Here is a 144,179-nt window from a genome sequence, read left to right on the forward strand (position 1 = left end):
GCAGGTATTGAAGACTCCAACAAAAGTGTTGTTCGCTCTTCATCGACACCCAACTCTGAATTCTTATCCTTTATCATCCTGCAAGCCCGCCAAGAATTGTCATGTGCAGAATCCCCAACAAACCAATACTTGTGCTAGTCATCCGTGCAATCCCCAACAAAGAACAACCCTACCACCAACTCCAACAACCCTACCACCAGCCACCTAGGCCACCAATGTGTCCCCAACAACCTTCCTCCACACCACCACCAACACTCCTCCACGGCAACCACCAATGTCCCTTCCGATCAAGTCACTAGAGTTATATTGGCATATCCCTAGCCTTTCCATGCATGAAAGGGGCCTAGGGGAGGGGAATTAAAAAGAAAAAAAATGATTGATGAAAAACCTTTAAAGGCTTACCTTAACGTCGTTTCACCATCAAATGCCCCAGTCCTTAAATAAAACCATCTCGCTTCTCAAACCAATTACTAGCTATGAGTTCATCACAAACTTCCTCCTTGTTATCAATACCATTGCCACGATGGCATCAGTAACTCCCCCACATATCACCCAAATGGATGTCCTGAAATCCACATTGAGGGCATTACCAAATGTATGCAGTTGACGGCCATATCAATGGGGTGATGAAAGCTCAATAGCATTATAAAGGCTACATAAGCCTTAAAGCTCAGCCTTGAAATGGTCCTACTATGGTCACCTCATATTACCTAAGCACTGTGTGTCTATAAAGGAGAGAGAGAGAGAGAGAGAGAGAGAGAGAGAGAGAGAGAGGGAGGGAGGGAGGGAGATAGGTGGATAATGTTAGATATGCTCAATGCTCCACCCTCATAAGGTGCCACCAATGATCCATGGTGCTCTAAATTGTAAGGCCCACATTATGAGGAAAAGCCATGTGTGAGCACGTGGGTCTTGACTTGTATGTTAGATGAGGTCTATAGTGACCAAATGGCAAAAAGGTGACCTTTGTGGATTTAGCCTTTGGCAGGCTCACTGCCTTCGTATCTCTATAGCATCCCCCTAACCCTGAAGCACTCCCTCCCTCTGGTCCAAGTCTGGAGCGTCGACCTTGTATGCTCGAAACTGAAGCATTTGATCGCATCGAAGTAGATCTAATAGAGCAGCCTGACAATGTCTGAGACAGCTCCTGATCTGCCATGTCTCTGAATCTCGCCATCTAATCTGGAGACATGCACGTGAAGATATCCTACAACTCCTCATCGCTCATCCCTCGACTCATCCTGATGATCTAAGTATCCAAAAAGGTCACCTACACAGACAAAAAATGATGTTAGCATAATCAATTTAAATCATACAAAGCACGGTAATATAAATCCTAAAAAAATGATCTCACTTAAAATGCATATCTTATGTACCCTTATAAGTAATTAGTCAACGAATTGAGTAAGTGGATGCTCCAAGTATGAAGTATCCTATGGTTCCATGTCAATCTCCTGACACAACTTCGCATACATTGAAAGGTCGATAGACATGTCACCACAAAAGGACGAGTCCACCTCATTCTCAAAGAATTCTTGGACTCCTGTATTTCCATCATTGTTAGCTGATCTTGGCTCCTCTATATGCTCCAAGCTTTCGGTAGCCTCCACCCCTTGCAATATCGACCCCTCTATTTGCATATTATCCTCATCTATGCTCGAAACATCACTTTGATCATATACTCTCGCACTTCGGGGAGCTGAAGGTATAACATACCACCATCGAGGTTGTCGAGGGTTTGGATAGAAGATTACATGTTCACAAACACGTACAAGAGAGATTAAACTATTGTGACATGCACCATGTCGTAATACAATTAACAAACAAATGAGTTCATGCACATGTTCACAATGGGTCGGCAACACAAAGGTGTCGCGCAAATCCCTCCATTTTTTTTCGAAATCGATTTCGAGAAATCCAGATGGACCTCGTTGAACTGTTGCTCCAGCTCCTTCAAGTACCACTTTGAACCACTGCACATCGAATAGTATCATGGAGAAGCTACGGTAATCCACCGTAACAATACTTTGCAAGTTTCCAAAATACTCCATCTCATCTATAACCGTGTTTGGACTTGTTGCTCGTCGTCGGCTCTCCTGCTCAAACCTTGCCATGATACCACGGTCCATTGTGGAACGCATTTTGTCAATACGCTCCACGCAAAAATGTCATCCGTGCAACCACGCTACACTATATATTTTGTACTGTACATTGAAGCACTCAAATTAGTTGTCACATATAAAATATAGATACGACAAATCATAAACACGTCATCACCTTTGGACTACATCCCCTCGAGAATTCCCACTCTTCAATTGAGACCTCCACCCCTTCCATGCAATCATCGCGTTGACATGAACCGCGGCATCTCCTCCATGCCCTCCGAATAATGAATCGATCGATGGCGTGTACTACATTGAAATTCAGATCGCGCTTCCTCTCGATCTTTCTTAGCAATCTGGTACCTGGCAAGCCATGTCTCCATAGAGGCATGGTGCAACATACAAAAGCGATTCACCTTCTCCTCCATTGTAGCATCCATTCTTTTTTCTACCCCATTTCCAACCACCACATCTCCGGTCAGTCTATCATCATTCTTCAACGAGACCATAGCATTTTGTTGTCTGGATCCACCATTGGTAGCCATTGTGAAATATGCACTAGCACCTCAAACACCAACCAACCTTCAGCCATGCTACCTTCTGGCTGAGCTCGTTATCGCACAAAGCCTTTCAGGGTTTTTATGAAGCACTCTAAGAAGAACATCCATTGCATATGGATAGGTCTAGCAATCTCCACTTCATCTACAAGATACACAAGAAGGTGGATTTGTATCGTGAGCATGCTGGTAGGCAGGTATTTCTCAAAGAGACAGATTGTCTCCACTGCTCCCCGCCTCCCGGATTCAATAGAGGAGGTCTTAATCTCCTTCTGTGAGATCCATTGCACCAAAGTCGACAACCTGTAAATGGCCCCGCGTATTTCTGGAGTAAGGCATCCTGTAATCGTGATCGGTAGTACAAACTGCCACAAATGAGAAAGCATTATGAATAATGGCTACATTCCAAGTAGCAAAATGTGCACGCCAATTACAATCCATTCGTACTACAAACCTGACATATCTTATGCCAGTCATGGAATTTTAGTCCTAATAATTGGTCGTCTTTAGAAAATGCAGACCTGAGAGAACACATCATACCTGTCGGAGTGCGGATAAACTTGACTATTTGCTTCACAATGCACTCTTCTTTAGTGAAAAAAACCCAAGGAGTGCGAGGCAGCTGCAGTGACCATCAGCACACTCGACTGCGGCCAAAGTGTCTCCAATTTGCCTACCTCCTTCAAATCCATTCGTGCCCCTATAGTGTCTCTCTTTCCTGTGATATGGTCCCATAGCAAGTTGTCCACATTCTTGAAAATATACATGGGATCCAACAAGTGGTTGATCTGTAAGTGGATCCAATATGGCAACTCGTAGAAAACTGAGAACCCCCGCATTCCGTTTGGATGTGACTCCGCGTGGACCATTTTCAGCTCGTACGGCATTCATACTTGTTGGAGGTCGTCCAAGAAAACCTTCCCTGAGTTCATGACCCTCTGGCAAGAAAGCGGCGTGTCCTTGATATACCATCTTCTTCATGGTTCGTGACCTTCGGGAGTCTAACTTATTTTCTTTTCTCTCTCCTCTCCCTCTTCCATTTCCTTTTCTCTCTTTCTCTCCCTCTCTCATTTCCTCTCCCTGCCTCACCCTCACCCTCTCTTTCTCTCTTTCCCTATTATGTTTAATGTTTTTTCTCTCTCCTCTCCCTCTTTCTCATTTCCTTTTCTCTCTCCTCTCCCTCTTTCTCATTTTCTTTTCTCTCTTCCTCTCCCTCTCTCATTTCCTCTCCCTACCTCACCCTCACCCTCTCTTTCTCTCTTTCCCTATTAGGTTTAATGTTTTTTATCTCTTTTTCTCTCTCCTCTCCCTCTCTCATTTCCTCTCCCTCTCCTCTCCCTCTCTCATTTCCTTTTCTCTCTTTGTCTCCCTCTCTCATTTCCTCTCCCTCCCTCACCCTCTCCCTCTCTTTCTCTCTTTCCCTATTAGGTTTAATGTTTTTTCTCTCTCCTCTCCCTCTCTCATTTCCTTTTCTCTCTTCCTCTTCCTCTCTCATTTCCTCTCCCTCCCTCACCCTCACCCTCACCCTCACCCTCTCTTTCTCTCTTTTCCTATTATGTTTAATGTCTTTTCTCTCTTTTTCTCTCTCCTCTTCTTCTCTCATTTTTTTCTCTCTCCTCTCCCTCTCTCATTTTCTTTTTTTCTCTTCCTCTCCCTCTCTCATTTCTTCTCTCTCCCTCACCCTCTCACTCTCTTTCTCTCTTTCCCTATTATGTTTAATGTTTTTTCTCTCTCCTCTTCTTCTCTCATTTTTTCTCTCTCCTCTCCCTCTCTCATTTCCTCTCCCTCTCTTTCTCTCTTTCCCTATTATGTTTAATGTTTTTTCTCTCTCCTCTCCCTCTCTCGTTTCCTTTTCTCTCTTCCTCTTCCTCTCTCATTTCCTCTCCCTCGCTTTCTCTCTTTCCCTATTATGTTTAATGTTTTTTCTCTCTTTTTTCTCCTCTCCCCCTCTGTCATTTCTTTTTCTCTCTACTCTCCCTCTCTCATTTCCTCTCTCTCCCTCATTTCTTCTCCCTCCCTCACCCTCTCCCTCTCTTTCTCTCTTTCCCTATTATGTTTAATGTTTTTTCTCTCTCCTCTCCCTCTCTCATTTCCTTTTCTCTCTTCCTCTCCCTCTCTCATTTCCTCTCCCTCCCTCTCCCTCTCCCTCTCTTTCTCTCTCATTTCCTCTCTCTCTCTCAATACACATAAATTATACCAAAAACAAGTAAAAGAGAGAGAGAAAACACAAAAGCAAAGCAAGAATAGACAATGCACTCACCGTAAACGCTCGCCCTCCATACACCTCCTCCTCTTCTTCGCAAACAGCGGCAACGGCGACACTGAGAAGCTTTCTTTCTCCCTCTTTCTCTCTTTCTCTCCCTCTCAAATGCAAGATGTTCTCTCTCCCTCTCGCTCTCTCTTTCGTGAATGCGCGCAAAATGACACGCTCAGGTTTCGGCCCGTGTTTTTTTCGTCTCGGTACTGTCGCTATTTCTCGTCACAAATGGGCATGGCTATACCCTCAAATCCTTGTAGTGTATGATCCAATATCAACTTGAACTTGTTAATGTTGTTGCCCATGCACTTAATTGTATACCTCATGAGAATACTTTGCTACATGACCCATTTGGCTTTGATAAGATTAAGAGTGTCTACTTAAATCACATTTCTATTATTGAAATTTGAAATTTTGATTCAATGATTACTACATATGCATAACTAATTTTGGTAATGTATTGCAACAATTTTAGAATACAAATACCACTAGTTTTAATGATTACACATATGTAAATGGATTTTTACATTAGCACAAGAGATTGTGTGTAGCTACACCTTGTCGAGCCATCACCATGGAAAAAATGCATGCATGCCCATACATGGAATATTCAGGAATTCGCTATATATTAGTTGCATGGAAATAACTTTTTATTGGCCTGATTTGAATCATGATGTTGCTAAGTATATCTAAATACATTGTTTGTCAATGTACATTATTGTGGAAAATCTCATGGTTTGCTTATACCTTTATCTATACTTAATGGACCACGGGAGAAAATTTCTATGGATTTCATAACTAGTTTATTAGCTATATCCTCCCATAATGACATGATTTGGACAATTATTGATAGGTTTAGCAAGTAAGCATATTTTATGCCTTATAAAAAGATATTATCTACACCTCAGGCTACCAAACTATTTACTCACACCATCTTTCCTCATCATGCTTTTCCTAAGGTCATCTTTACTTTGGCAGAGATGGCCATTTTTGGGTTACTTTCTTCAAAAACATAGGCAAAAAAAGGGATAGTAGCACCATTCTTAATCTTACTAAGTCTTACATATTTTCCATCCTACTAATTGGGATCAGCGTCTATTTATACTTCAATTTCCCTTAATAGTATACCTCATTCAACTACTACTACTACTACTCTTACACTATTGGTCATCCTACTAATTAGAACATCTACCTATCCTTTAATTTGTCTATAATAGTATGCCTCATTCGATTTCTAGTTGCACACCTAAGAATTTACCTAGACCTAGTGACCATCATATCCATTAACGTACATATAATTGATTCATTAGCTAATGATCGTGTGACAATATTCTATGAAGTCACTAATAGAATTCAACAATCACAAATATGATATAGTACCCAAGCAAATAAAAGTGTAAAGCCATTATATTTTTGTTTAAAAAATTTGGTATCGCTTTGAATTGATTAAAAAACATTTAAATATATTGAGTGGCATCCCAAAATTAAACTTGCTTTGTGATATTATGGACCTTATAGAATCTTTTACAAGATTAATCATAATGCTTTTTGTTAGGAATCCCATCTCATTGGCATATCTATAACCCTTTTCATATTAGTTTACTAAAACCCTTTAAAGGCACATCACCTATTACTCCAATGGTTGATGATTTGCCACTACTTGAGGGAGATACCGAGGTTTTAACCCCTGAAATCATTCTTGACCATGATAAACCTACTACGCGTATTAATCAAGAATACCACCAATATTTAGTCAAATATAAGAACCATTCGGTAGAAGAATTTGAATGGATTTAAAAAATATATATTTCTCCAATTTACAATGATTTAATATTTGGTTACCATTCACAAGCACATTACATTTTTAATTAGACGCCAATATGCCGAAGAAGGCAATATTTGTCATACATGGTTACTTATTTTTGTGTTGATTTGTCACTCAAGATAATACACTTATTAATTACCAATTTTATTAATTTAGATTTATTTATTTATTAGTTATTTTTTAACCTAATGTGTCGATTCACCATATAAGGCAACACTTGCATGTGACTTATCACCCATGATGTTTCCTTATCTTGTCAACTAAGGATAATCTCTTTTTCTACCCTTGGGTAATGTTATGATTACTTATTTATTTAAAGCAACTTTAACTTTTAATATTTTATCTAGATTTTTACTTCTTATCGATTCACCATGCAATAGAAACCATGGAACTTATGAATCACTGAATAAAGCATGAAGAATTAGTATTTGTATTTTTAATAATCTATTTACATGCTTGAAGCGCTATATATTTTTATTATATGCTTCTAAGGTTGGGTATTATTGTTATTATTTAGCCCAAATATATTGTATAAAATTTTAGATATTGTTTAGATATTAGGGAAAGGGGATATATTCACAAAAAAAGAATAAAGCATGGATGCAATATGCTATGTTCGGTACAAAATCATTAATAATTTATAAATATATGCATTAGGGATAGCCCTCCTGATTCATGGGGGAAAGATTGCACTCAATTTGTATTGTGCCTCACTTTTTGCATTTTCTTCTATTCTCTTCTCTACTTATATGTGTGTAATTTTGATTTTCTGCAAGAGAGCTATAAATTTGTGGTCCATGGTGGATTATGACCAGCAATATATGTGGGAAGACATGGCATGTACATTTGTAGATTCGTAAGAAATTTTAAACACAAAACTTTGGTATGCACATATCAATCATCTAAATTTTACTACAGATACAGAAGTCTTATATGTTGTCTTTAATGAGTCTTTAATGCCTACTCTTGAGGCATCTAGAAAAAACATATGTGAAGGTGACATATTGGAAAAATGCAATGTGCTTCATTTCCAAAAGATGGTTCAATGAACGGTATTTTGCAAACCATAGCTTGTACACAATGATGTTTGTGATCTCATGCAAACACCCTAGTTTGGCACCTACTTGTACTTCATGACTTCCATTGATGACTGATCCATACATGCATACATACATGGTTTAAAAGCTAAGTTCAAAGTGTATGCTTCAAGCTCCTTATTAGCATGACTAAAAATTTTCCATGATGTAAAGCCGACACTTCCCATTCAGATTGAGGGGGCGAGTATGTATATGTATAAGGAATCTAATACATATCTAGTTGAACGTGGGATAAAACACCAATATACATTGCCATATACATCACAACAAAATGATATAGCTATGAGGAAAAGCAAATCACTCATGGAGATGGCATGATGCATGATTAAGAGTCAAGCTTTGTTAGATAGTTTATGTGGCTTGAGGATGTTTATATGCAACCTATGTACTTAACATGTGTCTCACTATGGCTTTGTAGTCTATCATTTTGTATGAGTCTTACCATGGTAAAAATTCATATATGATTCACTTGCATGTTTTTGGTTGCTTGGCTTATGCTTTAGTACCAATTCAACAAAACGCAATAAGTTGGATGACAAGGCTACAAAATGCATTTGAACCTAAGTTATACCATCCACAAAGTAAGCATATCTTAGTTGGTCTTGATGTTGTCTTTGTGGAAGATGTTGTTCACCCTTTACTTTCACATACAAAAGAGACATATGTATGCTCACAATGCATCTATAACACTTTATTGCATATTTTTAGTGGTGTATAATTACATACACTGCCAAAGGAAGCAAATTTTCAACCTACACAAGCTCCTCGTGATAATGCAAATCAGTCCATTTCTAATGCAAATGTGAATGATGTAGGTCTTGATGAGAGAGTAGAGATTGAGCAGTCTAGATTTACATGAGAAAGTGTATGTTTTCCAACCTCGTAGTTTTGTGAAGAAAGAGTAAGAAAACAAAATGTGCATATTGAAAATGTTTTGTATGGTTTGAAACAAGCACCTCAGGCTTGGCATGAGAAGGTATATGGATACTTGACTAGATGTGGTTTTTAAAATAGTCCAATTGAAAGCACCTTATTTGTCAAACATGACGATGATGTGCCTTTGAACATTGTGGTTTATATTGACAACATGCTACTCAACTAGTCCTAATGAGATACATTAACTAATTTTAAGGTTGTGTTGAATTTAGCATTTGGCATGTTAGATTTGGGCCTATTGGATCATTATTTGGGCATTTAGTTCAAGTAGTGTGATGTAGATATTGGTTTGTGTCGACCAAAGTGTGTTGAGACCTTATGATAGAGATTCAGTCTTAAGGATTGCAAGCCTAGTGCTACTCCTATGGAGACAAGTTTGAAGTTAAGCCTTCGTGAAACTAAAGACTATGATGTTTTTCTCTATCAACAAATGTTGGATGCTTGATTTATGCATACACTACAAGGCTTGACATTTGGTTTGCATACTAATTTTTTAGAGCTTGGTGATAGGGTTTGTATCTCCTTTAGATAACAAGCATCAATCTCATGGTGGACATTGACTCCTCCATCTTACAAAAGTGGTTGACTCCTCACACTTCTCACTCCAACCTTGAGCTCCCAAGTTGATGCTTTGATATCGATTGAGAGAAGTGATGGGCAACATTGTCACAAGCTTGAGAGAGCAGGAGGATGAGAGAGTAAGAGAAAATTCATGTAAGAAGTTTTTGTGGGTTTTTCATTATTCTTACTATCCATTATCTTCACTTATATATTGCACTATGTGTGTATACACAAGGGGTGCTTGCCTAGCCTTGGCTATTGGGATTATGCCAATAATAGTTGTCCTTTGTCGACCTCTCACTAATAATCCAATTTTTGCTACCAATTTTTTTTGCTAATAATAGTTGTCCTTTGTCGACTTCTCACTAATAATCCAATTTTTGCTACCAAAAATTTGGTTGAACACTCCTCGATACATGCTATTGCTCTCCAATTGTGGCTAGTAGTATTTCTCAATAAAAATGGCCTACAAATCTACATAAAGACAACCTTTTAGGCCTCCAAAGAGTCTACTTGTCCTTGTGGTGTGGACATAAACCAATTCAACCAGTTCATTGAAAGACCGGGTGAACACAATTGTTTTTCAACCAATTCATTGAAAGACCCTACACATGGTGAACACAATTATTTTTCAAGTGGTTCAACTTTTGCAAGTGTAAATACAACTTTGAATTATCTAGTTCTCAGCTTCAATGTGAAAGCAGCTCAAGTTGATCCAATTGAATCATTTGCAATACAACTTCAAGCAAACAAGTTCTAGAAATAGTAGTTTGAAAGTGATTAATTTATTAAGGTTAAGACTTATTAATAAGGTTAAGCAATGGGTGGGGGTGGGGGAGGGGGAGGGGGAGGGGGAGGGGGAATAAAGGTAGTGACATGGATGGGGCTTATAAAATTAAGAAAATCTATGTTGGATAACAACCTGATCAGCATCATATTATTTGATTTGCACAGAATGAGAGTCTATTTTTTCTAGTGTCAAATGAAAAAACCATGTCCTCACACAATACATGGTGAGAATCAAGCTCCAAGGTTGTAAGCAAGCACAAGATATTTCTAGTTTCAATATTTCTTCTTCATTTTTCATTGTAAAGGAACCCCCCCCCCCCCTTTTAGTTCACAAGCTGACCTTGTGCTTTCTACAGTAAACTAAACCCTTGCTTAAGCTAGCCCTGTGTTTAAGCAAGCCTTATGCTCGTTTGGACCAATGCATAAACATCATGTATTCTGAAACAATCCAAATAATATATAAAATGATATTGATTCTAGCCTTTGATGGCTACACAAACACTTCCAATTTGGGCTATGGCAATCATGCGCATAGAAGCATACATAGCTAAAATCTATAAGTAACCTCTTCATATCTAGTCTTAACATTAGAAAGCTATAGAAAACATTCTCCCTATATAGTAGGTATATTGAACCTATGCGATCTAAATGGACAAGGCTATCATAATTCAATACAAGAATTTACTTGCTATTGAGTTGCTACATGAAACAATTGAGGAAGGAAAGAGCCAGGTCGCTACAAGGAACACAATGTATTCCCCGTAATTAGCCTTGTTGATTAGCCGTCCCTCTCTAATGAGTGCCATCAAACCTTTCAACACACAATCGATTGCTCTCTTAGCCTCCATTGGTAACTCCACTTTCTCCATGCTCTTGCCATAAACTTGCCCCCTTGATCTTCAATCTCACCCAAAGGGAAATGATTGCTTGAATTGGATATCTGAAAGGTGAGAAGGATCGAAGCTTGCACGCGAGCTATGGCGGGAGAGCAAGAGCAAGAAAGAGAGAGACAAGAAATGGGAACTCCAACAGTCACAATGTGTGACCGGGCCTTCCTTTATTCAAACTGTCACTAAAAGAATAAAGAATAAAGTGACGTGACGGGCGCCCGCCACCTGCAGTGTGCAGTGGCGGGTACTGTCAGTGTAGTAATACACGGGGCGGCACGGCGGAGGCGCCTTTACCCCCAACAACCTCCCACTTAAAGGCGAATCTGCCCTAGTGAGAGAGAAAAGAAAAAGAAAAGACAGTACAAATGTACATAGGTGAGGAAAGGTGACATCTCATCCAACGCCCATCAACCTCCTGAGGAAGGCAAAGCGCTCAGTAGTGAGGCTCTTCGTGAGCAAATCTGCAGGATTCTCGTCAGTGGAGATCTTGACAAGGTCAACAGACCTGTCCTCCACGACACCACGTATGAAGTGATACCTCACCTCAATGTGTTTCGTCTTTGCATGGAAGACCGGATTCTTAGCCAACTGAATGGCACTCATAGAATCCGAATGCAGTGTAGGTGTAGCATCAATCCCAAGGTCAGCAACTAGACGGCCTAACCATATGGCCTCCTTGCAAGCCTCAGTGGCTGCAACATACTCGGCCTCAGTGGTAGACAAAGCCGTACACTTCTGAACCCTGGACATCCAAGAGATAGCCCCTCCAGCATAGGTGAATACATAGCCAGAAGTGGACTTCCTACTATCTGCATGTCCTGCATAATCGGAGTCAGTGTACCCCACGACCCCTGTATCCTGGCTGCCATAGCAAATACACATATCTGCTGTGCCCTTCAGGTACCTCATGATACCCTTCACGGCATCCCAATGTCTGCTGCCAGGTGTAGCCATATAGCGTGCCACAACACCAACTGCATGTGCAATATCTGGACGAGTGGCTATCATGGCATACATCAAACTGCCCACGGCTGATGCATAAGGGATCTTGGCCATCTCGGCCCTCTGCTCATCTGTCTGCGGACAATCGGCCTGTGATACCTTCACATAAGAAGGTAATGGACAGCCAATAGGCTTTACGTCCTGCATGCGGAAACACTCAAGGACTTTATGAATGTACTCCTGCTGTGAGAGATACAAAAGTCCCTGATGTCTATCGCGCTTAATGCGCATCCCAAGTATATGTGAGGCCTGTCCCAAATCCTTCATCTCAAAGCTCTTCTTTAGCTGAGATTTAAGAGCATCTAGCTCATCATGAGCTTTCCCTACTATCAGCATATCATCAACATAGAGTACCAAGATAAGCAAACTGCCATCACGGGCTTTCTTCGTGTAAAGACACGGATCCATAGCACTCCTGCTGTAGCCCTGTGACTGCATAAAGGCATCAAACTTATGATACCATTCCCTAGGTGCCTGCTTCAAGTCATACAAGCTCTTCTTCAACTTGCACACTAGGTGCTCCCTGCCAGGTTCTGCAAAGCCCTTAGGCTGATCCATATAGATCTCATCATGCAAGTCCCCATGTAGAAAAGCCATCTTGACATCCATCTGATATAGATCTAAGTCAAGCTGTGCAACCAAAGCCAAGACTAAGCGCAGGGTGGTCATCTTAACCACAGGAGAGAAGACCTCATCAAAGTCCACACCATGTTCCTGCTTAAAACCCTTTGCTACCAATCTAGCCTTGTATGCCGGCTTGGGGTGTCCAGGGGTACTTTTCAGCTTGTACACCCACTTGCATGGCAAAGCCTTCTTGCCCTTAGGCAAGGCAACCAAATCCCAAGTCTCATTCTTATGCAGGGAGTCTATCTCAGACTGCATAGCCCTCTCCCAGGAGTGACTGTCACCCCTGCGCATAGCCTCATCATAAGTGAAAGGCTCTCCTGCATCTGTAACCAAAACATAATGCATAGAGGGCTGAAATCTGTCAGGTGGACGTCTATCTCTAGCAGACCGTCTCACCGCAGGCTCTGCTGCCTGTCTAACTACCTGTCCAACATCCTGGCCCTGTGGAGGAACTGCTGCAGGCTGTACTACTGGCTGTGCTGGAGCTTTAGGCTCCTCCTGAAAGATCACTCTGCGGATCTCAACCACCTTCTCAGGCTGCCTGTGCATCTTGTCTTCATGGAAGACGACATCATGGCTGCGTACTATTTTCCGCGCCTGCGGATCCCATAGGCGATAGCCCATCTCTCCTGACTCACCATAGCCAAGGAATATGCATTTAATGCTCTTTGGATCCAATTTACTCCTCTTGTCCTTGGGCACATGGCAGAATGCCTCACATCCAAAGACACGGAGATGCGCATAAGAGGGTGGCTTACCAGCCCAAACTTCCTCTGCAACCTGGAAATCCAATCCACTAGAAGGCGATCGGTTTATGACATGCACTGACGTACTAACTGCCTCAGCCCAAAAACTCGGGGGTAGGCCTGCATGGCTAAGCATAGAGCGCACATGCTCCTGAATAGTCCTGTTCATGCGCTCAGCCAAACCATTCTGGGGTGGGGTGTAAGGGGCGGTCAACTGACGCTTAATACCCCTGTCATCACAAAACTGCTCAAAAGCATGCGAGACATATTCTCCCCCATTATCTGTCCTAAGGCATTTCAGCCTATACCCAGTCTGGTTCTCAACAAGAGCAAGCCATCTCTGAAAAACTGCCAAGACATCGGACTTCTGCTTTATGGGATAAGCCCACACTTTCCTAGAAAAATCATCAATGAAGGTAACGAAGTACTTCGCGCCACCCATAGACATGCAAGGCATAGGCCCACAAACATCGGAATGCACCAATGCCAAGGGCTCACTCATGCGTGGCCTACCCGATTTCTTATGCGTAGACCTATTCTGCTTACCATAAAGACAATGATCACACGAGTCAAAACATGCATAATCCAAAGGCGGAAGATACTGCAAACCAGATAACATTTTCATTCCTTTCAAAGACATATGCCCCAAACGGGCATGCCAAAGTGATACATGTGGGATAGAGCCCACTGCCAAAACATGGTCTACAGAAGACCCAGATACAACAAGAGGATAGAGGCTGCCAGCCTTGGCGCCTCTAGCAAGCACAAGTCTGCCTTTGGTAATCTTCCAGGTAGAATCCCCAAAACAGACATGAAATCCTGCATCATCCAACTGTCCTGCAGACATAAGACTACGCGTAAGCGCAAGTACATGACGTACATCCCTGAGCAAAAAGGAACTGCCAGTGGAAAACTGCAACTGAATATCTCCACAGCCCACAATATCAAGAGACCTGTCATCTCCAAGTTTGACTGATCCAGATACAGTACGGTAAGAGTGAAACCACTCACGGTAAGGCGTCACATGGAAGGACGCACCTGAATCCAATAACCAGCACTGTGCATACATACTAGGTGTCTCAGTCAAGTGTGAAGCATCAGAAGAACTAGCTGCAAGTATAAACTCATCACCACCATCGGACTCTTCAGTCTGCATGACATTAATTTCCTCAATCTTGACGTTGGACTTCGCAGGTACTATGCTGCGATCAGAGGACTTCTCCTGCACTTTATCTTTCCCCTTATCCTTGCGCTTCTCATTGCGCAACTCATGACACTGTGGTCTAATATGGCCCTTTTTCCCACAATGATGACAAGTGACATTTGCATTGCGTCCACGCGACTTACTACGCGACTTGCCACCACGAGATTTAGACCGACCCTTCTGCGAGTCACGGCCTCGGCCATTACCACGGTCATACCTGTCATTCCTGCCTCTAACTGTCAAAGCATGACTACCACGAGAGGCATCCAAGTTTTTGCGATTCACCTCTTCCTGAAGAAGAGCACTCTCAACATCTGTCAATTTTAGAGTAGCACTAGAGGCACAAAGAGCAGTGCGGAATACATCCCATGACTCATTCAGAGTTCCAAGCAAGAAAAGAGGAGTTACTTCCTCTCCAAAGGTGATATCCTGCGAAGTCAGGTTCTTCAGTATAGCATGGAACTGGCTCAAGTGAGCAGACATAGTCGCATTATCCTTCATGCGCAGATCCATAAGCTGCTTCAACCAGTACATCTGACTCGCCGGACTTTTCTTATCATAAAGATTCTTGATCTTATTCCATAGATCCCATGCACTCTGTGCTTCCTCAAATACATTATAATGTACCTGTTCAGTGAGAGACAATACAATCGTGGACTTGCATAGCTCATCAAGTTCAAGCCAGTCGTCAATGTCCACAGTTTCAGGCTGCTCCCCACTCAACCGAAGTGGCTTAATCTGAGATTTCTGCACCAAAACCTGCCATATTTGACTCTTCCAGTAAGAGTAGTTGGTACCATCCAACTTTGTAATGTTAAAGATGGCACTATCATGCGAAGATGACGCCATTATGTAGGCTGGAAATGCCCAAACAGTCCAAAACTGCTTGCTGTTTTACTGCAGAAACTGCCCAAAAATGACCAAAACGGGGTCCAAAGGGTGAGCAAAGTGTGCCAAAAGTTGCTGCCCACTTAGTACTAGGTGCGGTACACCAAATCAGGATATTTCAGCATGAAAAGTACACCTTAGTCCACCAATAACTGCTTGCTGTAATAAATTGCAGGTATGCAGTCTAGAGAGCAAACTGTCCCAAAATAGGATCCAATGTCAAGCAAACAATGCTAGGTCCAAAGCCGGCATGAAACGGACATAAGCAAGGCCAATGACAGTGAAAAGAACATGAGCTCAACACCAAGCATGTCAAAATAACATCTGCCAGTGAAAGGCACACCCCCAGACACTCTAGGCAAAGTGTTCCTGTAACTGCCAAAACCTGACACAAATAGGTATCTGCTCAAAGAGAAAGATCCAAATATGAGACTCAGCTCATAAGCATCCTGTGAACCAAGAGTACATCAATGCATATCCATAAAGATCGGAGTATGATCCCAAAGTCTCAATGTGTATGTAGCTGCTCAAGACATAAACTGCTTCAAATACATGTAAGTGCTCCAATAGCATGCAACTGTCAAAAGTCAAGAAAGCATGTAAAATGCTCCCACTGGCACAAAAGGCGTACAAAGCGAGCTCAGAAGCTCAAACAACCCAAGAGAAAGCACCAGTGATAAGTGACCCTGTCAATGCATCAAGCGCATCCGAGAGAGCATGACATACATGAAGCACCGGTCGTATTAACCATGAAGCAATACATAAGCCCAAATAAGCTCTCGGTCAACTCAATGACATCCAAATAGCAACCAAGATCAGTGATCAAGTAAGCTGGGAATGCTCAAATACATCCAAATCCAAGCTCCAAATGTCGGTATGGCATACACGAACCAAATAGCATATGTCACGAACCAAAGCATGTAATGCAAAAGCCTAACTGTCAAGCAGAGACATGAGGCATAGGCGGTCCACGAGCATGCCGAGTCGGTCCAAATGCCAGTGAAGACGGAGCTAATGCGAAGCTCAAAAGCATCCCATAATCTCATACATATGCTCCAAGTCGTCCCCAAATGTCAGAGATATCATGCCAAAGCTCAAAGCATACATCCGGTATCGGTAGGTAAGTGCCAAAGCATGTAAAGTACCTTCAGCCCACTGTTATTCCAGCATGTATTTACTATTCTAAACAGTAGATTTCAGCCCCAAATTCAAGCCAAATTCATGGTCAAACCAAATGCATACATCCCCAATACATCCGGGTAGGAAGTAGACCGCATACGGGCATCAAACAAGGTAACCGGAGTAGAGTATAAGCATTAAATGCCAATGCCAAGTGTGGCTGCCCTGTTTCCAGCACTGTATAACAGTAAATAACAGTCCCAAATCAGCCAATATTTCAAGCCAAAATCATGGCATAATCATGTGCATACATTCCCAAGGCACTAGGCATCATGTAGACCGCATACGGGCATCAAATAGCACAACCGGAATGGAGTATAAGCAACAAATGCTAATGCCAATGGTGCTGCCCTGTTTTCAGCCTATTATGACAGTTTATGACAGTCCCAAATCTGAAGAAATCAGCCCCGAAAGATCAAGACCAATACCCAAAGCTTGAATGACATCAAACATGAAGTCTATAGCCCTCTTGATCAAGGTAGAGAGCAAGAAGCAATGGCCAAGTGTGGAGCTGAAGTAGATGAGTGCTCACAGCCTGGAAAAAAATGATGCAATCTGCCCTGTTGGTGCTGAACTTGTTGTTGCTCCACATGGGCTGAAAAGGGGGTAATGGGGGGCTCAATGATGGCCCAAGGTAGGCACATACCAAGCCATGAAGGCCCAATGCAAAGGGGAGGGAAGATATGAGCTATGGAGCTCAAGAAGAGTGGCTGCCCTTTGTTCCTGCCCTGTTTCAATCTGAGAATACACTCAAATGCCTGCAAATGCTGAAGCAATACCTCAAGGGCAAGGCCCTGATGAAGCTCAAGAAGGCCAGGATGGAGCTCGGGAAGCCGGGGAGAGTCGGGAGCTCAAGAGGTCGGCTATGGCTGCCGGGATGGAGACCCAATGCGTGAAGCGAGTCGATGCGAAGGTCGGGAAGCACCGAGTCGAGCTCGAGCAAGAGAATGCCAAGCTCTGATACCAGTTGAAAGGTGAGAAGGATCGAAGCTTGCACGCGAGCTATGGCGGGAGAGCAAGAGCAAGAAAGAGAGAGACAAGAAATGGGAACTCCAACAGTCACAATGTGTGACCGGGCCTTCCTTTATTCAAACTGTCACTAAAAGAATAAAGAATAAAGTGACGTGACGGGCGCCCGCCACCTGCAGTGTGCAGTGGCGGGTACTGTCAGTGTAGTAATACACGGGGCGGCACGGCGGAGGCGCCTTTACCCCCAACAATATCTGCCTCTTCCAACCAAGGTAGACACATCCCTCTCTTGATTTTTTTGCACAAACAACCACCTTCTACCATGATGTATTATGTTCCAAGCATGAAATGGTCACCCATTTATTTTTCATCTTCATTATCTAATTGTGTTCTTAGACCTTGAACAATGATTTTCTCCTAATGTATCTCTTCATCATGCAATGTTGATGTTGCAATAAGCCTCCTCCTCTCGAGTGATGGTTAAAGAGATTGTGTGAGTGTATTTGTGTTTCATCTTCTTTACCAACTCTAGGAAAAAGTAATAGCTTCATAGTTATACCAAAAGATCTATACCATGTCTTTTCCTAATGAGTTTATACTTAGGTCAAAATACATTTATCGTGTCTTCTTGCCCAAGGGCTCCATCTCCCTAAGGAATTGCATGTATATCTTTCTATTGATAATGACGATCAACACAATGTGTTGCTATGAGCATTGGTAATGCCTCCGCCCTTGAAGATTGAAATGCATACCTAGCAATGACAAAACGTAAGATGGAGATCCATAAAGGATCACTTATTTCAATAATTTATTTAAGGCTAGGTTTGTAATTGCACTCTTGCAACTCCCACTACTTACATAAGGGCTGAAAAGTCTTTAGCAAACACACAAAGCTCATTTTCACAAATGGAGACATCAATTTCACAAAAAGTTTTCACGATAAACTATTTACAAATGCACATAGCAATTCCATATAAATTTTGCATCACATAGGCAAAACCTGTGTAAGCTTACTTAGGGAGACCACAATAATGGGGAAGATGGAGATGTGTAGGATCTAGATTTGTCACTATTAGATGTTAGTGATGAGCTATGCATATTGTAGCTACTGTTGGGGGGATCAAAAAGTGCACATGCTAGCAAGGTCGCCATAGTTATTGATGTAACAAAGAAGTTGATTGATTAATGAAGGGTTGTCTCCCTCTCTCTCTCTCTCTCTCTCTCTCTCTCTCTCTCTCTCTCTCTCTCTCTCTCTCTCTCTCTCTCTCTCATCATTCCTCTTTCCAAAAGTTGATAGAATCCTTGTAGTACTAAGGGGGAATGACAAAATCTTTGTAAGATATTTTGCGAGACACACACAAAATATGTTCTTAATGACCAACAGAGAAGGGTACCAGTTCTATAGCTTGGAGGCAATCCCATCTTGCATATATGAGGAGCAAGTTACCAAATCTAAAATAACTCAACCCATAGTCATCAACCTATTTTTTGAGCATAAGAAAGAATGTGGAGGTGCTCAACTTTACGTGTGTATATGGAGCTTATGATGAGTGCTCCACTACATCAATGCAACAACCATATTTGTCTTTACATATACCAAACAACTCATCAAAATTGGTTGCATGAATCGCGTGGATTGTGCAAATATTAGACATTCCAAAGAAATACAATGGATATGTTATTTTTGAGTATATTACGACTATGGCATTGTGCCAAAAATGGATAACATGGAGCAAAAGTAAAATGGATGAATGTGGAACCAAGATGACAATATTAGACATTTTCTTAAATGATATATGTTGAATCGATCATTTTCTTGGAAACCTACAATATATAAATGAATAGTATGGGTTCTTAAAGAATAGGAGCCATGATCTCATGCCGTTCACAACCTCAAGAAAACTAGTGCTTCGAGCTTCCCTTACAAAAATATTGTGGCAACATTTAGTATCACACTATTATAAGAAGTTGGTGATCTCTTGTAAAGTTGTTCATACTTGCTATGTAATATTATGCCAAATGACACAAAATTATCAAGATTGATGATTCCCCTTGGTTAGAATGAGTATGGCTACATGAAAGGCACATTAAGAAACTTGATTGAGTAGACAAAGGCAATGGTACAATGGTAGTTTTAATGGATAGAAATGTGAATCCACAAAAATTCTAAATAAGCGTGGCTCATGTGATGACATTATTCATTTAAGTTAGAGGATGCAATGAAGAACTTATCAATTAGGAGTTTTATTATCAAAAGTATAAGAAGAATTACACCAAACTAAGTGCGGCTCATGTGATGACATTATTCATTTAAGTTAGAAGATGCAATGAAGAACTTAGCAATCATGAGTTTGATTATCAAAAGTACAAGAAGAATTACAAGAACATAAGTGTGGCTCATGTGATGACATTATTCGTTTAGGTTGGAGGATGCAATGAAGAACTTAGCAATCAAGAGTTTGATTATCAAACTTGCAAGAAGAATTACATGAAAATAAGATGGTAATTTAATTTCTTTTTGTAGATTTTCAACAAAAGAGCACTTATGATGCACAAGGGATATTTATTTATTGGACACTAGAGTAGCATAGAATTATTATATTCTAGATTTACACTCTTTTAGTGTGATGGTTGTATGCACATGAGCACTAGTGATTATTTGAAGGCTAATTTATAAAAGCTTCGAATTGTTATTCTATTGATGTATATCTTGACTAGATTAAGATTAATATTTTAGATCTTCTTTTTAGTAAAGATAGTCTACTTTAGAGAAAAAATTTGGGAAAGATGAGCTGTGCAAGGAAGAGAAATGTGTGGGCCTATTTTGGGTATGTCTTTTATATTTTGAGAATTAAAATATTAAAATTAAATAAATACATGCACATGGGATGTGCTCATCCATGCATGGGAAAAAGATTATACCCAATTGGTCTCTCACACACTCTTGTCTCTCAAATCTCCTCTTTTGCAATTAGTGGTTCTCTAAACTTTTCATCAATTTTGTGTAAGGCTATGGTGAATTCTTGCACAAGTTTAACAATATGCACGTAACATTAATGATGCTCCAATGTGTATGTCGAATTCTATTTGTTTTGTGTGTTTTTTTAAATTATTATAAGCTTTTGGGTGAGTATCGTGGCAATTACTACATAGGCAAGGTCCAAGGCTATAAAGGATGGGACTTGATGCATTACTCGAGCAAAGCAAGACATTAAAAACAAATTTTATCATGGAAGCAAGTTTCCATGCTAAAGAGGTCTAAAGATTGATGTCTTATATTCAAAATCTCCCTATCAAAGGCTCAACACTAGTTGTTCATTGGTATATATGATGCATTGAACTAGCAAAGGGATCTTATGTGTAGTTTGACCACACCTACCACATACATGATTAGGCAACAATGGCCTACCACATTTATGATCTAACATACAACCACAGTAGGGAATAGTGAAATGCGGACTCCGACATAGCAAGTTATTTGGCATGTCTTGAGTTGTGTGTGGTCTTATAGTTTCCAATAGTTGCTAACTATTTCCATATGTAAGTTGAAGAGGAAAGGCAAAGCCTCGAGTAGTTTTTTGTGCTCTAGTTATGCCATTCTTTGACATATGATAATGTCAATGTTGGAGAATTGCACAACTAGAGCACAAAAAATTGTATATAAGATGGAAATAAAATTGAGGTGGATTTAGGCTACGACCGAGATAATGTATATATCAATGCTTTAAACAAGCCAAATCAAGCTTTATAGGGCAAAAACAAGACATTAGTGAAGCTGGTGCACAAATCGGATGCCGTATGCGTACGTAGCGAGTGTCGGAAGGTCCCCAAGAACAAAGAACTCTACTTTAAGCTCAAAATCCAAGAGAATAGACTTGCACGACATGAAGCAAAAAGACCAATTGGGTACAACCTCCCCCCATGCCTTGTGTAAGCACTCCACAAAGCATGTATTTAATATCTTATTCATCTCCAAGCTAAAAAATAACCCAAATTTACAATAAGCATGCTTTAGCTTTTGTCCAAATAAAGAATAAAGCGGTTGGGTGCCCCAAGAGTCGGACAGTACCCAAATACAATGACCAATAATGAATATTTAAATCGTGCACCCATGTGCATACAAAATAATAAATATATGTCAAGTGCTTCAATAAATAAACGCGTCAAAATAAATATTGGTGTCACGCCTAAGACGCGCGGCCATCAAAAATAATAATTTATTCTAAATAACTTGAATACACGCTATCGCCCAATGCTTCCCAGTGCCACCGCCGCCTGCTCTACACATCAACTGAAGCATTCACAATTGTTAGAAAATAATAAAATTAAATCGACAAGAGTGTACACTGTCCTAACCTTAATTTAATAAATAAATAAATAAATAGGTTGGAACTCTGTCCTAACCTTAATTTAATACGAGTGTACACTCTAAACTCATAAACGTCCATTAATTTAAATATGTATTTTGCGGAATCACCCATTTGCACATTAAATTAACGTGATGCCCAAAAAGGCCCGAAAAGGATAGGCGTCCCCATCAACTTTTCGCACAAGGAATCCACCTTGTGTATGAGCCTCGACAAATAAATACAATTTTACGGAATCCACCGCAAAACCTAACGAAATCCACCGTGAAATATGCCTCCTGGCATCATACCCCTGGGGTGGGATAGTAATTGTCCTCAATTGCTGTTAGCTCAATGTGGAGCGAGCAGTGAGGGGTAAGGACTTAGGTCACGAGCGTGCATCCTTGGTCGATATCTAGAATAGTCTCAGGTTCAAGGATTTCAGTTTCTTCTTCTAACAAAGGAGGATTATCATAGACAGGGTGGACAAGTAATTGGCCTTTGAAATCTCATAACAAACTGATATGAAAAGTATTGTGGATTTTTCGGTGTTGGGGTAGTTCTAATTTAAAGGCATTGTCATTGATTTTGTGAATGATTTTGAAAGGTCCATAAAATCTAGGAGCTAACTTTACAACAGGGTATTTCTCAACATTTTGTAGTCTTTGCTTTTCAATTCGTAACCAAACATAATCATCAACTATGAAATTCATAGCTTTTCTTTTCTTGTTTGCTTGTTTAGTATATGATTGCTGGGCTTTCACAATCATATCTTTAACTTCATAAAAAATACTACCATGCATATTGGCAATATCATCAGCAACTTTAACTTTGTTTGACAATGAAGTAATAGGTGTATGCAATCTATATCCATAAATGATTTCAAAATGTGCTTTTCGGGTAGCTATATGTAGAGTGTTATTGTATGCAAACTAAAGTAAATGCAAGTGTGTATCCCATGTTTTTGGTTTTGAAATTGTGTATGCACGTAAAATATCCAAGATTGTACTGTTTGTAGCTTCTATTTGTCCATTTGTTTCAGGATGAAATGCAAATGAAAAATCAATCTTTGTTCCTAAGTTTGCAAACAAAGTAGTCTAAAAATTATTGTAGAATCTAGAATCGAGATCAGAAATAATAACTTTTGGCAAACCATGGTTAGTGAAAATAGTTTTCAGAAACAATTGAGCAGCTTAAGATGCATTTAACGTTTTCTTGCATGGAATGAAATATGTTTGTTTGCTAAACCGATCTACAATAGTCCAAATCATATCATGATTAGCTTGAGTGGAGTGTTAGGCAAACCAATAATAAAATCCATTGAAATATGTTTCCATGGTAGTTTTGGAATTGGTAAAGGCATTAACAAACCTTATTGCTTACCATGGTGTCGCTTAATTCTTTGACAAATTAAACATTCATATACAAAGTTAGAAACATCAGATTCCATCTGTGGCCAGTAAAAATCTTCAACCAATGTACGTAAAGTGGAAATAATACATCTATGGCCTTGATATGGGGGACAATGAAATTCGTGCAATACAAATGATTTAAGTGGAACAGTTACACATAACCTTTTCTCATAAAATATGAATCCATTAGCATAAGATAATGAATCAATTGGAATCCACTTATTGGCAATTAATTTATTCCAATCTGCTTGAAAACTATGGGCTTGGTCATAGGTATCTTTCATAGGGATAAGGGAATCAAAAGATATCACAAAGATATTATGAATAGTTGGTCTTCTACTCAAGGCATCGGCAACAACATTTTCTTTTCTGGGTTGATATTGGATAAGTGGATAAAAACTTTGAAAAAAAGCAGCCCATTTAATATGACGGTCAGAGATTTGTGGCTGACTCAACAGATGTTTGATACTTTGTTGGTAAGTTTTAATCATGAATTCAGATCCCATTAAATAGTGTTTCCATTGTCGTAAAGCTTGTACTACTGCTAGCAATTCCTTATCATAGGTAGAATACTTAAGTTCAGAGGGTTTGAGTTTGCAGCTAGAGTAGGCTATGGGATGCAAATCTTGCATAAGGACAGCTCCTATTCCATATCTACTAGCGTCAGTGACTACTAGGAAAAACAGTCTATTAAAGTCAGGGAGTTGCAATACAGAAGCATGGGTTAAGTCATGTTTTAGTAAATCAAAAGACTTTTGCTGATTTTCAGACCAGTGATACACAATACCTTTATTTAATAATTTTGTCAAAGGTAATGCAAGCAATGAAAAATTTCTCACAAATTCTCTATAAAAGCTAGCAAGACCTAAGAAAGAACGTAATTCATGCACATTTTTAGGTATCGGCCAATTCAAAATTGCTTCTATCTTTTTAGGATTGACTTTAATACCCTCAGATGAAACAATATGTCCTAAGTATTCAATTTGGGTTTGAAAAAATTCACTCTTTTCAGGATTAGCATATAATTGATTCTCTTTTAATAATTTGAAAACCAAGGATAAATGTTCATAATGCTCGTTCTCATTTTTTTTGAAAACCAATATGTCATCAAAGAAAACAATAACACAATGCTGATGCTTCAAAAATATGCGATTCATCATACGATTGAATGTGGCTGGTGCATTAGTTAAACCAAAAGGTATAACAAGGAATTCATAATGTCCAATTTGAGTTCTAAATGCAGTTTTGAAAATATCATATGTGTCCAGTTGTACTCGATAGTATCCAAATTTAAGATCTATTTTGCTAAATATTGCAGCCCCTTGTAGTTTATCCATGAGGTCGTCTATCCTAGGAATCGGATATCTATTCTTGACAGTGTTCTTATTTAGGGCACAATAATCAATGCACATCCTATAGGTATTGTTTTTTTTTTAAACTAATAGGACAGGTGCACCAAATGGAGAACTACTAGGCCTAATGAGTCCTCGGGTTAACAATTCTTCAACTTGGGTTTGAATTTCTTTCTGTTCAATTTGATTATGTCGATAAGGTGCTTTACATGGTAGTTAAGAACCTAGAATTGTCTATTTTATGATCTTCAGGACGTGTGGGTGGTAAACCAGGTGGTAAGTCAACAACGAAACAATCTTTAAATTGTGAAAGAAATTGTGTGTGCCTAGGATACATATTATTTTCTTTAACTTCAATTTCATTCACCCATATTAAGCAGGATTTGCTACCTTTTCTTAATGCACGTTTAGCCTGTGTATGACTAAGCAATGAAAAATGATCAAAAGTGTGCATATCATGCATTTTGATTTGTTTTCCATTAGAATAAATCTTCATTGAACACGTGGAATAATCTATATCAGGATTATATTGATGACGCCAAGGCATACTTAAGATAATGTCACTAGATTGTAGAGGCACAACTAAGAAATTTTTACATTCAGCATAATCACCAATTTTAATTTCTAAGTCATGCACTTCTTGTGTTTCATTGTATCTAGTGCCTAAGAATGTAGCCTTGATGCGATAATGAGTGGAAACAGTATATAAATTCAATTCTTTGACCAATTTTACAAAAATAAAATCATGTGTGCTCCCATCATCATGTAAAACAATATTTTCTTTACCATGCACAAGACATTTCATCGTTAATAAAGAATGGGGATTTGGTACACCTAGTAAAATATATGAAGTAGTGCTGTTATCGTCATCGTCTTCCGTAAAATTTGGCATTTCTTCATGGTCTTCATCTTTAGTCGCTCCCAAGTAGCTGATATGAACAGTTGGCTTTTTGGATGGACAATTCACCGCTAGCTGTCCAGGTTGATGGCATTTATAACAAACTATGGATTTGGAATTAGAAACATTATTGGTAATAGCAAGAAGTTTAGGAATGTTGGGATTTGGCTGAAGAGACAACTTAGGATTTGGATTTGTGTTTGATGGTAAAGCAGAGGGTCGTGCCCAAGATTTACAGAATGAAGATGGAACAAAGCAATTTTGATTGAATCTTCGAAAGTTAGAATTGAATTGCTTTGTACTGAAGTTACCAATTTGAGAATTGTTGTGGTCGCTTCTCTCGTCCTCGAATTTTGTCTTCAATATCATGGGCTAAGAAAATCGCATCCTCGAGAGTCGTTGGCTTGAACATGTTCACTTCCGCATAGAAATGACCAAGCAAACCAGACATAAACTTGCGCTTATGGGTCGCCTTACATACATCTTTGAGCATTCCAAGTTGCAATAAAGCATTCCAAAAACACTCTGTATATTGTGAAATAGGCTCGTGATCTCTTTGTTGCAGAAGATCCCACTATTTGATTGCTTTTTCATGGAATTGAGGTGGAAGAAAATTCTGCAAAAATTTATTTTGAAAAGTCTTCCAAGTAGTAGGACAATCAATGCTTTTGCGGACAATAGTCCACCATAGCGATGCTCTGTTCACTAAATGATTAGTGATACACTTAAATTTATCTTTTTCAGCATACTGTTCTTCATGGAAATAATCATCAAACTGACTGATAAAACCAATAACAGTCTTTCCATCACGCAACCCATTAAAAGTACGATATTTGAAATTTATTTTACTTATCTTGGCTTCTTTCCGAATAGATTGTGCTTCAAGTGTCGAATAGATCGTACGTGGTATAACATCTTTAGGTTGCGATCCATCTTGATCAGTAGTAGATCGTTGAAGAGTGGCCAATTGAGCTTGCAAAGTTTGATGTGCGCTTCATTCCTCTTAAAGCTGCATCATAATTAAGTCCAATTTTTGCTCCATCATTGGTTCTGGTAAATCACATTTGGCCATAAAATCTTCCGTATTTTGATCGGTCATCCTGCAAAATTTCAAACAACCTCATACACTCGAAATCTTGTTAGCGGGATGAGTGTAGCTCAAAGTTGGGTTTACAAGGCTTGCTTTTTTTTAAATGGCTTTTTTTAGCAATCTTTCTTTTTTGCGGATTCGAAAGTTGCTGAAATCCTTCGTCGACGAATTCTTTGCCCGTGAAAACTACGTATAGCGATCTGCTTGCTAGAAATTATATCTGTCACAGCACGGGTGTGAACAGAGGCTTACAGAGAGTTATAGACCCAGTTCGGATTTGATTTGTAGAAGTACTCCGTGTGAACACCCAGTATGGAAAGACTGAAGATTGAAACTTTAAAGCTTTAGAAAGCTTAGAAGCTTTAAGCTTTGAAAAAAAAAAAGCTTACTAGTTTTGAATTAATCGTCTGATCTGCGATAGGACAAGAAGACGTCGACGCTGAATTCAACGACGATCAATACATCCTGCTGCCATCGTTTGTGAAATTTCAAAAGCTTAAGTAAAGTTTAAGCTTTTTATAAGCTTAAAGCTAGTCTTGATGAAGAATCTTACTGTTATCTCTGAGAAAAAAAAACACATTCATGAGAGAGCTTCTCGAGTGGTCCTCCACCTCGAGAGAGTGGTCCTTTGCGATCGGACAGCGTAGTAGGGGGGTCTTCATCGCCAGGAACACGCCGATATTGATGGATTGTCGCAAGACTGACTGTAGAGCCCGTTCGTTCCAAGAGCTTCAGCTTTGCGCAAGATGGTAAGCGATTGGAAGCCCTCGATCTCAGCTTCGCTCTGATACCACTGGTGCGCAATTCGGATGCCGTATGTGTATGCAGCGAGTATTGGAAGGTCCCCAAGAACAAAGAACTCTACCTTAAGCTCAAAATCCAAGAGAATAGACTTGCATGACATGAAGCAAAAAGACCAATAGGGTACAATCTCCCCCCATACCTTGTGTGAGCGCTCCACAAATCATGTATTTAATATTTTATTCAACTCCAAGCTCAAAAATAGCCCAAATTTACAATTATCATGCTTTAGCTTTTGTGTTTGCTTTTGTCCAAATAAAGAATAAAGCGGTTGGGCATCCCAAAACTTGGGCAATGCCCAAATACAATGACCAATAATGAATATTATCGTGTGTCCATGCACATACAAAATAATAAATATATGTCAGGCGCTTCAATAAATAAGCACGTCAAAATAAATATTGGCGCCACGCCTAAGGCGCGCGCCCATAAAAAATTATAAATTTTTCTAAATAACTTGAATACACGCTATCGCCCAATGCTTCCCAGCGCCACCGCCGCGTGCTCTATACATCAATTGAAGCATTCACAATTGTTAGCAAATAATAAATTTAAATCGACAAAAGTGAATACCTAGCGGTCTTCAGCTACTACAAAATAAATAAATAGGTTGAAACTCTATCCTAACCTTAATTTAATACGAGTGCGCACTCTAAACTCATAAATGTCCATTAATTTAAATATGTATTTTGTGAAATCACCCGCTATGGAATCACCCACTTGCACATTAAATTAACGTGGCACTCGAAAAGGACAGGCGTCCCTATCAACTTTTCGCACAAGGAATCCACCTTGTGTACGAGCTCCGACAAATAAATATAATTTTACAAAATCCATCACAAAACCTCATGGAATCCACCGTGGAATATACCTCCTGGCATCAGAAGCACATAGGGATGGAAGATATGTGATGTATATAGCAACATATTGTAGAAAGCAACAAAGGCAATGGAAAAAGAAATCTCGATGACAATAATGATCATAGGGGTTTGTATAGTTAAAGAGGGCAAACACAAAAAATTAATTTTAGTGTCCAAGAGGGATGGTGTAAATAATGCAAACTAGGCTGCTTTTCAACAACTCGCAAAGCGGTAAGTGAAGTTGCTGTGCTACTTCACTCAACAATCCATTTCTCCTCTTACTCTCATATTTTCCTCCTCTGTTCTGAAATTTTTTTCTTCTCTCTCTCTCTCTCTCTCCCCCAAATTCTCCGTCTAAATTATTTTTCTCTCTGCTTTTGATATTAGTTTATTTTCTCTCATCTCCTTGTTTCTCTCTCTATATCTCTCTTGCATTAAACATAAAACTCTCTCTCTTTGTATCCTTTTCTTCTCTCCCCCCTCTCTCCTTGCTTTTCTTCTCTCTCTTTCTCTCCTCCCTTTTCTTCTTCCTCTCTCTCCTCTCTTTTTCTTCTCTCTCTCTCTCTCCTCTTTCTCTCTCTTTTTCTTTTAAATTTTATATTTCCTCTCTCTATAATGCTCTCTATCTTTGTTTATATTTTCTTCTTTTTTCTCTCTATGCTTTTCTTCTCTCTCTGCTCATTTTTTCTTTTACCATTCTCTCTCTTTTAAATTTTAAAATTTCTCTCTCTTTGTGTTTTCTCGCTTTTTCTTATTCTTATTCTCTCTCTCTTCCTCCCTCCCTTCTCTCTCTACCTTTTATTTTACTTTATTTTCTCTTATCTCCTTGTTCTCTCTCCCTCATTGTCTTCTCCCCCATCTCTCCTCTCTCCCTTTTCTTCTTCTTCTTTTTCTCTCTCTTTTAAAATTTATCTTCTCTATAATTCTCTCTCCTCTTTCTTCTCCCCCCTTTCTTCTGTTTCCCTTCTCTCTCTCTCTCTCTCTCTCTCCCCTCTCTTCTTCTCTTTCCCTTCCCTCCCTCTCTCTCTCTCTCAAAGTATGTGGAAAACTATGTAAAAAATAATAATTCAAATTTTAAAATAATTAATTTTATTTTATTTTAAAAAATTTAATCAAAAGAGAAGAAAAATAGAAAAAATGGAGAAAATTTTAAATTAAAAAGTTTAATCTAATAGAGAGAGAGAGAGAGAGAGAGAGAGAGAGAGAGAGAGAGAGAGAGAGAGAGAGATCTTTCTCCCCCTTTTTAAATCAAGAGTCTCTCTCTCCCTCTCTCTCTCTCTCTCTCCCTTTTCTTCTTCCACCTCTCTCGTCTTTTTTTCTTATTTTATTTTCTCTCTCTCTTTGTTTTTTAAATTTTATATTTTCTCTCTATAATCCTCTCTCTTTGTTGTCTCCTCTCTCCCTCCCTTTTGGTTCTCTCTTTTTAAAATTTTATCTTTCCTCTCTCTATAATTCTCTCTTCTTCTTTTTCATCTCTCCTTGCTTACTCTCTCTCTCTCCTTTTTTATTTTTTATTTTCTCTTTCTCCTTTTTTAAATTTTATGTTTTCACTCTTTATAAATCTCTCTCTCTCTCTCTATAAATATAATAGAAAAAGAAATTTAATTAAAAGAGAAGAAGAAAATGAAAAAAATGAGAGAAATCTAAACATTTAATGTGAGAGAGAGAGAGAGAGAGAGAGAGAGAGAGAGAGAGAGAGAGAGAGAGTTTTGATTTAAAAAAGGGGAGAAAGAGACATTTGTGAAAAGTTTGATTTGTGTGTGTGTGAGAGAGAGAGAGAGAGAGAGAGAGAGAGAGAGAGAGAGAGAGAGAGAGAGAGAGAGAGAGAGTATGTGTGTGTAATTAAAAAGGGGAGGGGGAAAAGAGAAGGAGTCATTAAACATGAGAGAAAGGGGGTTTTAATTAAAAAGGGGAGGTTTGGGAAGGAGGTAGGCTTGGGAAGCCCTCTAAAGGTTTGGGGCTTTTCGAACATACAACCAAAATAATATAATAGTAAGATTGTTAAATAGAAATAAAAAGTCATCCTGATTACTTATCCAAACTTTAGCACAAGAGTTGAGAAAAAGAGGCCATATATAGCATGGAAGCAATTGTAATGTGTATTTAGAGATTATTTAGCCTCTACCCAAATACAATACATATAAAGAAATGCTTATTTTTTGCTCCACTATTGTCATTGGTTTATGTTAACTTTATATGCACATTTAAATAGAAACACATTAATCTCCCCATGTTTTATCCTACAACTTGTCTTCTTTTAACTTTTACGAATGTTTGTGTTTATTATGCATACTTGTACTTTACTTTGAAGTTGATTATAAGAGTTTGATTTGGAATTGGATGTCTATAGCTTTATCAATTGATTGTGTTTTCACTTGCTCTTGTTCTAGATTTCTTAAAGTAGCATAAGATATTTAGACATTGCTTGTAAACAAGAATGATCGTTCTTTGTATTATTCCATGCGTTTAGCTTCCACTTTTTGCATATAAAATCTAAGTAGTATTGCAAAATAATGGTTTGAGCACTCAATTAACCATGGCCATGCAAGCCATCATTCTCCTTCCATTCATTACTCTCTTAGGATGGTATGCCACTTGCATGGTCTTGATTGAACCTTGAAAGTCAAAGGTGAGTGTGTAGTTAAAGGCATGTTGGTGCTACTTTGACAATTAGATGTGGTAGGAGGTTTGTGTAGATGCATTAACATTAATCTTAGACCTTTAGTTGTATCACTTGCTACACATTGGGTATTGTAAGCTCGGTACAAACAAACTCATAAATGTTTCTAGTGTCGTTGTGCATGCTTGGATGATGCAAACCTGTTTAAAGTAAGAGAGGTTGTCCTCTTTGAAGTGTGAATTGATATGATCAAATAAAGCTCATGATTTATTGTACAATAACTTAAATGCAATGAATATTAATAGTTCTAGATCCCTAAATCACTGCTATCTATCTGTTAACATGTCATGCAAATTAAGAACTTAATGGGTGCATATTTCTATTATTTATTAACATTGAACGCTTTACAAGGAAAAAAACGCAAGCATTGCATTGGCAGTCAAAACTACGTGACTAAAGAAGAAATTCATAAGCAACCTTAAAGGATTTAGCCATGTTTTCTGATCGTAAATCACAATATGTTGTACTTCACACATTAAAAGAAAGGCTTTCAGCACGTTAAAAAAACTCTTAACAAGACCAGTGTGATTGGAGTTCATAGACGCACGCGTTTTAATATTTGGACGGAGGATCAATAATACCAAGGCCTTGGAGAAAACTTCTTCCGAAACTCGAGGATCTTGATCCTCCTAAGAAATTTGTTTGTGTGTGTGTGCGCGCGCGCGCTCGCATCTCTGTAAATTCCACAGAGCCCCTGCGTACGATGCTCTATTAATCGCAACAGGAAACATCAGGTCTTTTCTGAAGTCCGTTACGCAGGTAACTTCGTCACGAACTTCGTTTTCTTTTGCCCTTTGTGTCAGTTTTGCACTTTCCTCTGGAGAAGGCAAAAATTTTACTTCCGTGATCCAAATTCGACCTCAAATTCGTCTGCTTTGGCAGTCCGACAAGCTGGAGCCATCTCCAATGGACATCGTAGGCAGAACGAAGGAAGACGTATCTCTGCCGAAAGGTGCGCTCTCTTTTGAAGTCGTATTTTCATCAGATGGCATTTCCTGCCTTCATCTGTCTGCAACTCTTTGAAGAAGCTTATCAAAGCGAAATCTTTTCATGTGCATATTTGTCCAGGTGTCCTCTCAAGCTTTGTGTCATTTTATTTTTCTCGTACGATCTTTATGCTCATGACATTAGCAGGGTGAGTTAGTCTCATCACACGTGAACAGGTGCTCTTTGCATTGCCTTTATATGAACAGAAAGCACGATGAGGACTATATGAAAGAAGGTCACCACTACTTGTATCGTTGGCTCTCTCAATTGAGCAAAGGCATGGTTTCTCTGGTCATAAGTTAGTTGCCTTTCTCTTTTGGCTCTCGGAACCTTTGGATAGACTCAATGTACCACACAATGCAGATCTTTCTTGGCTGCAAAATACTAAGAACTTGTGCTTGCGCTTGTAATTGGTAGCAAACTTTTGAGAAACAATCAGAAAACTGATAGATAACAACGGGGAAAGGCATTAAAGTCTAAATTTTATGGATACCACTGGACAAACATTGGGTTTTTGTGTACTGTATAACAAACGTTGGTAGACTTGTATGCATAAGATACAATATGGACCTGACGTGACTCACATACTTGGTTGATCTTTACAATGGTCATATGATCAGTGCTTTAATGAGGACTGCTGCCACATTTCTGAAATGCAAAATACTAGGATTCCTCCTCTAAAATTGCTGCTTTAATTGCTGTTTCACAGCATCAATCAGTTGGGTGCTAGAACATATAATGATCTAATTCCACATATATGACCGATATACAGGTTTTTAGGTCATATTGAAAATTCACTTTCAAGCGAGGGATTATGCATCATCTGGCACCGACACAGAGTGCTTGCTTAAACCATACAAGGCCTTGTTTAGGAAACACACTCCTTCTCTATGCCTTGAACAATTACTTAAGATAGATAACTCAAGCAAGATCGTCATTGAGAAAGTCAATATGTTGGGGGGTGGGAGGGACTTTAGGCACTCTTTTCTTTTTTAGGGTTTACAATATTTCTTGGGTAAGCCACTTTGGGTGTTCCGACGTTCTTGCCTTGTCTCATACTTGTGTGTGCCTATGTTAGCCTCATTGCTCTTTGGCAATTTCACCTCTTATCTCATCACTCCCTCACGAGTGAGTTTTGTCAAAGTCAGCAATGGAAGAAGGAATGTACAAGCCAAAGAACTCCATGATGGCAGAAGCGAGGTACAAGATACAAGATGGCAGCCTTGAGAAAGTGCTTGGATGTGGATGATGTGGGTGAGGGAGTGTGTGCAAGGTAAAATGTGTGCACAACCACCGGGACATCGTGGGCAGCAAATCATGGACTGGCACATTATTAAAACATTAATTTGCTAGCAGATTGTTTATCTGTGTTTTATGATAGAGGGGGTTGAGGCTGGTCGCCCCTATTTCGGGTGCTAGTTCCTCAGTTATCCCGACTGGTATTGGGCACCCAGTTTGGGCCGCCCAACTGATTATCCACTGGTATTCTTATTGCCTATTTACAGGCAGGCTCCCTTGTCTACTGTCAGTCATCGTCAGTTACCTTATCGACATCTGTGCTAGCGTGTGGTGCTGTTTTCTGCTGCAGTTTGTGTTTACCCTATTCTAGTGCTGCTGATTCTTGCTGTGTTTAACTGCTATGACCTGCTGCATTCTGTTTGCAATGCTGGGCAGCATCATCTATTACTGATTCCACCTGTTTTCTGCACTATACAGCCTGCATTTACACCCTGCCTTTGACCAACAGCCCCCTGAGTTTTCGATTTTTGACCAACTTGCAGGGCTAGGTGACACTCCTCTGTGCTAAATGACTGCTGTGAACCCTGCGTTTACTCCTCTGTGGGCTGTACCTTGATTCTTCAATTGCCCTTGTTGTGTGCTGTTTGTATATGTTTATTCCTTGTCTGCAGCTGTCAACAGTCGCCTTCTTCAAACACATGTTTTTCTTACTTCTATCCACTGCTTGAACTATCAGACTTGTGCTTTTGGGGCTGAAGTCATGGCAACTCTCTCTCTTCCCCGCCTGGGCGCGCCTTAAGGGACCTTACTATTACTGGGGAGTGCTATGATGAAAGCTTGGTATGCGCAGAAGCACTTGTGGTATGTTGTTTCAAGAGTGATCCTATTCCAAACAATTGGGATTGAGACAACTATAAGGAGGTAGTTCTTACTTGGGAGACAAATGATACTTGTTTGCCTACTCTGCTCCTCTCAGACGCATCTCTAAAGAAGTCCTTTGGTGGTTACCTCTTGTAGGACAACTTTAAAATTGTGGGAGAAGCTTTAGATTATCTAGGAGGGTCCATCAACTATGTGAGTTGTGACCCTCTATGGTCACATATAGACCATCAAGTTGGAGGTGATTGATATGATTCAATCATTCCTTCTTCGGGTGACCTAGGTGCAAGATCAACTTTGATGGATGTAATCCACCCTTCTAGAAGCACATCTTGTGGGGGTTGTCCTCTATAAGCTTACTTTGGAGTTTGATGGTGTGGTGAATGCCTTATGAGCTCTGATATTGGCAATTGCCCTGTTATTTTTGAGCATATGTCCTCTATGTTGCTTTAGCATGAGGCTTTTTTGCATTTATAGGGGAGATTTCCATCTCAACATGGTGGCATTAGGAGGCTTATACAACTTTAGAGAGGGATGACATGAAGGAGAAGATAAAGGTGCGGTGTTATCATTAAGGCAAGAAGGAGCATCACCAAAAGGAATCAAAGGAACTAGCTTTAGAGAGGGATGGCATGAAGGAGAAGATAAAGGTGCAGTGTTATCATTGAGGCAAGAAGGAGCATCACCAAAAGGAATCAAAGGAACTAGTGTCATTGCGAAAGGAGTGGGAGAAGAAGAAGAAAGGGAAGGACTCCTCGAATGAGTCATCATCCTCATTTTCTTCCAATTTTGACACCAATCTAGGATCTTTGATGAGGGTGAAGGTTCTAAAGGGCTTCTCTTTTGTGGAGAAGGCAAAGGTCATGAAGGCCTCTTGTTCTACCTTCTAGCCCTATTATTTTGTAATCCCTCACAACTCTTCAGTGCTAGAGAGGGAGTGAGAGGACGGTGGTGGTGAGGCATCTTAGCCTCGTTGATATGCAAGTGCAGTGGACGTAGAGTGATGCTTCCCACACACATTAAAGTTTGGCAAGTTTTGAAATCTTGGAGTTGGGATCAATATCAAGGTTGATGATGAGTTGTTTTGTTTGATAGAGAATGGCTTTGCTCCTAGCTTGAGCTAGCATGAGGGGACACTTTGGTTGATCGAATGGGGGGAATCCATGGTCATGATGTGCTTTTGGTGGAGTTCGTTCACAATAGGCTTTGAGAGTTGCTATGGCTACTTTCTTTGCAATTAAGATTTGAGGATCTCTTTCACCTTTCTTGGGTTCTCATATCTTTTGTTTAGTTGTGCATTAGGATTGTGAGCCTTGTAGTGCTGGATACATGAGGTGTTACTGAGAGCGGCCTATAGACCCACCATATGGTGTTTGGGCCAAAACGTAAGGAAGAGTTGTACTAGGGTTTATATATTACATTAAAATGTTTGGGTGACTAAAAGTATTCAACAACACCACAATTGGCTAAAACACACTTAAGAAACTAGACATAATGGAACCAAGACTCTTAGGACTCCATATTGTCAACCATTGACTCCATGCGAGGGCTCACAACTAGGAGATGATGTAAACATATTTCTAAAGCCCCCTTCTAGATTGTGGATAGATTTAATCCTCAATTACTAATGCCCCCTTTTAGATTTTGGATAGATTTAATCCACAATTACTAGTCAATTTATTTGGTTGTAGTACAACCAAAAAGGAGAATTTATTGAATTTGAAATAAAACAAAAAACAAAATTTTGATATACAATAAAATATCTCAAAAAGTTCTTGTAAGGACAAATTTCTCAAAAAGCTATATAGACAAAGGGACAAGCCACTTTTCATTCCAACTATATTGTCTTTAATAACTATTATGCCTAAATCTTCCATCGCCATCATAGCCTTCTTTGCCATCCCTACCGCTACTTGCCATAGTCATTGTAATCGTATGAGTTGCACAAGAAAGAGGCACCTTTGTTTGTTGTCTTGGCTATGATTATGTTGCTGCCATGCATAGTCACAAGTGACGGAGGATGGGGAGGGGGATGGAATGTGGGATGGCCAGCCAAGAGCAAGGAATGGGGATGGGGGGACGAGGACGGCATTGAAAATATACATATTTTACTTCAACAAAAAATTTCATTAAATAAGACAGTTCAAGAATGTGAATAATCGATCATTAAACATGTGTGTGTATCTCCACAACTTTATTTTTCTACTATTGTGTGAGAAATATGAATGCTCACATGTGCATGTATGCGCATGGGTGTTCGGGGGGGGGTGTGTGTGTCCAATGTGGGCTTTTTGAATATCAAATTTGCATAGTTGCCAAGAGTTTTGAAAACGGGGAAATGGATATGCAATAGAAGAGAATCATGAACATGGAGAGAAAAGGAGAGGAGAAGAGAAAGCATGAAGAGAAGAATGATCTGCATTGAACAATGAAGGAAAGCTGAATATAATGAGGATTGATCAGTCCCTACACACAGCCCAAGGTGTCAGTGAGGGCACTGGATCAGGCTGAATAATGATGACAGCATGTGTGACGGTGACAAAGATGGTGATGGTGACGGAGACGGAGAGTGTGCAGCCTGCAGTCCACAGCAGAGACGGAGAAGACTGCAGCCACTTGATGGAGCACCTGCAAGAGAACGAAAGAAGTGATCTGCCTCTTGCTCACCAATTGCTATAAATAGTTGTAAAACACAAAAAATTGGTCGATTGCTGCTGGCTGACTGCATTAAATGCAGGCTGATCGCATTTAATGCAGCTGCAAGTGGTGATGTGGCAAATTGCTGGCAGCTGAGGGCCAATTGTGGGCAGTCTGGGGCTGAATAGCATCCAGCAGGGCAGTAGAGACTGACAAACACTGGAAGTGCACACTATTTGAGAGGAAAACATAGTCAAAGCTCCAAATGTCCCCGTTAGACTCTGACCAATGCTCACAACAAGGAGATGACAAACTGATGAAATAAGACAGACTAACACCCCCTCTCAAATCTTGGAGGAGTTTGAAGACCCAACAATCTCATGTGATGAAGCATAGAAGTTGTGGGTAAAGGCTTTGTGAAGAGATCTGCCACATTGTCCACCATAGGATAGTAGACCACCGCTAACTTGGAATCCACGTTCCACTCTTGAAAGTTGAACCTCTATGTGCTTTGTGCGAGCATGAAACACAGGGTTCTTTGCTAGAGCTAAGACGCTCTGGCGAAGCCAGAAGAAAATGCCAGAGTAGGTTGCTTCTTACTACTCTATGAGATAGCTTCTGATTTGAGGGAGAAAACATAACTTGTAGTGGATCGTCTCAGGTCCACATCACTCGCCTAATTTGAGTTACTCCATCCAAACAGAGTGGCCCCCTCTCCGTACACGATCCCGTAGGATTGAGTCCCCTATAACTAGCATAGAATGTACAAAGTGGCTCTCCAGTGAGCTTGAGTAGGGGTCTTCATAAAAGAAGACAACAATGCCACTGCAAAAGACATATTTGGTCAAGTGTGAATAAGCTAGATCAACGAATCAACAAGGCACCCGTAATGGGTAGCAATTGGAAGGGGATCTCCGGTAGCCAAAAGCTCGGACTTTGGGTCCATGGGGCAAGAAATAGGCAGGACATTTGGCCATACTAAACTCTAAAAGTAACTTGGAGATGTACCTGTGTTGGGATATGAAGATGCTTTGTGCCATTTGATAGATCTCCAAGTCAAGGAAGAAGTGTAGGATACACTAGATTTATCATATCGAACTCGTCTCAAGATTTTCCGAGTCTGATCAATCTCTTGTGAGTCTCTCCTCAAGTCATCCACATATAAGATGATGAGCACACACCTGTCACCCTCAACCTTAATAAAGATTGGGGTCATGATCTGATTGATGGAAGCCACTCTTTAAGATTAATCGACCAAGCCTCTGGTACCAAGCTCGAGGAGCTTGCTTTAGGCCATAAAAGGCCTTTTGCAACCTGTAAACATGGTCTTCCTTCCCTTGCACAAGAGAACCAGGAGGTTGTGATACATAAATCATGAGAAAGGCAGACGTGATGTCCATTTGCTCTTGGGCCTATGTTAGAAGGTTTGTATAGAACACATTGAACTTTGGAGATGGTAGCTAAGTTAGAAGAATCATTGCCACATCCTTTGAATATATAGTCCTCTCGAGGGATGCAAGCTCATACACTCATGTTCTCCAATTTGTTGATGTGACCCTTCATGGAAGGAGCGTCATTAATACTAAGCATCTGAAGCTTCTCAAGTGAGATCCTATGGGTAGACGTCTTCTGATGGTACAAAGACACAAGCTTCTTCCACACTTCTACTGTTGTCTTCAATCTGCGAACATGCACAAGCACAAAATTCTATAAGCTCTTGAAAAGGAAGGATCAGGCTCGAGAGTTGAGCTGATCCCATAGGGTTGTATGATCCATTGATGTTTCCTCATGAGGATTCTCCATGGGTTGGGTTATCAATAGGGTAACAAGCTCGCAAAGGTCAAAGGTGTTAAAGGATGCATTCCACCTTATATGACCAAAGCAAATAGTTGGAACCATCTAGCCGGTCCTCTTTGGGTAAAGAGGAGAATAAGCAATTGGATAGGTGGTCTCATATTAGGCATTTTAAAGCTAGTAGAACGGGCTTTGTGTGAAACATGGAGAGGGGGGGGAAGCCTGGAGGAGAAGGCTGCTTCAAATGTTGAGACCATACAAAAGGGCTCTGTGACCTCCGTTCCTCACAATAATCACGCTGCTTTGCAACAAGATGTTTGAAATGCATAAACACATCAGATTTTGCTTTCAGCCCATACACCCCTGTATATAGTGAGTAGTCATCAATAAAAGTTACAAATAAAGGTGACCCCCAAGTGCACTTGTGCTCATGGGACCACAAACATTAAAGTGTATTAGTCGGATTTTTCCAACAATATGCACATCACCATCCTTCTTTAACGCAACTTGTGCATTTTGCCCAAAATATATCCTTCATATGCATGGGGAGGTGGGATCTCCACTAGAGGCAATGCATTCTACCATCTGACACTGCTCAAGGGTCATCAGATTGCCAAAACTCATATGTCCATAGCAAGCATGCCATAGCTTTGCATTTTGCATTGCGGGCGAAAGAGTACTAATTGCTAGAGCATCATGAGACCGTTTGTCGTACGTATCAAACAAGAAGAGACCCTTCTACAGGGTGATGGATAAGTTGAAGGCATAATCCATCTCTCTGTTGTTGACAGTGCATTTGTCATCTTCAAAGATGACCTGAAAGCTATGCTTATTAAAAGAAATTATAGACAATAGATTCTTTGTTATGTGAGCACAAATAAAACATCCAAAAGCATGAAATCTGAACCATCTGCAAAAAACAGTAATCATGATTGAACCAATGCCACATACATCATAACTGCTGCTGTTCGCACATGTAACACGCTTTTGTGCAGGGGTTGAATGTAAAGATGTAAAGAGACACTTCCTAGAAGTGATATGCTCGGACGTCCATTGTCAAAATACCATGTATGTTGCATTTCAATAGCATTAAATGCTGACTCAGCCATGGAAGAATCAAAATTGCATGATAAGAATGCATAATTCTCCTCCATAAAGTCGGCGCTAGCATCGCCATTATAAGATCTTTTGGCTGATGTCTCTCGGACAGCCAGATTGGAGTCTTTCTTCTTTTCTTTGGCCAATCGCTTCCTGCATTCATCAATATAATGATTGGGCTTTTTACATAATGAGATTTGACCTTTTTCTAAAGGACTTTTCTAGGTCTTGGGCAGCCTCATTTGATGGTTGTCCCACATCAGCCTTTTGCTGATTTTTCACATTTTGTTGGACTTTCCCCTTGCCTTTTTAATTTGAGAGCTTGGCTACATCACCCAAATGCATTGCAACATTTTTCCAATTCTGTTCCTCTTGTAGCAAGAGGCTTTCTAAATCCACAATTATAAGGGGATGTTGCCATCTTACAAGACCGAATATGCCGGATAATAGCTCTTTTTATAGATAAGGCAATCAAAGATAAAGCGTGTGCATCCTTGGAGTCCCACCTCCGCTGATCCTCTATAGGAGGAGAAGGGGGGTGCAATAGCAATAGCACCAACAACCTGTCCTCTAGCATTATGCTGAGGTGTTTGAGATGCAAGACCTCTGAGTTGTTGTAGATCACCAATGAGAAAGTTCCACAAATCCTTCGCCACAAGAAGATTATGCATCATAAAACTCCATAGAGGGTAGTTGGTGCCATCTAGCTTGTCCTCTTGAGTGAGGACACCAAGGATGCTGCTTTGGTCATTATGCCCGTGATATGCCATGATGCCAATGATGCACAAAAATTACAACCAAATACTTCACATTGAAGTATAGAATGTACTTTGATGAGTAGCAAAAATCTCCACATGGAATTAGAATGCAAGTACCAAAGTATCACAACTCTTGACAAATGTGCTCAAGGTTGCACAAATCAGCACTTTGTCTACAATTTATAGTGACACATTGCTGTACCACCTCGAAATTGTTAGTGAAGCAATGCGGAAGTGAATGATCAAGACAAAGGGTAATCAAAGAGAGAGAAAGAGACTGAAACATAGAAAATTTGCAGTGAAGAATGCTGTATAAGGATGCAGAAATATATACGGGTGTAGAGAGAATATCTGCGTATGTGTCCACATCGAAGATTTCAGTCTCCGTTAGTCCCGAGTGCAGTCTCCACAGTCTGCAGCCTAAAATATGTGAAAACAATTGTTGGAGACTGCTGAAATTAGGGCCAATAAATAGGCTAGAAAAAATGCCAAAAATAATGCAGTGGACAGCAGGAGCAGTCCGACTACACTATCCGACTGCCGCAAACTGGTCAACTGTGCCATGTGGCACCTGCACTCTGTGATGCCTGCTGTACGGACTGAATCCACGTGGATTGCCTAGAGAACCTACTGTGAAATTGCTCAAATCTGTAACTGTGTTCTACGGAATGCTAACTCTATCACCCCCTCTCAGATCTTGGACACGGCAAAAGGCTAAGGGATCTGGAGTGCTATCGAAGTAAAGCTTGAGGAAGTACCCTGGTGAACAAATCTGCAAGATTGTCCTCTGTCTTGCAATAGACCAGGGAAATGGTCTCATCCAGGATCTTCTCCTGAATGAAATGGTACTGGATCTCAATATGCTTCGTCCGAGCATGAAACGTAGGATTCTTGGCCAAGGCAATGCAACTCTCATTGTTGCACTGTAGAACAGTAAGACTTGTTTGCGGATAGCCAAGCTCCTCCAGGAGCTTGCGAAGTCATACTATCTCACATGTAGTAGAAAACGTCGCCTGATACTCTGCCTCAGTTGAAGAGAGGGCAACCGTGGGTTGCTTCTTGCTGCTCCATGAAATAGTACCAGCACCCAAGGTAAAATAGTAACTTGTTGTGGACCGTCGATGATCCACATCACTAGCCCAATTTGAATGACTCCAACTTGTAAGTACCAAGTCCGTAGCATTTGTACCGGCAGGGTAATAGATCCCAAGATCAAGAGTCCCTTGTAGGAACCGCAAAATCCTTTGAGTAGCTTGCCAATGCACTAGCTTGGGTTCACTCATGAACCTGGCAAGCACACCTACAGTATAACATAAGTCAACATGGGTATTAAGAAGCTAGATCAAGGAACCAACCAACTGCCTATATCGGGTAGCATCCGCCAAAGGAGAATTGGAATGAGCTGTAGCCTTCCAATTCGGATCCATAGGAGTTGTAAGAGATGTGTATCCCTCCATCTCACATGTAGTCAAGAGCTCTTGTACATACCGTTGCTGGGAAATAAAGATCCCTCTTGGAGTCTGATAGATCTCACGACCTTGAAAGAAGTAAAGAAGCCCCATATCCATCATCTCAAATCTCTCATGAAATGTTGCCTTCGTCTACTCGATCTTTTGAGTATGGTCACCTGTTACAATTGAGTCGTCCACATAAAGGACAAACAACACACGACCTCCACCTAAGGTGTGTACCAATACCCTAATTTCTCTTGGAGGAATGAGTCAATCTTCTCATTCCAAGCATGGGGAGTCTGCTTAAGGCCATAAAGAGCCTTCCACAACCTGTGCACCTTACCATCAGAAGAACCGAAGCTTGAAGGTTGCTCAACATAGATCGCCTCCTCCAACTCCCCATTTAGGAAGGAAGACTTCACATCCAGCTAATAGACTGGCCATCTCCTATGGTTAGCCAAGGCAAGAACTATATGAATAGTGGCCATCTGAGCTGTAGGGACATAAGTATCATGGAAATCAATACTTGGGTGTTGTGCAAAACCTTTAGCAACAAGGCAGGCCTTGTGCTTGTCCAATGTGCCATCGCTGCGGTACTTTTTCTTGAAGACCCATTTGACTCTAATGATCTTTTTATGAGGAGGCTTTGGCATGAGATACCAAGTGCCATTTCTCTCAATTGACTCCAGCTCCTGCTCCATCGCTTTCTGCCAATGATCATGCTGTAAAGCCTCCTCCACAGAAGTGGGCTCCCGATCCTGTATGACACGAGTTATCAAACGGTAATTAGTGTAAACAAGCTCAATGTGGTGTGCTTGGTTCCTCCGAGAACGCCGCATGCCATCTTGTGGTTGCCACTCCTCGGGGACCCCCTCAATCCCTACATCATGAAGAGTGTCACAAGCCCAATGAGGAGACCGGATCTCGCCTCGTCGCTCTCCATCTGCTAAAGTTTTAGGAAGGTCCATCGACGGCGAGGGAGCAATTGGTGAAGCCGTTGGCTGAGAACTAAGCTCCTCATCCAAAGAAGGGTCTTCAAGAGGCACAGATTCTAGGGGAAGAGTTGCTGGTGCCTAGCTATCACCGAGAACTCCAAGAACAGGGTGTTCCTCACCTCTCTCTAAGATTGCAACTTCCATAAACTGAACATCACGGCTCGTGTAGACATCCCGCTTAACAAGATCATACAATCGGTAGCCTTAAGACTGCAAGCTATAGCCCACAGATACTTGTCGTTGGGAAGCTGCTTCAAATTTGCCACGCACCACGCAGTGTTTCGGAATATGAACATAGGCATCACACCCCAAAACCTTGAAATAAGAAACATCTGGCTTAGACCCAAAGTACACCACACTTGGAGTCATACCAATAACAGTGGAAGTAGGGGAACAATTAAGGATGTGAACTACAGTAGCCATAGCCTCGGTCCATAGACGTTGAGGTGTTTGACGATGCTCCATCATGGTACGGGCCATCTCGATCACACTGCAATTCTTTTGCTCCAATATGCCATTCTTCTAAGGGGTGTTTGTATTGGCAAACTCTTGGTGAATACCACAGTTGCACAAAAATGAGCAAGCTCATTAGAAACAAATTCTTTGCTCTTATTCGATCGTAAGGTCTTTAGCTTCTGGCCCGATCGGTTCTCCTCAAAGAGTAACCAATCCTTAAAGTTGGAGAAAGCTTTCGGCTTTAGCTTCAAGAAATAAGCCCATGTCATTCTGTTGTAATCATCCACAATTAGCATGTCATACAAGCTTCCTTGAAGAGACTTCGTCCTCATCGGTCCACAAAGATTAGTAGAAACAAGCTCCAAGGGTGCTGAAGACCGCCTCAAAGCTTTGCTAGGAACATCACGAGTCTGCTTCCCACGGATATAGGATACACAAGGATACTGGCTCACCACAATATCCGACAAACCGCAAACAAGCTATCCCATTGACACCTTCCAACGATAATCATAATTGAGGTGGCCGAACCGAGCATGCCAAAGCTCGGACTAAGTTTGTGAGGTAAGAAGAAGAGAAGTCAAGGCGGCAGAAGAAGACCACAACTTGTATATGCCATTCTCCTCATCACATGAAGAAAGAACTTATCTCAATCCTCGATCAATAATTCGAAAAGAATCCACATCAAATTTGACCAAGAGGCCGATGACACAAATCTTGTGTACCGAAAGTAGATGGTATCCCAAGGCTGGCACATAAAGTACCTTGGAGGTATGGGCACTACCATGTCCATTTGAAATAAGATGCATGTTGCTCCGTCCCTGTATAGGAATAGATAAACTGTCACGAATGTGGCCATGCGAAGGTCGCAAATGAGCAACACTTGCTGAGGAAGGAGTCATGTGCCGGGAGGCACCACTGTCAACAATCCACTCCCGAGTGTATGGGGCCATCAATGCAACATTAGAAGCTGTTAGGGTCAAATCCTCAACCACCTCCAAGTGGAGGAAAGCAACTGATGTGGGAGCAGCCACTGTTAGCAGTCATGTTTGTCATGCCTTGTCATCTCCTGCCTGTGAGCCTCAGTCTGAGTCAGATGAGGACATTAGGAGCTCTGGCATGTCTATCATGTGTTATGATGGGGGAGGCTAGTCACTCTCGACTGGCTGTCTTAGGTTGTGTATTTCTTTTTGGCCTCTTTTAGTGGGCAGCCACTGGCTGCCCGGCCACTTTTTGGTCACTGTTGTGGGGCGCCCATTTTAGGGCATTTTTAGGGTTTGCGCCCATTTTAGGGTTAGGGTTAGGGTTTGTCCTTTGCCTATTTATAGGCAGCCCCCCTCCCCACTTGATCACTTGTCTTCTTGCAGATTCCGACACTCCTCCTCCGTGGTGGTGCTGCCATCATCATCAGCCTGATCTGGTGTCCTCACTGACGCTTCGGGCTGCGTGCAGGGACTGATCAGTCCATTTCAGTGTATTCAGCATTCATTTCAGTCAGTGCAGATTTCTCTTCCTTATTTTCTGCTTTCTCTCTCTCTCTCCCCCTCCGTGTTCGTATTTCCTCTTCCGCAGCGCACTCTCACATGGTATCATCGCCAAACTGAGAGCACGGAGGTCTTCATCGACTGGAGAGACACCACACCTATCATCTGTTGCTGCCCCCCCTTCTCTCCAACAGCCAGGCGGCCCCTCCAAGTGGTCTGTACATTTGCGTTTGCTGCATCAGCCCCTTCCAGAGGCTGCCACGTCATCAACCAGCCCTTGTCTACTTGCGTTTTCAGCTGGGCGGCCTTCTTTTCAGCTGGGCGACTCCACTACAGGCTGGGTTTTGCATCCCAGGTGGTCGTTTTCCCTCCTGGCGGCTCCTCTCCAGCTGGCGCTTCTCTTCTTGGCTGCGTTTTGGTGCCTGGCAACTTTCCCTCCGGATTTTGTGCCCTACACAGCTGCGTTTTCACCTCCTGGTGATAGGCGACCTGATTTCCTGGAGTTTGGTGGTTCTTCTGGTGGTTGGTGACCCTTCTGGTGGTCATTCTTCAGCATCGGCACAGTTTTCTTTGGTGTTTGGTATTTTGCAGATTGGAAGACGTCTTATCATCAGTTTACAGGTTTTGATGACTCAGATGATGAGCTTTTGTCTCGACATTCATCTGAACGGAGGCGTGATTTCTATCACGAGGACCGTCGTTCGGAGTCTATTCCTCTTTCCCGTCCCCCTTCTATTCATGTATCTCGGCGAGCCCCTTCCAGTGGGCCGAAGATGCAGCCTTTGGTACCCCCTGTACAGGTACCCGTACTTCCTCAGCTGCCCAAAGAGGACCGGTTGGATGGCTCCAACTTTTCTCTATGGTCGTGCAAGGTGGAGTGTATCTTGGACTCCTTCGATCTTTGGGAGCTTGTTTCTGTTCCTATTCCCTGGCCTAAGGTGGATCCCGGAGATGGGACATCTATGGATCGTGCAGCCTTATGGGATCGGCTCAATTCTAGAGCCAGATCTTTCCTCTTTCTGAGTTTGCAGGATTCTGTCCTTGTTCATGTTCACAGGTTGAAGACTACACCAGACGTGTGGAGAAAGCTCGCGTCTCTCTATCAACAGAAGATGTTTGCCCAGCGGATATCTCTCGAAAAGAAGTTGCGGATGCTCGCTATTGATGATAGTCCTTCCATGAAGGACCACATCAACAGATTACAGGATATGAGGGATGAGCTTACATCCCTCGGTCGGACGATATCTTCTGAAGACATGGCTATGATTCTTTTGACTCAGCTGCCATCGCCTCGGTTTGATGTCTTCTACACCAGCCTTCTTACATCGAGGACCCGTGAGAAGCTTCTATGGGAGGAGCTATCCCCGCTTGTCTTGGAGCATGACGAGCGACTCAGAGAGGTCAGTGCTAGTGGATCCGACTCCACTAGAGCCTTTGTTGCAGGTTCGAGAGAACAGAAGAAGAAGAAGAAGTCAAAGGCTACGAAGGAGGACAGTTCTTCAGGCTCTGACTCAGATTCAGAGAGACCGAAGTGCCCACACTGTGGGAAAGGGACACATCCCGAGGAGAAATGCTGGAAGAAGTACCCTCACCTTCGTCCGGGAGCGAAGGGTGGATCTACATCGGAGCCTTCTTCTATCTCTACACCAGCTGTTACCCATGAGTCAGTGTTCCTTCATATCCATGCTTTGGAGGAGGATTCTTCTTCCGTGGCTGCAGTGTCTTCTGCGCAGCCTTGGTTAGTGGACAGTGGTGCTTCGAGTCATATGACTCCCCGAGGTGATTTGTTACAGGATCTCCGTCCATCAGAGGGTTCAGTCACTGTTGGTGACATTTTCTCGGTGCCTATTAGTGGTGTTGGCACATTGCCTTTGTTTACCGACCGACCTTCGAGCTCCTTTTCCTAGGCCCTACATGTTCCGGATCCACATGGTGGATATAACTGTCGTCTAGCTCCAGTTTGATAATGGACTGGGCTCTGTCATCATTCTTTTGCCAAGTAGTTGCAAGGTCCGCGTCCCGAGGTTTCTTCTCTTTGCCATTTGTGATGGCCCAGATGTTGAGATATCGAGCTCCACTCGTGATACGCCAGGGTGACCGTTGTGTATTTATGTCACCGACTTGTCAGTTGCAGACGCGGTTGGTACACCGCCCATGAATAATAGCTATATGATAGCTATCCTTATCTACTCTAGTTTGTGGCTCAGATTTGCTCTCTATCTCTTCTTTAGTACGTTGTGGATTGCAGGTCACATTTGATGATGACCGATGCATGGTTAGAGACAAAGAACACATGACTTTGGTCTTGACAGGCACTTTATGTCATGGGTTATACGAGTTGGATGCTCTTTCAGTTGATTAGTCAGCGTACTTTGCATCCACTCTTACTCCTGCTATGATACAGGTAGAGTTATGGCATGCTAGGATGGGGCATGTGAACTTTGACAGCTTGACGCTCTTACAGTGTATGTAGATGCTAGATGGGTTACCTCTACTGGAGAACCTCCTGAGCACTTGTGCGAAGGATGTATTTTGGGGAAAATGCATCATTTTTTGTTTCCCCGTGATGTTGCTTTTAGAGCAACAGCCAGGTTGCAGTTAGTGCATTCAGATGTATGCGGACCTATGCAGACAAAGTCATTGGGAGGATGTTACTATTTTGTGACTTTTATTGGTGACTTCACTTGATTTTGCTGGGTCTACTCTTTGGTCAAAAAGTCAGAAGTGTATGATGCATTCTTGGCTTTTCTTGCACTTGTTGAAAACCAGTCTGGTTGTAAAATTAAGACTCTCCGTTCGGACCGAGGGGGAGAATACATGTCCTCTATGCTGAATTCTTTTTTGAAGCAGAAGGGCATTGTCCATCAGTACACTACTGCTTATACTCCACAGCAGAATGGGGTTGCAGAGAGAGAATCGGTCACTCATGGAGATGACCAGATGTATATTGAAGGCAAAGAGCTTGCCTCAGTTTTTCTGGATGGAAGCCGTCATGTGTGCTTGCCATGTTTTGAACAGATGCCCCACCAAAGCATTGAAGGAAATTACACCTTTTGAGGCTTGGCACAACTGGAAACCTTCTGTTGGACACTTTCGTACTTTTGGGTGTCTTGCATATGCACATATTCCAAAGGTACTCAGGAAAAAGTTGGATAACAAGGCTGTTAAATGCATTTTTATGGGATATAGCAGTGAGAGCAAAGGCTACAGACTCTATGATCCTATTTCTAAAAAGGTGTTTGTCAGTAGGGATGTACTATTTGATGAAAAATCAGAATTGTCCCTGGCTGGTTTAGATACATATCAGGCTGCCCGTGATGTATTTGAAGGGCTGCTGCCCATTACATTTGGTGATTCAGATGGAGTTTCAGCAAGTGAACTCAATGTTCAGCCAGCTACTCCTTTGGAAAATGCAGAAAATCAGCCATTGGCTGATCTGAATATTCAGCAAAGTGCTGAAACTGAAATTCAGCAAGAGCTTATGCACAGTCAGGAGGCAAGACAAATGCCTAGATGGTATTTACAGACTATGAAAGATAGTCATTTGGATGCACCCATGGCTGGTCGTACTAGAAGGCAAGCTCGTATGCATGATACTGCACATACCATGGAGTTCGTTATGGCAGCAAGCACCTTCGATGATGAGGAGCCTGTATGTTTTGAGGATGCACAACAGAGTGTGCATTGGATGGTAGCAATGAAAGCTGAATTGGATTCTATCACTAAGAATCAAACATGGGATTTGGTGTCTTTGCCATTTGGGAAGAAAGCCATTGGAACAAAATGGGTCTACAAGCTGAAACGGAATGTAGATGGATCCATTGACAAATACAAGGCAAGGCTTGTAGCTAAAGGCTGTGCACAGAAAATAGGCATTGACTATGAGGAGACATTTGATCCTACCTCCCGTATGACGACCATCAAGTCTATGGTTGCTTTGGTTGCTCATTATGGATGGACTGTGCATCAGTTGGATATTAAAACTGCATTTTTACATGGGGAACTTCATGAGGAAGTATATGTACAACAGCCCATTGGTTTTGCAGTTGAGGGCTTGGAATACTTGGTATACAAGCTGAAAAAAGCTTTGTATGGTTTGAAACAAGCTCCTAGAGCTTGGCATGCAAAGATAGATGCTTTCTTGTTTAGCCAAGGGTTCATAAACAGCTCATCTGAGTCTACCCTTTACGTATGTAAAGAGGGGGGATCCATGCTGATCATTTGTCTTTATGTTGATGATCTCTTGCTTACAGGGACACATGCTGATCAGATTTCAGCATTTAAAAAAAATTTGCAGCAAACTTTTGACATGTCAGACTTGGGGTCTTTGCATTATTACTTGGGCATTTAGTTCATACGTGATGCTAGAGGTATTGGGTTATCACAGTCAAGATACATTGGTAAACTTCTTGAGAAGTTTGGCTTACAGGATTGCAAGCCAGTTTGTACACCAATGGAACCTGGACTTAAACTGTCATTACATGATGACAGTGATTTATTTGATATACACACATATGCTCCAGCAGTTGGATGTCTTATTTACTTGTGCAACACTAGGCCAGACATACAGTTTGCAGTTTTAGCCCTAAGCAGATATATGCATCAGCCATGCATGTCACATTGGCAAGCTGTTAAGCATGTCTTCCGTTACTTGCAGGGTACTAGATCTCTTGGATTGCTTTATGCCAAGGGGGGACCACTGCAGTTACATGCTTACAGTGATTCTGATTGGGCTGGTGATTATGATTCACGTCACTCCACTAGTGGCAATTGTTTCTTTCTTGGCTCGTCTTGCATATCTTGGCTTAGCAAGAAACAGTCCACTTGTCACAACTCTATTGACACAGAATTTGTATCCTTTTTCATTAATTTGTCTATATAATGATTTATTAAATTTATTTCCTTTGCACTAATTAGATATAAAGAAAAGTGCATTGGAGCTGGCCATTGATGAGTGGCCACAGGTTATGGTGGACCCACGCGGTGGGTTAGAGAAAAGATAGTTCACACTTTCACCTATATGGCCCGATTGGGCGCCTGTGACCAGAACTCACGCATATCAGGGTTAGACTCGCACACAGAAAAGATTGATGCCTTGAAGTGTGGGCTAGATCCACCAGAACAGACAGTTACAATCAACAAGATGGCATGATCATGAAATGCTTGTATAATGTGCATATGTGGGCTGAAAGCTTGAAATGCACATTTCTTTGCATAGGAAAGTCACATGAAGATTCTAATACCGTTTTTGCGATGTACATGGAAAAAGCTTTCATATGACATCTATATTGGGGGGGGTCCTTAAATTTTAGGAGATCCCTAAATTTTAGGAGGTCCCTAAATTTTAGGAGCCTCGAATTAGCCTAAAAATGCTAGTCCTAAAAAATAGGGATGTCATTCTAAAAATAGTAAGTTCTGTACTCAGACTGTGCTTACTAAATTTGGTTGTTTCTATTCTTGATAGTATTCAGCCCAAAAAGGAAGGCCATAGAGAAGAGACAAGTGTCAAGACACTTGTCACACAAGTTTCCAAGTGTCCCACCGCTTGTCACATCTCATGACATGTGGCTGGACACTTGTCTTGTGCTACTCCACTTTCCCCTTTTGTACTAGCTCTTCCTTCTCCTATAAATAAGAGCTCGTTTTTCTTCATTCAGCATCATTTTTCTTTGCTGTAAACTCATGTACAGCACCCACAGATAGCCAGAAACTGGCCCTATCCATCCCCATCATCATCCCCCACTTCTCCATTATCAAATTCCTCCATATTCCCTCTTCTATCACTGCTGTTTTACAGGACAGCAAGCCTGTAAATTCATTACAGCACCTCCTTCTCAAGCTCTTTCTTTCATTTTAGCAACAAGAAGCAAGCCCTATCCATGTACTACTGTTCAACGATGGAGAAAGGCTGATTTCCCCTCTTTCTTCTCTCATACTGTAAAGAAATCAGTTCTTATCATTGCATAATAGATAATGCATGTGTGTTTATACATCTTTGCATGATCTTGTGAGAGTGAGAATTACTTCTCCTCACTCTCAGGTTGATTGCAACTGAGCTCTTCCCTAAGGGACTTGGGTTGAGCAGAAATACATTCCTTCGGGGTGGGGGGGGGGGGTTGCCCATCTTCAACCCTCAATCTTGTCTCCATTACTTTTACATTTTCATGGCTGTAATTTTGTGAGTAATTTTCATTTTCAGCTTTAAGTGTTCATTCTCTTTTATATTAAATCTCGAAAACAAGCGAATATCATAATTGTTAAGCATACTACGTTGTTCGGGGCGTTTACAGTGGTATCAGAGCTTTGGCTCGGTCCTCACCCCAACACTGGTAGTGCTTACAATTATAAGTTTGTTTGTTTTCAGCCCTTGCATTGAGTGCTTGAGCATATTTTTTTTCCTTAAGAGTCTCAATGGATTATTCGAGTGCTATCCTTCAAGCCATTCAAAGTCTTAGAGAGGAGAATCAGTAAATTCGTGACCAACTTGTCAAACTAGAAAAAGTTGAGAATCCCAAAGAATTCAAGGAAAGAAGCCCATCTGCTTCAAGGAGACAAAGCCATACCAATGAAAGGAGCCGATCAAGAAGTCCAACTACTTCTAAGAGGCAGTCCCATTCTACTTCAAGACAAAGAAAGAGATCGCGTCGAAGCTCATCCTCTTCTTCAAAGTCATCTGGCGCCTACTCTGATGGACCCTCTTCTAGTGACGAAGAGTCACACCCTTCTCGTGGAAGACCTCATCATCGTCAAAGGCGTCGATATTTTTCACCCTCGTCTCCATCTTCATCCCCATCAAGCACTTCATCATCTTCAACCTCAAGATCCGGGCATGGACGAAGGCATAAGAAGAAGAAGAAGACTAAGTCACTATCTCAACTTGAAAAGAAGATCAAGTTCAGTATGTATGATGGTTCCCGAAATCCTGATCTTCTTCTGAAGTTTATTCGTCAATTTCAAATTTTGTATGGTCGTGACAAGTATAAAGAAAAAGAAAAGATTAAGTTTGCAGCTTTACATTTAACCGACTTAGCCCATACTTGGTGGACGGGGTTGGAATACGATCATGCTGCCCCAAAATCATGGCGGTCCTTTGTTCGCATGATACAAAGCCAATTTCTTCCTGTTCATTTCAAAAGAGATGTAAAAATAGAATGGGATCGGCTTTGGCAAAGGAAAAATGAGTCACTTGGTGACTATACCAAGAGATTTTGGGAGCTACTTTTGAAGGTCCAACATTTCAAGAAGATCAACAGTTCGGAAAAGCTTAGGAAGTTTCAAGGAGGTTTGCATTTTAAACTTCGTACTACTCTTAATCATTATCATTGTTCTAGTCTCAGGGAACTCATTGACCATGCTGAGACATGGGAAATGGAGCACAATGGCAACAAATCATTCCAAAAGAATGATAAGAAGAGAGTAGCTGATGATGAGGAGTATTCAGCCCCAAATGAAGAACAAAAACAGCGGCAAAAGCAGCCATCAAATCAAAAGAAGATGAAGCCCTATGCACCTCCTAATGCTCCTCAATTTCGCTCCAATCTATACCCACAAGCAAAGCAACTTTCCGAAGAAGAAAAGCAACACTTCATGAAAGAAGGGAAGTGCTTTAAATGTGGACAAACAGGCCACATAGCGAAGCAATGTCCAAACAAGGGACAAAGCAAGGTTTCTGACAACAAGCCTAAGTCGCCAGTGAAAATCAATGCTATCAGTGATGTAGTTGCAAACACAACTCACACTCCAGAGATGCGCAAATTATTAAAAGCTTGGGGACAATTGCAAGGTAAGCAAGCACTATTCTTGATAGATCTTGGGGCGAATGAAAATATCATTTCCTTGCAATTAGCTAAAGAGCTTGGATTAAAGAATGAAGAGATGGACACTACGGCAGAAGTTCGCCAAGCTTTAAATGTTGATGAAGGTGACACAATGAAGACTGTGATACCCTACATTGGCAAGCTCAAGTTTCAAATTCAAGGCTACAGTGACAAAGATACCTTCTGTATCGGAGACCTTGATGGTTGCGATGTGATTCTTGGCATGCCCTGGAATCATAGAGTAGATTCAACCATCTTCTCTCAGAAAAAGAAGGTAGAACTCACCAACAAAGGCAAGAAGTACGAGATCCAAGTTGGAGTTTCTGGAGACACCATACCTATGGTAAGCCATATGCAAGTCTCTAGAGCAATTAAGGATTGTGTTCAATGTTGTTTGCTTTATGTCACTGATGTAAAAGATAATATGAATGCTGAAAACCAAGAGCGACTTCAGCTCTTGGAAAAGTATAAAGATTGTTTTTCGGAAGATCTTCCTTATCAGCTTCCCCCAGAAAGGCCAGAAGACCATCATATTGATATTATCCCGGGCAGTTCTCCTCCTAATATAGCACCATACCGTGTGAGCCGTCCTCAACAAGAAGAAATCAAAAAGCAAGTCAAAGACCTACTCAACCGTGGGCTAATTAGGCCAAGTAGCTCACCATTTTGTTCACCGGTTCTTCTTGTTCAAAAGAAAGATGGCACATTTAGGATGTGCATTGATTATCGAGCCCTCAACAAAATCACTGTGAAGAATCGGTTTACTATTCCCAGAATTGACGACATTTTGGATCGTCTAGGAGGCTCAAAGGTTTTCAGCCGCATTGATCTAAAGAGTGGTTATCATCAAATTAGGGTAATACCACAAGATGTACACAAAACTGCTTTCCGCACTTCATACGGTCTTTATGAATTCTTGGTGGTTCCTTTTGGATTAACCAATGCACCAGTCACCTTTAATCGAATGATGGAGCGCATCTTTAGAGAGCATCGACAATATGTCGGTACTTTCTTTGATGATATTCTTGTCTTTAGCAAGAATGAAGAGGAGCATCATCAACACTTGGAAATTGTTCTACAATTACTTCAACAAAATCAACTCTTGGTAAATGGTAAAAAGAGTGAATTTTTCATGCATAAAATAAATAACCTTGGGCATGTCATCTCTTTTGAAGGGATTCAGATGGATCCTGAAAAGATCAGGATAATCCAAGAATGGCCTCATCTTCATGATGTACATGAGGTGTGATCGTTTCTTGGCTTATGCTCTTATTACCGCCGCTTCATTAAGCATTTTGCACATATGGCTTCTCCACTTCATGACCTTACAAAGAAGAAGATCTCTTTCCAATGGAAGGAAAAAGAGAAGGCAGCCTTCACAAGGCTGAAAACAGCTCTTACTCTGGACCTGTTCTTATCATTCCAGATTTGGTAAAACCATTTGTGGTGGAAGCAGATGCTTGCGGTGATTGTATTGGTGCAGTGCTAAATCAAGAAGGCCATGCCGTAGCCTTTGAAAGCCGCCGTCTAAATGATGTGGAGAAAAGCAATTTGGTCAAATTTACAGCAAGGAGGTTCTCATCCAGATTATTTCATCAAAGACGGTTACCTTCTCTTGAACAATCGCCTTTGTGTCACTCTTTTTGTTCGACAAAAGGTACTTAAAGAAAGTCATGAACCCCCTTATGCAGGGCATAGAGGGAGGGCAGCCACTCTAAGTGCAATTGAGCGCTACTTTTATTGGCCAACATTACGAAGAGATACATATAACTTCATTGAGGCTTGTTTGGTATGTCAAAAATCCAAGTATGATAGGCAGAAGATTCCAGGATTGTTGCAACCTCTTCCAGTGCCCAAAGATCCATGGGAATCTATCACAATGGATTTCATCTCAGGTATTCCAAGAACACCTCAAGGTCATGATATGATTTGGGTCATAATTGATAGATTCAGCAAACAATCACATTTTATTCCATGTCATAAAACATTGAAATCCGCACAAGTTGCAAGACTTTTCATTCAACATATCTTCAGATTACATGGTATGCCTTCTGAGATCATTTCAGATAGAGACTCCAAATTCACAAGTAACTTTTGGCGTGCTTTATTTGAGAATTTGGAAACCACTTTAAAGTTCTCCTCAGCTTTTCATCCTCAAACTGACGGCCAAACAGAGGTGATGAATCTCACTCTTTTAGATATGTTGAAAGCTTATGTTAGTGAACATAAGTCACAATGGAAGAAATATCTTCCATTATTGGAGTTTGCCTACAACAATATAGTGCACTCATCCACAGGGAAAGCTCCAAATGAAATAGTACAGGGTAAAGTGATTCCTCCTCCAATTATTCGCACTAAAGATAAGATTTTTGCTGCTGATGAGTTTGCTTCAGATTTAAAAACCGCAATGGATCAAGTTCGAGCCACTATCAAAGTTGCCCAAGAGCGACAAAAGAAGCAAGCAGATAAACGAAGAAGACCTTTGGCTTTTGAAAAATGTCAATATGTCTTGCTAAAGTTTGATAAAAGCAGGCTCAAACAAGGTTCCGGTCAAAATTCATCTTTTCCAAAGCTCTCCAGTAGATACTTTGGACCCTTCAAAGTGATTGAGAAAATAAATGAAGTTTCTTATCGACTTGAGCTTCCTGCTCATTGGAAAATACACAATGCTTTTCATGTAAGTTTGCTAAAACCTTACATAGGACTAGAACCAAAGGAACCCATTACTGAAGATCCCCCAGAAGTTGAAGAAACAGAGCAACTCTTGGAACTTGAACAGATTTTGTTTCACAAGGATCGAACCATGAGAAGTGGCCTTGTGACACGAAAATTCTTACTAAAATTCAAGAATCTACCCACAACAGATGCACAGTGGGTAGATGAAAAATTCATGAAGGATTACCCAAACATTCTTCAGCCATATCAAGAAGCTTTTCAGCTGAGGACAGCTGAATAAAAGCCAGAGGGCTGTCACAACTCTATAGAAACAGAATTTGTATACTTTTTCATTAATTTGTCTATATAATGACTTATTAAATTTATTTCCTTTGCACTAATTAGATATAAAGAAAAGTGCATTGGAGCTGGCCACTGATGAGTGGTCACAGGTTATGGTGGACCCACGCGGTGGGTTAGAGAAAAGATAGTTTACACTTCTACCTATATGGCCCGATTGGGCGCCTGTGACCAGAACTCACGCATATTAGGGTTAGACTCGCACACAGAAAAGATTGATGCCTTGAAGTGTGGGCTAGATCCACCAGAACAGACAGTTACAATCAACAAGATGGCATGATCATGAAATGCTTGTATAATGTGCATATGTGGGCTGAAAGCTTGAAATGCACATTTCTTTGCATAGGAAAGTCACATGAAGATTCTAATACCGTTTTTGCGATGTACATGAAAAAAGCTTTCATATGACACCCATATTGGGGGGGTCCCTAAATTTTAGGAGATCCCTAAATTTTAGGAGCCTCGAATTAGCCTAAAAATGCTAGTCCTAAAAAATAGGGATGTTATTCTAAAAATAGTAAGTTCTGTACTTTGACTGTGCTTACTAAATTTGGTTGTTTGTATTCTTGACAGTATTCAGCCCAAAAAGGAAGGCCATAGAGAAGAGACAAGTGTCAAGACACTTGTCACACAAGTTTCCAAGTGTCCCACCACTTGTCACATCTCATGACATGTGGCTGGACACTTGTCTTGTGCTACTCCACTTTCCCCTTTTGTACTAGCTCTTCCCTCTCCTATAAATAAGAGCTCGTTTTTCTTCATTCAGCATCATTTTTCTTTGCTGTAAACTCATGTACAGCACCCACAGATAGCTAGAAACTGGCCCCATCCATCCCCATCATCATCCCCCACTTCTCCATTATCAAATTCCTCCATATTCCCTCTTCTATCACTGCTGTTTTACAGGACAACAAGCCTGTAAATTCATTACAGCACCTCCTTCTCAAGCTCTTTCTTCCATTTTAGCAACAAGAAGCAAGCCCTATCCATGTACTACTGTTCAACGATGGAGAAAGGCTGATTTCCCCTCTTTCTTCTCTCATACTGTAAAGAAATCAGTTCTTATCATTGCATAATAGATAATGCATGTGTGTTTATACATCTTTGCATGATCTTGTGAGAGTGAGAATTACTTCTCCTCACTCTCAGGTTGATTGTAACTGAGCTCTTCCCTAAGGGACTTGGGTTGAGCAGAAATACATTCCTTCGGGGGGGGGGGGGGGGGAGGGGTTTGCCCATCTTCAACCCTCAATCTTGTCTCCATTACTTTTACATTTTCATGGCTGTAATTTTGTGAGTAATTTTCATTTTCAGCTTTAAGTATTCATTCTCTTTTATATTAAATCTCGAAAACAAGCGAATATCATAATTGTTAAGCATACTACGTTGTTCGGGGCGTTTACACCACTGTTGCCACATCGTCATGTGAAGCTGAATACAAGGCAGCTTTTACTACCACAGTTGAATGCGTATGGATTAGACGCTTGCTTGCTGATCTGGATGTATTTGTTACAGAGCCTACTCCTTTGTTTACTGACAGTCAGAGTGCCATTGCAGTGGCACGGAACCCAGTGTTTCATGCACGTCCGAAACACATTGAGATACGTTATCACTTTGTCAGAGAGAGGCTACATGCAGGTGATATCAGTCTTGTCTATTGTCCTACCACTAGTAATGTGGTAGACATCTTCACTAAAGCTCTTCGTCGTCAGAAATTTGAAGCATTTCGCCATGCTTTAAATTTGATCTCCTTTGGTGGCGGATGATCCTTGTACACTTGATCACTCTTCACTCCAGGGGGATTTGTTGGGTATTTTACTCACGCCTCACTTACGCCTATGCTCATATCGGAGTGTCGGTGATCAGTAGGACATTGGGGCACTTTTTACTCTCGGTAGGAGAGGTTTTCCCCCCCAGACTTATGATATTATTTCGTATGTGCTTATGACACACACTTACGGGCACTTACCGTGTTCGGGTGTGAACACCCCCCTACAGTCCTAAGGTTTAAGGGTTGTACCTTGTACTTTCAGTTTTACACTCTTTCAGTCTATTGCATTAGGTGTCGTGCTTCACTCTCTACTGTCTACTGTTTTCTGTGTTGAGCTTCGATCCTACCTCCGCTCTCACACTAAATATATATAAGTTTGGATTGTATGGAGAGGGTTGGAAAGACTAGTCCTTAAAGAACTGATCAATATGATGATGTCAAGTTGACAAAGCTTGCTTCAAATAAAGGGCTTTTTGCAAGTGGAACACCTTACCCTTGATGCTAGGAATAGCAAAGTGAGGGGGCTCAACTATGTAACCCTCCTCTTCTACAACACCATTTAGAAAGGTGCTTTTTACATATATGTGAAACATATGAGAGTGTGCAATGGAAGAGAATCACGAACACGGAGAGAAAAGGAGAGAAGAAGAGAAACTAGTAAGAGAAGAATGATCTACATTATGTTGAGCTAAAACACGCTTTTCAGTTGATTAGCATTCTTAAAACATCCCCAAATTAAATACACATTTAATTAATGAAAAATCCTAAAAAGGGGAGCGGTTCGAGAGAGTTTCAGTGGTCCCCCAAAAACCCTAATTCTTTGGGGCACCCTTCAACATCTATAAATAGACAGGCTGCCTCCATTCAGCCTCATTTTGTTTGTGCAGGTTTCACACCCTTGAGTGTAGATCTCAGCTATCAGTCTACCTCTACGTGGCTGTCTAGCCTTCGAGACTGCTGCCACCTCTCCATCAGCCCTTGCAATGCCTTGGCGCCTTCCTCTAGGCTATCGCCCACCACTGTTTGGCGCCTTCCTCCAAGCTGCGTTTGGCATCTTCTAGCCATCGCGAGCATCCTCATCACCTTCAGTTGTTTGCGTTTGGTGTTATCTTTCCAAGCAATAGCTTTCTTTGCATTCTCTCCAATCCTACACTCCAACTGGTGGTCACAGACTTAGGATTCGTCTCTAGTGGACATCACTCTTCGACACACTGCTCTGCCCTTGAGTATCTGTATACTCTTACATTCATTTGCAATATTCATTTACTTCAGAGTTGTGTACTTCTTTCCCTTCTTCTGTTTGTGTTTGAGTTTTGAGTTTTGTGTTCAGGGTTTGAGTTTTGCTTTTTGTGCCTGTGTCTGTCTCTCTGTGTTTTTGTCGTGTTCGTACACTTTGTGTTTCCTTAGTGCAAAACCTAGTAGTTTTCTTCACATGATATCAGAGCCGGTGCTCTTGTAAAGAGTATCTTGCGGATATTGTGGAGAGCTAGTCTTTGTGCGAGGCACACAATACGACTCGTAACCAAATCACAATGTCCCAGACACCTTCTTCTCCAGTTCCTATGATGTCCTATCGGGCTTCTCCATCACTGAAGGCCTTGAGACAGCATTATGGACTCGGTGAGGAGGACGACACTCCACTTTCACCTTTACCTTCTTTTTCTACTCCTATTTCAAATTTCACCAACATGACAAAGGAGGACTTTAAGAAGTACTATTGCAACAAGTATGGTAATGTTTACACCCCTCCTAGAAGATTTGCGACCACATTCGGATGGATTTGTGAGGCTAACGATCTCTTCTATCATGGAGGACATATGGCATTTGGAGCGTCTAGCGATCCATCTTCATCATTTCAATCAGGTCCAGTGTCAGGTTCGTACAACCATTTTGGGTTGAATGAATCAAAACCCTCGACTATTTCTTCTTTTGAGGTGTAGGATCCGGATGGCTTTGCGTATGTGAACTTTAATAGAGAGGGCTCACGAAGCAGATGGAATTCAGGTACATCTACAGCTTCTGTTTCATTTGAGCACGTAACACACACTTCTCACTTCCCTCCCATCCCACCCTTTTCTACCTCTACCCTTGATCATCTCTCTTCATCCTTTCAAAATCTCGGATTACACTCCACATCTGCTTCACTCACACTAGGGGTTGGATCTTCCATCTCTGCTCCTAGCACCTTCTCCTTCTCTACCCCATACTCTACCTCTTTGCACCATGGTACTTCGTTAGGGGAAAGGTCACTCTTTAACATAGTGCCTCTCACCTTTTGGCAAACGAGCATACCCATAGCACCTGGGACGGTTGTCATGGGCATCCCCCTCACTACCCCCAGATTCACCTCTCACATGACCACTTAGACGTAGGGGATTCCATCCTTGGCTTATGGTGCGTCATCCCACTTACCTTGGGTTACACCTACGCAAGGATTTCCATCTTCTGCTCCACGTGTTTCCATTCCATCTCCACCATGGGCTACTCATATGGCTACCATGCCCATGCCTAGTCAGCCCATCCCTATCTATGGATCCACCTTGCGCACTACCTGTATGCTTCTCTATCCCATTCTCTATCTCTTTGCACCATGGTACTTCGTTAGGGGAAAGGTTACCCTTTAACATAGTGCCTCTCACCTTTTGGCAAATGAGCATACCCATAGCACGTGAGACGGTTGTCATGGGCATCCCCCTCACTACCCCCAAATTCACCTCTCACATGACCACTTAGACGTAGGGGATTCCATCCTCGGCTTATGGTGCGTTATCCCACTTACCTTGGGTTACACCTACGCAGGGATTTCCATCTTCTGCTCCACGTGTTTCCATTCCATCTCCACCATGGGCTACTCATATGGCTACCATGCCCATGCCTAGTTAGCCCATCCCTATCTATGGATCCACCTTGCGCACTACCTGCACGCTTGGTGGGTACTCTAGGGCCCATTGCTAAGTGTACTCCACTCCCCCATGTTACCTCCATTACACTTTTTCACACCACCATACTTCCTGATCATATTTTTCCTTGTCATCGACACCCTTGAGTGGACGGGTAAGCTTGTACTGTTTTGTGATGTGTTGGGTGTATTCTTCCTACTCTTGTCTTTTGGGTCACTGTTACTCAATCGGTTGCATCCCATAAAATTTAACTCACTTAAAAAAAAAAAGTTCAATGTGGTTTCATCTGCCTTTGTAGGGCTTGGTAGGCCACTGGGCAGCCGATGTGCACCCTTTGTTCGATGCCCTGTCCTCTCTGGGGTGACTACTTGGACTCCCTTGGTAAGATAACCATCGCCTCTGTATACTTGATAGGCCATTGGGCAGTCGACGTGTATCCTTTGTCCAATGCCTTGGCTGCTTTGGGGTGGGACACCTTGGGGTAAGTAAAAATCCAAGTCGCTAGCTTAACCTTTCGGCTCCATTTTGGGCGTGAGAGGGGGTGTTGAGCTAAAACACGCTTTTCAGTTGATTAGCATTCTTAAAACAGCCCCAAAACACATTTAATTAATGAAAAACCCTAAAAAATGAGAGCGTCTGAGAGAGTTTCAGTGGTCCCCCCAAAACCCTAACTCTTTGGGGCACACTTCAACATCTATAAATAGATAGGCTGGCCCCACTCAGCCTCATTCCGTCTGTGCACGCCATCGGTCTACCTCGAAGTGGCTGTCTAGCCTTCGAGACTAATGCCACCTCTCCATCCGCCCTTGCAGTGCCCTGGCGCCTTCCCCTAGGCTGTTGCCCACTGTTTGGCGCCTTTCTCCAAGCTGCGTTTGGCATCTTCTAGCCAACGCCGGCATCTTCATCACCTTTAGCTATTTGTGTTTGGTGTCATCTTCCCAAGCAATAGCTTCCTCTGCATCCTCTCCAATCCTACACTCCGACTGGTGGTCACAGACGTGGGATCCGTCTCTAGTGGATGTCACTCTCCGACACACTGCTCTGCCCTTGAGTATCTGTATACTCTTACATTCATTTGCAGTATTCATTCACTTTAGAGTTGTGTTCTTCTTTCCCTTCTTCTGTTTGTGTTTGAGTTTTGAGTTTTGTGTTCAGGGTTTGAGTTTTGCTTTTTGTGTCTGTGTCTGTCTCTTTGTGTTTCTGTCGTGTTCGTACACTCTGTGTTTCCTCAGTGCAAACCCTACACGCAGCCCAATGCGTCAATGAGGGCACCATATTAGGCTGAATAATGATGACAACACCTTCGACAGTACTAGTGGCAGTGACGGTGACAGAGATAGAGAGTGTGCAGCCTACTACCCACTCTCTATCAATGAGGGCGGAATACAATGAGGGCACCATATTAGGCTGAATAATGATGACAACACCTTCGACAGTACTAGTGACAGTGACGGTGACAGAGATAGAGAGTGTGCAGCCTACTACCCACTCTCTATCAAAGAAGGTGGAATACAATGAAGATTGATCAATCCCTACACGCAGCCCAATGCATCAATGAGGGCACCATATTAGGCTAAATAATGATGACAACACCTTCGACAGTACTAGTGATAGTGACGGTGACAGAGATAGAGAGTGTGCAGCCTACTACCCACGAGGGAGACAGAGAAGACTGCATCCGCCTGATGGAGAACCAAGAAGATAGAAAAGTGAATGATCTGCCCACTGACTGCATTTGCTATATATAGTAGAAAAACTCAAAAACTAGGCGACTAATGTTGGCCATGTTGACATGGCACTCAGGCAGTCGTCGGGAAAGAATTATAGCCACCTTGGGGGGCTAGAAATCATCCGGTAGGGTAGCACAATTGACACACACACCAAAATCGAGAAGAAAGACATAGAGCTCGTAATGTCAAATTGACAAAATAATGAAGGCTAACATCCCCTCTTAGATCTTCGGAGAGTTTGAAGACCCAACAATTCATGTGATGAAGCATAGAAGCCTTGGGCAAAGGCTTCGTGAAGAGATTTGTCGCATTGTCCGCCATAGGACAGTAGATCACTACTAACTTTGAATCCACGATCCGCTCCCATGTATAATGATACTGAATCTCTATGTGCTTCATGCGAGCATGAAGCACGAGGTTCTTGCCTAGAACTTAGGCACTCTGATTATCCACGCGCACTGAGTGGGACTTGTTTGGGAAAGCCAATCTTCACCAACATTCGGCGGAGCCAAATTGCCTATGTAGTAGCTGTGGAACATAGGGCACGATACTCAGTTTTCGTAGAAAAAAGTGCCACAATAGACTGCTTCTCATTGCGCCACGATATAGCTCTCGAGCTATAAGGGAGAAAGCATAACATGTAGTGATGTGAGAAAACAGGACCAGCAATGGAGGAGAGAGAAACGAGACAGTGACTGAGTGAGCTGAAGCAAGAGAGTTGAGTGTACTTGCTGAATTGAAAGATAGAGTAAAGGTACAACACTAGTTCAAGTCATGGGTTGATCTAACCAGCATTCCACCAACTAACTAGAGTTAGGCTAACTTACTCTAGTTTCTAGTGTCACTACTTTAATGTCTAAAGACACTAGGTACACACACTACATTGACACTTGAATAAGTGTCCACACCACATGAAATACATTGTGTACTGCTTAGAATTACCAAATTCGAATACCCCCTTGCAATGCCAATGCCATGAAGTACAAGGAAGATCAATCTCACTAAAGGATAATAAGTTGAAGGATTTTCGAAAAGCCTCAAACTTCTCACGAGGCAATGCTTTGGTGAAAATGTTTGCAACATTCTTCTACGTGGATATATACATCAAGCTTATCTCTCGTGCATAGCATCTCTCTCTGACACAATGGTAATGCACCTCACATGAAACACAATATTTTGTGCTTGTGCAATAGCACTCTGGCTGTCAAAAAGAATGGATGTGGGACCCTCCAATGGTAAATGTAGATCAGCCAACAATCTACGCAATCATACACATTCCATTGTTGTTGTGAAGGCTGCTTTGTACCAGCCTCACAAGAAGAGGTAGCCACTGTAGGCTCTTTCTTGCTTAGCTATAAAATGCATGAATGGTCCAGAAAGAAACAATGTCCACTAGCAGACTGCCTAGTGTTTGCATCACCAATCCAATCTAAATCATTGTAAGGTTGTAAGTGTAAGTCTCCCCCCCGAGAAATAATAGTGCATGTGATTGAGTACCTTGCAAGTATCTGAAGATTGGCTTAACAACTGGCCAATGTATGGTTTGTGGGCTGTGTGTATATCTACTCACTTGATATGTTGCATATTGAATGTTAGGACATGTGTTGCAAAGATAAATGAGGCAGCCAATAGCCTAGCTGTAAATTGCAACATTATGTATCTCTTCACCATCATGCATAGACAGCTTTAAGCCTGGCTCTATAGGAGTGCACATAGGTGTGCAATCTTGCATATTAAACCTATGTAATAGCTTATCCATATACTGTGATTGTGATATGATGATATCATGTTGATTTTGGGTGAAGGGAATCCCCAAATAATAGTGTAGATAGCCCATGTCTAACATAGCAAATGCATACTTTAATTCAGTCTTAAAATCTGCAAATTTTCCCTTTGTAGATCTAGTGAGCAGCATGTCATCCACATAAAGAATGATGATCAGCAAGTCCCCTCCTTCATTCTTAATGTGTAGAGTAGGAGTAGTCGGACTATTTTTGAACCCTTTTGCTGGCCAAATATGCATCAATTTTTGAGTACCATGCATGAGGAGCTTGTTTAGACCATAAAGAGCTTTATGCAACTAGCATACTGTGTGCTCTTTCCCTTTAATCACAAACCTTGGAGGTTGTGACACATAAACCTCCTCATGCAAATCTCCATCCAAGAATGTTGTCTTAATGTCCAATTGATGTACTTTCCAACCATAATTTGCAGCCATCGCAATCACACATCTCACTGTACTTATACGGGATATAAGAGCAAAAGTTTCCTCATAATCTTTGCCCTTCTTCTGCGCATAGCCTTTTGCTATCAACTGTGCCTTGTACGTGTCAATTGTACCATCGGTGTTACGTTTGAGTTTAGAAACCCTCTTAGTGCCAATGGCCTTCTTGCCAAGTGGTAGATCCACAAGATCCCATGTAGAGTTTGTGGCAATGGAGTCTTAACTCCTCCTGCATGGCTTGCATCCAATGTACTTCTTGATGAGCTTCGTCCAAGGAAGTAGGCTCATCATCATCCAATAGTGAGCTCATAAATATATGCTTATCACAATCTTCTACTTCCATTATATTTCCCTTGCATCATGTGCTGTATGTCTGGCATCCCTTCTAGTGCGTTGAGGTAAAGAAGCATCCATTTTACTCTCTTGGAGAGTTTGTAACAGCCATCTTGAGACTGTTTTAGCTGCATTTATAGCACCCCTTTCATGCTATACGACTGCCTCCATTGCATGTGGCCAACCCTCATCAATATCTTGCTGGTTAAGAGCGTATGGGACAGCAACAGCTTGCTGTAGTAAATCTCTCCTGCCATTTACAGCAAGCACGAACTCCAAATAAAGTGGCAAAAGGCCCTCAAAGACATCATCAATGTCATGAGTGGCTGGCATTTGAAACTGGTCTTGTGAAAATGCTGCATTTTCAGCAAATGTGACATCCCCACTGACCAAAACCTTCTTCATGCATGGATCATACATGCGATAGCCCTTGCATTTTGAACTGTGCCCTTGCATTTTGAACTGTAGCCTATAAAAATGGATTTTACAGCCTTACCATCAAGCTTCCCACAAAGCTCTTTCGGAACATACATGTAGGCTATGCAACCAAATGCTTGAAAGTAGTCAACTTTGGGTTTTTGGCCATGCTAAGCTTGGAATGGTGTAATCGTCTTCAAAGCCTTTGTAGGTGCATGATTCAATACATGATTCGCAATTGAAGCCCTTCTAACCAAAATTTATGAGGTAGCTCCTTGCTTTTCAATATAATTCCATGAGAGTGTGATTCTTCCTTTCAGTAACTCCATTTTGCTGAGGGGTCATTTTAATAGTGGCTTGATACGTAACGCCATGATTCAACAAATATGTCTCAAATGCATGAGACATGGCCTCCCCCTCTCTATGCATGTGAAGTGTCTCGTTTCAGCATTAAGCTTTGCCACAAGATGTTTAAAATGCATGAATACATTAGATTTGGCATTCAGCCCATATACCCATGTATATCGTCAATAGCCATCGATAAATGTAACAAAGATGACCCCCAAGTGCACGTCTCCTCATGGGACCACAAACATCAGAGTGAATAAGATACATTTTTTGGATAGGATGTATTGCACCATTCTTTTTGAAGACAAACTTGTGCATCTTGCCCAAACTACATCCCTCCCATGCATGAGGAGGAGTCTCCACGGGAGGCAATGCATCTACCATATGATTACCTTTGAAGCATCGTCATACTACCAAAGCTCATATCTCCATAGTGGACATGCCAAAGCTTCGCATTTTGCATAGCGGATGTCAGATTAGTGATTGTCAGAGCATCGTGAGACTATTTGTCATAAGTGTCTATCAAGAATAAGGCCTTGTATAGAGTGTCGGACAGCTTGAGTGCATAGTCCATCTCTCTATCTTTGACAATGCATTTGTGATCCTTAAAGATGATTTGAAAGCCATGCTTATTGAAGGTAGAAATAGACAACAAGTTCTTTGTAATGCTTGACACAAACAAGACATCTAGAAGCATGAAATTAGAACCATTTGCAGTAGTAATAGTGATTGTCCCAAAGCCATGTTCATCATAACTGTTGTTGTTCTCACATGTTACATGCTTCTCAATAGGGGCTGAATACAAAGAAGTAAACAAGCACTTTGTGGAAGTGATGTGCTTTGATGCACCACTATCAAAATACCATGTTTGCTGTGTTTCAGCAGCACTAAATACCGAATCAACCATAGAATCATAACTTCATGTGAGAAATATATAATCCTCCTCTACCAAGTTGTCTGAAGTATCACCATCTGCCGATTTTTTGTCTGATGCCTCTTGGATCCAAACTAGAGTCTTTCTTGTTCTCCTTGGCCAATCTCTTTCTGCATTCATCAATATAGGGACTAAGTTTCTTGCAATAATGGCATTTACCTTCTTTTTAGACTTATTTGAGTCTTGGACAGCCTTGTTTGATGGCTGTCTAGCATCACCCTTTTGTTGAATTTTTACATTTTGCTTAGCTTTACTCTTGCCTTCAAACTTAGAAAGCATAGCCATATCACTTGAATGCAATGCAACATTCTTTTGAGTTTGCTCCTCTTGCAGTAAGAGGCATTTCAACTCCACAAATGTAAGAGTATATCTGTCATGCTATCACCCTCATCCATGTTTATATTTGCCAAATCTCTATAAAGATAGGGAGATCTTAGCCTTGTTGCAAGCTGTAAACATATACTCAAGTATGTCCTATGTTGATTTTGATGTCTTACAAGACCGAATGTGCAGAATGATGACCCTTTGTATTGACAATGCTATGAAAGAAAGTGCACGGGTATCCTTCAAATCCCATTTTCTCTAATCCTCCGCAGGAGGGGCAGCAACAATACCAATAGTAGCAACCTATCCTCGAGTGTGATGCTGAGGTGTCTCAGGTGCGAAATCTTTTGGTGGCAGCAAGTCACCTATAATATAGTCCCACAAGTCCCACAGCTTGGGGTAAAGTTAGGAATTAACATGTACTTATTTTCTTTGATCCTGGAGCTAAGGCAAACTTTATCTCATCAGAGTTGGCTTCTACTTTGGGCATTAGAGCAGATGTGATGGGCTACACAGCAGCGGCAGGGTTGGCATGTCCTGGCCACTCAGAGTCTGTGACACCCATTCTTGGAAAGCTGCGTCTTCATGTACAGTCTTATGTTGATGTAGAAGAATTTTATATCATGCCACTTGAAGGCTGTGATGTCTTGTTGGGAATGCCATGGATGTTTAGAAAGCATGGTGTATTGGATGCCTTTAACAAGACACTGACTTTGGAACATAGGGGAAAAACTCAGACACTGACTTTGGAACATAGGGGAAAAACTCGTGTGCTTGATGTGAAGCTTAAAGGAGAGTCTGTACCTGTTGTATCGGCTTCTGCCATTACATCTGTAATAAATAATCATCTTTTTGCGTACTTGATTTTTGCACGTGATGTCAAGGATAATGATGAGTCAAATCTCTCTATGTTAAATAGAGACAGGTCTCCTTTCTTGTCTCAGTTCAGTGATTGTTTTTCTGACTCATTACCATCACAGTTGCCACCAGAGAGATCTGAGGATCATGTGATAGATTTGGTGCCAGGCAGTAGCCCACCAAATAGACCTCCGTATAGGGTTAGTGCAGCCCAACAGAAAGAGATATTGAGCCAGGTGAATGAGCTGTTAGAGAAAGGGCTGATTCAGCCAAGTTCATCTCCCTTTTGCTCTCACCAGTGCTCTTAGTGCAGAAGAAGGATGGCTCTTGGCGAATGTGCATAGATTATCGAGCGTTGAACAAGAGTACCATCAAGAACAGGTTCCCCATTCCAAGGATTGACCACATCCTTGACCGTTTGGAAGGAGCGTAAATTTTCAGCAGGATAGATTTGAAGAGTGGATACCATCAGATCAGGATTAAGCAAGAGGATGTGCATAAGACTGCATTTAGGACCACGTTTGGTCTCTATGAGTTCTTGGTAATGCCATTTGGACTTACTAATGCTCCTGCTACGTTTAATCGAATGATGGACAGGATTTTTCATCCATACAGGCAGTTTGTTGGTACATTCTTTGATGACATGATTGTCTTTTCAAAGAATGAATAGGAGCATAGAGAACACTTGAAAGCAGTCTTTGATGAGCTTTGCAGTAATAGGTTGCTTATCAATGGCAAGAAGAGTGAGTTCTTCTTGGAAGAAATCCAATTCCTAGGGCACATAGTGTTAAAGGATGGTGTCCGAATGGATCCTGCTAAGTTGAAGCAATTAGAACATGGCCAGATTTGAAGACTGTCCATGATGTTAGAAGCTTCTTGGGTTTGTGTTTTTACTACAGGAGGTTCGTCTGCAACTTTGCACAGATTGCATCACCTTTACATGCTTTACAGAAGAAAGGAGTCTCTTTCCAGTGGACACAGAAAGAGATTTCAGCTTTTAATCTTCTTAAAGAAAAGATGACTTCTAGTCCAGTGATCATTCTGCCAGATCTTAGGAAGCCATTTGTTGTCCAATGTGATGCCTGTGGCAATAGCATTGGTGGAGTGCTAATGCAAGATGGCTCGGTAGTGGTTTATGAAAGCAGAATCTTACGAGGGCCAGAGAAGACTATGCAGGTCTATGAGAAAGAATTGCTGGCTGTGATTCATGCGCTTTCTTGTTGGAAACACTACGTACTTGGGGCAGATTTTGTTGTCCAGAGAGATCATCAGACATTGCGTTATTTCTTAACTCAGACTAAGCTGTCAGAAAAGCATATGCGTTAGGCAAACTTTTTGTCAATGTTCAATTTTCAGATTGTGCATGTGGAAGGCAAAAAGAATGTTGTGGCTGATGCTTTGTCAAGGAAGCCACAAATTTCAGTTGTGTCAATTCCTTATCATCATGAGCTTGATGATATGAAGGAACAGTATGTTGATGATGAAAATTTTGCAAGGATCTTTGATCAGCTTGTTAATGGACAACATCATGAGCATTATCTTCTCAAGGATGGTTTCATGTTGATGCATGGTAGACTATGTGTGACTATGCCATTGAGACGGAAAGTTATGACAGAGAGTCACTCTCCACCGTATGCAGGGCATCCTGGTATTGATGCAACAGTCAAAGCAGTAGAGACATTCTTTTATTGGCCTACTTTGAGAAGAGACGTGGATGCTTTTGTGCGGCAGTGTTTGATTTGCCAGAAGGTCAAGTTTGACAGGCAAAAACACCAGGGCTTTTACAGCCATTGCCTATTCCAGATAAACCCTGGGAAAGCATAGCTATGGATTTTATCTTTGATCTTCGAAGGACACAGACAAGAAATGATGGGATATGGACTATTATTTGCAGGTTTAGCAAACAGGCTCATTTCATTCCTGTCAGGAAGAAGATAAAACCAGATCAGATGGCACGTTTGTTTATGTGCAATGTCTTCAAGTATCATGGTATGCCACGGTCTATTGTCAGTGACCGTGATCCACGGATGACAAGTCTATTGTGGAGAGGCATATTTGAGAACATGGGCACAACGCTTAAGTTCTCATCGTCATTTCATCCACAAACTGATGGACAGTCAGAAGAGGCAAATTCTACTATCTTGGATCTGCTTAAGTGCTATGTGTCAGAGCATAAGTCAAAGTGGGAGCAGTATTTGCCTTTGGTTGAGTATGCATACAATAATACTGTGCATTCGTCAACAGGCAAAGCCCCTTTTGAAATTGTTGAAGGTGGTAAAAAGGTTCCTCCCATTTTGCATACAAAGGATAAGATCTCTCAGGCAGATCAGTATGTGCAAAGTATAAGTGAAATGTATCAGAAAGTTAAGCATGCCCTTGAAAGGACTCAGGCAAAGCAAAAGAAAGCTGCTGATCATCACCGTCGTGAATTGATATTTTCACTTGGTGATTGGGTACTGTTGCGGTTTGAAAAGGCACGCTTAAAGAAGCGGAAAGGCAAGGAAAGTCTTTTCACTAAGCTTAGTATTGAATGGCCATCTCCAAGGAACCTGGAAGAACTGCAGATCTTCCTAGGTTTATCTGGATTTTATCGTAGATTCATTCGAGATTATGCCAAAATAGCTGTTCCAATGACAGACCAACTTAAAGGGAAAGGAAAAAGTTTTAATTGGGGAACAGACCAAAATGAAAGTTTTCAAAAACTTAAGGTAGCTATTGCTACAGCTCCAGTATTATTAATAGTGGATCCCAATAAATCGTTTGTGGTTGAAGCTGATGCCAGTGACAAGGCGATAGGCGCGGTCTTATTACAAGAAGGTCAACCAGTTGCTTTTGAAAGCAAGAAATTAGACCGTGCAAAACAGAATTATTCTGTTTATGAGAGGGAGCTGTATGCAATAGTACATGCAATGAAGAAATGGAGGCACTATTTGTACGGTGCCAAACTTTTGATTTTATCGGATCATGAAAGCATTAAGTGGCTTAATGATCAACCGGATTTACACGCGTAAAGCGAGATGGGCCGAACTCCTCCAAGAGTTCGACTATGAGATAAGATATAGAAAAGGAAAGTATAATATAGTAGCTGATGCACTCAGCAGAATGCCCATCATTAATGAATTGAGTTTTACTCAGTTCACTTCCAACTTGCTTGAATCTTTAAAAGGGAAATGCCAGGTTGATCCGGCATATTCCAACATATGGGAAGTAATAAAAAATGGGGATCCAAATGAAACTGCTTCTACTGAAAAAGGAATATCTGAGGATGTTCAACAAGGGAATGGAGCATCAGGGGTTGCTCAAACTCGATTCAAGTGGAAGAATTTTACGATTGATAATGGCTATTTACTCTACAAGGGTAGGGTATGTGTCTTGAAAGATATAGAAATAAGGCGCCAGGTACTCTTTGAGTGTCATGATACCCCTAGCGCGGGACATCCAGGAGTTAATAAGACTTATAGTCTTATTAAAAGGCAGTTCTATTGGCCTGGAATGAATAAGGATGTCCTTGACTATGTGGTCAAATGTAATAAATGCCAGGTTAATAAAGCTAAAAGATTGAAATGGAAGGACTTCTCCATCCACTAGAGATTCCTTCGGGAAAATGGGAGAGTATCTCCATGGACTTTATTGTTGCTTTACCCAGAACACAGAGGGGGCACGACTCTGTGTGGGTGATTGTGGATAGGTTAACCAAAATGGCTAGGTTTATTCCAACTTCAACTGATGTTAAAACACCAGAATTGGCTAGATTGTTCGTAGAGAACATATACCGATTGTATGGCCTTCCGGCAAATATAGTTTCTGGTCGGGATAGAAAATTTGATAGCCAATTTTGGCGTGCGGTATTTAGGAAATTGGATACTAAACTTAGCATGAGTACGGCGGATCATCCGCAAACAGATGGGCAAACTGAAAGGGTTAACCAAATCCTTGAAGATATGCTTAGGGCATATGAAAGTAAAAGGCAAACTAATTGGGAAGAGTATTTACCAATAGCAGAGTTTGCATATAATAGTGCCAAGCACTCTTCCACTGGATATAGTCCATTTATGTTAATGTATGGGTTTCAGCCCAGAGCTCCTTTTGCAGTAGAACTGCAGTAGAACTGCATAAGGAAAAGGTTCAGGCAGCTAAAGACATTTTGGAGGATATGAATAGTATGTTAAAATTTGCTCAAGAAAATATTAAAAAAGCTCAAAATCGAGCTAGAGCATATGCAGATCCTCACCGAAGAGACATCTCCTTTGAAGAAGGAGAATTGGTTTATTTTAAGGTGCCTGAACAAACTAAAACTATGGAAAAGGGACAATGTCCAAAGCTTTCACCAAGGTATTGTGGTCCTTTCATAATACTTAAAAAGGTGGGAGAATTGGCTTACAAGCTCCAACTACCTGCTGGTAGTAAAATACATCCAGTTTTTTATGTAAATAAATTAAGGAAGAAGCTGGGTGATTTGGATAATCTAATCTTAAATGATGACATTGAGGAGCTGTTCAATGACCAATCTAATCCACATGAACCAGAAAGAATATTAAATGTTCGTAATAGACGAACAAGGAATACTATTTGTTATCAAGAATGTTTGGTTAAGTGGAAAGATTGTTCAAAAGAAAGCTCAACATGGGAGCGAGTAAGTACTTTAAAGAAAAGGTTTCCCGATTTACAGTTAGACCTTCCAAGTATCGTTTTCGAGGACGAAACCGATTCTTAAGGGGAAGGAAATGTGACATTAATGTGACATTAAAGTGATATTTAATGTGACATTAAGGTCACAAACATTGAATGTGACATTAAAGTGACATTTAATGTGACATTAAGGTAAATCAAGGGGAACACGCACGAGGATGACCGTCCGGGCTCTTGGGCGCCCGAACCGGGTTAAGGGGAGCCTAGAAATAAAGAGAGTCCAAGAATAGTAGGACTCACCAAGGTTTGACGGCTGGCAATCGGATCACGATGGTCTAGCCAGCAACATACTAGGCAAGGCTGGGAGGTGAAAGGAATCACTCGTGCTCACCGATTAAGACTGTTTTCTTCTGGCTTCATCGTCTTCTTCTGGGTCATCAGACAACTAGTCTGGAAGAGACTGATGGCACTGTAAATTGACAAGCCTGGAAGAGACTTGTGAAAGTGTATATGGAAAGGTGTGTTGAAGAACTAGCCTGAAAGAGACTAGTTCAAAGTGAAGATGGACAAATCTTCAAGAGATTAGTCCATGTGGGGTCATCAGTGGAAATTCACTTTCAGTTGAGCTACATTGTAAATTTGGATGTAGCCATAGTCAGCAAAGATGGTCAGAAGACTAGTGGGGATGCAATGGAAGCAGCTCCTAAAATTTAGGGAGTTACTATTTTTGGATCCTAGAATCTGTTTGCGTCATTATCTTCGTTTTTGCACGAGGATCAATCCTCTAGTCTGTGCCGAGGTCAAATTCTGCACCAAGCATGGAGAATTTTAGACCGGAAGGCTGGAATGGAAAATATCTTCCAGTGCTGCCACTTGGCACAAATTGGTGCACTTACCTCTTTAAAGAGGGACTAGCATGCAGTTTTTGGGTAGAAGGGGCTCATTTTGTGAAGGGGGAGAAGGATTGCTGCAGATGGAGAGCTCTTGAGAGCTGGTCTTCCTTGACTATGATGCACAGAGGGTTGAGCTTGCTTCCTACTCTCTCTCTCTCTCTCTCTCTCTAACAGTATGATTTATGTACAGTTGTGTGGGAATATGCTGTTTTTGCATGAGGCAAGAGCCTCCTTTCTCCAGGAACAGGAGCAGTTGTTTGCTGCCCACAAGCACAAACAGATGAGGGTGGTAACCTCACCAAGCAAGTGTTTGAAACAGCACTAAATCAGTATTAGATTTTGGACTGTTCAGAGGGTAATTGAGAGCCCAATTGATGTCAGAATCAAGGGGCACTTGGCACAGATGATGGAGAACAGTACAGGGAACAATTTGAGCTAAAAACAGGTTTCAGAACAGGTCTGAACCAGTAATTACAGCAGGCTGAAATGGTCAATTCTGCACTCCAACTAGAAGTTTCAGACTTGGGCGGAGTTTCCCCTTGTAACCGGCCTGTTCACTGGGAAGGGCGGTAGTGTACAACCAAAATAAATAAATGCTTTCACCCAATTTAACAGTCGCCCACTTTACCTGAACTTAAAAACACAGAATCAAGAAGAAATTCAGGAAGCTAGAATGCTCCTGTTGCAACACAGACACCTCGTTGGCCCCTAAGTTAGGCGCCCCTTGCGGTATTTCTTTATTTTTAGAAAGAGAGAAATTACAATGGGCTGTCTTTCACATATTCTGGGTGAAATTTGACAGCATAACAGTACAATTACTGACCCAAAACAAGCAGACCAGGAGGGGAAACTCTGCCCAAGTCTGAAACTTCTGGTTGGAGTGCTGAATTGACCATTTCAGCCTGCTGTAATTACTGGTTCAGTCCTATTCTGAAACCTGTTTTCAGTTCATACTATTCCCTGCACTATTCAGCCCACTGTAATTACTGGTTCAGACCTGTTCTGAAACCTATCTTCAGTTCATACTACTCCCTGCACTGTCCCGCATCATCTGGGCCAAGTGCCCCTTGATTTTGACATCAATTGGGCTCTGAATTAACCTCTGAACAGTCCAAAAACCGTACTGATTCAGTGCTGTTTCAGACACTTACTTGGTGAGGTTACCACCCTCACTTGTCCTTGTTGGGACAGCATACAACTGCTCCTGTTCCTGGAGAAAGGAGGCTCTTGCCTCATGCAAAAACAACATATTCCCACACAGCTGTACCTGAATCAGAAGAAAGACCCCTGATTCTGTAGCATAACCATATTGTCAGGGAGAGAAAGAGAGAGAGTAGGAAGCAAGCTCAGCCCTCTGTGCATCATAGACAAGGTAGACCAGCTCTCGAGCTCTCCATCTGCAGCAATCCATCTCCCTTTCACAAAATGAGCCCCCCATACATTGAAACTCGTTTTTGTGCTGCCCTCTCTCTCTCTTTTGGGAATTTATGCCCAAATTGTGACACATGGCATACATGTAATAATTTTCCTATTTAAACCTTTCGGTCTAAAATTCTCCATCTTCGGGTGGAAAATTTGACCTCAGCACAGACAAGAGGATTAATCCTCGTACAAAAACAAAGATAATGACGCGAACAGATTCTGAGGTCCAAAATTAGTAACTCCCTAAATTTTAGGAGTTACTTCCATTGCATCCCCACTAGTCTTCTGACCATCTTTGCTGACTATGGCTACATCCAAATTTACAATGTAGCTCAACTGAAAGTGAATTTCCACTGATGACCCCACATGGACTAATCTCTTGAAGATTTGTCCATCTTCACTTTGAACTAGTCTCTTTCAGGCTAGTTCTTCAACACACGTGTCCATATACACTTTCACAAGTCTCTTCCAGGCTTGTCAATTTATAGTGCCATCAGTCTCTTCCAGACTAGTACTGGACCTTAACTGTCCAGTCTTGACTCACTGGACATTCTTGTCTGTTTCACATACTGGCCATGCAACTTAGGCGTTTAGATTTCAAGAGGGATCCTTCCAAAAAGAAAAACCAAATAAAATATGTAATAAAGAAATCAACAAAAAGATACTAGTTTTCACAGTCTTGTGACATACCTCCCTCTCGAAATCGCAAACGTCCTCGTTTGCATGAATGTCATACATGCTTCCAGCTAACCCAGTGAACTTACACTTGGCAGCACATGTACAACACATACATGCTATCAGTCAACATTGTGAACTGAATACACTGTTAACACATGTATGTTCTAACTGTGAAACATGGCAGACTATCATCATGTGACTCCACATCACTGTTTCAAGATATAGTGGCGGGTACACCACAATGATATCCCCATAGTGGCAGATTCTCATTTGATGACTCCACATCACCCTGACTAGAGATCTAGTGGCCAGTACATCAAAATGATATCCCCACGGAGTCAATTCACAGAATACATGCCCGATCGAGTAACCATTGTTACAACATGTATTCAATTCAATAGAAGTAAAAAGTGTATTCTTGCAAGCAATACTTACTTCTTTAGCACTGAGAAAACCATATGGACACAATAAGTGTTAACCTGTACAAAATCTGTTTCTGTACATAATTTCTTTCTTAAGTAATTGTCACTTTGACAATCTATTTCAACTTAGAGATACAAGGGGTCAAGGTAGGTTGCAAGCGAAATGCTTCAAGGTAAAGTTCCAACACATTAGGTGACTCTGCAAGTTCACCTTCGTCCATCCACTTAGCATCTATAGTTGGATAGTTCTTGAACGTAACCAAATACCTTCTAGCAATCTTGCCTTTCACTTTCCTTTCCTTGTGTGCCAGTACTTGTTCTCGAACAAGAATTTCATCAAGTTCCTCAACTTCGGGCTGTTCCTCAGCTGGCATATCTTTTGACACATCATCCACATAGGGTCTAAGAAGACTTACATGGAAAGCATTATGAATCTTCCAATTGTCAGGCAATTTCAGCCTATAACTGACATCACTAATCTTCTCTGTTACTTGAAAAGGCCCATAGTATCGCATACTAAGCTTAGTGAAAAGACTTTCCTTGCCTTTCCGCTTCTTTAAGCGTGCCTTTTCAAACCGCAACAGTACCCAATCACCAAGTGAAAATATCAATTCACGACGGTGATGATCAGCAGCTTTCTTTTGCTTTGCTTGAGTCCTTTCAAGGGCATGCTTAACTTTCTGATACATTTCACTTATACTTTGCACATACTGATCTGCCTGAGAGATCTTATCCTTTGTATGCAAAATGGGAGGAACCTTTTTACCACCTTCAACAATTTCAAAAGGGGCTTTGCCTGTTGACGAATGCACAGTATTATTGTATGCATACTCAACCAAAGGCAAATACTGCTCCCACTTTGACTTATGCTCTGACACATAGCACTTAAGCAGATCCAAGATAGTAGAATTTGCCTCTTCTGACTGTCCATCAGTTTATGGATGAAATGAATTCTGATGAATTTTAGCTCAGTTTTTGATCAGTTTGAGAATCGTTTATGGTCACTTTTGGGATCAGTTTTGCATAGTTTTTGCGTTAGGTATGGATCATTTTTTGCAATCAGTGTGTGATCAGTTCTTGGATCAGCAAGTGATCAATTTATGATTAGATTATGCTTAGTCTTCAATGGTTTATACTTGGTTCCATGGACAACAACATGTTAGTAAATGCCATTGACAATTTTAGCCATGGTTTATGTTGAGAATATGCTTTACTATGGTTGTGAAGTCAGAACAATTTCTAGCAATAGTTTTGGACCGTATTTCAATTTTATATTATGTATATGTTAGTTAAAAAATTTCAGTAGGTTTATGGCATATGGTATGGTTAGTAAATGCATTGACAATTTCAGCCATGGTTCATGCTGAGAATATAAAATATATGTTAGTTGGAAATTTTTAGTAGGTTTGGGGCATATGGCATGGTTGGACAACAGTGGGGCCAATGTTGTGGTTGTGATGTCTTATGAAACTTCTAGTGCAGTATGCTTTTTCTTTTGCACAATGTAGTGCGATCGAGTGCAATCGAGTACGATTGCAAGGTTTTCAAGGGAGAGGTCTATCTATCTTAGGGACGTGAAATTTTGAGATGCTCTAATCTTGTCAATAACATTTGATTAAGATATTAATCAAATTTGATTAAGATATTAATCAAATGTGCAAGGTTGTTTAGCACTTGGTGCACATGGCAGTTATTTCATAGTAACAAGCCAAGGACCTCGAGGATGCAATGGGTGCCAAAGGCAAAAGTTATAATAAGTTATGCTTGATAGGTTTTAGGTGGTACTTAGTGTTAGATTTGGGCCTATACCAATTTGTTGGCCACTAATGTTGGTAGTGAATTTAGAGACTAGGTATTTATTAATTAATTAATGCCAGTCTAAGAGCTAACAACAACTCAGGGATACTTGGAAGATAAATTAGCCTAGCCAACTTAATTGTTGATTGGTGAAATTAAATTTTTGAGCACTAGAATATTTTAAAAATTAATTTAATAAGTTGGATAATGTTGAAAAATGAGATTAGAAGGCTACCACTTGGCAAAACTTGCCCATGCAAGTGAGACAAACGTTTTCAGGGGCTGGTGGAGTCTATTTCAACCAATGTGAGAGAGAAGGAGGCTGTTAGAGAGCAAGAAGATGTGAGAGAGAAGGAGGCTATTAGAGACAAACGTTTTCAGGGGCTGGTGGAGTCTATTCCAACCAATGTGAGAGAGAAGGAGGCTGTTAGAGACACGTTTTCAGGGGCTGGTGGAGTCTATTCCAACCAATGTGAGAGAGAAGAAGGCTGTGAGAGAGAAGGCGGCTGTTAGGAGGCAGTTGACAGTAGCCCAAGGTCCTTTTGGTGAAGGTGTACAGGAGAGAGCAATAATCTTTCTGGTGGTCCTAAGCTATAGGTGATAGTTTCCATGGCTATTTGAGCAAGGCAGTAGTAAATTTTCAGCATTTCTTGTGATGAAACTTTGAAATTTCTCTCTCTACAGCATTCTCTCTCATTTTCCAACCATCTCTCAAGTTGGCTCAGCATTTTCCAGCAGTTTGAGCCATTAGAAGAAGAGATTTCAGTCAATCTCTGTTGTAAATCCTAATTACTCTTATAAATTAGGTTTTGATAGTTGCCTCGAGATGATGCTCAGAATTGAGGGCCTAGGACTTGAATTCAAGTAGCTGAAATTGAGGAATCTTAGGGAGATTCAAGAGGCCAGCCAACCAATATCATATTTCAGGTTGAATTTGTCTTTTAAGTAGGGTGAAAGCCAATCCTCGAGCAAACCAAGGGCAAATTGCTTTGGAGGCTTATTGGTTAGTTTTGATAGGAAGAGATGCTTGGATTAGCGAAGGAGTGTGAGAGGTGAGAGAATGCACAGAGATCAAAGCTCACTTGAGAGTACAGTTGAGAGTGTGTAAGAGTAAAGGCACGACTCCCCATACAATAATTAAAGAGAGAAAGATGCAAGTACAAAGTACAACCCTTAAACCTTAGGGTTGCTAGAGTGTGTTCACACCCGAAAGGTGTAAAACACGATAAGTGCCCATAGGAGATAAAATTTAAAGCATTGCGGAATGCTTTAAATTTATTACGAGGAAGAGCTTTGGTAAAGATGTTTGCTACATTATTGGTGGTAGGACAGTAGACAAGGCTGATATCACCTGCATGTAGCCTTTCTCTAACCAAGTCATGGTGGATCTTGATATATTTCGTGCGTGTATGAAACATTGGGTTTCGTGCCACTGCAATGACATTCTGATTGTCAGTAAACAAAGGAGTAGTCTTCGTGACAGATACATCTAAATCTGCCAACAAACATCTCAGCCATACACATTTTACACCTGGTAGTGAAAGCTGCCTTGTATTTAGTCTCACATGACGATGTGGCAATAGTAGATTGTTTCTTACTAAGCCAAGAGATGCAAGATGATCCAAGAAGAAACAATTACCACTAGTAGAGTGACGAGAATCAAAATCACCAGCTCAATCTAAAACACTGTAAGCATGTAGTTGTAGTGGTCCCCCCTTGGCATAAAGCAAACCAAGAGTCTTAGTACCCTGCAACAAGTAACGATAAACATGCTTGACAGTCTATCAATGTGACATGCGTGGCAGGTGCATATATGTGCTTAGGGTTGAAATTGTAAACTAAATGTTTGGCCTTGTGTTGCATAAGTAAATGAGACATCCAATTGCTAGAGCATACGTATGGATATCAAACAAATCATTGTCATCATGCAAGGACAGCTTGAGTCGAGTTTCCATTGGTGTACAAATTGACTTGCAATCCTGTAAGCCAAACCTCTCAAGAAGTCTACCAATGCATCTCGACTGTGACAATCCAATGCCTCTAGCATCATGAATGAACCGAATGCCCAAATAATAGTGCAAAGTCCCCAAATTTGACATCTCAAAAGTTTGTTGCAAATTTTGTTTGAGTGCTGAAATCTGATCAACATGTGTCCCTCTAAGCAGAAGATCATTAACATAAAGACATATGACCAGCAAGGATCCCCTCTCTTTACATACATAAAGTGTAGACTTTGATGAGCTGTTTATGAACCCCAGGCTGAGTAAAAAAGCATCAATCTTTGCATATCAAGCTCGGGGAGCTTGCTTTAAACCATGCAAAGCCTTTTTCAGCTTGCATACCAAGTGTTCGGATCCCACAACTGCAAAACCAATGGGCTGCTGTACATATACTTCTTCTTGAAGTTCCCCATATAAAAATGCAGTTTTTATATTAAGCTGGTGCACAGTCCATCCATAATGGGCAGCCAAAGCAACCATAGACGGAATTGTAGTCATGCGGGATGTAGGAGCAAATGTCTCCTCATAGTCAATGCCTTTCTTCTGTGTGTGGCCTTTAGCCACAAGCCTGGTCTCATATTTGTCAGTGGATCCATTTGCATTCCTTTTTAGCTTTTAGTATCTTGTTGAATATTCAGACCAGCCATAGGCTGATTTTCTACATTACCTAATGGAGCAGTTGGCCGAACATTAAGTTCACTTGTTGAAGCTCCAACTGGATCCAAAAGAAATGGGCAATAACCCTTCAAATACATGATTGGTAGCTTGATACGTATTAAAACTAGCAAGTTCTGATTTTTCATAAAAAATCACATCCCTACTGACAAATATCTTCTTAGAGACAGGATCATATAATCTATATCCTTTGCTTTCATTGCTGTACCCCACAAAAATGCATTTAACAACCTTGTTATCCACTTTTTTTCTTAGTACCTTAGAAATGTGTGTATACGCAAGACACCCAAAAGTAAGAAAATGTCCAATAGAAGGTTTCTGGCTGTTCCAAGCCTCAAAAGGTGTGACATTCTTTAATGCCTTGGAAGGCATGTGTTTAAAACATGGCAAGCACACATAGTTGCTTCCATCCAAAAACTATGTGGCAAACTCTTTGCCTTCAACATACGTCTCGCCATCTCCATGAGTGACCGATTCTTTCTCTCTGTAACCCCATTCTGTTGTGGAGTATAAGCAGTAGTATACTGATGAACAATTCCTTTTTGCTTCAAAAAATTATTCAGCATAGAAGACATGTATTCCCCCCCTCGGTTCGAATGAAGAGTCTTAATCCTGCAGCTAGATTGACTTTCAGCAAGTGCTACAAAAGCCAAAAATGCATCATATACTTGTGACTTCTTCACCAAAGAGTAGACCCAACAAAAATGAGTACAATGAAAGTGACAAAATAGTAAAAGCCACCCAATGACTTTGTTTGGATAGGGCCACGTACATCCGAGTGCACAATTTGTAATCTGGCAGTTGCTCTAAAAGCAAGATCATGAGGAAGTGAAAAACAATGCGTTTTTCCCAAAATACATTCCTTGCATATATGCTCAAGAGGTCTCTCCAAGAGAGGTAAACTATCAAGCATTTGTGTATGTTGCATAAGCATTAAGCTGCCATAGTTTACATGCCGCATGTGAGCATGCCATAACTCTACCTGTGACATAGAAAGAGTGAGAGTAGATGCGAAATAGACCAAATGATCATTTGAATAAGCATCCAACTCATATAACCCATGACATAAAGTGCCAGTCAAAACCAAAGTCACGTGTTCTTTATCTTTGACCATACATCTATCATCATCAAAGGTGACTTGCAAACCACACTTTATCAAAGAAGAAATAGATAACAAATTCTTCTTTATGCTTGGGTCAAATAATGTATCTTGCAAGCGGAGAATAGAGCCATCAATGGGTGTTAATACAATCTCCCTTGTGCCTCTAACAAGGTATGATGTATTGTTGGTACACTGATAGACTTGCCAACAGGTGCTGCAATAACGGAGGAAAACAAATTCCTGTGGGATGTGATATGCCTAGAAGCACCACTGTCAAAGAACCACGTGCTTGCAACCTCAATAGAGCTAAATGCTCTATCAGTCCAAGAAGAGTTATAACTACATGTGTTAAAACAATAGTAATGGTCTGCAATAAAAGACGTGGACTCAGTAGCAGTAGAAGGTGCATCAGAAACATCCATTCGTGACTCTTTTTTCTTCTCCTTGGCTATGCGCTTTCTACATTTTGTGATGCAGTGACCTGGCTTCTTGCATTAGTAGTGGCACTTGCCCTTCTTGGCTTGCACGCCCCTCTGTTTCTTGCTGCTCTGTGAAGTACGTGAAGTCCAAGAGCTGTGTGGAGCATTTTTAGCTTCGTTGCCCTTGCCTTTCTGCCTTGCCATAAAAGCCTACTTAGAGAGTATAACATCCATCCCACTATTCTTTATTATTGGCTCTTTCTCTAAGAGCAAATTGACCAATTGAAGGAAAGTAAGTGGCTATGGGGAAATTCTCATGGTGAGGTTCAAAGCCATATGAAAGGCCAAATATAAAGGCGGCAATGAATTCAAAGTAGTAGAGATCAACTGCGCATCTGAGTAATACTCATCTACATTCATCAGCTGCTCACATAAGTCCTGAATTTTATTTAGATGATATTGCATAGAGTCACCTTTATCCATCTTTATAGTCTCAAGCTCTTTCTTCAAAGATACGTGTCTCATTTTTTCTAGCAAACATCTGCTCTAAGGTCAGCCATGCTTCTCGTGAAGAAGTTGTAGACCGAATGCGGGGGATGATAGATCACTGAATTGCCAATGCAATCAGCGACAATGCCTGAGCATCCCGTGTGTCCCATGCCTTTTGTGCTGCTGATCTTTGGGGAAGTGGGTGAGTTGGAGCGGGTTGAACAGGTTGAGCGGGCTAAGTTGCCCTTTGTCCACATCCTCCTGGAGGAGGTGCAACAAGAGCCACAACTCCAAGCCGAACTTCTTCACCGCTGAGATAATTCCAAAGATTCTTTGCAATCAACACATTTCTCATCATAAAAGACCATAGAGAATAGTTGTTGCCATCCAACCTATCCTCCTTGGACACATATGTAAATACATCACCTTCTTGATTGGCCATGGTAAATGTCACTAATCAAGGAGCACAAGAGCAATACTTCAAGTTGGACTGACATGGAAATCTTAGAATTTCCAAAAATTACAGCAAACACTTCGCTATAATTAGCAAATCTAATCACAAATAAGCAAGCTGGTTCGAATGAAGCTCTCTATCATCCAACAAGGGAAAGTAAGAGAGAGGGGAAGAGTGAGATGCTTGAGTCTTGACACTTGAAAGTTGAAAGAGACGGAGAGGGTTTGGGTAAAGTTGAAAGAGTAAGAGTGAGAGAGAGGGGATGGAAGAGGCTTGAGCGGGGAGTAGGAAACAGGGGATGGGAGAGGAAAGAGGGTAGAGTAAGAGGCTAAAGCTCCCCAAATCACAAATCAATTTAAGATCCAAGAGAGGGAGATGAGAATAGCAAATGCTTGCTGAATTGGTGTGGAGGAATGGAGGAGAGGAGCACTTTTGTAGATGAGAGAAGGGTCAAACAATCAAAGAGGGGTCAATAGTCAAACAGGGCTGCAAGTTGGATGGAATCCAAGGGGGATGGGGGAGGAGTGCATAGTTGGAAAAGGGGGTGGATTGAAGTATCCAGGGCTTCCCACCCCCCTAAAGTGCTATATAGGATGACAAGGACCTAGAAACGTGCAGAAACACAAGAGACACACGTCAAACGTGGTAGCCAGAAATGGCCAGTTTTACTATATGAATTCGTATGGATACGTACCGTATTGTACGGTACGGACAGTGCGGTACGACATACGAATGCAACTATGCTTGTGTTTCATGCTTGCATGAAACACATTGAGGTTTACTATCATTATGTTAGAGAAAGATGCTATGTAGGAGAGAGGAGCTTGGTGTACGTTCCTACGTATGAAAATGTTGTGAACATTTTCACCAAAGCGTTATCACGTGAGAAGTTTGAGGCTTTTTGAAAGTCCTTAAACTTACTACCCTTTGCTGATTGATCTTCCTTGTACTTCATCACATTGGCATTGCAGGGGGATATTAGAATGTGCCAATTTTGGGCAGTGTCCAATGGCATTTGTGTGGTGTGGACACTTATTAAAGTGTCATTGCAGGGTGCGTACATCTAGTGTGGTAGGACATTAAAGTAGTGACACTAGGCTCTAGAGTAAATAAACTTAACTCTAGCTAGTTGGTGGAAGTGCAATTAGATCAAGACTTAGACCTAAACCTTAGTTGTACTTTCACCTATCATTTAGTTCAGCAAGAAAGTACACTCTATTTTGCTCTAACATTGTCTAGTGTCTACTATTCTGGTCCTCTTCTTAACATTTTTTACATTGGAGCCATGGATGTTTCAGCTATGACTTGGTGGTTGCGCCTTTGCATTTGTCTAGCATAGAGGTGGGGATAGTGCCCTCTCTCTCAAGGCCCAAAGTCAAGCACATGTGCATTCTTACTAGCACGGAGACTAATCTTGTGGCTTTTCTTCCGAGGTGAAGTTTTAGGCATCCTCAGCTCTACTGTCAATGATGCCCATGCTACATTACTATCTTGAATTGGGGATCCTATTGTGTCCTCTCTCAAGGCTCGGCATAGAGATGGGGATAGTGTTCTCTCTCTCAAGGCCCAAGGTCAAGCACACTTGTGCATTCTTACTAGCATGGAGACCAATCTTGTGGCTTTTCTTCCGAGTTGAAGTTTTAGGCATCCTTAGCTACTATCAATGATGCCCATGCTACATAACTATCTTGAATTGGAGATCCTATTGTGTTGCTATTTGCCATATATTTTTAGGTTGTACGTGGATGGAGCAATGTCTCTCTCTCCTCTTAGGGAACCTTTTGGGCTCGAGAGGGGATATTGAGCAACCAAAGTTATGGCATATAGTAACAATAAATTGTAGCTCATTCATGCCTTATTTTGCTCTTCATTAACATCCCCAAAAAGGCTTTATTTGTATTTGTTGGATTTTATTTTACACGGTAGGACAAATGTATCAAAATCCCCTGTAAATGGACATGACATGTGGGCATTCATCCTCTCCACAGTCCTCATTTTGGTAGATTATTATTTCGCCCCTTAGTTACTCACTCACTCTTTTCTCTCCATGAATTGGTGACTCAGGGTTGTCACATCCGATTAGTACCGTTCACTACATTATGGTACTAATTGGACTAATAAATATTGGATCTACGTTCGATGCTGTCTGATGAAAATTTTTTAAACATATAATTTAAAGTCTGTACTTAATGTTTGGACTTGAAACATAAATTTAGAGACTTTACTCAAAACTAAGTGTAAAAAAGAGTTGAAACAAGACTCAACTTTGAAGACTCAAGAATATAGTATGAAACGGTAAACTACCAAGTTTATTATGAGCCAAATGGCAATCTCGTACAAAAAAGGTTTACAAAAATGGATCAAGTATGATGTGACAAAGATGATCGATCTCATATGAGTCCTGACATAAGCTCTAGAGTCTAAGTACTCACATCACTCTTGGCATCGGAGCTAGAAGCATCCTCATTGGTACTTGAGGAGTTATTATCCTCCTCAACAAAATCACCTTTACTAAGTACGTTGCCCTCCTTATGTGCCACACTATGAGTGCCTCTTGAGCCACTCCCATGCCTCGTGTAGCATCCAAGGGCTCTATGATCACCACGGGTGGCTTGTGTCGACGTCGAAGTAGAAGCTCCACCACTAGCGGTGCGAGGGTGAACAACGATACGTCAATATGCATGAGTGCGAGAGGCTCGCCGGATCAATCTCCTCGAGCTCCAAATAAAGATCTCTAAATATTTGCTCCTTCTCCAAGTTCCTCTCACGAGTCATACTTTTAAGTGTGCTTTGTGCATCTACATTTACCTATACATTTAAAGGATAAATAACTTAGACTTATACTAAATAAAAAAAACATATCTAAATATGTGAAATAGTTTAATTTCATATGGTATACTTGACTTGCCATGGACATCTCGTGCATACTATGTAGCATATGTAAATTGGAGCGACAATAAATTAGTTGCTCTAATTATCAAGTGCTAAGCTTGTTGCAAATTTTTATGTGCACGATGAGGAAATAGGTAGACCAATTTCTCTCACATGCACCCAATGAGCAATCTTAAAGCACATGGAAAAAGAAAATAGGTTTAAACTTGAAAAATCAAACTTGCAATTAAAGTCAATTTAAAAGAACTAAAATTTAAGAGATTAGAGTTTTTGTTGCGAACTTGCATAAGGATGTTTAAAGCCACTTTTTAAAGGTGGGGCAATTGGTAGCTAAATGACTCCCACTAGAGCAGAGGCTTCACCAATGAATCCCTCTTTCAACAAATTGTGGAAGTAAGAGATCACTATAGTTTATGAGCTCTTGTAAGTAGAGCACCAAAGCCTTTAAAAGAAAGGTATCACGATCGGCAAGGACATTTACATCCATAAATAGAGAGGGCTTCTTGAATGTGGGATGCAAGAATGTCTCGAACCCATGGATGGTTCGCTTCATTCACTTCTATGTCTTCTTCGTCAAAAAGAGAATATCATCTTTTTTTGGCGTGATGTCTAAGATGTCACTACAAAGGGATAAAAAAGTAATTAGATAAAAGAGAAATTTAGAGGGATAGAGAGAGGGTACATCATTCTTGAGACTTGGATGGTAGAAAGTAAGAGAAAGACAATGTGAATTCTAAAAATGGAAAGAACTTTGAATCATGATTTAAAAAAAAAAAAAGAGATTACCATGAAGAAAAAGCCTCCTCATCCAAGATGGTTGATGCTTCTGTCTTCGCTATTGCCTTTGTCATAAGATGATAGAGGAGCTTGATAGTGCACCCCTTTATGTTGTTCATGTGAAGCATCTTGTATATGGGTGTGATGGCAATGACAGTGCTCCTCTCATCTGTCCGAAATTCCTCCTTTAGGCAAAGCCATTGAACGGCCTTCGCTTCTATTTGACTTGATGAGGACTCTCCTTCAAGCCACTCCTCTGAAATTTCTCTCTATAGTATTCTCTCTCATTTTCCAGCTATCTCTCAAGTTATCTTAGCATTTTCTAGGAGTTTGAGCCATCAGAGGAAGAGATTGCAATCAATCTCTAATGTAAATCCTAATTTACAGCAAAAATCAAGGTTTTAACTGTTACATTGGGCTGTGTACTTAGAATTGAGGGCCTAGGGCTTGAATTCTAGCAGCTGAAATTGAGGAATTTTAGGGAGATTCAAGAGGCGAGTGAGGCAATACAATCCCCAAGCAAACCAAGGGCAAATTGGTTTGGAGGCTTGCTGGCCAATTTTGACAGTAAGAGGCACTTGGATTAGTAGAGGAGATCAGAGGATCTTAGTTGTACTCCTTCCATTTGCAATATAAGATAAAGAAATATTGCAAGGGGTGCCAGTTTTGGGGCCCACCTAGTGTCCGATGTTCAAGATTAAAGTGGTAAAGTGTGCATTTTCAGTCTATGTGAATTTTATGCTAGCTTAGAGAGAGAATGTAATGGATAATTAGTGATAGAGCTGTTGGAGAGTGGCTGTTGCAGCCTGCAGAAAATGTGTAGGGAAACAGGCAGCAAACGTGCAGGAAAATGGGGGGCAGACGTGTAGGAAAACATGTATTTTGATCAGGCGGATGCGCAGCAGGGAACCCACCCATCGGACTTTGTATTGTACCATACGATATGGATTTGATGGATTGATCCATTCGTCGGACGTAGACAACCCTGAGGGTCCACATCTTTTGAAGCTGGTGACCTGACCTACCATTGTTGCCACAATTCTAGAGGTTTTCTAGCCAGCCATGACCTGTCCTGGAGCCTAGCGGTTTCTACATGCTGGCAACATCAGGTTATGCTGTGTTTTGCTGTGCTATCGGCCACCCTGTTGTTGACCTCCAACATCATTGTAATATTTGCATTTTGCATTTGTTGACCTTGGACATCACTACAATGTCTGCATTTTGCATCTTGGAGGCACTCTTCATGCTAGCGTGAGTTGTGACCAGCTGGCAGCACTCCTACTGCATTTTGGCGGTCAGCTGGTCTATGGGCAGTTGACAACCACTTCATCAACATTCTTGCATTTTTATTATCCTCAGTAGGGATCTTCTTAAGTAGATGTCGCCTGCATATTGGAGAACATCATTATCAGGTTTCATCTTCGTCATTCATACTCCTTTGCTTGAGGGGCTATATTTCACTCCCTTCACAGTGCAGATTCCTTCACATGTGCTGTTGCTAGCTGAGTCAACAAAGCGTAGTCATCTTCAAGCTTTGATGGGTGTCACGGAGTCGTTTGATCTCCTCTCAGTCAAGATAAGCAACTTTGAGGCCCAATTTCTAAGTTCATTGTCTTTGTTTGCTGTACACATTCTCTTCCTCCTTGCAAACACTACTATTTCTCCACAATTGCAATAATCTTTTGGCTGATGTGTGTCTTGTTTTTAGGGGGTCATCACTTTATTGCCCCCCAACCCTATAACCCACTTTCTATGGGCCAGTCTTGAAACACCCACCAAGGATTCAACTTGCACCATGAGATATAACACAAGCTATACTCACATAGATGATAAACATAGAGGGATCAATATCGGGCTTATCTCCCAACCATAGAGCGAATGAGGCTTATCCATAACCTATGAGCCTAGGACTAGCATCATAAGAGGGCCAAGATGATCTTACAAGGGTGGTAGTGCCATACCAGCAGCCTATGTCATACTAGCGTGTGGATGTGATTGCCTATGTGCCTAGGGTTCAATGGTGGTGATTGCACAAGATGTGGCAATAACGAAGCCTTGAGACCTTTTTGTATGACTCCTTGAACACCCTAGGCTAAGACCCCATTCAGCATTCACACCTAGTCTCTCAGTTTAGGTGACCCAAGGCTATGACCAATGCTGTAGATGCCTATCCTAGATGTCTAAAGATGTTGACGAGTCTGTAGTGACTTGCTGGTATAAATATCCCTCACTTTTATCACCACCTCAATGAAGGTGCCTCACCTTTTAATCCAAAGGGGGGCCTATTAGCAACGGTATCTGTGACATTAAATGTGACATTAAGGTAAATCAAGGGAAACATGCACGAGGATGACCGTCCGGGGTCTTGGGCGCCCGAACGGGGTTTAGGGGAGCCTAGAACCAAAGAGAGTCCAAGAATAGTAGGACTCACCAAGGTTTGACGGCTGGCAATCGGATCACGATGGGTCTGGCCAGCAATAAACTAGGCAAGGCTGGGAGGTGAAAGGATCGCTCGTGCTCATTAGAATCGAATGACTTTTTCTCTGTTCTAGATTGTCTTCTCGAGAGCCTCCTGTCAAGGTCGTGGCCTGTAAGAGTCTCCTGTCAAGGTCGTGGCCTGCGTGGTTTTATATTGGTATCAGAGCATATGGTTCAACGGACATGACCCGTCATCCGCCAGGTCGCCCGTCATTCGCCAGGTCGTCCGTCATCCGCCAGGTCGCCCGTTATCCGCCAGGTCGCCAGTCGATTAAGGTCGCCCGTCATCCGTCAGTCGTCGAAGACTTTTATTCGAAGTGGTAACTTAGACTATGCCACGTCACGTAAGTGTGACACGTAGCAGACAGAAGAAAAGGTAAGGCGGATTGAGGCGACGGTCGACTGTGGTGGCCGTGAGGAAAGGCGCCAGGAATGTGAGGCGACTGCTGTGGGATGGACGGAAAAACGTCAGATGATACACGACTGAAGTTAGGAAACTTCATTTCCAGCATGATGCTTCACTGTTTTAGTCCGGGAAGGAAAAATTTGTTCCTTAGTCTTCGGGCATACTAATAAATCCAGCAGCAGCTGCCCTGTCATTAAAACCAGGGAAGTACTTTACTTTGTATGCAAATTTCTTATCTTTGCTTTTCAATTCCAGTGTATTAATGGCAGAACAAGGGAAAGAGGGAGTAATGGAAGGTTCTAGTTCTGGGGACCACCCTATGGTAGATCCCCATGAATTAGAGATGCAAGAAGAACAGTGGGAAGAATTTTTTGCTACATGAGAACAATTTGATGATCTTACTGCTCGTGTACAAGCTCAGGGGGTTCAAATGGAATTTTTAACTCAAACACTCACTGAAATAAAATCTCAATTAACTTTATTGTTAGAAAGAGATAAAAATAAGATAGAAACCTCGGATGTCCCATCTTCATCGAAAGATTTAGATGTGACTATGCGAGATCCTAAGGAACCCCACCATAAGTTGAGGGATAATCCAGTTCTAAAAGATATGAAACCCCCTCAATTTCACGGGGAGGAAAAAGATAGAAATAAAGATACAATCTTTAATTTCCTCCAAAAATGGGAAGATTTACATAAGCTTAAAAATACTCCACCACATCTCCAAGCACTGGAGGCTAGTTTAACTTTGGGGCCCAAAGCATATAAATGGTGGCGAACTTTAAAGGAGGCAAATAAAATACCTGAAACTTGGGCTCAATTTGAATCTGTCTTTTTAAAAGAATTTCTTCCTGAAAATGAAATGGAAAGAAATTGGGAAGATTGGGATTATGTCAGACAAAAGGGAAGACCCCGGATGGTCATTATCGTGCATGTTTCCCTTGATTTACCTTAATGTCACATTAAAGGAACAGACCAAAATGAAAGTTTTCAAAAACTTAAGGTAGCTATTGCTATAGCTCCAATATTATTAATTGTGGATCCCAATAAACAATTTGTGGTTGAAGCTGATGCCAGCGATAAAGCGATAGGCGCTGTCTTATTACAAGAAGGTCGACCAGTTGCTTTTGAAAGCAAGAAATTAGACCGTCCAAAACAGAATTATTTTGTTTATGAGAGGGAGCTATATGCATTAGTACATGCAATGAAGAAATGGAGGCACTATCTGTACGGTGCCAAACTTTTGATTTTATTGGATCATGAAAGCATTAAGTGGCTTAATGATCAACCGGATTTACACGGGCGTAAAGCCAGATGGGCCGAACTCCTCCAAGAGTTCGACTATGAGATAAGATATAGAAAAGGAAAGTATAATATAGTAGCTGATGCACTCAGCAGAATGCCCATCATTAATGAATTGAGTTTTACTCAGTTCACTTCCAACTTACTTGAATCTTTAAAAGGGAAATGCCAGGTTGATCCGGCATATTCCAACATATGGGAAGTAATAAAAAATGGGGATCCAAATGAAACTGCTTCTACTGAAAAAGGAATATCTGAGGATGTTCAACAAGGGAATGGAGCATCAGGGGTTGCTCAAACTCGATTCAAGTGGAAGAATTTTACCATTGATAATGGCTATTTACTCTACAAGGGTAGGGTATGTGTCTTGAAAGATATAGAAATAAGGCTCCAGGCAGTTCTATTGGCCTGGAATGAATAAGGACATCCTTGACTATGTGGTCAAATGTAATAAATGCCAGGTTAATAAAGTTGAAAGATTGAAAATGGGAGGACTTCTCCATCCACTAGAGATTCCTTCGGGAAAATGGGAGAGTATCTCCATGGATTTTATTGTTGCTTTACCCAGAACACAGAGGGGGCACGACTCTGTGTGGGTGATTGTGGATAGGTTAACCAAAATGGCTAGGTTTATTCCAACTTCAACTGATGTTAAAACACCAGAATTGGCTAGATTGTTCGTAGAGAACATATACCGATTGTATGGCCTTCCGGCAAATATAGTTTCTGATCGGGATAGAAAATTTGATAGTCAATTTTGGCGTGCGGTATTTAGGAAATTGGATACTAAACTTAGCATGAGTACGGCGGATCACCCGCAAACTGATGGGCAAACTGAAAGGGTTAACCAAATCCTTGAAGATATGCTTAGGGCATATGTAAGTAAAAGGCAAACTAATTGGGAAGAGTATCTACCGATAGCAGAGTTTGCATACAATAGTGCCAAGCACTCTTCCACTGGATATAGTCCATTTATGTTAATGTATGGATTTCAGCCCAGAGCTCCTTATGCAGTAGGACTGCATAAGGAAAAGGTTCAGGCAGCTAAATATTTTTTGGAGGATATGAATAGTATGTTAAAATTTGCTCAAGAAAATATTAAAAAAGCTCAAAATCAAGCTAGAGCATATGCAGATCCTCACCGAAGGGACATCTCCTTTAAAGAAGGAGAATTGGTCTATCTTAAGGTGCCTGAACAAACAAACTAAAACTATGAAAAAGGGACAATGTCCAAAGCTTTCACCAAGGTATTGTGGTCCTTTCATAATACTTAAAAAGGTGGGAGAATTGGCTTACAAGCTCCAACTACCTGCTGGTAGTAAAATACATCCAGTTTTTCATGTAAGTAAATTAAGGAAGAAGCTGGGTGATTTGGATAATCTAATCTTAAATGATGACATTGAGGAGCTATGAAATGACCAATCTAATCCACATGAACCAGAAAGAATATTAAATGTTCGTAATAGACGAACAAGGAATACTATTTATCAAGAATATTTGGTTAAGTGGAAAGATTGTTCAGAAGAAAGCTCAACATGGGAGCGAGTAAGTACTTTAAAGAAAAGGTTTCCCGATTTACAGTTAGACCTTCCAAGTATTGTTTTTGAGGACGAAACCGATTCTTAAGGGGAAGGAAATGTGACATTAAGGTAAATCAAGGGAAACATGCACGAGGATGACCGTCCGGGGTCTTGGGCGCCCGAACGGGGTTTAGGGGAGCCTAGAACCAAAGAGAGTCCAAGAATAGTAGGACTCACCAAGGTTTGACGGCTGGCAATTGGATCACGATGGGTCTGGCCAGCAATAAACTAGGCAAGGCTGGGAGGTGAAAGGATCGCTCGTGCTCATTAGAATCAGAGGCGCTTGGGGGCAGTGGTGCAGGGGCAGTTCTGCAGTTGGCGACGGAGCTGGCAGGGTGCAGCACTAGGTGGCACTGGTGCAGGCAGGATGGAAGCAGCAGGAGCAGCGCTGGACTGACGGGGACTGCTGGTGGTAGAGCAGCACTGGTTGGCGGAACAGGTGGACTGCTGGTGCCACGCAGGCAGAGGGGGCAGCACTGTTGCTGCTGGGTGCAAGTACAGCAGTAGGTGGTGGTGGCGCAGTTGAGTAGGCACAGCTCCTCTCCCTCTTCCTCACACAAAGCTAGTGGTGGCAGGAGCACTCAGCTTTGATACTAAATGTTCCATTTGACCGGCTATGGTGGAGAGATAAACGAGAGTGTGAGTACTTAATGAACTGAATAATGATAATAGTGAAAGTACAACCTTAGGTCTAACGTAGATCATATCCCTAACTTGACTCAAGTTAACTAACTCTAGGAGTGGTGACACAACAAATTAACATAGTCATGTTCACACTACAAACCAACTAACTGAAACATTGGAACTGCCCATGGAATCGGTAAATTCTAACACCTACTAGCTGTTGCTGTGTGTGTGCAAATAATACTTTTCTCTTCAGAAAAAGCAGCAAACCTTTGGCATGTAACTACTCTTGATCTTTCCATAAAAAGGATAATATAGATGGGTTGATGAATTTTACATTTAGATGCATAAGTTCTTTAAGAAGTCTAATGTGGTTTAACTTTGTTTGTTTTCTCCTGTTCACTATGGCTCTATCCATGCGTATCTGTGATCTAACGCTGTTTATCTTGATAACACAGCAACTATGACAAAAATAATCAAGGAAATGCTTCCGCGGCATGTTCGAGTGGCAAGGGATGCACAAGACCTGCTTGTTGAATGTTGTGTTGGTATGTTAATGTAAACACATCCATAAATTTCTCCTAAGCATCATTGAGGCTGCTTAAATCTTATTAAAATAACAGTTGCAGTTAGATATTTTCTAGCCAAAATTACTGAAAGATTGCATTCTGGAAACGATGGATTTGCAGAATTCATCAACTTAATTTCATCCGAGTCAAATGAAATCTGTAGCAAAGAAGAGAAGCGAACTATCGCACCTGAGCATGTTCTGAGAGCCTTAGAGGTAAAAATCTCTTCTCAATTCTTGTACTGATTTATACTTGTGACATAATTAAGTTGTACTGTTTTATGCATACACCTGCATGTTATATGAAGGTCTGAAGAAAAAAAGAACCAAGGACTGCTGTCTAGTATTAAACCTTGTGTAGTCCAAGATCTACATAAGATCACTGGGTCTATGGATAATCAACAGAGAACAGAATCCTGCTTTTATGGTAGTTTTGTCTCATGTTGAGGGTGCGGCATTATTGATTGGAGGTTATTTGCATTAGTGTTGTAAGGACGACGAAAGGCTTCAACTATCAGATTGAGCAACAGCTTAAAAAGCCGTTCTGGCAGTGTGCTTCACACTGACAGGTCTCTGTAAGTGGTTGAGCGTTTGCCAGAAGGTGATGTTTGTGAAAGCTTGTAAAAATGGAAGGGGGTGATTGTAACTGTTTTGGTGGTTTTTGACCTGAAACAGTGAGGAGTTCTTTTCTAGCAAGTCTTAAAAGATTTTCATTTGGCAACATCACAATTTCAGAAGGGAGTTAGATGTGCCTATGCTCAGAACCAAGTATGCACTGTTTCAGACTTGTGGTTGAAGCACAGGCACCAAAATCGTGGCAAAGTTTGATGTTATTTTACTATATCCTAGTTTCTGTTCTTTCTTTCCATCACATTTTTAATCTTATGAACCACATCAATCAATGACAATGGCTATTGAAGTCAAATTGTGGCAATCGTAATACAGGTTTTAGGGTTTGGAGAGTATTTAAAAGAAGTTCAAATGGCCCTTGAAGAGCATAAGAGAGAAACTTTAGTAAGTTACATTTATTGTGCATTAGTCTGGTGTTGGTTAAGGAGAGCTATATTTCAACAACATTTTTACTTTCCCTTGGATTCAGGATTCCCCCAAAGGTGGCGGGAGATGGGGGAAAGATGGGATAGAAATGACTGAAGAAGAAGCAGTCGCAGAGCAGCAGAGGATGTTTGCTGAAGCTCGTGAAAGAATGAAAAGTGGAAATGTCTCACTTTCCAAACCAGAGAATGAACAGGGGTCATGAACTGCTGAAACTGCATCTGTTTCACTCCCTTTAAATGCGTCTGGAAAGATACAGTTGTAAAATACAATGCATATAAAGGTTCAATCTAGTTTCTCTTAATCAGATCTAGGGTTGGGTTTTTGTAATTTACCTTTTTTAGCCATTTACTTCTTTGAAATCCAATCCGTAAAGATGATGATGACCTGTCATCCAATGGGAATCAAGTGATGTTATGGTTACATTGGATGCCCACTTGCTGTGTTATGCTTAATTCTTGTCTGGCTATTTAACAAGTTTCAGTCACACCCTTAGATCTTTCAGCTTAAGATTGATCTGTTGTGAAGCACCAAATCTAAACCTCCCAAATATATTAAGAGATAATAGTAACAAATATGTTGATCCCAATTCTGCAATCTGTGCCATAATGACCATCACTAAGTTAAAATCGGTAATTATTTTGAAAATTATTCCCCATCTAAAGGGTACCTTCAAATCCAGTACATTTCCTACCAAAATTAGGCTTTTCAGGTGTGAGTATTGCTGTTTTGTGATTGAGCAAACATGCAAACATCATATTTCCACCAAGTTTACCGCTCGTCATAAATTTCCCTTGATTGAGCAGCAATCTTGTGCGAGTTGGCAATTGTATTTCATTGTCTCTAGATGGTGTGTTCTTGGAAAAGTCATCATTCAATTCTTGGGCAATTACAAGATGCATAACAGATTAAGTTTCTTACTTGACCTGGCCAATCATATCATTCTTAGTTTTAGGTTATGACCCTATTTTTCCTTTAGTGTGATTTTTTTGAGACAAGAAACATTATACCCAAAAAAAAAGAGAGCTTTTGTATGGTTTTCCATACCTTACCAAACTTGAGAGTTCAAACACACAAAATAGTGTTTGCAATAGTTCTCCTTTGATTGTGAATGAAAACTCACAAATGAGATATGTAGGAAATTTATTCTTTGAGTCGATCATCAAAATTTCCAGAAAATGGAAGTGCCCTAGGAAGGTCCTATCCTTCAGAAGCAAGTTCTTAACACCATTGAAAGTAAAAGTTTTGAACTTGAAGGGTGCTCATAAGGAAGAATTGTTTTAGCGCTAGAACTACCCCTCGAATAGAAAATTTAGTTCCCTTGAATATGAGGTGGGGGGGTTCAACTACTCATTATGGCAATGTAGAGGTAAAGATCAAGTCCTCATAGAATTGGGGGTGGAATGTGGGGGTAAGTACTTGCAAAGTGTAGGTGGATACATTGAAGGGAGTTTGAATCCTTTTTGCTTCTAGGAAGAAAGATGACAAGCTTCTGGATGATTAGGGTTTGGATCAACCACTCAAAATAATAGATATGTGGAAGTTGTCAATACCACTAGATTGGGGTTTATCGTATATGGCTTGAAATGGTGGATCTAGGCATCCATCATGGTGTGGGGGATGATTGCATAGTGGATATAAGAACTAAGATGTATCGATTGAATTAGGGGCATAGTCAAGACATAAGAGAATAGAGTGGTCAAGGTAGGTGCATACAAGTGTGTAGATCATGGAGTGCAAAATACAACTTGGCATCCCCTTCATTATGTATACGCATTTTTGCATCAAGATAGAGCAACAGAGTAATATATAAGGCTTTGTGCCTTAAATTGTTTGATCGTTGTATAGAGTTGGATATTAATATTGAAAAATTCAAGGACTTGACCTCAGGGGCAATAGGATTTTCAGCTTAAAGGAATCATGTGTTGACATACAATACATGATTGGGACCATAGATGAAAATTGAGGACCTTATTTAAATTTTAGAAACTAAGAAATGAATAGATATGTTTTTAAATGTTCCTCTAGCATATTACCATTATAAATGACAATATTAACATGTTGATCAATATATCTATGATATTGTCTAGGGGTAGGTTATATGCCCTTGGGGCTTTGCAAGGCCCATGGCTTCATAAAGTAATTGAAAAACTAGAGCACGTTAAGCTTATTGGGATGGTAAAGGCTAATGGGCAGAAGCTTAGTGGGCATTACTTGTATAAATACACATTGTAGAGTCATACATAAGTAAAGATGATAAAGAATAAGGGTGCCATTCATTATACATGCTAAACTCTCGTGTATTTCTTTCTCTTCCTCAATCCTCTTGGACTCAATATCTTTGACCTCACATCCAATCATTGCTTTCTCTCAATTGGTATTAGAGTAACGTTCGTGGGAGCTGTATGCAAGAAGTCAAGGTCTATTGCAAAGTTGAGAATTTGAGTTTCTCTTACAAGACTCATGTTTATTGCTTGCATCTTGAAAGAGGTACTATTCTCACTACTAAGCTCTATATCTAAGTCAAATAGGTGTTCCAGCTTGAGGAGACATGGATGCTCAATTTGGGGCTATTGTAGTAAGATTTGGTTGCATTTGGGTAGCCATTAGTGGTTGGAAGTAAGAAAAAATAGCACCGTTTTGAAATGCTTAGAAAGAGGTTTTGTTCAATGTTCCATGTATGCAAGCACATGGGTTGCTTATGCTTAGGGGTAGCTTGTTTCTTAGAAGCAGGAGATAGGGGGTTGGCTTGTTGTAATAAGTTGAGGGGTTGCTTAAGCAGGGTCATTAAGAAGGGGGTTTGCCATCACACACACACACACATTGATGTCATGGCTTGTTTGAGAGCCTTAGGATCTATCAAATGCAAATGTTGAGTAATTGTTTATATTTTGGATATGTTGATATCGTGGACATACTTTTTTCCTAGGAAGAAGAACAACACCAAGAACATTTCTTGGTCTGTTTTCTTCAAAATACGCTTTCTAAAGCCTTAAGCATTTATCCTTAAAACTTAATTCATCTCACTCCTATTCCCATTCACATCCGAGAAATCTTGTTGGTGACCTTGTATGAGAGTTGGAACACTTTCATACAACCATTAGCAATTTTGCATCTGCAAAGTGGTTTTACGAGTACTAATGTTGAGAGCAGTTTGCTCACCAAGAAGATGAATAGAAAGAACAGTGCAAGTCCAAAGAACTCTAGTGCACTCATTATGAGAGGAAGGTCACATATGCTAGGGAAAACTCTCATAAGAGAGGATAGTCAAAGAGTAAGTCTCATAGCAATAAGGATGTGGCATGCTTCTTTTGAAATAAAAAGGGACATATAAAGGATTGCTATAAGTGGAAGAATAAGAAAAATAGCAAAAAGCATAATGAGGATGACGACAAAAAGAAACATAAGTTTAAGGCAAAGATAAAAGAGCTTAATGCAAGCAATAGTGATGATGGAAATGTCTTGTATGCTTCCTCTTAAGGTGATGTATTCTTGGATTCCATGGATAATGGCTCATCTCACAGGAAAAGATTTTGAACTTTGGAGTATCATCTCATGTCACTTTGCATAAGTGGTGTATTACTTATGATGCCAAGAGATGAGGATGTGTCCGTCTTGGTAACAACTATGCATATATTTTATCACTTTCATAGATATTACTAGGAAGGTTTGGGATTACTCTCTTCGTAAAACAAAAGTGATGTGCTAAATGTGTTCCAAAAGTTCTTGGCATTTAGAGAGAATCAATCATGCAAAAAGATTGTTAGTGAATAACTAACAATGGTGGTGAACACACTTCTTATGCCTTGATGAACTTTTGGGAAAGTTGTGGTATCAAATGAGAGTTGACAACTCTTGAAAATCCTACTTAAAATGATATGGTTGAAAAGATGAATATGACTATTTAGGAAAGGGTCTATACTATACTTCCTAATGTTGGCCTCACATTTTAATGGCTTTTAGATTGAAACTGTAAAGCGACAAAAATGCAGTTGATTAATAAGTCTCGTAGTAAGCCATTGGGTGGTAAGATTATAGAGGATTTATGGTTTGAAAAGAGGCCTAGTTATGATCACTTGCATGTCTTTGGCACTGAAGCATGTACCTAAGAACAAGTGGAGTAACCTTGATCTTGAGCTGAACAAGTATATCTTTGTTGGATATGGGGAGTCAGAAGAAATAGGCTATCACTTATGGGATCACGAGTCTAAGAAGGTAGAATGCATCCATGAGACCATTTTTTAAGGATAAGAGTAGCCCAGTAAAATACTTGAGATCTGTAGGGTAGTGTTCTAGGAGGATGAACAACCATCACATGAGTACTGTGTATGGACTGTTCCGCATGATATAGGGCTTAGACACCTGGCTAAAGTTGAGATGGGAGTGCCACATGCAGGTGGATAGCCTCATGTTTTGTAGGATAGATAGGTGGGACACCCACATGCTTTAATTAAGCTAGTTTTGCAACAATAGTCTATGAGGGTTTCTAGACCACTAGAGAGATGCATATCATCTCTAGACTATGTCATGGTTACAAATTGCAATGAGTCTTTTTGTTATTTTGATGCTATAATTAAGGATGACAATCATAAGTGAAAGAAGGCTATGCAGTCAAAGATGGATTCTTTAGTAAAAAATGCTACTTGGAAGTTTGTTACTTTGCCTAAGGGAAAAACATGCATTGTATGCAAGTGGGTTTGCAAGTTGAAGATAACCGCATCTAATGCATTGCCTCAGTACAAGGTAAGATTTTTTGCAAGGGGATTTAAGCAAGAATGCCCTAAAGAAAATTTTATATGAAACCTTTGATACGAAGGACTTGGGGAACATTTGTCACATTCTTAGCATGCAAATTATGTGGAATAGAGACAAAAATATATTCTATTTGTCTCAAAAGGAATACATTGATAAGGTATTGGAGCATTTCAATATTGAGAGGGTGAAGGCATTCAACATTCAATTGCCTCCATATTTGAAACTTGTCCAAGATGACAACCCCAAGCTAGATAGGTAAAAGACTGAAATGGCCAAGCTTCCTTATACATTTGTAGTTGATAGCTTGATGTATATCATGGTTGCTACACGTCCAGACCATTGCTTATGCAGTGGGAGTGGTTCGCAGGTATATGATAAATCCTAGAAAGAAGAGTTGGGAGGCAGTAAAGAGTATCATGACATACTTGAATGGAACTATAGCTATGTGTAGATGCTTCGGAAGGAAGGATGCATTTATTCTCAGATATGTAGATGTTGATTTTGTCGGGAGTATAAATTCTAGGAGGTCAATGATAGATTTTGTCTTTACTTAAGGTATTGGAGCATTTCAATATGGAGAGGGGGAAGGCAATCAACATTCAATTGCCTCCATGTTTGAAACTTAGCCAAGCTGACAACCCCAAGTTAGATAAGTAGAAGGCTGAAATGGCCAAGGTTCCTTATACATTTGTAGTTGATAGCTTGATGCATATCATGGTTGCTACACATCCAGACATTGCTTATGCATTGGGAGTGGTTGATAGGCATATGATAAATCCTAGAAAGAAGAGTTGGGAGGTAGTAAAGAGTATCATAACATACTTGAATGGCACTATAGCTATGTGTATATTTTTTGGAAGGAAGGATGCTTTGTTCTCAGATTTGTAGATGCTGATTTTGTTGGGAGTACAAATTCTAGGAGGTCAATTTACAGATTTTGTCTTTAATTTCACAGGTGGTGCAATCTCTTGGGGCACTCGATTGCAACCATATATGGCTTTATCTACCATTGAGGTTGACTATGTTATAGCCATCTACTTAGGCTAAAAGGATGCTATATGGCTTACTTCTCTAATGGGAGACTTGGGCATTGTAGTAGAGGTGTCTACATTGCATTGTGAAGAGTACCATTCACTGAACTGATAGGGAGAAACATGCTTAAATTAAGAAAACAAACAAAGAAATATCAAGACAAGCAAGTGGATCTACCAGGAATTCCCAATTGGGAAACCATGGGTGCAACACCATCATGTTTTAAATATTCATTGATAGTTCCACACCCACAGATTTGATGGTTGTGGCTATTGTTGCTCTTATATGTCACAAGGTGCAATTGATTGTTAAGAAGAAACATTATTAAACTAGGGAAGATAAGAAGATGATAATAAGTCAAGCAAGTAGTTCTACCATGAATTTCCAATAAGGCAAGAATGGTTGCACTACCTTCCCTGTCTTGGGTGCACCTTCACAATTACACACACTTGACTTGATTGGTTCAAGGTTGTGATCCTTTTCACCCATATAACTCTAAACATGATAATGAGATAAGCAAGTATTTGAACCATGAATTTTAATTAAAGGATAATGGGCACAATATCTTCCATGTCATGAGTGTACATCAATTGTTCCACTCTCTCAACTTGGCTAGTTGTGATAATATTTATTCTTTCTGTGTTTACCCTATCCTTCTATACTAGATATATCTTATCCATTAGTTATACAAGTACATAGAGCACCCAAACAATTTATACAATGTTGTTGCCTAGACTATTTAGGCATATTGGTATCATTCCATGCTCACCTCTTTTTGCTCCCCCAAATTTGCTTCTTGTTTACCTACTTGACACGGATTGTGCACACTGTAGTGGGAGCTCACGCTCAACCGCCAAGACCCACGGACCGCTTATTGCTTCAAGCATTTCAAGCGAGCTCTAATGGCTATCTCTCACCTAGTCGACGCGCCGTCGATCCTACGAGTGTAGTGAGCTTACCTTGATGCCGATGTGAGTAGCCTCCTCCCTCGCACACCTCGGTAGCTCCACGATTCTTGATGCTAGCTCAAGCATCCTCAAGCCTCCTCCATCTCCAAGCTCCATCCTCCATAGCCACGTGCGCGAGAAAAGAGAAGAGAAGAGAAGATAAGAAGAGAAGAGGATGGTGAAGAGCTTCACCCTCTTGATCCCTCACTCCCACATACTCACTCCCTCACACTCTCACACTCCCTCTCTCAAGAGCACACACAAGCAAGAAGAGGAGAAGAAGAGAAGAAGAAGAGAGCTCTTGTTAGCCACACACCAAAGAATGAGCTTCCATTCACTTTTTGAACTTTATATACAAGCCCTAAAATCCCATGGGCACCCATCCCCTTTTTTACATGACCGGCCATTGTGGCAAGGTCCTTTTTTCATTTTCCTCTTCTAGCCTTATGCCTCTAGCCTATGCCCGTCTAATATTTTACAATTGGCACAAGAGGGAGCCTGGCGCTCTTTTACAAGAGTTTTCCAAGTTTTTTGAGGCGCCTTTCATTTAAAATTGCGCCTTTGGTCTCGGCTTAGCTTTTAGAGGTTGCTTGCGTGTCTTTGCTCTTCTTCCATGCTTTTTTCGCTTTTTCCTTCATTTTCCACCATTTTTCGCCATCTCAACTTAGGGTTAACATTACCCCCCTCCGAGACGGGTTCCAATCACATGGCACTTCTGTGTTGTTGTAGGGTAGTAGGCACTTGGGCAATGATGGTGTAAAGGGAAGGGCCACATATAGATTCAGGTGCGTGTGGAAGCTGATGTTTGTCGGGGAAGCCAGATGGATAGCGAGTGGTTGATGGGGGCCTCCGAAGTTGGTGGTTTGCTGCTTGTGTGATGTTTGAAAGGAGAAGATGTGGTGCTCTTCCTAAGGGGAGTGTCTACCTTACTGTGTTAGTGTAGTGTGCTCGTGCTAGTGGAATGGGGAGGTGGGTCTAACCGCAAGCAAGCCTTTGTGATGTCCCACACTTGAGGACCCCATTTGTGTTAAGAGAGGTGCGGTGCAAGTGGCTTAGGGTGACAGGTCTAACCATAGGCGAGTGTTAGCATCCTAGGTTTGTCCTGCCCTTGATGTGCCCTAAGCATGAAGTGGGGAAGCAAAAAGGGCTAGGGGGTTAGGAGCGAAGCCGACCGAAAGCCATCGGGCACGCCTAACTTAAGAACCCCTAGGTGCAGTGATAGTGCTCTATGTGGTGTTTAAGTGCTTCTGCACAAGTGAGTGCTTGTGTGCTTTTCCTTTCATGTTATTCTTTTCTTTGTTTTGACTTTCCTTTTTTTTTTTTTTTTTGGTTGCAGTTGTGGAATGACAGCCAGGCCTAATTTTCTTCATCTGAATGAGGAGGGGAAGGGGGTCGGATGGATTTGCTCAAAAATTGGTAGCTTTGCATGTATCCTTTCAGATTTATGCGGACGTGGAGAGAAGTGGTGGAGAGGAAAGGGTGATTGCACCTAGTGAATTGGTTGTCATTCATATCTTCTAGGAGAGCTAGGCAAAAAGAGGGGAGGAGACTAGCCCTCATCATAAGACGAGCCATGGCGCAGCTGTCAATAGAGTTAGGGTCAAAGAAGAGGGGAGGTAGGCCACGCTCTTGTGGAGTCGGGTCCTGCTTAAGGAGTAGCTTAAGTAACCTAAGGTAATTACAGGTTGTTACAAAGGTGGGGTCAGGGCATGAGGAGAAATCTACAAGAAAGTGTGTCATAGAATCATCTAGGCTTTCGGAGTTAAAGAGAAGGGCATGCTCGAAGGATACTACATTAGAGTTATAAATAATAGGGAAGTCATACCGCCCGTGGAGGGTGGCATCAAAATCCACACCTACCCTTCGAGGGTATGCCATGTAGGTGGGGTTGTTCCGCTCGAATGGCAGGGTGTTACAAAACGCCATCCAGGTGAGCATACTGATGTCGCATACTCACCTCCTCCACAAGGGTTGGCTTTTGTAGCCTTGTACAGTGTGTGGAACTTCAAAAACTTTGTTCTGCCAGTAATTAGCCGCTTCTGTTTCCCAAGAGGTCGGGGTTTTTTCTCGCTCTTCTAGCCATCTTTGCCCCAACCGGCCACCAATCACGATCACCTCATCCATCACCTTGAGTGGCAAGACCCTCCGCAGACTGTTGGGTAGGAGAAAACTAAAGGTGAATGTATCATTTTCTTGTTCTTGTCTCTCCCACAGCACCAGTTCTATGTGGAATCCAGCGGGGATATCATCAGGGCAAGGTGGGAGGGGTGCGGACGGCAGCACGACTGGTTTGGCTCTCAGCTATTTCCTGGCTTCCTCTATTAGCTTTCTGCGTCTTTCCCTAGATATGGCTTGTCTTTTCGCAGATGGGTCCTCCTGTGGTGGCTCTTGAGACTGCGGCGAGGGGAGTTGTGGGACTACATCCTCCCTGAATCGGTTCATGTCGATCTCAAGTTCTGCTTCCTCCCCCTGCTGTTCTCCCTTTGGTGCTTCCTCTTTGAATCTGAGGGCGTCGATTTCCTGGGGGGTTAGGCTGGCCAGCAATAGGTATTTTCGTTGCTCATCCAAGCTCAGCCTAAACTCCGCAGGTTGGGGTGGCATCTGCAATCCAGCATGTAAGGCTCTGCGTACGATGCTGAGCTTTCTTTGTGTCACCTCCAACAACTCTCCTTGCTCTAAGCGGGTGGTGTCCATGATGGTGTCGAGGAAGGCTTTTTGTTGGGCACTGAAGGCCACTTGGGCGGCTTCCGCCTTGCTCTCTGCAATGATTTTCTCCTTCTCTACCAGAGCAAGGCGCTGTGCCAGTGTCTTCACCCTCCTTTCATTATGCACAGTCCACTCCTCTGCTCTCTTGTTCATTTCCTCCATGCTCTCTCCTTGCTTTAGGGTTAGTATCATGAGCCTTTGCTCTTGGTCCTCCAACTCCCTGACCAGTCTCTCTTGCTCTTCTTTTTCAGAGTTTAGTTGATATGTCAGGCACTCAATCTCTTCTTGCTGCTCCTCTATGTCTTGTTTTCTCTCCTCATCTTTGGCATTCATCTCAGCCACAAGTGCGTCAACTTGAGCGGATTTCGTAATGAGCTCCTAGTATTGCACTATCAGGAGCTTGTGCGCTCTTTGCATCTTCACTAGCTCCTGTGTTTCGTTCTCGAGCTGTTGTCTCCAGTGCTCCTCCCTATCATCCTTAGCCTTGATTGCTTGTTTGAGATCTGCGATCTCCCTTTGCTGCATGGCTATCATCCTTGTTTTATCCAGCTGGAAGGTGGCTACTGATTCCTTCTCAGCTACCAACTCAGCCATGGCTATCTTGCGTTCCTCCTTAGCTTTCTCCAATTGGGAGAGCAGCTCGGCGACGTACTCGTCGTAGTTAGCTGACGGTGTCATTGTTGTGTGGATGGGTGATGTTGAGGCTTCCACCTTCTGCCATTTAGGATCTTGCGTGGATTCTGCATCAGTAGCTAGCCTCTTTTGTCCTGTGGCCGTGGTTTCTATGCTCTGCTCCTGGGCCATCTCTTTGTTGATTAAGTATTGCATCCATGCCACGAAATTTGACACGTTGGCACTGGTCGGGATGCTAGGGGTGATGGTGGTGGGTTCAGTGGAAGGCACCAGGAGGGTAGGAATTGGATGAATCGGGGCCTTGCCCTTGCCCTCAGTGATTGTAGGTGGCACGATCTCCGACACCTATGTGCTAGACCCTGGCCCTTCTTCTCTATGTGGGCTCAAGTTTCCCAATTCATCAGCTCAGCTTTGTTGCTCGATGGACCGGCGTGTGGCTTCAGCCAGGTCCTCTTCCTCCTTCCTTCTTAGTTCTTCCTCTTCCTCATCAGCCTTTCTTCTTCTTTCCTCCTCTGCTTTTCTCTGCTCTTCCTTCTTTTTCTCTTTTTCTTCTTTTTCCTTTCTTTTCTTCTCCTCTGCTTCCTGTTTCGATGCCTTCTTTGCTTTCTGTAATTCTTCTTTCTCCTTCTCTTCCTCTTGTCTCTTCTTCCTCTCTCTCTCCTTGGCCTCTTTTAGGGACTCTTTCTTTTCCCTTTCCAAGTCTTCTCTCTCCTTCTTTCTGCCTTGGTCATCCTTCTTCTTTCTCTGCGTTGTCTTCTTTTTGGGCTTCTTGGTTGTCTTTTTTCTTGTCTGTTCTTCCCCTTCTTCCTCTGTCTCACTTCTATCGGTGGACTATCCTTGTCCTGGTGAGGAGGCGACCTTTCTGGCGTTTCTCCTTCTCCTTCTTCTGCATCCTGTGCTTCCTTCACTGCCTTCTGGATGAGCGCAGTCAAGACACCTCCATACCCGATGAAGGAGGATTTGGAGGAGGCTTTCTTTCTTTCTGTAGCTTTAGAGGCTGGAGATTCTCCTCCTACTGGCACAATTCCTAGGGCCAATGCGTTGGCTGCCTGGTCGATCGTTTTTCACACATACCCATTCCAGTCCACTTCATCTAGGGTATGGGTTGCTACATTCTCCACCCTAGGTACGCTAATTCAATGCATCAATGAGTTGTAGCGCTGGCTGGAGAAGAGCACATGTATTAGCTTTGCTTGCATCCTGGCTTCTGTGTCGGGGATATCTTGGATGCTTATGCCATCATTTGTGAGCACATCTTCCCTCTTCATTTTAAGCATGGCATAAACATCCCTTTTCTGTTTCCTCTCCGTCTTTGGCTCCAACCCCAAAGCCTTCTCCACCAAGGCTGGGTCTAAGGGGACCTGTACCTGCTTTGCATTTTCTCCTCTGCCCATTGTCACAGTGCCACATTCTTGATCTGGGTTGTACGTTCTGAGGAACTCCATGCACTTTAGGTGATCCGGCTCCTGCGAGAACTTTTCAAGATACTTTGTGAGGTTGCATTGTTCAACCACCCTCCTAGGTGCTTCCTCGTAGGCCACCACAACTTCTACGTTGTGGATGGTTCGAAACTTAAGCTGGCTGAAGGCGCGGTTCTCTAGGTAGATGCGGTATTGCTCTCTTTACTCGTCTGTGAACGGGAGTTGGTGGGCGCGGTCTTGCTGCGACATTTTATGTTCCTGCCATACATCGTAACTTTCATTAGTGATTTCCATATATTAATTCGCTGCTGGAAAAGAAAAACTCTATGCTTTTTGAATGAATTCATTAAGAAGCAATGTAGGTTTTCCTTTTCAGACTTGGACTTTTTGCCCTTTACTTCAAAGTTTTCATGCCCATTTTCCTACCCCATCCGTTTTTTCATAATATATGTTTATGTTTTTCACTGATTTTGCTTTGATTTACCCCCTTTGATTCATTTCTCATTTGATTCATTTCACCTTACCCCCTCCCCTTCCATCTTGAGAAGAATCCTTCCTAGGATTGAGGGTCAAAAGGTCAAGGGATTTCGGCATGTTGGTGTAGGAGTTACTTGTGAAGGAGCTAAGTATAGAAATTTGGATTGTATTCCAATTGAGTTTCGTGGTCCAAATCAAAGGGTTGAATTCCCACGTACGTGATGTATGTGAGAACATCTGTGAGGAAGTCACCAGAGTCGACACGGCTAGCAATGTGTAACTCTTCCTCAGTCAACAAGCGATCGAGGTAGGGGTGTCCTTTGATGTGTTCTTCCATGGGTCGGCCCCGAAGAGTGGTTAACACTCTATACGAGGTGGGCGGGATGTAAGTGGGATCATACTCTGCTGTTTTGATGGCGCGGCGTTGCTCAGCGTTGGTCATTATTCGACATCCTTCAACTTCCCATTGCAACCTAAGAGCGTACCACTGCCTCAAGAAAGGTGATCCAGTATCAGCGAGTTGTGATAACTCAGTGATAACAGAAGTGGTTCGTGGATCGTATGACGTGATAAGGCGCTGTTTGATGGCTTGCTCCTTGGAGATTTCACTGTTAAGCAACTCAGCAAAACGGAGCGATAAGCTTTTGCGAACACAAATTCAAAGGTTTCCCAAGAGCAAGGCATATTTTGCACTTCAGTTGCAAAGGGTTCTTCTAATAGACCTAAGTCCAAGCGGTCATAGCTTAGTGCGAGTGACACGAAAGTGTCCTCTAGTCTTTTAATACAATCCACCACGTCATCCCCGGTGTCCTCAGTGAGGTCAGCGGCTAGCGCTAAAAAGGATTTTCATTCATAGGAGGACGTAAGGCCGACAGGTGGTTGAGGTTTGACAGAACAAGAGCTTTTGACAACAAAGATGGGCCGTTGGGAGGGTTCGTGAGTTTGTGGTTGGGACGCTTGGATGTTGAGTGGATTAGGAGCAGCCACGACGGACGGGCTGCTACATTTAGGTTGGAGTTGGGGATGCGAATTGACTTCGGCAGGTGATGACTCTTGTGACAGAGCCTGCGGTTTGGGCCGGTAGGCTTGTGGGACTCTCTTGGGCCTAGGCGTGGATGAGGCGGATGGTTGTGGTTCAGGAGAGCACTGCAGCTTGTGGTTTTGAGGGTTTATGGAATGTGGTTTGATCAAGCTTGAGGGCTGTGTATGAATGGTGCCTTTGGCCGTGTGGGCCTTAGGGATCCACAGCCACGTATTTCCCTCATAGTAGCCTTGCGCATGTAAGAGGGCTTTAGGGACCCATCTTTGCTTGATCATGCGACGCTTTCTGTGACTGCGTCTTGGCCTCCTAGGTTTAGAGTTTTTGGTCTTATGAGGATAGGAGCGTCGACTCCTAGGCGGCGGTTTCGGCTGCTTAGGCTTCCATTGAAATCTAGGCTGTTGAGCCTTATGTTTTGCTACTGTGGGCTGTGATTCCTAAATTCTCGGAGGTGGCGGCCACGCACTACCCCCTCCTTAGATTTGGTTATGGAGAATTCTATCGGTGGCTTTGCGGACGGTGATGAAGTCGCGCAGCCCTTGTTGAAAGCTGTGACAATGTGAACGTTGCCTATTGCGAGGTGGATGTGCTACGACTCATAATCAACATTGCAGTGAGTCTGCTTTTTGAAAGTGCACCCTAGCAGTGACTCCGTGCTTGCGTCTTTAGCATTTGGCAACACGTAAAAAATCATTGCGACAGTCTCAGCCTCGATAGAAATGGCTACTTTGCACTTGTCGAGGAGTGCCTAGGAATGGGTCCCATATGGGCTTAATTTAGCATTCGTGGGCTGAAGTGGTGGTCTGCCAAGTTTGGTCCAGTGATCGTGAGTTAGGACATTGAAGTCTGCTCCCTCATCGATCAAAGCGTTGAAAGCACAGGTTTGTTTTGCAGTGACCGTTATATGGAGGTTTGCAGGCTCTACGGCTTCCTCATCCTCGTCATCAATCTCAGTGATTGTGGCCACTCGTACTTTGACAGGCGGTTCTAACATCGGGGGCTCGTGCAAAGGATGGGTGGGAGGGTAGTACTTCTTGACACGACTGCCATTGAAGAAGCCTATTCCCTCACCGTCTAAGGTTTCGAGTTCGACATTGCCTGTGCGGCTGATCACACGAACTTTGAAGGGTCCAAGGCCTCGAAATTTCATTTTTTGTTTATCTCCCTTAACGGAGTAGAGGAGCACTAAGTCGCCCTGTTTAAAGTCGCGCTGCTTGACATGCTTGTCAAACCAACTCTTGCGATGGGCCTTCTCACATATAAGTGCATGGTTGGCTAGAAGACGGGTCTCTGATAGGCGTTCAAGCTTGACCAGGCATTGCATCCATGCCTCCTTCCCTTCCCATCGTTCTTGAAGGGCTATTCTCAGGCTAGGAACAAAGTATTCTAAGGGTAGGATTGCTTCTGTTCCATAGGTCAGCCTGACCGACAACCGTTTTATAAGCTGTACGATAAGCCCACAAAGCTGCCATAAGCTTGTTGTCCCAGTCGCTACGTGAGGCTGAGACTACTTTGGTCAGGACATTGACGAGAATCTTATTCGTGGATTCTGCTTGACCATTCGCGTGAGGGTAGTATGGCGATGATTTGTGATGGATAATGAGAAAGGTGGACAGGAGATGCACTATCACTTCGTTGATGAAGTGCGTGCCTTGATCACTGACCAGTTCGATGGGGCAGCCGAATCACGAGATCACTTGCTCCCATAAGAACTTGGCAGTCATCCTAGTGTTGTTTTTACATGTGGCTCTTGCCTCTGTCCATTTCGTGAGGTAATCCGTGGCCACAATGATGTACTTGGCTTGTGAGTACTGCGCTGCAGGACAGATGGGTCCTATCAAGTCGATTCCCCATTTTTCAAAGGGTTGTCAAGCAATAATTGGGGTCAACTCTATCTGATCCTTGCGAGTCGGGACTTTTTTCTGTTGGCACTCGTCACAATGCTTGACGAATCGCGCGGCATCGTGGAAAAGCGTGGGCCACAATAGTTGAGACTCCAACACCTTCCATGCTGTCGTGTCTCCATTAAAGTGTCCTCCCGTAATGCCGCTGTGTGCCTTCGAGAGCACATCATGCATCTCATACTCACATACGCATCTACGCAGCAATCCGTCTTGCCCCAGCCTATAGAGTTGGCCTGCAATCAGCTGATAGGGTTGGATCTTAAGGATTAAGCGCCTAAGTCGAGCTTTTTCTATTGGTCGCTCAGGTAGTCTGTGCTCAAGCACTTGGACTATGTCATTGGCCCAATATGGCGTTAGATCAGCCTTAAATAAATCTCTCTCGCTGGACAGGTGGAATAGATAGGCGTCGAGTAATTCATCAACGATGCCTTGTCCAGCGGCTTCTTCCGTGGGAATGCGTGACATATGGTCAGCCATGTAGTGCTGTTTTCCTTTCCGCACAACCACGGAGAAATCGAATTTCAAGAGCAGAAGGAGCCATCAAGCTATGCGTCCTGTAGCACAAGGTTTGTTTACTAGATAGAGCAGGGCTTGATGGTCCATGAAAAAGATGAAGCGTGTCACCAATAGATAATGCCAGAATTTCTTCACACCGAACACCATGGCTAATCCCTCTCTTTCTGTTGTCGAGTAGTTCATTTCTGTCTCAGTGAGTTGTCTGCTAGCAAAGCTCACTGGATAATCTAAGTTGTTCTCACCAGGTTGGCACAACACTACCCCCATGGCAAACTTAGAAGCATCGATGTGCACGTGGAAGGTAATGGTCCAATCTGGGGCTCGTAGAATTGGTGCTATGGTTAGAGCCTTTTTCAACTCTTTGTACGCTCGTTGGCATGCCTCGGTCCACTTGAAGACAATTAGCAGCTTGTACAATGGTCTGGCGATCAACGCATAGTTTAGTACAAACCGCCAATAGTACCTCGTATGGCCTAAGAAGCATTGAACTCCCTTGTAATTAATTGGGGGTGGAAGGTCAACAATAACCCTGACTTTCGAGAAGTCAGTGGCAATGCCATTCTTCGACACCACGTGCCCTAAGATGTATCCGTGCTTTACCCAAAAATGTCACTTTAAGGGGTTCAAGGAGAGACGATATAAGCGACACCCTTGAAAGACTACGCGGAGTTTGTCTAAGTGTTCGATCCAAGTCGAATGGACACACAGGTCGTCGACAAAGACTTCTAACTCCTTACGAAGCATGTCCTTAAAGATGGTGCACATGAGGTGTTGGAAAGTGGCAGGGGCGTTAGTCAACCCGAAGGGCATGACTATGTAAGCAAAGGCGCCCCACTCAGTGGTGGCGAAGGCGGTCTTGTGCTTGTCCGCAGGATGCACTTGCACCTGGTTGTACCTTGAGAAGCCATCTAGAAAACTGTAGACTTCCTTGCCTGCCACCCTCTCAAGCATGTGCTCGGTGTACGGCAATGGATAGTTGTCCCTCTTCGTAGCAGCGTTCACCTTCTTGTAATTGACACACACTCGGATTTTTCCATTCTTTTTCATCACGATGACTATGGGTGATACCCAGTCTGTGTGCTCAATTTCGTAAATGAATCCCGCTTTCATCAGCTTGTCAATTTCCTCTTTGACAGCATGAGCGTGTTTTGGATTCATAGGGTACGGTCGCTGCTTGACCGGCGTTGCGTCTGGCGTCATGGGTATGTTGTGAGTCAGACACTCGGATCTACCCCCTTAAGCTCTTCCAAGGACCAGGCGAATACGTCTATGTACTCTCGCAAGAGAGCGACAAGACTAGTTTCTTCTTTCTCAGTCAAGTTGTCGGCAATGAAGACTGGTCGGGGTGTTTCCCCTTCCTGGGCCAGATTCACCTCCTTGACCTTGGCTAACAGAACTACTATCCTATCCCCTTTTTTGAATTTCGTGAAGTGCTTAGGGAGGTCCTGCGGTTTTCGCTGTTCTTCCGTTCGCGTATCCCTGGGTTGTTTTACCTTTTCCTGCCTTAACCGTCTGCGCCTCAGGTGGATGGGTAGGTCCCCCTTCGTGCGTCTAGTCGTGGGCGGCCTAGGGATTTCTGGATCATTGTCCGAACTAACCTCCGACTCAGAGTCGAACTCCCCGTCTTCGCTAGAAGAGGTAGTCTCCCCTGGTGGATGTAGTTCAGATGGTGATTCTGTCCTAAGGACTGGTGTCGTCCCTGGCTGGGCTAAGCTTGCTTGTTTAAGGTCTATGGCTCCTACGTGTTCCAACCAGGCGTGGTCACATTCCATGTGCATGACCCCTTGCTCTATCCTAAAGATATTTCTTTTTTGCGGCTTGGAGTCTGCTCGTATTTGCTCTATTTCTTGTCCTTCAGTGTCGTATTCTACGGTATCTACTTCACCCTCAGTTCCATCACTGAAGGATTGGCAGTCTTCGTATTCATCGTTAGAATCCCCTTCATCAGACTGCTCGTCATCTCCTAGGGCTTGGTACACCTCTTGTCGTTGGTCAGGGAGTAGGGCCCAGTTATACATGAGGTTTAAGTCACGCACTCTGGTCCATTGCCACTTGGATTCACCTAAGAGATCCTGGAGTGGTTTGAAGTTTGCCAGCCAGTTTGTTTGTCAAGTATTCCAGCATCTCCTGGAGTTCCCTTTTGTTAGTTGGGACTTGGAAGTTGACAGGCTTAGGCTTTCCCCGAAGGGTTCCTGCCATCATGCAGACTGGTACGGAGAGTGTGTCGCTAGGCTTGCCAATCGTTTTGATGGTTTGCTCATACGCCTCATGATTTGAGAATGGCAGGTTGATTGTAGCAAGAACATGCATCCAATCCGGCTCATCCTCTGGGCATGGGATATACTTGGTCAAGGGCCCATAGGACTCCTTGACCTGAGTGTTACCCTTGAGCATAGCAGAGATGGCTTTTAGGTCGACTGGTGAGGTCTTCCAAGTATCCATCTCTATCCTTACGACATCCTTTCTGGTGCCAAGGAAGATCAAGCCGTTACCCCAATCTTCGATGACTCTAGCATTGCGCATCCAGGGTCGGCCTAATAGGATATTGTAGTCCACTCCCTTCATGACTATAAAGTCAATAGAGAACTGGACACCTGCAATCTTTACTGGCCAATGGCGTTACTCTCATACCGTTTGCTAGTGTGACATTAAACCTAGCAGTTTCGACAGGTGGGCTTCCCGAAGTCTGAAGCACTGCGTGGCTAAGCACACTAACCCCAGCTCCCGTGTCTACGATTCCCTTTCTTGTTGTGTTGCCTAGGGCTAGGACCAGTAAGACTGCGTGCATCTTAGAACCTTCCCAGAAGGCATTGACGTGCAAGGATTTAGGCACAGAGTGCAGTGTCAAACTCGGTATTTGCATTTCTGCCCGTGACCTGCTCTCGTGACCCTTCGACCCACTGCTTAAGATCTTGCCATAGGGTAGGATGCTGCCTAAGGAGATCTCCCAGGCTAAGTGTTATAGGGGTAGTCACTAGCGTGGTCAGGAGATCGTTGGATACTCGTTTCTCCCCTAACCTGGATTGTCCTGGCCAATGGCCGTGAGACTGATCTGCGGCTCTGTAGCATCAAGGCTTGGTCTTAGCAGCACTGCTTGTGGTGCGGTTGCTTCTGCCGACTTAGGTTGAGGCGGTGATATTGGCGTGCTTACACTAGAGAGATCATTGATCTCGTCCTCTATGATGGGCTCAGCGTCCTTGAGATGCTCTTGAGCCTCCTTCACCCATTCCTTTACCTTTTCTATGGCCTCTAGCTGTCGCTTCGAATGGGGTATTCCCCTACCTTAGCGCTTCCCTTTTCGGCCGTCTTAGGGGCTGAAGTCTCTGTCTCTGCATCTGAAACCTTCTTTCCAGCATGCAAAGTCGTAGCACTCTCGATTTTTAGTGCGACTTTAGCTTTTGATCTCTTCTTTTTCCGCCTGCGGCTTTTCTTCCCTATCGAGGTTGCGTCAAGATTGCTAGGTCCTGGTAGAGAGATGCTGGCCTACTTCGTTTGGGCTCGGGTCATGACCTGCAATGGGATAGGTGTGGCCTTCCCATTGAGGTTTTCGATACCAAACAGCCCCAATGGGATAGATGGTACGTTGACTGAGCTAGAAGATGGCTTTCGCGATGGGTGATTCCACACTCTGTGCACCTTTGGTCAGCCTTGCCGTTGTTTTGCTGCTCTCTTTCAGGGCAGCGTGATGAGACATGATCAGGGTGACCACAAGTCCAATAGATGATTGGATCCTGCATCTGCCCTCCTAGGCCTCTACCTCGTCCTCTTCCTAACGCCATCACCAGCACGGGTCGATAGTCCATGAGGACAGCGTTGCCCTTGTCGTCATGCGAGACGTAAGGGTATATGTAAGTTTCTTCCTCACTTGGCTCTTCCACGTAGTGGACTGGAGCATCGCTCGGTGGATGGATCATGTAAGGACCAGGCGGTCTAGGGATGCCCGTAGGACTTATTTCCATCCTAGTAACAGCTGGCTTCATATCATTAGGCGCAGGAAGGGCCAATGGGGCTCGAACATTCTTGGTAATCTACAATGCGCGATGTCATGGCCAAACCTATCGCAGTCTCCTCTACGTTTGAGCTCCTGGAGCTCCGCTCTTTCAGTTGATCATCGACTCTGATGGCTTCCTCAAACACTCTAGCTATTGCATCTCGCTGCAAGCTTAAATTGCCTGCCAAAGCCTTATATAACTCCTCGTCTCGAATTCTGCTAATGAATACAGTTGAAACTGGTCGCTCGCCCAGAGGGATTCTCTTGAAGAGACTCCTCACATGGGTTACGTAGTCGTGAATGTCCTCCTTCTCTTTCTGCTTGATGTTCATTAAGCGTACTAGTAGGTTATTGGAGTATCCGGGCTTGGTGAATCTCTTAATGAAGAGATCCTTGAGGCCATTGAAGTTGGCTCGCTCTACAACATCTACGCTCGTATACCACGTCCTACCCTTGTCGCCTAGGTAAAGCCCGAACGCTTGCGAGCATTGAGTTAGGTCGTTGACGCTGTTGGCTTCGCAAACTTGCTCAAACTACTCAACAAAGATGTATGGGTCGTCATGGGGTTGGTACTTGTCGAGTTGCTTGGCAACGATCGGTATTTTGGACTGGCTCTTTGAGCCTTGGTTCGCCCCTAGTTCTGCGAGCAGCGATGTCGCTAGTGCCGCGGCACTTTGCTCTGCAGCCGTGTTATCTAGCAGTCGCTTCATGAGAAGATCGCTCAACATCAAGTCCCCCTCTAGGGCTCTCTAGTGATCTGTTCGGTTCCTACCTACTAAGTTCAATACTCGTTGCACCTCGCACAACTCCGTACTTTGTCTTTGGCTTCTAGCCTGCTGATCCCTATTGTATTCGACTATGCTTTGCAATGCTTTGTGGGCTAGCTTTCTCTCATCTTCTAGATCTGCGATGATAGCATTTGCTGTCCTACCACGGTGCTCATATCGAGCGTGCGTCGTAACTGCTTACCAGCTGCTAAATAGCATCTGGGAAGACGTTCAAATCGAGTTCCTTATTAGACCTATGGTCTGAGCTTTCCTCTGCCATTGTCGAGTTGTCTTGCTCCACCAAGCTATCGATCAGGTTCAGTAGACTTGTGAAATCCACGTCATTGGCACCCCTTGCTTGGTCCTAATCTGCGCTTTGATGGTTTGTCTATGTCTTGGGTCCTCTCCTATTGGTGGGTTCCTTGAGTGGTTTATCTGAGCGAGTTCCTTTAATTATTGAATACAACCCTCAATTTATGATCACTCAGTGCGTGTGTCGTTTCTCGTGCACTTGTGCTCAATCAGGCTTTCAGCTTTCTTAAGTGTACTTCAAGTGCGGAAATTCAATGTGAGTGCAGTAAGCAATTCCTAAGCGTCTTACACACTCTCGCTTGTTTCGGGCCTGATAGGCTTGTAGATCAATTTTCTGGCCGTTTTGTCAGGGTTTAGGGTTTTTCTCGTATGTCGACTTGTTCGTTTTCGGTCAGTCAGGTTTTACAGCTCAACACTTCGCGTCTAAGTCCTTGGGTCTCGCAATTGTCTACTTCTACCTGCTAAGCGGCTGCACGCTACAATTTTTTCATATTACGTGTGCCAGAATCAAGTTCTGAGTGTCCGAAGGATTTCGATAGTTTGCGCTGCTGTGTTTTAGTCGGGTTAGGTCAAATTTCTGAAAAATTTGATAAAAAATTACACTCGGACCAACTAGTCCGAATTGTAGGGTCCGAGTGGGTCACTCGAACGGGCTGAGGCATAGGGCCGAGGGCCGAGGGCCGAATTTCAAGGTTTGACTCGGACAGTTTTGATTCGGATGGGCCGAATGGAAAATTCAGACAAGGTGATTCGGACGGGCCGAGGCACTTGGGCTGAGGGCCGAATTTGAGACTCGGACGGGTCGTTCGGACGGGTCGAGGCCGAATGTGCCACGTGGCTAAAAGTTTGACTCGGACGGGCCGAATGGGTGGACTTGGACGGTTTGCCTCGGACGGTCCGAGAGCCCGGTCGGAGGGCCGACTAGGGTTTGGGCCGAGTGGACCGAGTGACAGGGGCCGAGGGTCGATTTTGGGACTCGGCCCAGAAAAGGCCACTTGGACGGGCCGAGTGCGGTGCACGTAAACAGTGCGAACACAAATTTGATCAATTCACAAGATTTAAGCAAGCACAATGGCCAGGCAATTCCAGATCCTATCTAAGGGAGTAGAGGGAGAGATTCATATACCTGAACGAGCTGGTAAGCGCGTCGGTGATGCGATCGAATCGATGCGGGCTAGAGCTCTCTATCTCTCTCTCTCTCTCTCTCTCTCTCACTGAAATGGCACAAATGAGCTCTCCCTTGGCCTCTTGGCTCTTATACCCCTTCCCGGGTGTGGTGTTAATGCCCCCAATCACTCACTTGCTGATCTTAGGCATCATTAGCGAGCATTTTACCAATTTTTGCACGATTTTTGCCCTGTTTTGCCCTGTTTTGAAACAGTAAACCCTACCCTTCTCCGGTTCGATTTCCTAATTCTAACCTACGCTAAATGCAACAAAAATAGAAGGCAAAAAATTGAAATAAATTCTCCATGTTTTTCAATCATCAAACAACCAAAATATCCCAAAATACTTACTTGTTTTGAAGATCAAAAACACCCAAACTTCCTACCTATCTCAAGCTCCGTTTCGGGGATGAATCCCCTACTTCGATGCTCGATATGAGGCGCGCAAGTGCTCAAGCTTGAATCCGTTGGTCCCGGCAACGGAATCAAAATGTAGTGGGAGCTCACACTCAACCGCCAAGACCCACGGACTGCTTATTGCTTCAAGCGTTTCAAGCGAGCTCTAATGGCTATCTCTCACCTAGCCAACGCGCCGTCGATCCTACGAGTGTAGTGAGGTTACCTTGATGCCAATATGAGTAGCCTCCTTCCTCGCACACCTCGGTAGCTCCACGATTCTTGATGCTAGCTCAAGCATCCTCAAGCCTTCTCCATCTCCAAGCTCCATCCTCCATAGCCGCGTGCGCGAGAAAAGAGAAGAGAAGAGAAGAGAAGAAGAGAAGAGGAGATGGTGAAGAGCTTCACCCTCTTGATCCCTCACTCCCACATACTCACTCCCTCACACTCTCACACTCCCTCTCTCAAGAGCACACACAAGCAACAAGAGGAGAAGAAGAGAAGAAGAAGAGAGCTCTTGTTAGCCACACACCAAAGAATGAGCTTCCATTCACTTTTTGAACTTTATATACAAGCCCTAAAATCCCATGGGTACCCATCCCCTTTTTTACATGACCGGCCATTATGGCAAGGTCCTTTTTACATTTCCCTCTTCTAGCCTTATGCCTCTAGCCTATGGGCGTCTCATATTTTTCAATTGGCACAGGAGGGAGCCTGACGCTCTTTTACAAGAGTTTTCCAAGTTTTTTGAGGCGCCTTTCATTTAAAATTGTGCCTTTGGTCTTGGGTTAGCTTTTAGAGGTCAGCTGCGTATCTTTGCTCTTCTTCCATGCTTTTTCTGCTTTTTCCTTCATTTTTCGCCATTTTCCGCCATCTCGACTTGGGGTTAACACACACATGTTTGTGGCTCTAGCTTTGCTTTATTGTGGCCATGGATGACTATGATTAGTTTGCATATGCATATTACAACTATGCTATCTAAGAGAATGACAAATGTATTGTAGCTCTAGGATGGTGTTCCTTTACTTTTTCCTTCTTAGAGTACTAAAATGCGTTGTTTTTTTTACCTTGGTGAATGATAGTCTCTTCTTGGATAGTCATTTTATCTCACAGAGGGTACTCTCCTATTGGATAGTTAGTTGTTTAATTTGGAAGCCTTTTTAATAGGATTTCCTCTTGGTCAACTTCGATTGCCCACTAATTGCACTCTCCAAGCATGTCTTTCAACCTTTTTTCCCCATCTCTCCATGACAAAGTTGCCATCCATCACAATATAAGTGAACAACATAGATAGTAAAATTTGAAATGTGTAAGATTTTCGTTACTAGTACATTTATGTCAATGCTACCAAATTTTCCCCTTTTGACCCATCAAGGGCTACTTTATTTGAAATTATTGCAAGAAGCTTTGATAAACTTCTCCCTATGCCTCCCCTTTGCCCCTCGAGCCGAATGGAAAAACTTGTGATATGTAGAAGGTTCTCCATCAATCAAGTGTTTTCTACCTTGCCCCATGTACTATAGCCTAGATTATCTTTACTTTTAGATAGGACTTGAAGGCTTGGTTCCCATTTGTAGAAGAGTGATGTATAAACTAGGATACAAACCAAACTATGAAAAATACCATTTATGGTATAGGAATCACATTCTGGCATGTTTGTCAATATTTAAAGATGCGTGTTAGTGATCTCCATGCCTTTAAGTATCCTCACTTATTTTCCTTGTTTAGATTTGATAATGCCAAGTTGTACAATTTGCCCTCATTCAATGCATTAAGGGGGTTTTGGTTTCCATTGCATGCATGTGAGCATCTTGTGGCAATAAAACTTTGTGATAAACATTGTTGCAATTAGATCTGCCATTGCTAGTTGAGTGGTACTCGGTACTTGGGATGCTTTATTCCAAGTTGGGATCATTATCGTGAGATTTATGTACTTTTCCAAATTTTGATTAGGTTGGTTGCTACAATACTCGTGCATCTAGAAGTGGTGTTGTTGAGTGCATTTTGCTCAAACACCTCTTGGCTAATTTGGGGTGTTGAACTGTCTCACTACCCTCTTAGGTGCACTATCATTATGTTAGGGAGACACTCTCTATAGGAGAGACTAGCTTGGCCTATTTGCCAACATAGAACAATCTTGCAGATCTTTGCATAAAGGCCTTGTGAGAATTTTGAAACTTTCTGCAAAGTTTTGGGCTTACTCCCCTTTCTAGATTGATTTACTCCACTAAAGATGGTAGTTTCCTATATGTGAGTGCTAGCTCTTGTTCACTACATCAATTCTAGGGGGTCTTTTTCACCATATATTTTGATAGCAATATGTGAGGACACACACTTAGATTGGGGGCTTTCCCCCCTCTCTTTAGGAGGTTTTTTTCATTGGCCTTGTACATATGCCTATTCACTTTTAAGGCGTACTTAGTCTTGTAAGTCTTCTCTATTGATACTTCTCAATATCCTTCGATCATGCTCTCTCAAGCTTCTTCTTCTCCAAGATGTGTGCTTGCATTCCTATAACCCTAAATCCAACAGTTTTTCATTTATGACCATCATCCTTGGACATTAGCATCATCATAACATGAAGGCCATCCCCAATTTGTCACCATGACATAATCTTGAGATGGAGTATATCTTTGTGGAGGTCTAGAGACTCTTGCAAAACATTTGAATACATACTCATTTTGAGCATTCTACTATCCCGATTGTCCATCTTGCTAAAGGTGAGGCTATCTATTTGGCTATGGTACATCTACCTCCATAGTTTCTAGTTTTTAGAGATCCACATAATGAGAAATAGGTCATGTATGTTGTTCATATGTTGGCTACTCATCCTCTTGAGATACCACCATGCATATCTCAATGGTCCTAATGACTTGTTTATGCATATTCTATTCATTGAATGTTACATTATGGTTGTATGCTATCTTTTTGGCCTTTGGATCTTGTAATCTATATTCCATCTCTTTTGTATCTCCATATCCAAGAAAGATGTATTTTTATGACTTAGGATTAAGCTTTTTTTCTTGTTCTTGGAAATATGCATGTAGGTCTCACAACTAAAACACACGTTTGCTCCATTAGAGGGTTTGTTAATGATGACTGCACCTCTATTGATCAAGTGAACCATTCTTTTGACAGCTTGAATCCATAGTCCATGTGTAAAATGTGCATTAGATATCATACTACTTATAGTTTCTAGTGTGGTCATATTCATTTTTTCAACACTAGTCAACTCCCTCTTAATCCCACATTTTAGGAAAGTTCTAAAAGGCACGAGAAATGTACTCTCCACTGTTATCATTATATAAGCATTTGAGTTTCTCCCTTGAGTGATTCTCTACATAAGCTAAGAACTTTTGAAATGCATCAAATGTATCACTATTTTTTTGCACATTGTAGGCTTAGGCCTATACAAGTCATTATGAGCTAATTTCAACAGTGTAGACTTATTTGTCAGAATGCTTACACATTTCAAAGCCTAAAAAGTTTAAAGAAGGAAAATATTGCAAATGAGAAACAACCTTCATTCCTATCACAAACATGTGACACAAATGGGGATGCCAAAGGGATATAGATGAGTAAGTCACAACTACAAATATGATCATCCTTTACACTAGTAGACACATGAAAATAGTATGAAGTGCAAGACTTTGGACCTCATGCAACAACAAGAGTGGATATGATAATGACAAAAAAATAATGCAAAATTTAGTGGTACCCAAGGTTGGGTCACATATCTCCATGATCTGATGAGTTCTCTTTACAAGTTTCTCATTTGTACTGTAGTACACCACACTCCTCTTGCTTGTGAATTCTCCATTTGAGACTTATGAGCACTTCTACTCAATTGGATGCACTACCATATTGTATTGGTCTTGTGCCTATACAAGCACACTCTAGTGACAAACATGGAAGGGTGTAGAGTTGCAAGAAGTTAGGTGGGCATGAGCAAAAGTCATTGATGGGGCCTCAATAGGTCACCATTCTTGCCTCACACTATAGATCCATGCACATGCCACTCACAACCTTCATTGAGCCAGCTTGCCGATGACAACCAATTTAAAGGCATAAACACTATACATCGAAGAGCTTCTTAACTATGAGTACTATACATTGAATACCTTTTAAAATGTCAAAATGATACAATTAGCTTTATATAGATTAGTGCAATATAACACTTGTCTGTTTGTGATATAGTTGATAATATCTTTCCTTTTGCCAAGTTGGAAACCTTTATATGACCACAATCTAGGTGCACATATTGTCGAGGCTTTTCAAGAGAGATTGCATACAAAAAAGGGTTGAACTTAGTAATATTTCCAAGGGGTTTTGATTCATGGGATATTGTAGGGGTATACTATTAACTTACATTCTCATATTTTTTGCATCCACCCCATCAAGCAATAGTTCTCGTCCCATACATGAAGCATGTGGGAGTGATAAGAATGCCCACTCCACCCCATCTTATCTCATTTTGAAAGCTTTCGAATCGCTATTTTGAAGAGTTGGCAGACCAAAATGTGGGTATGCGACCTTATGTGTCCTATGACAAGGAGGCAATGCAATCCTCAGGGAATACATGCCTATCCTAGACATGATACTAAGAAGGGGTACCAAACAACAGAGGTGATTGTTGGCCTTGATAATCATTAAAACTTAAAGTATTTCAATTAGAGTTGACTTTCCTTCTCCCTATTTTCTATTTTTTAGTATTTACCTTGAATTTAGGGTATCTAACCTTGTCATGGGTGCACTAATTGTAGCAAGAAGTTGCTCCTTGTGTGGAAATCCTCTCGATAGTCAATTTGATATTCCATGTCATTTTCTTGAATAAGGGATCCATTAGGGGATTCTTCTCCAAGATTCGGTATAATTCCTATGGTTGAAATTGAATCGCACACCCTAGTATTTAGATTAATAAACCAATCATAGCACCTGGATATTGCTTGGAGATGGAAGGGCTTTGCTTCCTTGTGCAACTTTGCTGCTTGCTTTGTTTCTGCTCCTCCTTGGTGCCATGATATCCACTCATTTATGAATTCAAATTGTTAGTCCTGGCTTGCTCCATCTATACTAATAGTTAGGGGGGTGGCTTCCATGCATCGATCACCTGACCGCCGACCACTCACAACTCTGATGGGTGGCTGCCATGGATCGATCACGGCCTGCCGCGACCCGATGGACCACTCACAACTCCGATGATCGCCATGCGCTGGACCTGCAGGACTCGGCTCGGCCTCCCGGGACTTTGATGACCGCCCCGCCCACCAACGCTGCGATCACCCATCATGCCTAACGACCACCCACGCCCATGTCTGGCGACCGCCATGCCCATGCAAACTTCCCCCGTCTCCATATATCTGAATGGAGAGAGAGAGAGAAGAAGAAGAAGAAATGTAATATTTAACTATTTAATTAATTATTAATTAAGCATGGCATAGCATGGCTTTGACTCACTTCATCTCATCGTGGACAATCTCTAGTTTGTTTATGGATTTTTTTTCAGTTAACACGATGGCGTGCTCATCGTGGCTCTCGCTGCCCCTAGCAACTCTTGCGCATGTAGTTGAGTGGCCTTGTGATGTTCATGAGGTGGAGTTTGTGGCCACAGCTAGTGTATGTCGAGGAGAGGATAATCATGATATTTTTGACGATGAGGAGAAGATACTGATGCCGCTCCAATGACTTATTCTTCTCTTATTTTCCTTTTTTCATTTCTAATTATCTTCCCTTTTTACCTTTGTGATGTTCACCATCGCAATTTTCACCCCCTTTCCATGTTCACGTGGTTATCTAGTAAATCTCGTTAGTTTCTTGTACATTCGCTTACTTTTTTGGGCTTTAGTATTTTGGACTTGATAACTCTTTCTAAGGTTCCTCTTTTAACTTGACAAGTCCCTTATTTAACTTAACAGTAGCAAAAAGTTTAGATGCTTTACTTGGGAAGGTCTAGATTATGAAATATGTAATGGCATATGCTTTGGTAATGGGGTATTACATCCTCTCCCTCTTAGGGGAATTGAGATGTCCTCATCTTGGGAAGAACTAGGGGTATTGTTTACAAAGGGTATCTTCATCTATCAAGATATCTTCTTTAGGATGGTCCTTCCATTGTATAAGATATTCCTGAATGAGCATATTCCTAAGGACTCTTTTCTTTGTATCTAGGATTCTATTAGGTGTTGTAATTCTAGTGTACCTTGGTTAGACATTACAATTTTAGTATCATCTATAGTACATACTTTGGATTAGGAACATAAGCTTTGAGTAGAGTGATATGGAATACATTATGAACCTTGAGATGCTTGAGGAGTTATAGCATGTACGCATGCTTGTTTAAGCATTTCACAATCTTGTATGGCCTACAATATTGGGGGTCAACTTCTTGGGCTAACCCAAGGACACAAAGCTCTTCTTAGCATGTACCCTGAGGAATACCATTCCTTAAAGGCTCTCTTTTACCTCCCTAAATAAGTATGAGCTTTTTTTATCGGTCCATGGCTACCTAAATATTTACAAGATGGCCTTGACTTACTCCTCTAGCTCTATGTAGTTAGGGTTTGTGAATAACCAATGAAGCTCGACTAGGTGCATCTCTTCAAATACTTTAACTTTGATTAGATCTTTTAATATTTAGCTTAACTCTTTAGGGTCAATGAAAAAATTCCAATCTTTCTATCCCTATCCTTCCCAAAGGTTATATAGAAATCGACTCCAAAGAGTACCTTGAAAGTTATCATAGCCATATAGAGTCAGAAAGCAACAATCATCTGTCGACCGTTGAGCTGACTCATATACTATTATTTGAAATACCTCGTGGTCCATCCAAGAAATCTAAGAGTCCCTACAAGCATAAGTTGATTGACTATTGGGAAAAAACAATGAATTTTCTAACAACACATTATTAGTGAGTTTGGGAATCTCCCAATTCCCATTTTTTGAATACTAAAAAGGTTGCACATGGATAACATGCCAATAAGTTTCTCAAAACCATATGATTTGACCTATCATTGGAAAGCACTTGAAAAATGGAATCTATTGAGCTACAGAGCGCTCGATTTGGAGTTATAATGTTCAAGTTATGACAAATCCAAAGATTTGACCACGTGTCCCAAACTTATGGGAAATTCCCATATTCCCCAATATGGTGTTTAACAATTTATTCAAACTTTCCTAGCTTTTATTACTAATATTTCACTCTGATACCACTTGTAAAATACCTATAACATAACTCAGTCACTTGTGTGAATAGCTAAGCTCAAAGCATACTAGTGCCATACTTGTTCAATGAGAGAGACATGAGGGGGAGTAGAAATCTCAACCCCTCTGCTTGAGAGCTAGTCCCCTAAAATGGCACTAAGTCAACCAATAGACCCTAGGTGTTTGGTCATAATTAATTCTATTTTTATTGGGATGAAAACAATCCCAACTTATTAGGACCACTCAACCATAAGACATGGAATACAAAACTTATGGAATACAAAACTAACAGTTGGGAGGATGTTTGCATAAGGAGTATTCTTTTGTCACAATTAGTACACCAATGATAAGATTAGATAGCCTGAATTCAAGTTAAACGATGAAAGATGGAAAACAAAGAGAAGAAAAGATCAATCCTAATTGAAATCATGTAGGTTTTAATGATTGTCAAGGCCATTGCAATTCTTAGATAGCATATTGGAAAGTAGGTCTTGATTCATAAGTGTTGAGATGAGGGGGACTTGTAGGTACTACTTGAGAAGACTTTACTCATGATGAAGAGACTTTTAGATAGACAAGTTGTCAAAACCCATAAAAAGGAAGATTACCTAGGGTTATGATGTCTTTCACTTTTGGGACGTTTCTTAGAGTAAACCAATGAGAAGGCCACAAATAATCCTTTTCTCACCTAGCATGCATCTAGACCAAGAATAATCCTACTACTCAAACAAAGTTCCATAAGATGAGTTATATGCTAGTAGACTCAATCATAGTAAAGAAGGATGCAATGAGGAACATTGCTATGCAAATTAGTTATTTACCTCTTAGTTGTATGGAAAGACTGCTTTTCTCTTAAATATGGCATCCCATACGAGTGATTATGGGGAATGGGACTAAAACCCCAAAGTTACATGTTGGATGTTCCTCCACTAGGAACTATGCGTGCTCCACTTGTTAGAACTGATGGTGTGAGTGTGAAGTCTCTCAGTAGGGCTAGAATTGACGATGTGAGTGAGAGGTCTCTCTATAGGACTAGATCATGTGTAGGAGACGCTTACAAAACCAAAGGGGCTTTGATAATAATCCCAAGTACAATAGGAACAAGTAGGACCTTGTGAGCTTGGGAGAGTATTCCCAAAAGGCCCTACACTAGTTAATGGGTTTGGTGGATTTCCTTTGTGCAAAGCTTGGGTTATGAGCTAGATGTGGCCAAGTGGGCCGAAAATGTTGTAGAAATTTTTATGAATAAAAAGAATATTTATAAGAATATTTTCTATTGTATTTGAAATATTATAGTAATAGTGGTATTTGAAGGGTAATCAGGTTGCGGGTAGAAGTGTGAGGGATGATTAGGATAAAAAGTGTGAGGGATGATTAGGATAAAAAGTGTGAGGGATGATTAGTACTAGTAGTATTTGAAGGGTAATCGGGTTGCAGGTAGAAGTGTGAGGGATGATTAGGATAAAAATATGGGAACAATCAGCTTAAGATGAATAGACAAGAGAATAATGATGAAAATTGAAAGGGTTCAATAAGAGGACATGCATGTTGGATCCCTTGGTAAGGTATTTCCTGGAGAATTTAAGCCTGCATACACTTGAACGGGCTTTCCAAACATGACTTCTTGATTTTCTTTAGCTATGGGCTTGGCTGGATCTTCCCTTATCTTCTACCTCAATCTTCTTCCCTCCCCCCGTCTCTCTCTCTCTCTCTCTCTCTCTATAATGGTGATCATAATCCCTCCTTAATTTTCATGCACTTTATAGCTTCTCTTCGCTATTCCTAGGCTCATAGCCACCATTGCAAGGATGGAAATTTCCCTCTTTTTAGCCATAGCATGCTTTTTGCTCACTTTATGTCACCAATGAGTTAATCTCTAGCTTGTTTTGGAGTTGATCTTCCTCTTTTTTATTGTTAATAGGGTGACTTGCTCATTTAGGCTCTCATTGTCCCCATTAATTTTTTCTCCCTCTTCCATATGCGTGCAAATGGCCCTTGTGATGCTCACAAGGTTTAGTTTGTGGCCTCAACTAGTGTATAGAATAGAGAGAGAAGATGAAGATAATCATGATATTGATGAGGACGAGGTAGAAGTTGATGTGATTTCTCTAGACAACTCCTTCTCTTATTTCCCCTTTTATTTTCTAATTATCTTTTTTTTTTTACCTTTGTGATTATCACATTCGAAATTTTCAGCCCCCCTTGCCATGTTTGTGTGGTTATCTTGCAAATCTTGTAAGTTGGTTTTCTTGTATATTTGCTTACTCATTTTTTGGGGCTTTGGTATTCAGAATTTGAAAACTCTTATCATGATTCCTCTATTAGCTTTGCAAATCCCTTAACTTTGTAGTTAATGAAAAGTTGGAATCCTTTGCACGAGAAGCTCTAGATGGTGCAATATATAATGGCATATAGGTATCATAGTTCTTGAGTGGCCTCATAGTCCAAGTAAATCCCTTCAAGTTGCCACCTCATTTTCTTCCTATTAACACAAGTTGCTACTCCAAACCAAGAGAAGAAGGTAGAGAAGAAGAAGGAGAATGATGATGAAGCACTTCTCCCCAATTGGTTCCTCACTATCTTATACTCTCTCCCCCTCACACACTCCCTCTCACTCAACCAGTACCCTCTCAAGCTATGGAGGATAGAAGCTTGTGGACAAGAAGATGGAAAATATGGAGAATCCAACCTTGCACATATAAGGATGAACTTTGTATTCATTTTCACAAATTCTATACATTAGGGTTTTCTTTTAAGGTTTGTGAATCCTTTACCCCATTTCTCTCATGATGTGACATGTCCTTGTTTTACTTTCCACCATGGGCTTTGTGGATATGATTCATGTAAAAACAATAGAGTTTCCCAACCTCCACATCCCTTTTGGTTTTCACCTTATAATTGAGAAATTCCTAAAATAATATAACAAACTCCTCAAATATTACATAGATATATGAAAATATTTTAACTTTCAATGCATTTAACAAAAGAGACAGCTTAACAAATTCTTGTATTGTGATTTCATGCCATTGATGGTCTCTGATGACACATTGCTGCCACAAGTGTGTCCATGTGTCGAGCCTATTATGACAATGCTTATAAGAGATCTTATGCAACTAGTGGCCATTCAGCCAATAATATCTTGACTACAAAATGAAAACACTACGAGTATTAAATACAATTAGTGCTAACATGTGTGTGCGCGTGTGCGTGCCGTGCACGTGCGCATGTGCGTGCGTGCGTGCGTGTGTGTGTGTACTTACAAAGTCTGCTTCCCATGCGTTGATGACTCCGTCGATGCCTTTGAACCAAATTGCGATGATGAACCAAATTGCTCCATTTGGATTCATTGTGCCTCCCTCTATTGTGGGCGAAAGATCCCTTGCTCCATCTTGCTTTAGGCTTCTATCCACTCTTGACCATGTGTGATCATTGGCATTGGCTTAGGATGTAAGCCTTGCTCTAAGCAACTCTTATTTTTCATTGCCCTATGTTTGACCATTGATCTCTTGTTCGAAAGTGCATTTCGGATACTTTCTTGAGCCCAATGGTCTATAAATCTCATATGTTGGGGATTAGGATACTTCTCATACACTACAACAATGGTTTCATGTAGTGCCCTTGGGTCTTGGTTTTTGAAGGCTGAAAAGCAATTTCTATAGTTTTCCCATGCGACAGTGTGCAAGTAGTGCAAGTCCTCCTTTCCTATGTAGAAGGACCCCAAATGAAGGATTTAGTTGGTAGTACACATATGGCTGGGGTTTTGCCTCCCTCTCTTCATGTTGCTGGGGTCTCTCTCTATTTTGCTGTGGAGAGGGGCTTCGATCACCATTGAAACAACCTCTACCAAAGTAACCTCTAACTCATTGCTTACACCCATGGTTACTACTATCGAGACTCTCAATGGGATGACTCATCCTCAAGGTTTTGTTGAGAGTTTGGACCTTCATAAGGTAAACCTAACACTAATGGAGTGATTGGCGAGACTGTGCAGCCGTTTGTGGTTGAGATAGTCGAGGGGTGGTCATATAATCATATAGCTCAGTTGTGATAGGAGGATGCCCAAAAAAGGGTGGGATCTTGTGATCATATAGTCATATACTCTTTGTCCCTCATCCTCATGGTTGGGATCTTATGATGATGACCCCCACCACATCAAAACTTGCATCAAGAGGAATAGAAATATCTACAAAAACACATTGTAACATAATTACTTGCATAACATGACATACAATTACCCGTAGACATACTAATACATAAAAGTTTAGGCACATGCATACTTATATTCATAGATATACATATACACATAGGTATAAGTATAGGTAGGCCCATGTCTATGCATACCTATATCTATAGATATACATATATACATAGGGATAAGTATAGGTGCTTGAGTAGGCACATGTATACATATAGGCATATGCATAGTCTATGCCTATTCATGTGCCTATACTATAAGTAGCCTTTTTGCATATACAAACACATAGGCATACACATACACTACATATATGCACACACATAGATTAGAGAAAATACATTAGTATAGATGTATGCATAGTCTATGTGTATGTGTGTGCATGTGTACATATGTATGTGTAGTTCATGAATGTATGTGTGCCTATGCACGCGCGCGTGCACACATACACGCATGCACACACGCACGCACGCACACGCACACGCACACGCACACACACGCACACGCACACGCACACGCACACACACACGCACACACATGTATAGGTGCATGTGTAGCCTATGCATGTCCAAATGCAGATACACATATGCATAGGCTATGTAAATACACACATATACATATAAGCTATCCACATACATATATGTACATATATATGAATATTCTACAAAGAAGCATATGCATATGTATGCATAGCCTATATAGATGAGTATGTATGTGCATAGCCATATGCATAGATATATACATAAGCAGGACATAATCACTTTCTACTAATTATTAATTCCAAGTCTACTATTTTGGATTTTCCCAAATACATTAGTGACCATGCCATCACGTCACAAATAGTAGGCTCCTCTTTGTAATTGAACTACCACAACCTCTAAAATGGGCATACTTTATAGCTTATGGATTAGATACATGGCCACCCCTATCTAAACACATCTAAGATCATATAAATTAACTCCATGAATCCTCACATCTATTACCAAACTATTGTTGATGACATGCAACAGATATCCTTACCCACTTGAATATATTTTTAATAAACCATAAGTATAAAAAAACAAAACAAAACATCAAATTGAATATAGATAGATGTAACTTTGATAGCATGATGATGAACTGCACCCTACATACATAACAAATAAAAAAAGTTTTTGAAAAAGATAATGAATAATCTCAATTGAAAATAACTAAATAACATGTTAACCACAACAAAAATACATGCTACAATGAGTGTGTTAATAATCCCATCAAACTACACATTTAGCAAGTTTATAACCCATTTAAATAAACACCAAATAGCAAGTGAGTAGAAACATCAAGCAACCCATGTGCATTCTGAGAGTATAGCATTAGAAATCTTGGGGCAAAAGGCATTTGAAACACATCAAAAAACAAGAAAATACTTGTAGCAATATGCATATCCAAATGGCCATGAAGAAAAATACTTGTATCTGCATCTAATCCTTTGACTGTTTCTATGTCCCTACTTTGATTCTCTTATAGTGAACCTTTCCCTTGATTGTATCTGCATCTAATCCTAATTTAGTTGTAGTGGGATTTGGCATGTTATGCTCATCATATAAAACCAATCTAATATTAGCAATCCTCACACACCTTATTCTTTTAAAATCATGGAAATTTAGGGTACTAAGAATGCATAGAGTTTTGTCATGTACTAGAAATAAAACCAAATGATTAGCTCATTCAAGCTCAATGGAGGAGACTTGATGGCTCTTTTATTCAACAAGTTTTACCCTCTCCTTGGCTAACATTACCTCTTGCTCTACTTCCCACTTTCTCAGCTTCTCTTTGTTTCTACCATTGCAGATCAAGAATGCTAGTGGACTTGAGAGAAAATGCAATAATTTTCTAAACGCTCCGTCTCCATATGTAGTCTATCGGTTGAAGAGAATCCCATTGAATTTCCTAAGCCTTGATTCACACCAATGGCCTCCTCTAATCCACAATCATTGATCCATTCTCCAAGACTCACAAATGTGCAATAGAGAAAGAAAAGAAGTAGAATAAGGAAAATCTCAAGAGAGAAAGAGAGGAGAAACCTCTCACTATGTCATCCTCACAAGAAAGCTCTCAGAAAATCTCTCAACCTCCCTCTCACTTAAGCTCAAACAATAGAGAAAGAGATTATAGAAGAAGTTAGAAAGAGGGAGCACCACAATTTTGCACATACAAGAATGAGCTCTTTTTGTAATTTTAAAGCTTATATAACATATCAGAGAGTAAATGTAAGCACTACAAAAAGGAGGGGCCACTATAATTTTACATTATAGATTTAAAATGCAAACTAAATGATTCAATATTGCACTAATGGTTACACCAAGCTCCCTACTAGGTTATGATCTTTTGTCTTGATGCTTATGCTAACGAACTTTTTTTTCATATTTGTTTTTCCTTAGGGTTTTGATTTAGGGTTTCCACTCTTTTATCGACTCTTGACCTAGGGCTTCAATGGATTCTTTTGGGATTACACAACTTACATGGGAGAGAGCATAGGTCTTGGATTTAAGGGGCCTTTTATAGGGGATTGAATGCCTATCATAATGTTATATTTAGTGAATACCTAGGATACTACTAATGCCTCCCTTATTGATAGTGGTAGGGAAGGAAAAATATCAAATTCATGAGAGAGTACACATGTTGGCATGGGAACCCTTTTTGGACCTAGGCTCTTATTCAAATCTTTCTACACAATATTCATTTAAGAAAATATTATGTATTTTTCCTCAATAGGTTTGAAAGTGGTGCTTATAATCAATTGATGTTTCTATTATTCAACTTGGCTCAAACACTTTGCAAAAGAACTCATTATATGAGCTTTGACATGCTATTTCTATACTATTTAGGTTTACCAAGGCTAATATACATCTAGATGAGCCACATTGTAATAAATGTAGGATTGAGCTTGGTCATCCATGGGGGTATATAATGTGCTTTATATATGTATATCTAAGAGAGAAGAGGAGACATGCAATAATAAGCATGAATGGACTTAACACAAATAGACAAAATTTCAAGAATTTGATTGCACATATGCCTTGTTAATTATTTTTTTGCCCTTTTGATGGTTGTATGTTAGGTATAAAATATTATGGTTATCCTATTATGGTAAATGACACTATCTTAACAACCTAAATAAATATGATACCTATTCAACACACACACACACACACACACACACACACACACACACACACACACACACACACACACACACACACACACACACACACACACACACACACACACACACACACACACACACACACACACACACACACACACACACACACACACACACACACACACACACACACACACACACACACACACACACACACACACACACACACACACACACACACACACACACACACACACACACACACACACACACACACACACACACACACACACACACACACACACACACACACACACACACACACACACACACACACACACACACACACACACACACACACACACACACACACACACACACACACACACACACACACACACACACACACACACACACACACACAGAGAGAGAGAGAGAGAGAGAGAGAGAGAGAGAGAGAGAGAGAGAGAGAGAGAGAGAGAGAGAGAGAGAGAGAGAGAGAGAGAGAGAGAGAGAGAGAGAGAGAGAGAGAGAGAGAGAGAGAGAGAGAGAGAGAGAGAGAGAGAGAGAGAGAGAGTGTGTGTGTGTGTGTGTGTGTGTGTGTGTCAATGTTCACTTGCATGTGGGATCTTATAATTTGCATTGTTTGCACTTTACCTTTCATAGGATTGTACAAGCAAACAAATAATCATGTACACACTAGACAACCACAAACATGAAGATATAAACATGTAACAAGTGAGAGATCTACTCTGTGTGTGTGTGTGTGTGTGTGTGTGTGTGTGTTGTTAAGCACATTCACTGCTCTCTCACTCTCTTTCTTGGCATAGTTGCAAGGAAAGGAGCTATGTTAAGTTCACACCCACAATGTCCCATGGATAAGCTATTATTATCAAAGTTACCTATGATGGAGAGAAATCCAAGAATTCTTAGAAGTGTAAATAAAGTCATGAAAATTTAACCCAAGGATACCCACAAGTAGTGACTTGTGGTTCATAAACTTGTAAGCATTGTTTTGAAGCCTAATTAGTAGATTATTGTATTGATATTTGAAGTTTCTACTTTCTTTAAGATGGATTTTATGTTTTGAAATATCAGTTCTAGGGCCACATGGAGGGATTATTTATCATAGGCTATTTAATTTTGAAAAGTTATTGGGCTTTCTTATAGAGTTATGATTTCCTAAATAAGTTTAGGGTTGTTGCCTGGTTTTTTTATTGACGCTAGAAAACTTCCTAAGGGGAGGCTAGGCTCATATATTAGGCAATGATTATTCACATGGTTGGGCCACCTTCATGGTTTTACCTCAAAGGGCTCACTACATGTAAACCCTCTATATTACATGCATTCAAGGTCAATTTATAAATACCCTTAATGTGAGTTTTTTCTAAATAGAACACAATCCTTTTCTATTCAATCTATGAATAAGCCCTTTATATGGTACCCTCCTATATGTTAAAAAAAGTGTAAAAAACATAATTTAAGAATCCCTTCTTTTTAATCCATTTGATACATACATATTTATGAGTGATTCTTCCCACCTCCAAAGGGTTTTTTTGTGAAATTGCCATCAAAATTAAGGAACCTAGAAAGGGCAGTGCTCAATAGACTAGCTAAAGGAGTGGTGGGAAGGCCACTATGAGAGCAATATTTCCTTTTAAGCAACTTGGAAATTAGGGAGACTCTCGATACTCTTATGTCAATCCTAGAATGGAGATAGAAACCTCTATGGCTTGACAGTTGTGAATGTTGGAAGACCCAATTCTAGATACAAGTGGATTAAGATATTCAAGTGTTTTGGATAAAGATCTTGATGTAGGGATGATTGTCAATGAGGCATACTACCTTAGAGAAGGTATATATTGACACAAAAATTTGCAATTTGTTCTAAAGGACTAATTGATACAATTTTTCTATTATTTGTAACTTAATCTGAAGGATTGATTGATATATTTGTAAACAGGCCTATGCTAAAGGACTAATTAAGAAAGTTGCTTTTATTTATCCACACTAATTGTGCCATAATCCTACTTAGATAAAAGCTTATTCGATTGCATGTGGGAAGTGGATGAATGCCTTCTCTCAATGAAAATGTTCTATGGAAGGGTAGACTTGATTAGTTGAGTGGCTTCTCAACATGACTAGGATTAGTTGACTTGATGAATTATATAGGGTTTGTCTTAAAGCCAATTTAGCATCATTTAAGGAGGCTAGGGTGAGATTATAATCTATGTCCATAGGGGTCTACATTCTACTCTCCCTCATCTCTCACTCTCATTTGACTAAGTGTGGTGCTAGCATTCTTCCCTCTTAACTCTCACTAGATTATTGTTCTGTGACTTAGTTGAGTCATAAGGTACCTTAGGTCAATCCTTGTGGGTCAAACCAAGTGATTCCCTTGCATGTTGGTAGACCTAGAAGCAATCCACTACAACACACAGAGCATATATAAAAGATTTTCACAAAATAAATACAAGTGAAAACTTGATAAAAATGTCAGCCCTACCATCAAAATAATCATCGCTATAAGCTATGGAAGGAGTGCATTGATAAGCACATTGAAAAATGCACCAAAACTATCATCAAAATAAGCGATAGTATGTGAACCTTCATCAATGCTTATTCCAGGGTAGACACCAACACACATATTTTGACAACTACAACTTTTGTATACTGAAGCATATATAAATAAGTATACTGATAATTACAGAAAAAATTATCGACACTTATATTGGCATATGCAAAGAAAAAAAGCAAGGATTTGGCCCTTGTCCATATATGTTATCCTATCAAACATGGATCATTGTTGAAATATGTACAAAACCCAAGTATAAATAATCTATGATATAACACTTAAATGTCTAACACAAGAAAGACACTACAATATATGTGAAAGCAAGAATATAATACAATGATGTTCTTATTATATAATGGCAAATACAAGTATATGTCTAAATGACACAAGTAGAAAAAGACACAAAAAGATGTCTCCATAAAGTCATAACTCATAATATTAGAAGAAATCCTTAATTGAAGATCTCATCCTCACACAATCTCTCATTGACCCAATGTTGTAAGGAAAGAAGCATAGATCATACGAACTTCAGAATGACGCATAAATTACAAGCATATTAATACATAATAATAGCTTCTCTCTCCTCACTACAAAAATATGGGCCCTTAGACAAATCATGCAAAAATTAGGATCATTTTTAAACCCCCAAATTCATAATGATCACTTAATATTAAAAATTTGGGTGTAGAATTTGAGTTTTGATAACTTGGAATGGTTATTTTTGTATAGGAAAAGTATGAATATCCACATTCATCCATATAAAATTATATCACAACATGTGATCTCTCTCAAGTCGAGGACCTATTTGCCAAGTAATAAACAATTTTCAAAGGGAGATAAAATTACTAACCATGGCATTCGGCATACTTTTTATCCAACTTGGTCACCAAATGACTAGTGAAGCCACGCAATACTAAATGTTGGATGAAATAGATAGAAAACTAAGATGACATATTAAATACAATATCTAGAATGTAGATAACCTTATTGAAGCATAAAAAATTTAAATTTTGTCTCGAAAGAAGCCCAATCACCATTCCCAAGATGTGATAATGAGCCTGTTGCAACACGAGGCCATGTTGACTTCTTTTGTTACTTGTACTTATCAAGTTTTTTCTTTATTTAATCTCTAATCTTTTTCCATTTCCCCTTATCAAGCCAGCTAGGCCAATGTAACCCATTGCAATAAGCATCATGTACCTCTAAGTGAAGATGGACTAGGTGTATACAATAGATGTGTATATGTAAGCACTATAAAACTGACATAATGAATAGATGACTATGGAAACTCAATATGAAATCTATGTATGATATACTATTTGTGGACGGGTCATGATTTCTCCACTTCTTGACAATGTTATGATTGTAAATGTGTACTATCAACTCATGCAACCTCGCATTAAGCTTTTTCCTTCGTCACATTCATGACCAACTAACATGCATGTCCAATGATCATGTACAACCTTGGGTAAGTTAGTTATGAATATATGTTTGCAACACGTGGATTCAAAATAAGGTATTTTTAAAACACCATTTTTATACATTTTTTACATACAAAAGGATGTAATATAAAGAAATCATTTATAGATTGAATAGAAAATGATTATGTTTTATTCAAGAAAAATTCACAAATAAGGATATTTATAAATAGGCTTTGAATGCACATGATATAGAGGATATATATATAGTAACTCCCCCTAGTGTACAACATGCCAGGAGGGATTGTAGGGATTCTCAACTTGCGGGGGGGGGGGGGTAGTCTCAAAGTGAGGGAGATGTTCATCATCCATAGATGGATGTCATCTCTGAACAAGAGAGGTGACCCCTAAATTGGGGTTGCCATCAAGCTAAGTGGAGACATGGATAGAATCAATGGATTGGCCAAGGGTTTGTGGGAGAAGAGGAGCTCAAACCAGTGTAGTAGGTGGAAAAACTTGAAATTGACTCATTAGTACCAAAAACCCTAAATCTGTGGTCTCATGGATCTCAATCCCCCTAGTGTAGAGATGAAGAAGGATGAGAAGCTGTGGTATAAGGTGGATGTGAGGGGTTAGCTGATGGGGGGAGCGAATGGTCACATGGAGGCTCTTTGGCTTGCAAGGTTGAGGGGAGAGGGGAGTGCTAGGATAAGCATCAATGAGATGACAAGGAAACATGGTCACCTCCACCAAGGTTACAGCCACAACACCTGTGAGAAGCTGAGGGGCAATGGTGAGTGTGTGGACTATGCACAACACCATGTACCAAGAGTGCTTTGACTTTGTGTACAAAGTAGATAGTGATAATGACTCTTGTGCCATTGCAAGTAGCCACTATGTGGAGTCATGGTCCATATTGGCCATGAAGAATTGTATCTTTTTGTTTGTGTAATGTTGGGTCATGTAGGGGAGTGTAGTAGCTACCTATATTTTGTATTATTATTTCTCACTTCCTCCCTCTCCCTCTTCATATATCTCTCTCTCTTTCTCCCTTTCTCATAGTCATGCCCCTCTCTCCTCTCATCAATTAACGATTAAGAAATATCATAATAGTAGTTTGAGGTTTGTAAAATTGGCTCTCGTAATCTATTTCACTATATTAAAATATGCAAATTGTATTCAAGTACATAGCCTGTTTGTAATTCTATCATGTACAATGGTTTAGGACTAGCTCTAAAATTATCATGTACTTCATCTTAACATAAATCATGAAAATTACCTAGATCTATATGCAACTCTCCTCCTAGAGAAAGCTCAAATTCTTCCTCATCGAGATGCTCATCCTCATCCATACAAGCAAGTTTTGCTTGCTCATCCTCATTATAATGAGTATTTAGGTCATCATCAGTAGACTCCTGCTCAAGTTCATTGGGAGCTTCCACCTCTTTGTTCACATCGAAGCCTAATCCAACCATCCAATTAGAATCATTGCTAGCTTCCACTAGGTTTTACTCTTTATACAACCTATGACCCTAAAATGCATGTACAATGTCTCAAAAGTGGCCAATTTGAAGAGCCCATGCATATATTGCATGGATGCTGCAAAGGAACTTGACAAAAGGAATTGGAAAAAGGCACCTCAAAGATCCAAGTTTTAGAGCAGTTTTAGATATTCCCTTGTCTCATATCCATATTTGCACAATGCATGGTCTTTGCAAGATCATTGAGAAATTACTTTTCTTGTATATATATTTTGCTTGGACGATGCAACCTAGGTCTATGCAGGTCAAGGCAATTGCAACACTTGAGAAGGCATTATCAGGCATTGGTTTGCATGGTGGAAATGTGAAGATTGAAAGGGATAAGAAAAGGTCAAAGGACATGCCAAAGAAACTCTTCATTGGGGGTGTGAAAGCACTGATATTTTTATCTCCACCACCCTTTGATAATCCTAGTCAAGTAAAACATTCCACTCAAAGAATTCAATTCAACAGGTGGAAGTGCATCCATAATGCAATTGTGGACAATGCTAACAGTGGTGAAGTACGATCATGCAAGGCCAACGTTTGAAAGTCTTTAGATACCATCTTTAATTTTTGTGACATATACGCATGGAACTCAAATGACTACCAAGCCTTTGAAATAGCCTTTGAATTTAAAAAGTTAATGGTTAGTGCATGGACATATCAACACATTACCCACTACATGGTATTGTATCTTCATAATATCTAAGAAAGTATAATTGCTTAATTGTAGGTGCATGAAGCACTAATCTGGCATCCTTTCTTATGATTTGATAGCATATTACATATAACCACAGCCCTTGGTTTGCTAAGGAATATGGCAGTTTATTGGTGTGGTCAACTCAAGGTATGGAGAAAACTCATGATCAAGTGTGTATCGGCTATTTTAGCCATACAAGAAATGGTGGAGAAGTAGATAAAGCCAATAGTTTAGAGGAACTACACCAATGGATATATAGAAAGCTTGTCCATAGAGCTAATACAAAAGAAACACTAAGAACATCTGAAATCAACAAAGCAATGCAAAATTTGGAGAGACAAAGAAGAAAACAATCATGGGGGAATTCTCATGCATCAATCAAACATATGACGTGGCGACAAACTAGACAAAGGCAAGGAAAAACTTGGATACCCATAACCAACCGTTTCTCGTAAATAATTGAGGTGTTTGTAGAAATTTTAACACAGAGGAGCATTTATCAATTATCTATTTTCGAAAGAAATATTTTACATAAATATACAACTCACTTTTTTTGAAAAACCACTATTCTTGAGTATACAATAATGAAGTTCACTCCTCTACTCGTAGCCTCATTGAAAATGGCCTAGCTTCTTCTTGTAATTTTTGCTCTAGTTCATTTAAAATTGTTGATCAATTTTTGGAATTAATCTACTTTTAAGCAAGCACCTTTTTCCATAATCTACAAGTATATTGGGATCCTTAATCCCACTCATTCGCCCAAATGATGCATACACTAAGTGTATTTGGCATGTAGTTTATGGAAACCAGGGCCTTGATAAAAAATTCTCATAGCTTCTTGTTTCTCCAAAAACATTATCTTGTCTATGTTCCACCTAATAGGATACCCTCCAAGATATATTGAAAAGGTCTTCATCAATGCAAAAAGAGAGAACTCTGCATTGCCCCTTGAGAACTTGTGGTGGACGATACCATCTTCATACACGACAACCTAAAAAATAACAAACATACCCAATGAGTCTTAGGAAAATTCTTATGGAAATCAACATGGTATCCAAATGAATGTAGTTTGTGAAATAAACCTTTTGATTTTCATATGAAATGAACTTGCGCTCCACATTTGAATGGATGATTGGCCGATTTGCAAGGAATTAGGAGTCGAGTTCTTGTTTGATATGCCCGAGTGAGAAACATTCAATTCTTTTTTGTGTTGCCTCGAACTCTTCCTTTGAAGGAAGGGATGACTCATATCAGAGTGCATCCTTGTACATCATAGTCAAAGTCTCTACTACGGAGAGGTATTTTGTTTCCTTAACATTTGAATCCACAAGCATATACTTATCCCAATCTAGTACAATAAGGTTAGAATCTATCTAGATTATGTTCAACAATATCTAGGCAGTAGTCCTCCCTAAGGTTAAAAAGGGCCTAGATATCAAACAGGAGAACATAGTGTCTTTCGCTAATAGGGAAGGAGGAGAGCAAAGATGTGGGAACTTCCTTAACATCCTCTTCAACCTTTTGATCAATAATAGAATCCACCATCTCTATGTTCTTCCTTCTCAAAGCTTCAACATTGAGTTGAGCACTTTGCTCCCTCTCACTAGCCACATCTACTGGTTGTGAAACCTCTTGCACTCCCTATGTCTCCACTTCACAGTACTGTTGTGTATTTATAAGTCTTAGATAGGCTCTTTTCCTTGATCCCCTAGCAACACATGTAGAAAGCATATAAACCATTGAAAGTACTCGACGAGATGACACTTCTAATTATGTGTAGGGCATTGTAGATTTGCCTTCTTCATGCCCTTAGGAACCCTTAGGAACTGCCCTATAGAACCTTTTCCTTTGGGGCTTATTAGCAAACGCATCATTCATGTGAACATACTATAGGCACTTTGATAGGAACCTCTTCAACAGACGTCCAATGCTCCAAAAAAGTAGCCTCATGTTCCTTGAGGTAGACTCACAAGGCCTTGATCCATTCCTGCATGGAGATAGTGATGGAAAACACTTGGAATACTTGTGGCATTAGATACTCTTGTCCCACTCAACTAAGGACTAGGTCCACTCCTCCTAGGCTCTTTTGTTGGAGTGCTAGGAGTGCCTTCAATACTAGTAAGCTCTTGTATGGAGTGTTAGGACTAGCATTACTCCTTGCAGGCTCAGAAATCCCCTCCATATGATGCACCTATGTAGTGTCTATATCTGCAAACACAACTATATGAGGAATACCAATCGACAAAGGGGGACCCGAACAACACGGGGAGGGGGGGGGGGGGATTTCAAAACCTCAAGACCCCCTCCTCGTGTTGTGGGGGTCCTTAGCGGTTTGGGGTGGGGTGGAGCTACACAATGCAAGGGGGGTGGGGTCTAAAATCCTGAGGCCCTCCCCTCGCATTGTGTGGGTCCTTCATGGTTTGGGGCAGGGCGAATTGGCACAACGTGAGGGGGAGGGGGGTTTCAAAATCTCAAGGCTCCCCCTTTCGTGTTGTGTGGGTCCTTGGTGGTTTGGGGTGGGGATGAGAAAGAACAACACAGCGCGAGGGGAGGTTCAAATATTGAGGCCCCACTCGGGTCCTTGGTGGTTGTTTTGGGATAGGGGGACCACACAATGCAGTGGAGGGGATTCAAAATCTCAAGACCCTCCTCTCATGTTGTATTGGTCCTTGTTTTGGGATGGGGAACTGCACAATATGAGGGGGGTTTCAAAATATTGAGGCCCTCCTCTCACATTGTGTTGGTCCTTGGTGGTTTTTTTGGGAGGGGAGACCATAAAACACGAGGGGGGGCCTCGAAATTTTAAAACCCCCCTCGCATTGTGCGGTTCCAATGCCTAAGGGAGGAGGACCAAGGGGACGAGTGCAAGGTACTATACTAAAACATTAGAAGTCCAAAAGAGAGTGCAACGAGGGCCGCACCTTAGGACAGAGAGCAAGAATGGATCTTTGATCAAGCAACACGAGCCAGGAGAGAGTGCAATGAGGGCCGCACCTTAGGATAGAGAGCAAGAATGGATCTTTGATCAAGCAACACGAGCCAGGAGAGAGAGAGAGAGAGAGAGAGAGAGAGAGAGAGAGAGAGAGAGAGAGAGAGAGAGAGAGAGAGAGAGAGAGAGAGAGAGAGAGAGAGAGAGAGAGAGAGAGAGAGAGAGAGAGAGAGAGAGAGAGAGAGAGAGAGAGAGAATAGGGAGAAAATTTTCTTTTGACTCAACTCTTTATAGCCTTGGGTATTGCATACATTGGTGACTATGTGCACATTCACTACGGCATGTGTGAGGAGCCTCGCCCGGTGGACATATGGCACCTCACTCATTTCTTCACATGCAAAGGGAACACGGTGGCAGACATGTGGCATACGCTCTTAATTCTCACATGTGTGGGTGCACGTTCATTGATGTGGCATCGAGTAATGTCAACACATGTAAGCATCATATATAGCACAAAATTTGATGGTCGATTGATTTTTCACTTTGCACATTGTAAGCCTCTCGAACCTCCATAGCTCTTGGCACTCATCTATGGTGGTGAGTCTCTCCCCCTCCAAGCTTGCACAATGCAATATTGCCATAATGAACTAAAAGAGCACCCTCCCTTTGCGTTGTGTTGGCCCAAGTCCTACACAACACAAGGGAAGGGTGTGGAAAAATCTTGACCAACCTGCTCACATTGTGCTATCCCCCCTCAGAGGGAGTCACACAATGTGAGGAGGGGCCCTCCCAATCTTGTGACCCCCTGTCCTTGCATTGTGTAGTTCTCCCCCACCTTGTCTGAAAGCCACACAACATGAGGTGAGGCCTCCTATGTTGTGACCCCACCCTCATTTTGTGTGTGGTTTAGTAGAGTCGAAACCTGCATAATGTGATGGTGGGGGCCTCCTAATGTAGCAATCCCTCACCCTCATGTTGTATTGTTTTCTCTAGTCTTGCACAATGCGAGGGGGGGCTCCTAATTTTGGGACCCCCCCCCTACCCCTCATGTTCTGTAGTTCGCCCCACCCTACACAACACGAGGGGGGAGCTTCTAATCTTGGGACCCCCCTTCCTTGCGTTATGTAGGTTCAGTCTCTTTTATCCCATTTCTATAGTTTTTCATCCTTTCCTCATTTGGAGTTCTAATACTATGTTTGTACTCTTTCATAGGCATAGCTAGAACAAAGCAGACCTTGAGGGTAGTATCATCCAGAGACCCACACATTGCATAGTAGGGAGCATCCTCTAGGTAGAATGTGCAGGATGATACATTAGCGGACCATGCCCCAAGCTCGTAGGAGGGATTCGATTTTGGGAAGAGGATGACCCCCTTGCAGACTAGAGCTCATCCGAAGTGGTACCAGTAACATGCCTCAATCCTTAAAGAGCTAAGGAGAAACATGAATTTCCATGACAATTGCAAAGATGCCATTTACCAGGATTGTTAAAGATATATGCAAAACAAACAACCTGGACTTCCACTAGCATGCCTAAGGTTTGGATTGCCTACATGAAGTTGCTAATTACTTTATGGTAGAATTTTTTCAAGACTCCCTCATTTTGGTAGCTCATGCCGATAGGGTGATAGTGATGCCTAGGGATTTCACATCCCTCACATTACTCAAGTTCAGATACAACATATTGTTGGTCCCACAAGGCATTATAGATAGGAAGATGAAGGGAATTTTAGAGATCCCTTTCCTCAAATAGAGCAAGGAGGTGAGGGTGACTGATGTCACATCCTCACATTCCCACAACATGAGACTAAATGCCTAGGAGGTTACCCAAGAAGAAAGGGAGGCCACAAAAATGGACGACTCAGAGACAAATACCAAGAGAGAGACTACATAGGAAATAGAGAGGCATGCTAGCATGCATGAGGACAATCGTGAGGCACTCAAGATGCTGGATCCATGTTTTGATGTTGTGCTGCCTCTAAGAAGGCCACACCAGTGGCTTCTCAGTGCCATTGTCTTTAGCGAGGAGGATATTTGAGTCGTCAGATCTTTAAAGAAGGTCAACGATCGTGTAATAATCACAATCTTAAGGTATTGTGCAACTTTGAAAATTTTGCATGTTTTTCTTGTATGCTTATGGCCTAAATCTTACTGTTTATTTACTTTTGTAGCTTAATTTTGGTAAACCTTTTCTCTAATGTTCAAGAGAAGGTTTTCATCATAGATTCTTTCCTATCGATAGTTTTGACCCAAGAGAGAACATCGTATTTGGACATGTGCCCATGGTATATCGAGGTTGCAATTTGGATCTTGTATAACATCATACCATGAAAGATAATGAATTTTTGGGATGTTTCTTTTAAGTTATCTCAAATATTGTTTTAATTGCCAAACTTTATTGTCCTCCTTGCTTGTAGATCTCATTGGATCCTGAACATTTATGATATTCCCACAAGAGATGCTTTCTAGCCAACTGAACTGAAGGATACCATGACAATGTGAAGCAGTAAGTTCCATGAGAGGGAGAGGGAGAGAGGGGGATAAATAAAAGCACTAACTGTGTCTTCCTTTATCAAAACAGTTCTTTGGAAAATCTAGTAAAGGGCTTCGAGGTAGTGGTTCAAGACCACAAAATGTTGGACAACACAAGAATTATTCTTTGCAAAGTGCAGGAGCAGGGTGATGACCATAGCTGTGGATGGAGATTTTTCTACAATGCAAAACTGCTCCTAGAGCATCTACTTGGGAAACTGACAGGGGATGTATGTTTCCTTTTTGTTAATTTAACCCCACATAGCCTTAACAATTTTATACTTAGTTTCATTTCTACGATTTTATGTAGGGTGAGCACTTAGCAACTTATATATATGATGACCTTCTTTTGTTTAGAGCAAAAATTGTTGAAAATCTAATCAACCATGCTTCTCATCGAAATCTCTCAATACCACTTGCGTATGACCCTTCAGTCCACGCCCAGAACCCAGAGTTGGAATGCCATATCCCCATCCCAATGCCATTGACTTAGATGATGTACACTCGACTGACAACATCAACTATTTGGACAATTTTGATATAGAGAGGATGCAAAGATTGTAAATATGCCAAAATTATAGTATTCAAATGAGAAATTTCCCTCTTGTACATAATCCAGAGCTTTTGTAATCAAATTGCCATAATTGGAAATGAAATTCAAATAATTTTTTATCACTTTTCGTCCTTCTTACAAATTTGCATATGTATTTTCATTTGTACTATTGAATCGGTTGAGGCAAGAGGAAAACTTGTGTAGTGTGAATGTCCTTACATAAATTATTTCTCTCTTTTCTCTAGGGCACTTGCACATATAAGGTTCACTGTGATTCACGTTATTTGCAAATAGAAAAAATGTATCTAAGACAATGTACTACACTTTTGGATTACTTATTATATTTATCGTGTAACTAGTGCACTTGAACAAATAAGCAGCATAGATATTTAGGTCCTCATTAATTAGGTCTATTCACACTCGACGTAAAGAGAAGTTTGCCCTTACACTGAGCATCGTTAAGTGCTCATCCTCCAACTAAACCTCCAACATCATCATAGGATTATCAGCATCATCTTGTAATTCTTGATCAATTTCCACAATCTTTCCATTCACATAATGCCATCTCACGAAATATAAGGTTAGAATAAAATTTTGTGATGCAATCATATATTTGCAAACAATAGATTTCCATCCCACTTTGGACATAATCCCACACACTTCTTTTATATCCCAGTTCTGACCTAGAAAGTCCATACATTTCTTCGATTTGCATATGAACATTGATGTTGTTTTCCAAACTTCCTCATCATTAAAAAAATCCACAAAAATATGTAATGGCATGAAGATTGTGATCTTCACATGTCTGCTAGCTACATTAGGCCATAGATATCTTTGAATATTTGCATAAATCTTTAATCTATAAGATTTACATGTTTCTTCTTTTAGGATTGGTCACTCTACACTATCCAAAGCTAGGAGTGGAAGAGGGCTGAGAGATCTGAATCCTATTATGCTTAATGGTGCATTGTAAAATTTATCATTAAAAAAAACCCCATCCTTGGCCAATGACCTATTAGAGGTCACTTTGTACAACTGCTCACCAATAGAGCTATGAATGTCATCAAATATTTCAAGTATGCTTTTAATATGTTGCAAGTCTTCAAGGTTTGATGGATATATATCTACAACCCTAAAGAGATGTCAATAAATTCCCAAAACATAAAAACTTGCTTTC

The 144,179-nt window shown here is 41.3% G+C and overlaps 1 protein-coding gene across 2 annotated transcripts; it reads left to right on the forward strand.

Annotated features, from left to right (window-relative positions):
* Nucleotides 1–31,593: 31,593 nt before the first annotated feature.
* LOC148013894 (protein Dr1 homolog) lies at nt 31,594–94,481 on the forward strand. Of its 2 annotated transcripts, XM_087666478.1 has the most exons (6): nt 31,601–31,827; nt 31,951–32,020; nt 93,012–93,101; nt 93,243–93,337; nt 94,067–94,135; nt 94,221–94,481. In XM_087666478.1, the coding sequence occupies exons 2-6, from the start codon at nt 31,975–31,977 to the stop codon at nt 94,377–94,379; spliced, it is 459 nt and encodes a 152-aa protein (XP_087522604.1). In that variant the 5' UTR covers nt 31,601–31,827; nt 31,951–31,974; the 3' UTR covers nt 94,380–94,481. The 2 variants fall into 2 exon arrangements, with proteins under 2 accessions (XP_087522605.1, XP_087522604.1); XM_087666479.1 differs by lacking the exon at nt 94,067–94,135 and having other exon boundaries at nt 31,594–31,827.
* Nucleotides 94,482–144,179: the final 49,698 nt, after the last annotated feature.

The sequence above is a fragment of the Lygodium microphyllum genome, chromosome 25 (assembly GCF_053477565.2).
Source record: "Lygodium microphyllum isolate KBCC chromosome 25, Lygodium_microphyllum_v1.1.10, whole genome shotgun sequence".
NCBI lineage: Eukaryota > Viridiplantae > Streptophyta > Polypodiopsida > Schizaeales > Lygodiaceae > Lygodium > Lygodium microphyllum.

What these genes read in the sequence shown, in the direction of transcription:
- LOC148013894 (XM_087666478.1), top strand. Translation starts at nt 31,975, where the DNA reads ATGGACATCGTAGGCAGAACGAAGGAAGACGTATCTCTGCCGAAAG. An exon ending in AGACGTATCTCTGCCGAAAG is followed by an intron (nt 32,021 to 93,011) that starts GTGCGCTCTCTT and finishes TTGATAACACAG; the next exon opens with CAACTATGACAAAAATAATC. An exon ending in GCTTGTTGAATGTTGTGTTG is followed by an intron (nt 93,102 to 93,242) that starts GTATGTTAATGT and finishes ATGGATTTGCAG; the next exon opens with AATTCATCAACTTAATTTCA.